This window comes from Chelonia mydas, chromosome 9 (genome assembly GCF_015237465.2).
Source record: "Chelonia mydas isolate rCheMyd1 chromosome 9, rCheMyd1.pri.v2, whole genome shotgun sequence".
Lineage (NCBI taxonomy): Eukaryota > Metazoa > Chordata > Testudines > Cheloniidae > Chelonia > Chelonia mydas.
Genome location: NC_057855.1, coordinates 62,747,398 through 62,891,576, shown reverse-complemented (window position 1 = coordinate 62,891,576; position 144,179 = coordinate 62,747,398). Strand labels below are relative to the sequence as shown.

Below are 144,179 nucleotides of genomic sequence, written 5' to 3'. Positions count from 1 at the left end.
CCCTGGAAGACCCTGTCTGCTGATACAAATGGCTATACTGGAGTGGTGCGAAGACACTAGGATGGTAGTGCAGAGATTTGCACTCAGCCTCCATTGAGTGGGCTGCTCTGCCCCAACCCAGGATATCAAGCCACCTTCAGGGGAATGGAGGGTCCTTGCAGCGGTCAAGCTAGAAGGTGAGGAAGACTGGTGGGAGGCTGCATGAGGCAGGAGTGGCCTCTGGCCGGCTTAGGAGAGAGAGAAGAGGCAGTATTATTCAGTGTGACCCTGGGCAAATAACTGCATTGCTCTGTGCCTCAGTTTCCCCACTTACAAAGTGGGGATAACACATCCTTTCCTGACAGAGGTGTTGGAGGAGAGAACTAGCTAATGTGTAAATGTTAAGTAATTATCATTATAAGCTCTCTAAGCACCTGCTGTCACTGAGCTCTGATGCCCAGCAGGCCTGGGAACTGGTAAGTCAGGCATATACCTCTCTATAGGAATAGGTCAGCATACTCTGGCAGGGGGCAAGAATGCACATTGTCAGTCTGCGGGATTGCTGGAGACATGATCCCAAATTTATTTTTTCTGTTTGCAAATTACCTATGACCACGTTGTGACTCTTAACTTATCTGTTCTTCCCTTGCAGTTGGCTGCCAAATTGGTTGCATGAACAAATTTCATCCTATGCATTTGCTGAGGGTTCAATTATCTTTACTGATGAGATGCCAGATAATTTGGCTCAGTCAATTTATTAATCAAAGATAGGTCAACACAATGCAGAAAGGCAAATGCATTTCCAATTCTGGAGAACGGTCTTGCAGCAGGATCAGTCAGTCTGTTCCAAATATGAGCTCAGTTTGGCTCATATTTATACAGCCCTTGTTTACAACAGAAAACTCCTCTGTATCATTACAGGCCTTGCTCTCCATTTCTTATCTTGTTTCATTCCTGTTTTTCAGGGTACAAAAACATCTGCACCGATTATCCCTAGCACACTGTAACGGTTGTATCTAGCACAATGACAAGTCTCAACAGAACATACCTCTTGGCTCTGACAGTTCCTACGTGTACTAGGAACAGGGGTTTTGCATGTTTTACCTACTTGCAAATTTCCATTATAAAGCCTAGTACAGGGCATTCTGAGAATACCGTTCATACTTATACAACTTAGCATCAGTACAAAGCCTTCTAAGAAAGATGGTATTAACTCACGTTCCCAAAGTGGCTGCTCTGAGTATTCATTAACTGCATCATATCATTGGCTGTCCAAGTGGCATGGTATTGTTGCCATCTCCTGATTGGATGACAAGCTTTCTACACAGCAGGAGTTCTCTTTTCTGTTCTCATGTTCCCCTTGAACAAGCGGAATTGTTTGTCCCGCTTGTGGGAATGATTTTAAAAAAAGAGGAATTGCTCAAAACGGGCACGTGAGCACTTATGTGAATGGACTCGTGAATACACGTTTGCACCAGCATTCGTGATCGCTAAGTGGGTCACCGTCACCTGCAAAGTGAATCAGCAGCGTTTTGTTTGCAGGAATGCTCACAAATCCATCCTTGATGTAATGACCCAGCTCAGCACAACCTTGTCCTCTGAACTGCCAATACCTTTCAAAAAAGGAAAAGCAAAGCAGGAGGGAGAAAATAATCTTGTACTTGGCTTTTTGAAAAGCCTCCCTTTGAATGATGTGACGAGTCCCCTCTTCCAAGAATTCAGATTATTGATGGATGGAATTCATTCGGTAAAGGATTAAGCACACTTGCTGGATCAGGAGTGTTCCTGCCCTGCGTGCGCTGACGATATTGCATCTCGATCAGCTGGAACAAGGCTGGTTTTAATGTGCTTTCCGATGAAGCAGTCATTATGTTCCCTCTTTAGAATTCAAACGAAAGTTTTCTCCATAATTCAGCTGCCGCTGAATTGACTTAGCGAAGATCGCTGCAGGCATTCGCTTAGGAACTGGTTAAATTACCCTGCCTAATGGACTCCAGACGTTAGGCTACCCGAGCGTAAACTGTGCCAGGAAGGTCCCAGGAGCTGTGTGAGCTGAACAGCAAGTGGGTTTCCACTTGGTCTCAAGGCACAGCTGAAGCACAAATCGGAGAGAGAAGGGGCCTTTCTTCTCCCTTCTTCCTTTCTCCTTTAAGCTAGCTGCCAGCTGACCTCTGGGAAACACATTAATGTGAGCCTGTGTCTGCCCCATCAGCAAATCCTAACAATGCTGCAGCAGGCTGCTTTCTCTTCCTGGCTGTGCGTGGGCGACGCTGTCTGCCTCACCCGGATCACTCGGCGGTTGTTCCATTTCTGTTCGATGGCAGAGGGCTGGTGCAGGGCTAGGGTTGTGGTGGTAACAGCAGTGGGAATGTGAATCAGGCCAACCACATGCTCTCCAGCCCTACATGGTGTTGGGATGCTTGCATTGGACCCAGAGGCTTTGCCTACATTTGTGTCTCTTGGCTAAACCTCCCACCATAATGATTGTTGGAGCATCTCCTTGGGCTGGCCTTGATGGTGGGATGGCTGGTTTTGGTGGTGACTGGCATCTTGAACACTGTGTCATGTAGACCTCTGCCATGTGGGCTCTGAGCAGGGCTAGACCACATGTGCTTCCACACTTGGGGCCCTGTGTGTACTATTGCCACTGCTGGGGGAGCTGAACCAATGGGGGAATGTTTGATGAAACAAGCCTAGTGTAGACCAGTCCATGGTGCTGGGAGACCCCTTTGGCCCTGGTAAATGTCAGTGGGGAAAGTCCTCAGAGATCTGTGTGGCTTCTGCACAGTTCTCCTGAATGCCTCACTAGATGGAAGCTGCCCTTGTGGACCATTTTAGAGGCACCATTGCAGTGCCATGACCGAGTCATTGCTGTAGTCATCTTGACACACTGATGGTCCCAGAATACTTTGACCCAGTTCCACTCTTGCTATGGAGCCTCTCCATAGCTTCAGTTGCACCTGAGTTTCCATTTTAAGCTTTTCTAGCCCCTTCTAAAATCCATTTTAAAGTCGTATCAGCCTCAATTGCTAGCTTAGGGCCGGGCTCCAGAGTAATTTTTATACCTAATCTAAAGTGAGTCAGTTGAGGGGCCCCTGAATTATGATTCCCTAGAAATGGCGGGGTTCACCAGATCTCCAGAAGGCTGACTTTTGGTTCCTGACTCTGTAGCAAACAGGGAAGATTGAAGGAGGAAAGCCAGTTACTTGGCTTTTGTGTCCAGCACCAACAGGTACTTGATTAAAACCCCATACCTAAAGGTATTGGGTCAGATTCTCAGCTGGTGTAAAGCTGCATTGCTCCATGGGGCTTCACTGGGGAGTTATCCCAGCCGAGGATCTGACCCTTTACTTGAATTAAGAATGTTGCTCTAGCTCTTGGCCCTGGTGAGCTATTTTTGACTTGCAGGAGCTTTACCAGCCAAGCCAGGGAGCAGCAGCAGGACGTGAGTAAAGGGAAGGTTTTATTCGGCATGAAGCCATTTGGGATAGGCAAGATGGATGAGCCCCATAGCCCCTGACTCTCACTGGGGCCCACCTACCTGAGGACGGGAACTTAAGAGCAGTGCAAGGAATGGGGCTCGCAGGGGGCTGTGGGGACAGCACAGCAAGGATTGTTTCCCCCTCCCCATCACTTACTTCTCCTCCCTCAGCCCCAGGCAAGGAAGACCCTCTGTCCACCTCCCCTTGGAGGAGGCCTGGAAGCCTTAGGACATGGCAGGGGGAGCAGGGAAAAGGGTTCTTCACTTTCCCAGGATCCCCTCCTACCTCCACCTAAAAAGCTTCACTGGCCTCTTCAGCTGTCAGACTAGGCTTGTCAGACCTGCTGAGTCTGCTATGGCTGAACAGCCGTGAAGGGCTGAAGACGCAACCCAGACTCAGAGTAGATACTGCAAGAGGGGATCTTTGCTGCCTGGGCCTCAATCCCCATCCTCTAGTCCTCCAGTCCTGACAGCCTATTGGACTGCTGGGTGTGAGCCCACCACAACAAAAGGCCTACTCCCTCAGGTGAGAGGGGATCTGGACCTCAGGAACCCATGAAAGTCTGTGGGACAACAGAGGAAAACAGATAGGGGGTGTGGAGGTCTGAGGTACAAGTGGAAGGGATCATGGAGCATAGAGCCTGACTGCACCCTTTTGTGCTCAGTAAGGATAAGGTGAGTGTAATGAGTTTGATTTATAGAGGTGCTGAACAGCTTCTATTGACTTTACGCAGCAATCCAAACAATAAATAGGACTTGTGTGCTCAGCGCTTACCACTGTGATAGCCTGTGCTTGCACAGGGATTTCACCATTAGGAGGCTGCATCTCCTCTTGGACAGATAGCTTCCCCCTAAAGCTGCGGGAGCAGGGTCTGGCCTGGGGCTAGCGAAATCCCAAACATATGTCTCCCTAATATTGCTGGAAGGCAGAAATTAATTCAGCAGAAATGGGGTAACCCAGCATTAACTTATTCAACAGAGCAATAATCTTCAATCCGCTCCTTGTAAGGGCTTGGCTTTTAAAGCCACAATTACCAAGGCAGGCTTGGTGAATCCCCTCAAGCACATGAAAGACTAAAGCACAACTAGTCCTGGGTCTTGATGCAAGATGAACCACCTTCAAAAGAGGTAATCTTCTTGATTTACTCTGGTGATTCTGAGCTATTGCAGACCCCAGAGATTTGTGGACCTTACCAGTTAGTAACTAGCTGGTAAAGAAATATGTCTCTACTAGTTCTTTGTAAAACACAAGTGAATAGTGTTTTAGGAGCATTTCAAGATGAAATAATTAACAGGCAAGAAAACCACAGTCATTTTGGCTTTTCCCTATTCTGCCCAAAGGAGCCTTCTATTACAGCTCTGCTTTCTCCAGACCTCAGTGAACTGTACGACCCCAGTCTGGCAAACCACACTTATGCACTTGCCATGCTTGAAGCACATGGCTACTCACTTGCTTAAAGTGAGAAAGATGTCTGAGTACTTTGCGGAGTTGGGGCCTGACCCAGCGTAATAGTCACCGATCCAGTGTTTTGCTTCATTTATTATCTTTGTCGACAAAATTTTGTAAAAATGGCTGGCTTCTGATGAAATTGGATGCATATATTTTCGTGCCACTCTGGAGAAACTCCTGCACCAAAATCTTGGGCTGGGCATCTGTGTAAAGGATGGAAGTGCTACGAACTACTGCTACAAGGAAATTACTACCTAGATAGTGCAGGTGGTGCAACTAATCGCCAAGATTGCCCAACACGTAGAGTAGGCCTGGTTGGTAGCTCTGTTAAGGTTGCCTGACCCTTCCCACTATAAACAACTGAAGACAGGGTCTTATAACTTTGCCAAATTTTAACCATTTGGGCTAAAATTTTCCATGACGAGTGCCTGCCTCAGGCTGAAATTTAATTTGGAAAAGTCCATAGTACTCAACTATGGGAGAGAAGATGACCCTGTGCAGGTGACTGGAACTCATGACACTTAGATTCTACGCCTGCTTCTGCTGCTGACCCAATGTGTTGACCCAGGATGTCACCTAGGTTACAGATTGGAAACTGGAGTACCTCAGGTCAGCACTGTCTTTAGCATTATCCCTCAGATTTAAAGGCCTAGCTTTAGACACTCCAGGTTGAACATCTTAGCCTTAAGCTCCCTGCCTCAGTTTCCCCATATGTAAAAATAGAAATGATGCTTACAAATACCCTGGTGGCATCCTGGAGTGCTCTAAGCTCCTCAGATAGAAGATACTGGAGCCCCCATCCAATTCCAAACCCCCAAATGTTAGGGCTTGGTTAGATAGTGAGTTAGTGCAGCAAGCTGGGTGTAAGTTTACAGTACACTAGCATGCCATGCAGTAACTGTTCACGTGGATCCTATTGCTGTGCACTGAGTTCCCATGCGCACTAGGGAACTCTTAGCGTGCAGTATAGGGTCCATGTGGACAGTCAGTGCATGGCATGCTAGTGTATTGTAGATTTACAGCCCAGCTTGCTGTGCAGTCACTTGCCATCAAGACAAGCCCTCATACAGTGGACCATCACCCCGTTGCCAACTGTGTCCACATATCTATTCAGGGGACACCATCATAGGGCCTAATCACATCAGCCACACTATCAGAGGCTGGTTCACCTGCACATCTACCAATGTGATCTATGCCATCATGTGCCAGCAATGCCCCTCTGCCATGTACATTGGCCAAACTGGACAGTCTCTACGTAAAAGAATAAATGGACACAAATCAGATGTCAAGAATTATAACATTCAAAAACCAGTCGGAGAACACTTCAATCACTCTGGTCACTAGATCACAGACCTAAAAGTGGCAATTCTTCAACAAAAAAACTTCAGAAACAGACTCCAACGAGAGACTGCTGAATTGGAATTAATTTGCAAACTGGATACAATTAATTTAGGCTTGAATAAAGACTGGGAGTGGATATGTCATTACACAAAGTAAAACTATTTCCCCATGTTTATTCCCTCTCTCCCCCCCCCCCCCACTGTTCCTCAGTCGTTCTTGTCAACTGCTGGAAATGGCCCACCTTGATTATCACTACAAAAGGTTTCCTCCCTCCCTCCCCCCGCTTTCCTGCTGGTAGTAGCTCACCTTACCTGATCCCTCTCGTTACAGCGTGTATGGTAACACCCATTGTTTCATGTTCTCAGTGTATATAAATCTCCCCACTGTATTTTCCACTGAATGCATCTGATGAAGTGAGCTGTAGCTCACGAAAGCTTATGCTCTAATAAATTTGTTAGTCTCTAAGGTGCCACAAGTCCTCCTTTTCTTTTTGCAGATACAGACTAACACGGCTGCTACTCTGAAACCTGACTAACAGAGGTAATTCCAAAGCACTCTGTGAACCACTAGCCAAAACCTTTGTCTTGTGTTTGGCCCTTGGGTTCCTTCCCTCAGTACCTGTCTACCCAAAACTCTGCTTTCCCTGGAAGAGAGCTACTTCCCCCTCCCTGGGTTTCACTCTGAATGCAAATGAATGACATGTGCCCCCATAATACAGCAGTTGGCTCCCTGCAGGATTCCAGTGCTGGCTGGAGCATACAGCCCTTGCTGCCCTATAGATCCAAGTGCCAAGTATTATCCTAGTGTGGCACACTGTTTGTAAAAAACGCAAGCTTCATCCTTGCAACTTAATAATTAACAACTCTCTCCACTCCAGCACCATGATGACTTGGAGTTCATGGGGTGTTTGCTGTCCACTTATCAGCATCTTTACACCATACATTGAATAAGTATTTGTATTTGTTTATAGGCTCTCCTATGGCACAATGGTATGTGAGGACTTTGCAAACAATGATTGAACATCACACCACTGCTGTGCCCTTATTCCCATTTTATAAGGGGAACTGAGGCAAAGGTAGGCTAGTGCCTCATTTCTGGTCGCAGACGGGAATATGCGATCAACAACCCAGAGTTAAATTAAGACACCCGTGATTATTTTTAGTCTAAAAATAATGTAATTATCTATGTGTATTATCCTATGGAACAGGACCTGCTGAGCTGGACATTAGACAAACAGAACAAAGTCAGTGCCTACTTTCGGGCTCTCTCTTCTTTTTTCTGAGCCTGTAGGGTCCATTGGCTCATGCTTTGAAGCTTTTCTCTGCAACCAAGAGACCTCGAATCTTTTTTTTTGTAAATGAGCGCTTTGATTCTCTCCTACTCACTTGACTCCAGGGGCTGGCGCTTTAAGACAGATCCCAAATATTTCATTAAAATCACAAGAGTTGACAGCACTGAACCCAAGTCACCTGCTTGCCAGTCAAGGTGAGCACAAGCACAGCCTGACAGGAAGGATGTATTTGTCAGGCTGCAGTGCTGTCTGATTAGTGACGAATGTAACAATCGCTCTGAGAGAAACACTGATGACAATGTGCCATCGCCCCCCAGACAAAATGCCACTGCAGGGCGCTGCAAATGTCCCCTTCTGAGCTAACAAAGTGGCACCTACAGTTGTATCTCCTCCCTTTCAGCGTTGGTGCAAAGATACCCACTAGGAAGTTTCACTGGATGGCCAGATTGAGAAATAGTAGCTAGGCAGGATGGGACAAACCTACAGGCTGCCACCTATTTGCTGCTGCAGAGCATGAATTCAGAAGTCCCAGGTGCTGCTTCTCTGTTCTGTTTATGCAAGCATGTAATGCAATGAGTTGGCTTAGTGTTTGCTTGACATGTATTTAAAGTAACTTGTTTGATTTCTGCAAAAATACGCATTCATGTTGTTTTCACAGCTAGCTGTGGATTTAGTGTGGGGCTAGAACTGTAGCTAATAAAATCAGCCCCCCTGCTGTTCCAGTCCTCCACCTTTACATGGCTTCTGCAGATACCTCAGTCCTTTTCTGCACCATTCCCTGCTATTTTGGTCTTACCTACATTCTCTATCGGTCTTGAGCTGCCGTGCCTTTCAGTTTGGGCCACCCTCTAGCTCCGCAAATGCATCTTTGTCCTATTTTTCAGCAGCCCCTGCTATTCCATTCTTGGACCCCTGTATCCTGCAGCTCTGCCAGTTTAACTCCTCGGGTTTGATTGCACCTTTCAAACGTTTCCCTCAGAGAGCTGCAGACCCAGACGCGTTTGTCTGGCTGCTATAAATCTCCTCTTGCATCATGCACAAGTTATTTCTTTGCTCGTTAGAGCTTATCTGCTGTGAAACTCTGCAGCCCCTCCTGGCTCCCCAGGTGCATTTGTGCCATCAGTCGTCACAAAAGCTCATCATATAGATGCTAATCACAGCGAGAGGGGTTCAGCATCCCTGGTGCTGGAGCATATGGATTCTTGCTTTAACACTGCCCCATACAATGGCTTCTGCATTCGAAGCAGCTGTAAGAGGGATTAGTGGATTTCCCCAGAGAAAGAAGAGTGTAATATCTGTGAAGAAACTGACTAGACAAGTGCATGGCGTTGGCAAGAGGAAGAGGAGCACAGGCAGAGAAGGTGTCCTAGCAATAGTATTTTACATGTATATAGCACCTTTCATCCCACTGTTTCTCGCATTACATACACGACACCACTGAAATGCAGCCACCTCTGGGGCAGAGGGGCTCAGCTAACTGACCCATAACACAATGGTGGAGGGAGAGGGAACTTTGGCCAGCATGTGGGGACTAACACCTAGCATGGAATGGCTGAGCTGCAACCCTGGGAGCTTGTGGAGCCCTCTGGATGGAGCAATCCCACTGGACCTGGGGGATGTGGTCCCTTCCTTAGGCCCTCCTGGATTCCCCCGCTGCACAGTCCAGGCATTAGGGAATGGTGGCCCATACACTCCTGGGTTGTGGAAAGTGCCCTCAGCAGCTCCTACTACCCCATTTCATCTCAACCTCATTCAGCAGAGCTGGACTGATCCTGCCAAGGGGACTGGCTCTTGAGGCAGAAGCAGCAGAAACAACAAAGCCAGGCTGGGCAATAAACAGGTGCCATGGGTCAGTAAGCCAAGCCCTCTATTGGCACCGAACCCCCAGCAGCATGGTACCTCCTTGCACCCAGATCCCCTGCTGGCTCTGGTGAGAAACATCCTGTGTGTTCTCACCACCAGTCGAAGGCCACACCGACAAGAGGAATGTCAGAAGGAGATTAGCAGGCTTATCATTTCAACTCCAGATGGAAAATTAATTATTAAAAAAAAATTCCCTTTGCATCTGGTAAAGGCACAAGGCGGCGTGGGTCTGATTACTTCTCATGCTCCAGCATTCGTGGCATGAAAGACAGAAGAATGGAGTGTGACAAGGCTGGGGAAGACAGGCTGGAGCCATCGGAGGCCTGCACGGATGTGAGAGGCAGTAATTAAAGGGCGGGAGATTGGTGCGTGCCCTGATTGAAAAGAAGTCTGCAGACAACAGCTGTGGAGAGGCGCTCTCAGGTGCTTTGTATGCTGCTGATGGAAAGATGCCCAGCATGGCCTGGAATTCAGGCTATGATACCCCTGGCCTTGTGACCTCCCTGGCAGAGGCACATCAGATGGGAGACACTGACATGAGTTCTTCTGTTGTCCCACTGAACATCTGCTCTGTTGGGTACTGGACAGAACACACTAGCTAGAGCTTGGGCAAAACTTCTCAGACACTGAAAAACTGCAGTTTTGGGTTGACCAAAACTATCCATGAATTAACATGAGTAGTTCTGGCCATTCACAAAATGGCAAGATGAGGTGGTGGTGCTGCAGTTGCTCTCCGTTTGGGCCTTCCAGCCCACTGGTAAGGGCACTCCCATGGGACATAGAAGACCTAGGTTCAAATCCCTGTTCTGGAAGAGACCCAAAAGCGAATTCCTGAGTCACTGAAAGTTCTGAAATATTTCAGATTTGGTTCAACCCAAACACTTTTGCCACCAAAGCAAAAATCAGTAAATCATCTCATGAGCCATGCCATCAAACTGCCACTGTAACCTCCCAGGCTCCCAAACCGTCTCTCCCTTGGGTTTTATTTAGGTGGAGCCAGATCTGTAGCTGGTGTAAACTGGTGCAGCTCCCTTGTCAATTAAACTGCTGGCACACGCTCGTTGAGGACCTGGTCCTGGGGGGTTGGTTTACTCGTTTTTTTGGCCCCTGTGACACTCAGCACCTGGCCCTGAGCACCACCTGTCAACATGAGCCCTCTTGCTGGTACTCACTTGGCAGGGCTGTGCCCAAGGAAGCTGTCTACTTGTGTTTCACTCTCCAGCTCCTGCCTTGTCCCATTCCTGCTTGTTTGTGGTTGCCTAGGTTTCGGGTCCAGGTGTTCCAGGCAGGGCACAGGTGACCAAGTTTTAGAAGATAGCATTTCTAGAAATGGGCATGTCAAACGCTCGGTGCCTGGGAGTTTCTGGGTAACTTTGAGAGCCAGGGCTCAGGGCTTCAGCCCCACAGGGTTGGGGGGCTCAGAGCTTCAGCCCTGTGGGAGGCACCTGCTGGGCTTGGGGCTTCAGCTGAAGCCCTGAGACATTCCTCCCCATTGGGCAGAAGCCAGAGGCAATGTGTGGGGGAGGCAAAAATCACGGGCCCCCCCAGATTTTTGCCAGGGTTTGCTGGCCCCGCTTGGTCACATGGTGCTGTTGGGCCCCCTCCCTGCATGGCAGCTGCTGAAGCTGGAAAGCTGGAAGCTGCAGCCCTGGGAAGAGGCAGCAGCAAACAGCTGGGAGTTGCAGGGAGAGCTGTTGCTTTTGCTGTTGCCTCTCCCCGTGGTGCTAAAACAGCAGCCCCTCCCTGCAGCTCCCAGCTGTTTGCCGTGGAGCTAACACCTGGGAGCTGCAGGGAGGGGCCTCTGATGGTAAGGGGGAGGGTGTGACTCAAGCTGTTGGGGGGGGAATGTTTAAATTGTGCCCCCCCACTCTCAGCAGGCACCAGTCATCTCTGACAGAAGCCCCTAGCCCCACCACCTTGCTGCAGGGCAGAAGCCCTGTGTCCCCACCCCAACTCTGATAGGTTGAGAAGGGGGGGAGAAGGGATGGAAGGCTCTGCAAGCCACACTCTAACTTAAAAGAGCCGCATATGGCTTGCAAGCTGCAATTTGGCCACCCCTAGTTTATGGTCTTATTGTACCTGCTTGAAAGCCTCCCATTTCCAGGCCTTCTCTGCCTAGCATTGCTCCTCTCCCTTCCCCTGCTACTTGTTTACACTAAAAGAAAAGGAGGACTTGTGGCACCTTAGAGACTAACACATTTATTTGAGCATAAGCTTTCGTGAGCTACAGCTCACTTCATCGGATGCATCTGATGAAGTGAGCTGTAGCTCACGAAAGCTTATGCTCTAATGAATTTGTTAGTCTCTAAGGTGCCACAAGTCCTCCTTTTCTTTTTACGGATACAGACTAACACGGCTGCTACTCTGAAACTTGTCTACACTGGTGACCTTTTCTCCTCCATGTGTTCCTGCTGCTGGTGGTGCCAGAGATGTCTCTGCAGCTCTGGGGTCTGGAGGAGGCAGGAGTGGTGCAGAGAGCTGGAGGCAGAAGGGGTAGCGGTGGAGGAGTTGGATTGTCGTAAGCTCTGAGATGGCATCTCTGGGCAATTCTTGTACACCCTATAGAAACATGTAGGACCAGCTCTGGTCCTAGCACAGGGATGCTCCAAGGTGATGGAGCTCCCACGGCAATATGTGCTGCCCAGAATCACTCCTGCCACTGCATTGCCCGTCCTCGCTCCCTCACGGTACAGGGTGTGGCTTAGATGTTAGGGCCACCATTATGTATGCAAATCCCACCACTTAGACCTTGTCTATTGTCTTAACCGTGTTAGTGTGACCATTCCAAAGGGCCCAATGCCCCGATGTGTGAGCCCCCCGCCGCTGGCTCTGGTCAGGTGGTGCAGTTCACTGACATGCTGTTGTGTGTGTTACTGCTGACTTTGCTGAGAAGCAAACAAAAAGGGAGACATGCTGCCTTCTGCTTGAGCTAAAATATGGTGGAGGGAGGGGTGCCTGCAAGGGGGTTGAGTGTGATGGAGCTGACAGAATGGAGAAGAAAGGGAATTATATTTTCCAGCGTGGGCACCACAGTCGGTGCATGGCCAGAAACAATTCACCATGCACTGTATTTGAAAAGCAGCTGGCAAGCCCTCTTCATAAGAAGATTGGGGTCAGACCCCACCTACGCCTGGGATTCTGATCCTGGGGCTCCGGCGGGGGGCTGATCCCGCCCATGCATCCAGCTTAGGAGGGCTGTGTTTGGATGGCGAGCCAGAGCAGTAGGGCTTCACAGAGACTCTTGCATCCATTTAAAATCAATGGAATATTATGAAAGCTTCGCTGGATAAGCACAAAATACTCCTGAAGGAAGCCTGTCACTTGCTGTTGTGTTCAAGCGCCATCATTCAGGGCCATCTCCTCGGAATGCAGATGAAAGCTGGCATGGAGGTGCGCACACGTGGGCCCGGATCACTTGCAGAGATGTTACCCTCTACCACGACAAAGGGCCTTTCCCTCAGTCTCCTGGGGGCAGTTCCTCTCCCCAGAGCTAGTACTGAAGCTAGTGGTTTAGAGGCATGCTATGCAGCCAGCTGGATGGTATGTCAGAGCACAGCACAGATCTTCAGCTGCAGGGGAAAACCTACAATGAGTTCACCGGATGAATAATTTAGTGATCAATTGGGCAGAATGTTTTTATGCAAATTGACACCGATGGTGCCAATTAACAAGCCCCGATCGATGACATGATGAGTCATGGGTTACTGTTCCCTGTGATGGTGGAGAGAGTTTGGCCAGCATCCTCAGGAAATAGAATAGTACAGGATGTAGGGTCTCTGAGTGGCTACCTCTCCTGCTTACTCCACTTTCCCCGGCAAGATCTTGCAGCCCCATATTTGGTCCCAAACCTTTTGCAGGCCATGAGGGTTGATTGTATGGGATGTGGTGACATTTGGATGCAACCTGCCAAAATGTCATGATGCACATCCTGTGGGGTGTGACATTCCTCGGGGTACAGTCTGGACTGTTGAGCAGCTGTGTCCCATCAGGTTTCCCACCTAGGGTGCTGCTTATACTACTTTGCTGAAAAAGCATCCACTCCTGACCCATTCACACACAGCCTCTAGGATGTAAAATCACCCCTAGCTACATAGTACTGAGTGCTACTAGCTAGCCACTCATGTATGAACCTGCAGAGCAATGTCGGCAAGCTCTATAGTCCCAGACCTGTGCGTCTTGTACTGCTCAGCACCCACTGGACAATGCAAGCTCATAAAATCCATAGTTTCATCTATTCATGTCCTGCTCCCCATCAGGGCCTGGCCCGGGGAAGAGAATGATCCAACCAGCAGACCAAATTCAGTGATGAATCCTGGTCATGTGCTGCTTGGGTCAGGCACATTGTGCGTATGCTAAGAAGATTTCAGCAATGGCAAATGATATGCCCCAACTTTGTCATCCCAAATGAAGTTTCCCCACACACTTGAATCCAAACATGCTGCTTAAGATAAAACAATAAGATAGGTTATTAACTACAGAAAGATAGATTTTAAGTGATTACAAGTAATGATGCATAAGAGTCAGGATTGGTTACAAAAGAAAGAAGAGTAAAATGCAAGCTAATACCTAACTTAACAAGCTAAGTGAACTTAAAAGCTAAAGGGTTCTGTCTCCCCATATGTTTCCAGCAGTCTGTACACCCAGTTCTTTGCCTTTCTGAGCGGTGTAGCCATCATGAGTAGGATGGGATGGGGGCGGGAAGAAGGGATTTGGAGGCCACTGTCTCTCATTCTTATACCACTCTCCCCTCTGAGGATTACCCGCCGCTGGGATGCAGGTGGCAGGTAGTCTCTTGTGGATCTTTGAACGGTCCCTGTGATGAAATGTAAATTTCTCATTCATACCTTCCTGTTGTTGGAGAATGGCTGTTTAAGCCAGTGATACCCTTTAACACCTGGCTGGGGTGCCAGTGTGTGTTTGTCTCTGAAGCTGGTTCGGGCCTGCTTTTCTTAACCTTGGAGTGTGTTATAACAATGTTATGCACTAGAATCTTGTAACTTTCCATACAATACTGATACATATATTTTACCAGGACAATAATGTTCAGCCCAAATTGATCAAATGATACCTCACATATTGTATCAAATTTATCATAGCCTTGTAAAAGTGTGGCACATAATAGTATAGACACTCACATGGGGCAAATTCCCTTAAGAGTCAACCCTGCTAGTGGGTCAGTGATTTAGCATGGGTGATAATGGCTCAGGCTACATCTGAGCTAGGGGTATGAGTCCCAGCTTCTGTACACAGTCTTGCTAGTGCTCATCAAGCTGGTGTACTAAATAGTAGTGTAGCCCCAGTGGCAGGGGTGAGAGGCAGCGTGGGCTAGCTGCTGCGAGTACAAACCCATCTGAACCCCATCAGTATGTACTCAGGCATCCCAGCCCAAGCTACCCCTCCCTCCTGCCCTTGCTACCATGGCTACACTATTTTCAGCATGCTGGGCTGATGAGAGCTAGCACAGGTATGTCTGTGAGCTGGGAATGGCATGTAGATGTAGTTGCTGTCTGGCTCTATGGAGTGCTTCCTATCTCATTTCGGTAACACAAGGTAAAATAGGTGGGTTCCCAACATTAAACCATCCCACAAGCTGGCAGAATGGCGTCATGCTGCTTGATGTCTGCAGAGGACAGGGCCAGGACTGGAATAACAGAGGGTGCCACGTTCAGGATAGAGACTAAAAGGTAGACCTGGATGGGGAAGGTAGACTAGAAGAGCCAGGGGTCCTATGACTCAAGAGGAAAGGAAGGGCAGTCTTCAGGTATGTGACTATCTTGGCTCAGCTCTCTGCTTTGCCAAAGAATCTCTCCGTGGTCTTGGGACTAGACAAGTGGCCTTAAGGGTCAGACCACGATCCATCTGTCCCACTCTCCTGTCTCCAGCAGCATCCCATACCAGAGCTTCAGGGGGAGTGTACGGAACAGGGCAATTATGGAGTGATCCACCCAGGAGCGGTGGAAGCTCCCTAAAAGTGTGTGTGTGGGGCCAATGGCACCCAAACCGAGGCCCTTCTCCCTTGCTGCCCCTTCCCCTCAAGACCCCGTCTGCTTACTCCTCTCCACCTCCCCCCATCGCTCGCCCTTTCGGCTCCTTAAAAAGTGGGAGGGCATGGCCCTCCCCACTTCTAAAAGTGATGGAGCCAAGGCCCCCTGCCCCCACCTTCTGGTGCCCCTGGATCCACCCCGTTGTCTGCTCCTGGCTTCTGGTAGTCAGAGGCTTAGGGACACCCAGAGCAAGGGATTGTCCCTGACCATCTTAGCCTTTATAGACCTATTAGCCGTCTTGGTGCCTTTAGTTCCCTAGCTGTAAGTGGTGATAATAGTAGTACTCTTCGCCCGCCCTTTGTCTTGTCCATTAGATGGCAAACTCTTCAAGGCAGGGGCTGTCTCCTGTATTGGAAGATCCCACAGCACAGTGGGGGCCCTAATCACCATTGGGGCCTCTAGCTTCTAGGGCAATGCGAACAGTACTAATGCTAACGGTGCATTGGCAGAGCTGTGGGTGGGGTGAGAGCAGGGTGTGTTGTGGTCATGATGCAAGTGCATGGACAGAGCTGCTTTGGAGAAGAGTGGGAGCAAAACTGAGGGTCTGTAGATTAGGGGCTGCAGGACTGGAATAGTAGTGGTACAGGTGGACTGTGGGTCAGGTATGACAGACATTCACAGAGTTGGGAGGGGGGATGGCTCTGGGATGGAATGGGCGTTGCTGAGGATCGCTGTTAACGTGTGTTGTGGTGCAGGTGAACAGTGGGAGATGTCTCACTCGGCCCACTTCTACTTGCTCTTTCCTTTTATAAACATCACTTTTTTTGTTGTTGAAGAGAATAGCATATTTTATAGCCATCTTTTAACACACATGCAAATTACTTGGGCTTCAATAAGTGTTCTTAATTTTACTAAAGCAGAGAAATCCAGAAACGATATCCAGTACATAATCTTTTGAAAGTGAAAATGTTTCGGGGGGAGGACACTGGATGGCTTGGAGGAGATGGCAAGCTGGGGGAGGGGAGGAGTTCCTGGTAAATTCCAGAACCTGTTACCTCTAAGTCATCAGCTGGCCTAGTTTAGTAGAGAGTGAATGGTCATTGCCACCTGGGGGCCTGTGTGAAATGAGTTGGTGGCTCTTTCAGTCCAGGGTCTAGTGGACGCATTGCTCTTATGTCTTGATGTCTTCAGCTTTTCTGGAAGATGCTTTGAACACTCACAAGTTACTGGGCTCAATCCAGGGGTAAGTGGGTGAAATTCTGCGGCCTGTGCTATGCAGGAGGTCCCAAGGTAGGCTGAGATGTTCAAAACTGCCTAAGGAATTTGATGAATTACAATTAATGGGAATTGGGGGCCCTGAACATCTCTGGCATAATGGTCAGTCCTTGGGAAACCAGCCCAGTGGCTGAAGAACCATCACAAAGGGGCTGGAGAGGAAGCCACCCTGTAAGTAGCAGTCCGGTAGCTATGTCTTATGTACAGCAGCTCTGACCCACAGAGTGCTGTATATCCGCACTCATAACCTTCATGCAACTATGTTCTTCTGACTTACACTGGCTGAGAATCAGTCCCATTGTGTCCCTTTTCCACTGCCTGGAGTACTAAGGCAGAGCAAAATAGGCCAGCTAAGCAAAGGGGGCTTGTCGGGGCATTCTGCAGATTGAGGCTTGTGTCTTTTGTTTGAGATTTATCCAGTTGATCTGCTCTCCCCAGCCCACTGTGTGAAGCCCAGAGGCTCTTGCTTTCAATGCAGTGTAAGATAACTGCTCCAGCTTTAGAGCTTCTAGCTTTCCTGATGTGGCAGCTGGCTTGGAGACAGGGCTGACTTATTACTCCTTAGAGATATTAAGGAGCAAGAAATTGGATGTTTTTGTACTTGAGCCAGAATTGGTTCCATGGGGTGATTTCAATTCACCTGTGAATTACAACTTCCCCTAACTGAAGCCTTTCCCTGAAGGGACTGGTTCAGCAGCTCCACTCTAACAATCGCCTCCCTCTCATGCCACGTGGTGGGAGGCAATGGGGTTGTTCCCACTACAAGCCGCCTCCCCAGCTATCTGTGCCAGCTGGGCTCCTTTCATCCCAGTGAAATCACTACAGCTGAACCCCTGAGAGATCATGCAGTGCCTGCTTTTGGGCAAAGGTGAGTTTTTTTAAAGTAACTTTTGTGAATTTGCAAGACCAGTAAGAATTATCAGCTGAGGCTTTGGTTTGTCAATGGCTGCTCTGTAGGCACCTATCAGGGCTTGATGATACCTAGATCACTGCATGTTCTCAAAGACTGACCATTTGCTAGGTGGTTAAATGGGAATCTGTGGCCAGAGTTCAAGGCAACTGCACCTGTCTTTCCCCCTCATGGTTCACCAAGGGCACCCACCCCGTTCCTAGCCATCACAGCCCTGGGGCCGAGAACCACGTCTCTCTCCTTTCTGAGCAGGGTTTTTCCAGGCTGCAGTTTCCTTCCTATACTGATATGCCCAGCAAGCCAGACTGTGTAAAATGGCCAGCATCTGTGCTTTGCTTTCTCTTCAAAGGCTTATGAATAGTATAATTGCAGCAGTTACAAATGATCATACAGCTCTTTATACGTAGGCACATTTATTCTTAAGGCAAAAGCATTAGAGATAACATTAAAAACAACAAACAAACCTCTACATATGCTAGTAAGCTTACCAGAAATCACCCCCATTCCAACAAGGGTTCTGGTAGGAGTCAGTCCTTCAAATTCCACCAACGGGTTTTTCTGTGGTTACAAGTTCATAGTGATTTTAGCTCAAACCTACTCATGGGGGTACTAGTTCTTTCCTTTATACAGCTGGGGCCTTCAATCTTCAGATTCTGGGAATAGGTAATCGGGTGGCAGTGAGCCCCTTCCCTTCTCAAAAGGCTGGGTTTTTGCATAACCAGAGGTTGGAATTTGCATTCACCTCTCCATGGAGATTCTCCAGGCAAACCACTTGACACTGTTTGTCCACAAATCCATTCTTGTCTGGCCCACTGTTCATATAGTCCTTTTGAAGTTCATAGCACTTCCTATGACTCAGTCCCATCTCCCCCTAGGGGAGTTAATGGAGTCCAGGCCCTTAACAATATATAACCTTTGCATTTAGTATTGTGGATTCCAATAATACTTGGACTTATTGAATTAAGTTTTTTCCCCTGGACAGGACATGGTAAGGAATTGACAGATGTGTCACATCTGCCACTTAGCATCGACTTTTGAACTGCTGCTTTCACTTCCTTGGAGTCCAAATCTCCTGTAGTGTGTCTGTGTGGGCTGGGGGAGGGGAGAATGCATGTGTTTGGGAAGGAGCTGGAAGGGAAGTTCATGTGTGTGCTAGAAAGAAGTAAAGAGGTGGGGGTGTGGGAGGTGGGGGCCCAGGGGAAGAGTAGCTTCAATGAAGCATTTTTCCCTCTTAGTTATCCAGCCTCTTTTGTCTGTTACCCCAGAAACCACAAGCCTGCTGTCAGTACCCTAAGAAACAACATGGAAAGTGGGTTCCATTCCTAGTTCTGATTCACTGTGGGACCGCAGGCAAGTCATGTAACCTGCCTGGCTAATAACACAGACCTGCCTCAGTCACAGAGGTCTCACAATGATGAAGGATGGTCCAGTGTTCAGGGTACTTGGCTGGGACTTGAGAGAGTCAGGTTCAGTTCCCTGCTCTGACCCAGACCGTGAGCAAGTCTCTTAGGCCTGGATCCTCAAAGGTATTTAGGCACCTAACTCCCATTGACTTCAATGGAAGTTAGTAACCTAAACACCGCTAGGGATCTGGGCCCCTGTGCTTGAGTTCCCCATCTATAAAATGCCCAACCTCACAGTGGGGTTATGAGGGTAAATGGCCTTTGGGGTGTGAGGTGCTTGGCTATGACAGTAGCGAGGGCCAGGTATGTACCTAAGCTTGGTTAGATACTGACACTGTGTTTACACAAGAAAATCCTGTCTCTGCAGTCAGGGGAGAGAAAGTAATGTATCATATGTGTCCACTCCATAACCTTGGGAGGAGCTCAGATAACACAGTGATGGGGGTACAATCCAGACTAATGAGCAGCTGGGTCACCCCTGCCTTGAAATCCAGGGTGCCTTACAATGCCTTGCTGAATGAGCTCACCTGGACTGCTCAGCTGACCTGGACTGCTCACAAACAGCTTTCCAGCATGCTAACCACACTGTGAGTGTCTGTGTGTAATGACAGCCTGCCAGCCACACTTGGTTTACACTCTGGCTCTCACCAGCCTTGATTATAATGCTATAAACCAACACACCCCCAGTCTCAGATTTCCTCCCCCGAAATGTGTGTTCTGTAGTGCCCAGCCCTCTCCCGGACTGTACAAGCTATATGAAGTCTGTTATTTCTTTAAAATATGCACACAACTTGTCTAGCAAACTAATTGGGGTGACACTTCAATTTAAACACAATGGAGTAGATAAAACAACTGTACTAACAGATTTAAAATGAATACAAAAATGATTAAAAAAGAGATTATATCAGATTCAAGCAAAGTTTCTCACAACATATTTCCAGCATTCTTACTGACCTAAGCGTGTAGGTCAGGACCTGTTCTTCCAGAGTCCGGTGAAAGCTTCCTTTGTTGCTCCAGATGCAGCAAAGGGGTTGTGCAGAGAGAGAGAGACAGAGAGAGGAGAAATCTCCTTTGCCTCAATGGTGTTCTATTTACCATAGCATCAACATGAATAAAAGTTACTTTATAAGAGAAGAGATCAGCCGCCCACCGCCCCCCAGGTTTCACACTGAGCACAGTGCATGCTGGGTCAGGACTTGAGAGTTTAGTCCGTGTGGTAGGAATACCCATGCAGTGCAGACGGGGTCCATTGAGTTTCTACCTCGCTGTGGAATCTCAGTGACTCAGTCTAAGGAGTTCCCTGTGACTGAGGACACAACAGCTCCTACAGCTCGTTCCTCTGTTTCCTCCTGTGTGGTGTAGTCATGGTGTTGCATGTTTTATACCTCTAGTTGTCCTGAAAACCCTTGTATGGGGTCAACGTATTGCCCTTCTATTTGGTTTGCCAGCCTCCATCCCCTGCAGGGTTGTGTACCTAGGATATAACACATGATAGCAGCTTTCTGATGGCCCCTTCCCTCCAGAACATGAGAGTTTATACTGCCAATTGCTCCACAGGCTCCATACTACCCTCCCTCCCATTCTAAGACAAGAGCCTGGAATCTATGCCCTACATTTTCAAAGTGTCATGCCGGGCCTTAGCTACTCAGTGCCCATTGACTTTAATGGGACTCATGCTGCTTAAACTTTATCTGCTGCTTTGAGACCCCAGGTGCAGAGATCCGTTGCTTGCACGGTCCTTTGTGCCCAATCTGTTTCAGTAAAGCGATGTACAGCCCACCACAGGCACTGCTGCCTCTACAGCTCTGGCTGTGCTGGGTCATAAAGGTGCGTGGAGCGGGACACATCACTGCGCAGAACACTGCATCGAAGGCTTTGCTGTCTACCTCTCGCTCCCAGAAGTTCAGGGAGTATTTTACCGCTCTTCTCTTCCTCCAGCACTTTGTCTTGAGCACTCTGACAAGGCCAGAAAGAGTGGAAACAGGAAAGAGTCCATTCGCCTCACTTTCATTCTCATTCTCCTAAGGAAAACAATTTGCACGGTAACCTTCTCCCAAGCAATGGGTCACTGCCGGTGCGTATTTGTGCAGCCCCGAACGCAGTGGGGTCCTGGTCCATGACTGCAGTTCCTCAGTGCTACTGCGACACGAGTAAATAATAGAACACCCTAACAGCCTGGGAATCGGTCCCGCATTGGTGCTGCATTTGGGGTTGTTGGAGACCTACAGAAGGTATTTCCCCCTCCCAACAATTTCAGCCCAGAGCCCATAGCAAGCAGAAGGACAGTTTTGTGGTTAAGGCCTGGGATTGGGTTCTGTTCCTAACTGCCACTGACTTCCTGTGTGACCTTAGGCAAGTCGTTTACCAGCCTGATTTTCACAGCTGCTGAGCATCTGCCACTTCAGTTGGAGCAGAGGGTAGTCGGCACCTCTCCAAGTCTACCTGCACCTCAGGCCCTCTGCTGTCAAGGACTTTTGTCTTGCCTATTTAGGCTAAGCTCGTTGGAGCTGAGAGTGTATGGCTCATACCTCGCACAGCCAGGGCTGATCTCAGCTGGGGACCTCGGGTGCCACCATAATACAAGAGGGAAGGGGCTTTGTGAGAGGTTGTAGTTTACGGGTGACCCTCACAGAGACTGAGTGATTTGGGAAGCAGAAGGCAGGGTGGGGCAGAGCTTCCGGCCCCTCACAGCGCACAGGGGAAGCCGCCGTTTGAGCTGATGTTACCCGTTTGGTGCCAGTGCCCCTTGAATTTCCTCACACACGGGGGCCGGAATTGGAACGAACTGCTTGGCTGAGTCAGCCTGGGCTGTCAAGGCTGCTGTGTCTGTGGCAGGGCCTGTCACGTCCCATGGCTGGTTTTCGCTGGGGGCAAGAGAGCTGGGCAGCAGGCAGGCGACCCGAGGGAGGAGAGCAGTGGAAAGAAAGAGTGGGAAGGGAGGTGGGGGCGGAGAGGATAAACAGGAGGGATGAGGATAACAAAGGAAGACAGTTGGCCTAGAAAATGCTGAAGGATTAATCAGGGAGGAAAAAATGAAGCTAATTCAGAAGAGCCGAGTTCTTGCCGAGCCCGCAGTGAAAAGGCGCCAACTGATAGTGTAAAGTCAACTCAGCTCCAGCCACTGAGCTCCACTGGTGACCTGCCCCAATGGCACTGTTAGCATCTGCTACCATGCCACTTACAGGGCCCCTCTGTCAGGCACCTTTATGGCAGGGTATAGTTAACAAACAAGATCTAGGCCATTGCACAAATAGAGCCCTGGCCTGTTGGGTGGAGCATGGGTTGAGACGGACTGGGGAGCAGATCCCAGCCTTTCGTGACTGACCCCCTGGAACTCAAAACAGCTGCTCAGCCAACGATGCACTGGCAAGATTTAGCCCTGTGCAGAGAGTCTATGCACCAATGAAAGTTCACTTAAGCCATCCAAACAGGGTGCAAGTGGTGTAGAGGCCTTGGCTGGCGCTCTGAAAAACAGGTACCAAGTTTTGAAAGCAAAAATCCCCCATGATTTAGCATATGGGTTCTTACAGGATATCAACTGTGATAGGATATACCTCTGTATTCACACCTTAACACACTATTGCACTTTGTACAAAGTATGCCTTGTAAGGTATCATTTGAAAATTCATGATTTGCTGGTCAGTATTGGCCTGATAAAATGTGTGACAACATTGTATATGAAGTTACAAGATCTCCCCGTATGATGTTAACGTGTTCCAAACTCCACAGCCCTGCTCAAACTAAGATTGGCAGAACAGGTCTGTCCTAAACAAAATAATGTGTGCACTGCTTAATTTGCATTTAATCAGTAAACTGAGTCAAGCAGAAAGGGAAACAAAGGAAGCTCAAACAGGTGAGAAAAAAAGCAGCAGGAAACATCCTACCACATAGACTTAGTCTCCTGGTGCCCAGCTGGAAATGTTTTTCAAGAGGGGACCTGAAACTACAAAAAGGGAAGGACAAATACCCCAAGGCATTTCTGCATTTCTTTACAGGTGCTGCAGTCTGATTGCTCAGAGCACTGCTCGGAGACAGAGCTTGGAGTGCAACAGAACCACTTCCCTGCTCTGGCTTTAGGATATTGCTGTTCTAGGGTTAGATAAAGTCTTGGCCCCAAGAGTTTGATAAAATGAAGAGTAACATTTTTTCAAAAAAACACTTAGGTGACTCAGGAGCCCAAACCCCGTTGACTGTTAGTGGAACAGGTGTACATTTTAGGGGGGAGGGATAGCTCAGTGGTTTGAGCATTGGCCTGCTAAACCCAGAGCTGTGAGTTCAATCCTTGAGGGGGCCATTTAGGGATCTGGGGCAAAAATTGGGGATTGGTCCTGCTTTGAGCAGGGGTTTGGACTAGATGACCTCCTGAGGTCCCTTCCAACTCTGATATTCTATGAATCTTATCCAACACACACTTCCTGTGCTGACCTCTGGCTCTTATGGGAAGATTTTTTTCAAACATACAAAGGGTGGTTAGGCACTCAATTCTCTTGTGTGCCTTGCAAATCCATCCCCTTCAGCCTCATAGTGAGAACCTGATTCTCTGTTACCCTGCCCCTTGTAGGGTTATTTACACCAGTGCAGTGTGATATCAAACACCACCATTGTGGCCAAAACACCAAGGATTGAACTTAGAAAAGGAGTACTTGTGGCACCTTAGAGACTAACCAATTTATTTGAGCACGAGCTTTCGTGAGCTACAGCTCACTTCATCGGATCTGTAGCTCACGAAAGCTCGTGCTCAAATAAATTGGTTAGTCTCTAAGGTGCCACAAGTACTCCTTTTCTTTTTGCCAATACAGACTAACACGGCTGTTACTCTGAAACCAAGGATTGAACTTGGAATCTCCAGAAGCCAAGTTAATCTACCTGTGGCTGTAACAAACTCAGATCCTTTGGATCAGGCAGAGAGGGAAATCTGCAACACACTGAGCAGTAGGTTACACTGCCAGTTTGATTTGATATGTTTCAAATTTTGCATTGGTGTAACTGACTGTGCAATGTGCCGGGCAATGAGGAACCAGGCCCTTTGCTTTTAGTAGGAAATCCTTGATCTGATTTTTGTGGGAGGGGGTAGTTGTTTTGGTCAGTTGTTTTGGTCTAGTCTTTTCACTTGAAAGCAGATTCCTGTGCTTGTGAATTCCCTTCTGGAACCAATCCTAGAAAACGGCTATTCATTCTCCATGGAAAAGATGGATGACTAATGCTTGTGTTTAGCCAGGATTTTGTACTGGGGGTTTAAATAGCTTCTGTGGAACAGGATTCAGAACACGAGTGCCATACATCACAGGGTTTCACCTCACAAAGTTACAGGGCAGGGCAGGGACAGTGCAGTGCCTAGCGTAATGGGGCCCTGGTTCATGACTACGGCTCCTAGGCACTATACCAATAACTACCATAGGAGGTTAGGTAGTAACTGTCTGTACCCAATGCTGTTATGTCCTGCAGTCCAGCTGGTCACAGGCTCTGCGAGTCCAAGGAATATACCTTGGGAATGACTGATCATGACCTTTTCATTAGTAATAAGCAATGCGCAAAGCTGGCAGAGTTGTAAGATGTCGACGGCTTCTGCAGGTTATCTTTAAGGGACTGAGACATCTTGCAAAGTCTGAGCCAGGGCAGGTTTGGCTTTTGATCCCATGCTATCAGAGGTCTGAGGGGCTTGGCTGAAAGCGGCTGCCTCTGCCCTATAGTCTTAGTGCTGGAGGCTCCTGCAAGGGAAGTGATCCCTGGGGTTTGTTTCTGCCCAGTTTGATGGCACCAATGTGGAGGTAAACGGATTAAAGAGAATGTGGCAAGGACAATCCTGAGTTTGAGTTAAAGTTGTTCAAAAGTCCTCCCCCCGCTCCCTATATCATCAAGCTCCTTTCTTCAGGAGCGCTCAGGATCACAGCTTCTCATGGCCACATGGTTCATCTGGCTGCCATGGAAACAGAATGCTATTAGCAGTGACATGGTCCCCTAATGACTGCTCTGTTGCTGTATTAAAGGGAGTATCACTCAGCGTTTGTTCAAAGCCTGGTTAGTTTGTTCCTTGTCTGTCTCCAGCGACCAATGAATTCATTTTGGTTTTATAGTTTTTAGTAACAATGACTGTGATCCAGAGCTTCAGCTTTGCTGGAAATGGCTGAGGCTTTCAAAGACGACAAGGGGATATTGCCACTCAATTGTCATTGACATTAATGGGAGGCAAACAGAGCTTAATTTGTGCCAGGGCTGATCCCCAGCACCTCTAAGCTGGCAGTTCATAGCCCTGGCACCTCTGGGCCTCCTGCATCAGTTATGAAATTTTAAAAATTGCCTGAGCCCTGGCACATCAAATTAAGCCCTAGAGGCATGTGGCGAAATCCCCTTATCAGCTTGGAAACGCACAGCCTTGCTGTTGCCACCTAGCTGCGACATTTGGAAACATTTGAGGATTGGGCAGGCACAGCCACAGTCCCCAGCAGGGGGCGTTGGTGTCTCCTCTGAACAGGGAAGGATATCGCTGACCAATGACTGGCAGCAGGGATTCTGAAACCATTTGATATTGCGGAAAATCCCATAAACTAGAGACCTTCTGTGGGCACATCCCCAACCCAGTCAGGTCTCTCACGTTCCCTGTGGCTGCTTGGTGGCCCAAAATTAAACACCAGGATGTTAAGGAGATGTGCAGTAACTGAAGTCACTTAGATATTGCAGCATGGTTCATGAGATCATTATTGTCAGGTATAAAATAGAGGCATAAATGACGCTTTCTGACAGGGTAACGAGCCTAATTCTCTGCTCAGGATTAGCTACACTGGCACCCCAAGTCACTGATCCTTCTGAGAATGACGGGGGGACAAAGGTGTAGCAGTGGCTGAATCAGGAGGAAGAGCATGTGCAAAATTGCCTGGCGCTCCTACAGGGTTCAGTGGCTTTTAGCACCTGTTAGACCCTATCCCTAGCTTTAGCATTATCAAGCCCTGATTTCAAAAGTGAAGCTCTGAACACTGCCTAAGTCCTCCAGGTGCATGTTCAAAGCAATGTTAGGGCCCTTCCTTCCAGGCTTGCATGCTGTTCTGAGCCCAGCTAGAGGGTCTAGATTTAGTATTTAGGGGGCCATAGTTGCAAATTGGGCTTCTCTGTTGCCTTTTTGTCCCCCCTCCAGCACACTACGTATGTATGTCCAATATAATTGTCAGAAGCGATAATGTTACTGATTCTATCACAGGGTGAAGAAGATGGTGGGTGTGTTGTGCAAGTGTAGGCTCCTGATGGGTGAGTAACAAGAGCTGTAAGAATTGCTACGAACAGCAACATAGCCCTGACTTCTTCTGTGTCACTTCACCCCCCTGGCCAAATTTGCTCCTGGGAGGAGCTCTGAAATGAGCTGTAAATTTAAATATGAAGGACAACTCTCAGCACAAGTGTCACACACAGGGTGGTGTAATAGAGCCAGGTGAGGCCTGTTGTAAGGTGACCTTGCCCCAGTGAGAGTGACCACGTGGGCCTTAAGTGGACCTTAAAGGTCTTGAAAGTTGGGTGCCTGGATGATCTCTCAGAAGAGACTCTAAGGAAGAAGACTCCAGACTGAGAGAGTGGCTATTATTCTAAGAGAGATGTGGTGCTTGGAGAAAGTGGGCTTTTAACTCTTTAATCTCCTTTCCCTCTTTTCCCACCCTGGGAAAAGGAGCTCCCAAAAACTGAGTACCCAATTTTTCACTTTAAATTGAAACACATATTTTGTTTCACTTCTGTACCCCTTCTGCCAGGTGCAATGAGTGGCAATAAGGGATGGGTTCAATATATGGGGCTTCCTTTTTAACAATACAACACAGAACCAGCTTGAGCCCCCACCCAGTAACCCAGCATTAACTTGGGAAAATGCCGCAAGCAGGATTCATAAGCATAAGACCAGGAGCAAAACACCTAACTCAGAGTACTTTGAGCGGTGTCCTTTGCCTCAGGTTCTCACCTTGCAGTGAGAAAGTCAACAAACAAAAGTTCCTTTAACATACCCCTCCCCTCTTCCTCCACTGCACCCCACTCAGGTATTCTTGGACAGTGAAGACCCAGAGTTCAGAGGTGTATTTGTGTGAGTTCACCTCCCAACCCAGGTGTGGGGGAAGGCACCTTGCTCACCCTGTTAGTGGGCTACTGACCCTGTCGGCCAGCCACTCACTCCACTGCAACCTCTGGGATGTCTTGAAGTCCTACCACTTAACACAACTCTCAGTGATTTCAGCGCTCAGTAATTTCAGCTCTTAACAGGGGAGCCTCACTGCTAGTGCAGTCGGGGCAGTCTTTTTTTCCAGAGACACTGTCCCATAGCAGGTCTAATGCTTAGACCTGGTTATTAGTGATTTCAGCTCTATTGATCCACCACACAAAAGATGCTCATCTGAGTCTTAATCAGCGCTGTCATTACACAGTGGAGAGAGGAAGGGTCAAATGGTGTCTGGGACCCTTAGGTGGTGCCCAACCCAGTAAACAAACACCTGTCCACACCCCCTCTCATCTCCACTGGGCTTTGGCACCCCTACCCTCTGCTTAGCGAGTACAGTCAGTTAAGGGTAAACCCCTGAATTAGAGCATGCTAAGCACAATTCTGCTCCTCTTGATTCACACAACAAGGTAAACAGCACTTTATTACCCCTGCACCCAATAACAAAGTGACTTGCACCCCAGCACCTGCCAAAAGTGATCATTTGGGCAAAGCAGCTCCATCATGCTGTGCACCTCAGCAGAGTGGGTGTGTCTATGCAAAAAAAGGTCAGTTCCTGAAGTCTTCTCCCCAGTTTGCAAAAAGAAAAGGAGTACGTCTGGCACCTCAGAGACTAACCAATTTATTTGAGCATAAGCGTTCGTGAGCTACAGCTCACTTCATCGGATGCATTCAGTGGAAAATACAGTGGAAAGCTTATGCTCAAATAAATTGGTTAGTCTCTAAGGTGCCACACGTACTCCTTTTCTTTTTGCAAATACAGACTAACACGGCTGCTTCTCTGAAACCTTCTCCCCAGTTTATCACTAGATGTCAGCGGAGAGCTCATTCAGACCCTGCTTACATGTCTATGAAAAATCAAATGTTCAAACAAGCTGAATATGTTCACAAACTTTTAGTATTCTTTTGAAAAGCCACTTTCCTCAAAGCCTTTTGATTTTAAAATAATTCAGCCAGCTCTTATGCTTACACAGTGTATACAGAAAGCTAAACAGAAGTGTCTCTAATCTACGTGCCCAACCCTCATGCAAAACTCAGGCATTCCTAGAGAGCTGGGGTATGTGGTCACTGCACAGGGTATTTGTGCTCTACATGCAGTACATGTTGTTTGAGGAGCAGTTTTGCTCTGAAAAATGACTTTCTACAAAGTACACAGGGAGCTCCTATATTGGTCTCAGTGATCGCAGATCAAATTTGCCCACTTTTCCCTTAACTGCCAGCCCTGCATGTTCACCCTGGGATCTGAAAGTCAAAGTCATCTTTGTGGCTTGTGAATCACTACCAGAAAAGAAGATTCTTTTCTGGTGCATTTTGCCTTTGTTACACCTGTGCATCACTGTTGTTTTCTGATAGACTAAGAACCAAACTTAGCTTTGTAGCTAAGTTGTTAATAGCACTTGGGATGATGCTTGAGTCTGGATAGGCTTCACTTCCCTTTGTCACAGCTGTGATGTTGTCTAACAGAAGAAATAGAAAAAAAACCCACTTGTTACTCAAGTCAGCAGATCTGACTCTGAATATGCACATCTTGAATAAGATGCCATTTTTAGAGAGTCATTTTTTTTGGTGGAACCAGCCTCTGAGATGATGCTTCGAAGGAAAATTTAGTGAAATAGCAAGACTGCACACAGCCTCATGAAATGTCACTTGAAGGGAGGTCAATTTGCAAATAATCTTCGTATACAACATACAACTTCATTGCTCCCTATTTACTAACAATGATATGAGTAAGTTTCTAGTCACAGAATGGTTTATGAAAGCAAAAGCATGGATGTGAACAAATATCCATGAGTTTATTTCAACTGGAAGCTCTTCGTTATTTGCACAATATATTTGGTAGACAAATATGAAGCATCCAGACAAAAGGAAATCTTCCTGGTTTTGGAACTCTGGTTATCCAGCTGGGAGCAGAAATCCTATCATAGGGTCTTGGTGGGCCAGTCATATGCGTGAATTACAAATGGCAAATATGCAGAGAAATTATTCATGAAGCAATTGCAAGTAACAAATTTGTAAAGGTCATGAGCTATTGGGGTAACCTGTGAAGAACTTAGCTAGATTCACTATATGTTATTTTGCAAGAAATATTCAGCTGGTGCCATTCAGGAGGTTGTAGCAGAAAATGGCTGTGTGTCTACAGTTGAAAAATGTAGTCTGGAAAGAGGGTTGGCTTGCTTTGCTGTGCCTATATCAACATGGTTGTTGCTGGTTTCCCCATTAGCTCTGTCACTCAATGCCATATCATGTGTGTGCCACATGATACTTGGCAATTTTCCCTTCCTACCCCTGTGACCTCACTTGACTGCCATGTGATGTCCCTGGAGCAACCCCCTACTAATTGCACTGAACAACAATCTGGACGAGTATCATCCAATGTGACAGTGATGACCCTATAAAAAGGATGTTCTAGCAGCAAGGTGGAGCTATACCTGATAGGTAAGGAGAATATTCCTGTTTGCCTTCAAGGTAGTAGGACATTACAGTCCAGGAGAGTTCAGATCTGTGTGATTCACTCCTCCATTCACCTTCTGTGATCCATCTCTTCCCCTCATCCTTCTCCTGTCTTCTCCTAGCAGGAGGGGCAGGCTAGGAACAGGACTGAGATTTGTTCTAATTCTACTTCTAACAGGGGTGCACTAGTGGAGGGGTGGGAGGGGGAACCAGGGAGCCTAGGCCCATCTCTTGGCCATAGATGCCACTGAAAATTCACAGTCTCTCCTGGTTTCTCTAGGAGGAGTGGGGTCCTGGTCTCTCCAATGCAAGTTGTGGGGGAGAACCCCTGGGATGGGAGCAGCAGCTTCTCCTTGGGGCTCTGCCCCCCACAACCTGGCTCCCCATTTCCCAGAATCGAAGCCATCATCTCCTCATGCTGCCTCCTCCACCTCTTCTATTTCAAGGCCTGCTCTGCAAGGAAAGATGGTGGCTCAGTGATGACATGGCAGGTAACCTGAGCCTCTCTTTAGGAAAATTCTGACCTCTAAAATCCTGCTGTGTGATTCTCTGCCTTATATACCAGCACCCTATTGGTTCAGCCTAAATTGGGTTGACTTTGTTTCCCAACTTTAACCCTTAACATTGGTGACCCTGGATCGGCCTGAGTCCAAGACGTCTTATTGTCACTTCTGGGTCTTAGGGATTGTGACCTAGAGATACTGGGTATTTAACAAGGCTTGGGAGATTGCAGGGAGCAGTACCTCTGGCCTCCAGTCGTGCTCTTGTCAAACACCCAGACCAAAAGTAAGTTCTCAATAATAACGGAGGAGTATGTTAATATAATCTCCCATGGAGGGGAATTTAATTTAACAAAAAGTTTTTAGCCAAGAAAGAACCTAGCAACACAGTGAAAAAGAGTAATGTTGTGAATAATGTTGGAATTTGGGGGGAGCATGGGCTGTTATAGCAGGGATAAAGGAGAGACAAGACAGAACTGTGGGGGGGGGCGGGATTCAAATCAGTATCTTACATGTCTGTATACTAATGCGAGAAGTATGGGGAATAAGCAGAAAGAACTCAAAATGCTAGTAAATTAACACAACTATGACATAGTTGGCATCCTAGAGACCTGGAGGGATAATATGCATGAGTGGAATATTGGTATAGAAGGGCACAGCTTGCTCAGGAAGGACAGGCAGGGGAAAAAAGGGAAGAGGTGTTGCCTTATATAATAAAAATATATATACACTTGGACTGAGGTTGAGATGGAAATAGGAGACAGACTTGTTGAAAGTCTCTGAGTAAGGATAAAAGGGGTAAAAAACAAGGGTGATGTCATGGTAGGGGTCTACCACAGACCACCAAACCAGGAAGAAGAAGAGGTGGATGAGGCTTTTTTTAAACTACTAACAAAATCATTCAAAGCCCAGGACTCAGTGGTGTTGGGGGACTTCAACTACTCAGACATCTGTTGGGAAAACAACGCAGCAGGGCACAGATTATCCAACAAGTTCTTGGAATGTATTGAAGACAATTTTATTTCAGAACGTGGAGAAAGCTACTAGGGGAGAGGCTGTTTTAGATTTGATTTTGACAAATAGGGAAGAACTTGAGAATTATTTGAAAGCGGAAGGCAGCTTGGGTGAAAGTGATCATGAAATGATAGTTCACGATTCTAAGGAATGGTAGGAAGGAGAACAGCACAATAAAGACAATGGATTTCAAGAAGGCAGAGACATTATTAAGGGCACAAGAGTGAACTATCCCACTGCGTAGGAAAGACAGGAAGTATGACAAGAGACCACTCTGGTTTAACCAGGAGATCTTCAATGATCTTAATAATAATAATAAAAAAAGAAGTCCTACAAAAAGTGGAAACTAGGTCAATTACAAAGGATGAATCGAAACAAACACAAGCATGTAGGGACAAAATTAGAAAGGCCAACGCACGAAACGAGATCAAACTAGCTAGAGACATAAAGGTAACAAGAAAACATTCTACAAACACATTAGAAGCAAAAGGGAAGACCAAGGATGATTTACCTGGGGATTGGTCCTGCTTTGAGCAGGGTGTTGGACTAGAGGACCTCCTGAGGTCCCTTCCAACTCTGATATTCTATGATTCTATGACAGGGTAGGACCATTGCTCAATGAAGGGCAAAAAACAATAACAGAAAATGTGAAAATGGCAGAGATGCTTAATGACTTTTGTTTAAGTTTTCAAAAAGAAGTGAATTGGATTGGATGTCTAACATAGTGAATACCAGTGAAAATGAGATAGGATCAGAAGAGGCTAAAATAGGGAAACAAGTTAAAAATTACTTAGAAAATTGGATGTCTTCAAGTCACCAGGGCCTGATGAAATGCATCCTAGACTACTCAAGGAGCTGACTGAGGAGATATGAGTCATTAGCAATTATTTTTGAAAAGTCATGGAAGACTGGAGAGATTCCAGATGACTGGAAAAGGGCAAATATAGTGCCCATCTGTAAAAAGGGAAATAAGGACAACCCAGGGAATTACAGACTAGTCAGCTTAATTTCTGTATCCGGAAAGATAATGGAGCAAATAATTAAGCAATCAATTTGCAAACATCTAAAGATAATAAGATGATAAGTAACAGTCAGCATGGATTTGTCAAGAACAAATCATGTCAAACCAACCTGATGGCTTGTTACCCTGTCAAAGGCTGTGTGGATGGGGGGAGGGGGGGAGTGGTAGACGTGGTATATCTTGACTTTAGCAAAGCTTTTGATACTGTCTCACATGACCTCATAAACAAACTAGGAAAATGCAACCTAGATGGAGCTACTCCAAGGTCGGTGCAAAACTGGTTGGAAAACCATTCCCAGTAGTTATCAGTGGTTCACAGTCATGCTGGAAAGACATAACGAGTGGGGTCCCGCAGGGATCAGTTCTGGGTCTGGTTCTGTTCAATATCTTCATCAATGATTTAGATAATGGCATAGAGTACACTTATAAAGGTTGTGGACGATACCAAGATGGGAGAGGCTACAAGTGCTTTGGAGAATAGGATTAAAATTCAGAATGATCTGGACAAACTGGAGAAATGGTCTGAAGTAAATAGGATGAAATTCAATAAGAACAAATGCAAAGGGGGGGGGGAGCGATAGCTCAGTGGTTTGAGCATTGGCCTGCTAAACCCAAGGTTGTGAGTTCAATCCTTGAGGGGGCCATTTAGGGATCTGGGGCAAAAATTGGGGATTGGTCCTGCTTTGAGGAGGGGGCTGGACTAGATGACCTCCTGAGGTCCCTTCCAACTCTGAGATTCTGTGATTCAATAAGGACAAATGCAAAGTACTCCACTTAGGAAGGAACCATCAGTTGCACACATACAAAATGGGAAATGACTGCCTAGGAAGGAGTATTGGAGAAAGGGACCTGGGGGTCACAGTGGACCACAAGCTAAATGGAAGTCAACAGTGTAACACTGTTGCAAAAAAAAAAAGAAAAAAAAGAAAAAAGAAAACATAATTCTGGGATGTATTAACAGTAGTGTTGTAAGCAAGATGTGAGAAGTAATATAGATGTAGTGCCCATCTGTAAAAAAGGGAAGAAGGAGGTTCCTGGGAACTACAGGCCAGTCAGCCTCACCTCAGTCCCTGGAAAAATCATGGAGCAGGTCCTCAAGGAATCAATTCTGAAGCACTTAGAGAGAAATGTGATCAGGAACAGTCAGCATGGATTCACCAAGGGCAAGTCATGCCTGACTAATCTAATTGCCTTCTATGATGAGATAACTGGTTCTGTGGATGAAGGGAAAGCAGTGGACGTGTTGTTCCTTGACTTTAGCAAAGTTTTTGACACTGTCTCCCAAAGTATTCTTGCCAGCAAGTTAAAGAAGTATGGGCTGGATGAATGGACTATAAGGGGGATAGAAAGCTGGCTAGATTGTCGGGCTCAACGGATAGTGATCAATGGCTCCATGTCTAGTTGGCAGCCAGTATCAAGTGGAGTGCCCCAAGGGTCGGTCCTGGGGCCGGTTTTGTTCAATATCTTCATAAATGATCTGGAGGATGGTGTGGATTGCACCCTCAGCAAGTTTGCAGATGACACTAAACTGGGAGGAGAGGTAGATACGCCGGAGGGTAGGGATAGGATACAGAGGGCCCTAGACAAATTGGAGGATTGGGCCAAAAGAAATTTGATGAGGTTCAACAAGGACAAGTGCAGAGTCCTGCACTTAGGATGGAAGAATCCAATGCACCGCTACAGACTAGGGACCGAATGGCTAGGCAGCAGTTCTGCAGAAAAGGACCTAGGGGTTACAGTGGACGAGAAGCTAGATATGAGTCAACAGTGTGCCCTTGTTGCCAGGAAGGCCAATGGCATTTTAGGATGTATAAGTAGGGGCATTGCCAGCAGATCAAGGGACGTGATCGTTCCCCTCTATTCGACACTGGTGAGGCCTCATCTGGAGTACTGTGTCCAGTTTTGGGCCCCACACTACAAGAAGGATGTGGAAAAATTGGAAAGAGTCCAGCGGAGGGCAACAAAAATGATTAGGGGACTGGAACACATGAGTTATGAGGAGAGGCTGAGGGAACTGGGGATGTTTAGTCTACGGAAGAGAAGAATGAGGGGGGGATTTGATAGCTGCTTTCAACTACCTGAAAGGGGGTTCCAAAGAGGATGGATCTAGACTGTTCTCAGTGGTAGCAGACGACAGAACAAGGAGTAATGGTCTCAAGTTGCAGTGGGGGAGATTTAGGTTGGATATTAGGAAAAACTTTTTCACTAGGAGGGTGGTGAAACACTGGAATGCGTTACCTAGGGAGGTGGTGGAATCTCCTTCCTTAGATATTTTTAAGGTCAGGCTTGACAAAGCCTTGGCTGGGATGATTTAATTGGGGATCGGTCCTGCTTTGAGCAGGGGGTTGGACTAGATGACTTCCTGAGGTCCCTTCCAACCCTGATATTCTATGATTCTATGAATACATCCACTCTACTCTGCGCTGATTAGGCCTCAACTAGAGTATTGTGTCCAGTTCTGGATACCACATTTCAGGAAAGATGTGGACAAATTGGAGAAAGTCCAGAGAAGAGCAACAAAAATGATGAAAGGTCTAGAACACATGACCTGTGAGGGAAGATTGAAAAAATTGGGTTTGTTTAGCCTGGAAAAGAGAATACTGTGACATAACAGTTTTCAAGTACATAAAAGGTTGTTACAAGGAGGAGGGAGAAAAATGATTGTTCTTAACCTCTGAAGATAGGACAAAAGCAATGGGCTTAAATTGCAGCAAGGGAGGTTTAGGTTGGACATTAGGAAAAACTTCCTAACTGGCAAGGTGGTTAAGCACTGGAATAAATTGCCTAGGAAGGTTGTGAAATCGCCATCATTGGAGGTTTTTCAGAGCAGGTTGGACAAACACCTTTCAGGAATGGTCTAGATAATACTTAGTCTTCCCATGAGTGCAGGGGACTGGACTAGATGACCTCTCAAGGTCCCTTCCAGTTCTATGATTCTATGAATAAGAAATATAAAAACTCCCAAGAAAAAGGAGCATGTATGGAAGAAGTATATTTAGTGGTGTTATGTCTGTGGGACACATTGAAAGGAGTTAAAGAATCCTGCAAACAGTTAGAAGTGCCGAAAAGAAAGGATGTGGCCAGTGGCTAAGAGCTTGTCTACACTTGAAATATGGCAGTGGCACTGTTAAACACACTTAAATTACTCATATTCACACTGCAGTTTCATTCAATCTGCAAAATATAAAGGAAAAACTTCAGCAGTGTCAAAGAGGGGAAGGTATGTGTAAAATGATTTGGCATTTAAAAGAAATTCACTAAAAATCAGCTTGTCTTAACAGTCAAAGTTAAATTCTTTGACTTAAAAAAACCACAATATGTAATCGTGAAAGTAAAGTAAGCTGATCTGATTATCTTTGGTTCTAGGTTAAAAGCCAACAGGGAACAGTGAAAGCCGTATGGCAAGCAGCCATCCTATTGTTGCACATAGAAAAGAAAAAAAGTCAAACATAAAATTCTTTATATTTTTAGGTAAAGTGTATGTATATAAGCTGTTCTTAACCATTTGTTTAATAGTTTTTTTTTTAGTCCAAGAAAAAGGATACTGGATGAATTTCAGCCAAAGTGCTGTTATTAACTGTTTCTTTCTTTCTTGGAATCAACTGTTTGTTACAGTTGGTTTTTATGTCCTGCCCCCACAACTAACCCCAATAACCTTTTCTATATTTCTCACTCGGTTTGGTGTGTTAAATTGTTTACATGTTTTATGTTCTGCCATGTGACCTTTATTTTTAAAAACTTTATTTTGGGTTTCTTGTTGCAACAAATTAATTTTGCTCATAACTAATCTTTTTGTGATCTCACACTTTTAGTTAAAGCTAACAAAGGCCCGAAGTTTTCTTATTTAGGTTGTTATAAGACAAGGTCATTTTATTTTCTGTATTGTAAGTACCTTTCATTTTTAAGTGCTTTAAACTGTAGGAATCCTTCTCCAGGAGAAAACATGGATGAGTAATCTCTCAGACCAAATAGAGTTGGAGTTTATATACTTTTGGCATAACTTGCCAACTAAGGGGTAGCAAAAATCTGAAAAGCCACAATAATAATTTAAAAATATTTAAGGGGAAAGCATGACATTAATATTTTGCAAAATGGTTTTGTTACTGGAGAGTATATTAGAGTTTTCTAAAATGCATGTTAAATTATAAACTTAACCAGTACTAAAACAGACAGTCCAATTTCTAGGAACAGCAATTTTTCTCAGGAGTTTATGCAGAAAAAGCTGCTCCTTTATATACTTTACTCAAAAAGGTAGCAGTTGAAAATGGAACTCAGAATTGATTAAAGCAGTCACTAAATTGAAACAGGTTTCAGAGTGGGAGCCGTGTTAGTCTGTATCAGCAAAAAAAAAAAAAAAAAAAAAACACGAGGTGTACTTGTGGCACCTTAGAGACTAACACAGGGCATAAGCTTTCGTGGGCTAAAACCCACAGACATTAGCCTCAATTCCTGTGTTGGGTCAACCTGATTATTCACAGCTTAACTACTTGGAATTAGCTGTGACACAAAGTACTAGCAGCTACCTCAGATCAGCCCAGAAATTCAAAACTCAGGCCAGTTGTTTAAGCATCTCAGGTATTAACTCCAGGGGGGGAGGGGAAGGGGGGCAGCATTTTTGGCACGAGAAACTTATGCTGGCTATGTTTGGAGCTGCTAAACACCAACTTATGTTGTGAGATTTTGATAATCAACATTCTGCACTTTGCAATACAATTCCTGTTATCAAGTCAAGTAAAGGAAGGAAAAGTATCAAATGCAAGATTAACCCATTGGGCGCTGTTGTTACAAGATAGAGATGTTATAGCAAACCAAACATCTGGAGCCTTGCTATTGGCACATGACCTATTAAGGGAGACTCACATGAACGTCCTTTATCCTTTGCACATCTCCATTTAGAGCTATGACCTGGCAGCACACAAACACAGCCAGGCACTAATGTTTTCACAGATGGTTCAGCATCTCAGGAGTTCAGTCCCAAAGTGGGGTTTGCTATTGACTGCCAACTTGGAACAACACAGGGTGGAAACCAGCTCAGCCCAGTTTGCTGAACTGGCAGCAGTAGTGCAAGTGCTGGAGATTTTTCCTGATTGCCTATTAGTCATTTGGGAGTCACAATGGGTGTGCATATCATTCACTGAGCAGGCTAGAACCGAGGCTGATGTGGCAGCCAAAACAGTAGCTGTGGGTGCTCTGCTGTGGAAACTGCCAGTCTGAGATTCCCATTGGGGTTCTTACATCTCAGTGGGAGAATATGGATTGGGTCAGCTTGCAAAATCAAGATCCTGCCATAGCTAAATTGAGCCCAGATGGAGAGTCAATAGAATAGAACAGAGTTCCCTTCCAGATAGGGTGACCAGACAGCAAATGTGAAAAATCAGGACAGGGGATGGGGGGGTAATAGGAGCCTATATAAGAAAAAGGCCCCCAAATCAGGACTGTCCCTATAAAGTCAGGACATCTGGTCACCCTACTTCAAGATTATATAACCCCCTGGTGGAGAATCAATCTGGGTAGCTGTGATGGGGTTGGGACTCACCACCACAATGCCTCCTGCTGTTCGCTCTGGGAATTAGCTCAGTTCCTGTGGAGCACCCTCTGCTGGTGGTATCCCATCCATCTCTCACCCTAGATTGGCATCTCAACCCACATTGCTCCCAGCATCCTCTTCAGGACACTGCCCTCCAGCGGTACCCACTGCTCCGGTCTACCCCTCTTCCAGGTGTTTGGTCTTTTCAGCAGTCCTTCTCTTTACCCCAGCCACAATAGCCAACCACACCCCTAAAGTCTAACCCTTTTGGCAGGGGTCTGGTGCAGTCCGTGATGGCCACTCCTAACAGCCAGGTGGAAGTGCAAGGGGGGGACCCAGGCCCACCCTCTACTCTGGGTCCTGACCCAGGGACCCTTTGGCAGCAGCCTTCCTGCCTGCCCTCCTTCTCTCCCTTTGTCCATCTCTCTCCCTGGGCCATTTCCCATTCAGCCCCTTTGCACTGGCTAGGCCCTTTTTCTCAGGGCCCGCAGCCCAGCAGGTACCAAGCATCACATCACCCAGGAGACAGACCTTCACCCTCTGAAGGCCTGGGAGAGACTACCTGCACCCTTCTTGGCAGCCTTTAAATAAGGCCTAGCCTAGCCCTGATTGGCTGGCTGTAATACTGGCCCTGATTGGCTCTCTAACAGGCCCTCCCTGATTGGCTGCCACCTTGCCAAGCCACTCTGGCCTGTTATAGTCCAATCTGGCATGGGGATGGGGCACTGCCCCACCACAGTAGCCAAAGCCAGTGATCAGTGGGTTTGGATTATACCACAACAAGGTAAATCTAACTTTATTTACATGTGTCTATGATTTACCCATTAAAGGGGCACCAAGTTGTTAAAAATACACTGTCAAGAATACAGCAGATTGGTAAGGATAAATCAGGATGTTAGGCAATATGTAGAAAGTTGTCTAGCATATGCATGAATACATTCTGAAACTGTCCAGAGAAAAGCAAAATTGAAACACCAACAAATTGAAGGTACATGGATTTGACTCCAAATTGATTGTATTGGACCATTGCCAAAAACAGCCTGAGGAAATCTATAGGCCTTGCTCATTGTGGATGCTTTCTCCAAATGAGTAGAAGCAATTCTTGTAAGAAAAAACAAGGCAGTTGTTACTGCTAAGGTTCTATTTGAGCAGATCTTTACCAGATGGGGTCTTCCACGGATAACTGCTTTAGATCAGTGAACACATTTTACTGGTAAGATAATGCTGGACTGCGGCAGAAATATCGTATCGCTTATCCATAGTCATCAGATCTGGCAGAAAGAAGTAATAAAATCTTAAAGGTTATGATTACTAAAATGCCTTAGAGAAAATAAAAAGATTGGAGCATTAAATTGCCCTGAGTAGTGATGGTTCTTCAAGGGACTCCAAATAAAACAGGGACGGCTCCCTTTGAAATCATGACAGGCTGTAACATGGTGTTGCTTGAACACCTGCTTTTGTGCTGTGCCAGGCTTGGTACAACACACTGTTGTAATTGATCAGTGGTTGCTACAGCTAAAAACAATTACGTTAATCTGAGGACCAGACAAAAACATGGGTATAAGACTGATTGTTTGATGCTTTGATGCCACAACAACGGTGCAAAAGTGGCAAATAGGAGATCAAGTAATTGCAATGAAAAAGGAAACACAGGACAGGGTTAATTAGTTAAAAATAAGGATGAAGTTGGAAATGACGCTGTGATGCTGAGCCAGCGAGGGTTAAGCAACCAGCAGGCTGGTTGAATTAAAAGCAAATTTTAAGGACATATTAGAAGAGTATTGTGTTAAATAGACTAGAGTTCTTGAGATTCAGGCCTGTATTATTAGAAAATCCAAAGTAGATACTATTTGTATTTGTCTGTGTTTACCTATATCTTGTTAGAAGTTTAACAATGTGTTATAATTAGCTTGTAGATGCTAAACTTCTGTTCCTGTCTCTAACATTTCATTACCGTATTCTTTTAATTCAGAGATCAAAAAGGGATATTAACATTTAGATGGAACTTGTGGTATAATAATATTGTCTTTATTTCTCTTTGAAGTTTGTAGTAATGTACCTATGAACTGTTTTGAATGGTTAATTGCCTTATGCTAATGAAGGCAACTAATTATCAGTGTATGTCTAGGAAATAGATTTACTTCAAAGCAACAGTGTACATCACCTATTCTTCTTCCAAGGAATGCCTGCTGTGATCATTTGCTGCCAAATGGCTTATCAACTGAACTTCAGCTGTAAAGGATCTTTCGGGCCTGATCCTTACTATCTCAGATCTGCTTAAACTTCAAGTTGCAAGACTGAGGTCTCCAGGTCTATTCTGGATTAGCCCTGCAATTCTTATGGAAGAATTTGAACAAACTCTACACGTGGACTGCCTACTGGACTATAATTTTTTTAAATTAATTCCAGAAGGATTTCTGCAAATCAGCAGCCTTACCATCTCTGCTATGAAACTGACCTAAGGACTTTATTCATATCTGTATGTATAATGATCTTTCAACCATTCTTTTCTTTTTTATTAATAAATTTTAGATTAGTTAACAAGAATTGGCTGCAAGCGTGTATTTGAGATCTGAAATATTAATTGAACTGATGTGTAATATGTCCTAACTCTTGGGATTAGTAGAACTTTATATATGGTGAATAAGGTTTTCAGTAACCCTCACTACATTAGTCTTGGCTATCTGGATGGGAGCCAAAGGCTGGATTGCTTAAAGGGAGCTGTATTTTAGCTTCTTGGTAACCAGTAAGGTATTACAGAAGCAGTTTGGTTACTGGCTTGGTGAAATCTAATTATAGAATAAACCTCCACTCTTGGGAATTGTCTGCCCTATTCTTTGCAGTTTGCCCTGATTGAGCATTCTCAGTGTAGGCCCTGCAGCGACCACGGTCACACAAGCAGTGGGTAATATACACATTCAAAAAGCCTTCAATATCCAAATAGAGAAAATGCCTAACCTCATTACCAATAAATATTTACTGGATTGGGATAGGAATTGAACACTAGTCTCAGAGTCTGATCTCTGAAATCTAGCTGTGAGAATATTGTCATCTCTTCATTACTGTGCAGAAGACTTGTAAGTTTATTTCTCACTTTCTCTGCCAACCATTGCGCGGAAGGATGCAAATGAGACAATAGCATGTAAATAAGTGCCATCAAACTCCATTTGTAAGGAATATGTGTAGCTATCTCAGATACTGGTGAAACGCTCTCAGGGATGGTGACAATCCCACCCGCTAGACTGCTGCACAAAGGTGCAAGCCAAAGGGATCTGCTGATGTGATTCGCTAGGGGCTATGCCACCCAGCTGTGGTATAAGTCACAGTAACGAGATGGAAACCCAAGAAAGAGCTCATCTCAACTGCCCACTACCAGGAATGGACATCAAACATGTACCTGGGAGATGGAGCAGTCACAATAGTTAAATACAATTATGAAGGGAAAGTGTGCCCAATTAACTAGTTCAATCTGTGTTTTTATTCCTAAATTTGAAGCTCATTGGAGCAGTTAAATTATACCTAAGCACAAATGTGTTAAACAAGTAGTGATAAAAGGTTAACCAAGCTTTGATTCTAAGACTATACAATTACTCATTAACTTGACAATACCTATTGCTAAATTGAAACTACACTTAGTCTTTGCTCAAATGAAATCCAAATAATTTAATTCACATGCAAGAAAATTAAATGCAATTAGACCAGACGACCTCTGTGGTCCCTTCTAACCCTATGATCCTATGACATAATCAAATCAAATCAATACAACTGGGAAATATCCAGCTATCACTTAGTTCTAAGATATTGTTATGGATACAAGTGTTGATTTTAGTAATGCTTATGCTTTATTCTATAACACATTGTATGTTAAAGCAGTGGTTCTCAAACAGGGGTACTGGGGGGTACTGGGGGGATGCAGAGGATTTCCAGGGGGTACATCAAGTCATGTAGAAATTTGTCTAGTTTTACAACAGGCTACATAAAAAGCACTAGCGAAGCCAGTACACACTAAAATTTCACACAGATAATGACTTGTTTATACTGCTGTATATACTATGCACTGAAATGTAAGTACAATATTTATATTCCAATTGTTTTATTTAACAAGTCTATGGTAAAAATGAGAAAGTGAGCAATTTTTCAGTAAAAGTGTGCAGTGACACTTTTGTATTTTGATGTCTGATTTTGTTACAAGTAGTGAAGTAAAAAAAGTGAGGTGAAACCTGGGAGTACACAAGACAAATCAGACTCCAAAAAGGGGTACAGCAGCCTTGAAAAGTTGAGAGCCACTTGTGTTAAAGGACTGGCTAAAGAAAGAAAAAAAAGAAACAAGCATGGGAGTATACAATTTTTCTCCATCATGTAAAATAAGTGATACCCTTGAAAAACATTATATTTCTAAGAGTGTTGGGGGTGTGTGTGTGTAACTTGAGGTACCATTGAAAGAAACTAAATATCAGGGCTCTAAAATTGAGACACCCCTTAAGATGCATTAAACAGGAGAATTTCTGATGAAGTTCATGCAATGATTCACAAAGAAAAGTGGACTTCGAAGAAAAAATCCATCTTTAATTAAGATAAGAAGTGTAGACATTTAAAGAATCATCAAGTTTTTCCGTAACTCCCTCTCCCATTTTTAATAGACTAAGGGTAGCACAGAATTAGATATACTGACTCATAACATTGCATTATAAAATGAAGACTTGATAAAGGTAAGATTCAGAGCTGTGATCGCTGTATCTTTAATGATTTGTAATTATGTAGAGTGAATGAATACAAATGAGGTAACGTGTGCTGGCATAAGTGTGGTTTTGCCCATTCTTTTACACAGAAATGCTAATCTGCTTTAAATGTTGTTACCTTTATTCTGTCAGCAACACGTGCTGGAAGGTGTAAGTAGAAGATACACAAACGTGTAATGGAAGATAAAACCCTCCTTTTCTTGGGAAGGTCTAGGACTGGGTGAAACAAAATCAATATGCCCCAGAAATTGAAAACCCATCAGGAAAAATACAGAAATTGGGTAACTGAAACTTCTCAGGCTTAATATTTGGGTTATCTGAAATCCAAAGGGTTGATGCTCTAAAAAGTGATTGGATAAAGGTTACTTAATCTGTAATGTAGAGCTGTATAAAAGATCTCAGTGGACGTGGGCCCCAACTGAGGAAACACCAGACCAGAAACTGAAGAACGGGAACCAGACCAGGAGATCAGAGATGGCGGCAGCTCTCATGGAAGGAGGAAGAACTTCCTGATACCCCAGAATGCAGTAACTTGGGTCCATTTACCAAGTCTGTCTTGTCGGCTACATTTATGTCCGACAACTATGTCTGAAACGGTATAAATAAAGGTGAAAATTGATTAAGCCAGAACTGGGTAGACTTAAGACTCAGTTTTCCGACTTTTAACCCTTAACACAGCCTTTCTCCACAACTCCCACCACAAAAAGGAAAACCAGGGCTGTTCTTAGTACAAGTAAAAGCTGTTGATTCTGTCTAAGGCACCAGAAATCCAGCCGCTGGCTCTAGGAACTGACCCTGCTCTGCCACAGATGCCCTGTATGGTCTTGGTTAAGTCACGAAGTATCTCTGTGCCTCAGTTTCCCTGCTCCCCATCTGTAATTCCTGCCTTGTAGAGGTGTTGTGAGGATAAGTGTCAGAGTGTGAGGCACTCAGATATTGTGGTAATGGAGGTCAAATGGTACCACAGAGAGGAATCCCATGTGTGTTTGTGAGGAGAGGCTGCTAAGGGGGCGTGGGAGGATGGTCTTGTGGTTAAAGCACTGATCTATCACTTAGGAGACCTTAACTCCATTCCTGTGTGACGTAAAGCCTGTACTTTAATCTGTTTCTTCATTTCCCTACATGCAGAATAGGAATTATAATGCTAATCCAGCACCCAGGGTGGTTTGAGAGACTACTGCTGGTTAAAACTCAGGATTTCCACTTTGCTGGAGAATTTGAAATTTGGTTACAGTCCAAATTAGAATAACAAATATCTTCAAAAGTTCCTGCAGCCTGGAAAACTTCAGTTTTGGGAGACTTCCATTTTGGAATTCCAAAAACTCATTTTGATTTTTGTCTTTGTCTTTTTGCACAACACGTGCATTACTACTATGTCATACGACATAGTTGAAATACTCTCTTGTTTTATCTTATCATTAAGGGCAGCTGCTACTTAGTACTAATTGAAACATTTTTATCTTCTTTTCTAGATCAAAGGGTCGTTTTGAAATAATTCTTTCTTGTGGGAAGACTAGCTGCAGCCACCATGTTTTTGAAGAAATCCTTCTGCCCAGCTCTGGTGGTGAGTATAAATCCACTAATGTTTTTGTGATGTGCTCCGATACTATGGTGCCAAGCACTCTAGAGAGAGGATGGGGCTCTGATTCAGCAATGACTGGTGCACCAGCTGCTCGTTCATTTCATGATGACTTCAAAGGCTTAAAATATCCTTTTGATAGGATTTTTCGTATTAAAATTTCAGAAGTCCCTACGTGTATGGGTGGCACTTTGGTATCGCTAAGGCATGTGTTGGACAATCAATACTGTAACAATATGGTCATGTATACCTGATCACAGGCCCCATCCAGCACCTTCATCCTTTATTGATGTGCTTCGGCTTTCATCTTTCTTTTCTCTTTTGCTTGGGAGGGTTTTTGTGCTCTTGGTTGCTAGAGCAAAAAGAGAAGCTATAAGGAAAAGAATTTAGATCAGGGATACAGAGGAATGCTCAGTAAGTTGGATGCTTAGCTCCTTTGAGTCTGCAAAACTGGGCTGGGAATAAACCGAGAACTGGCTTTCTCATGAGGTTTCAGCACTTCCTAGCTCAGCCAGAAACTAGAAAGGGGCCCCAACCAACCAGCCCCTCCAACCAACATACTTCAGGCTTTGAGCAGTTTTAAATCTAAACCTAGCTCCAAATTGGTGACTAGTCCTTATATCTGTTATCGGAGTCATCAACCTCACTTGAGTCCAGAGGCATGTTTGGGATGTTTGTAATTCAGGACTTAATAAGATGTCTTGGGCCCGTCTCTACCAGAAGCTCGTTGGAGGGGTGTGTGTGCCTGCCACTGCCATCTACTGGGTAGAAGCAGAACTGCTCTTATGTCATAAACATGTGTCATAGGCTCTGTACTGATAAATTAGTGCTCACAAGGACTTCCTGCCGGATGTTCTGAGTGGCCCTAGAGTGCAGCCCAGTGACAACCACTGATCAGAGACCTGGAGTCCATTTCCATTTCCGTGACACGGGTCTCACGAGGGAACAAAGGAGGAGAATAAATTGTTCCAAGCGTTCCACCTCTTAAAGCAAGCCTGCATGACAAAGGCTAATTCCTGCCATGATGTACACCCCAAATGACTCCACTATGCCCAGTGGGGCTGAGGCAGGGCAAGATTTGGCTTCTGTGTTCAAGAGCTCCCAGCCGCTGGTGCCCGAGCCTGCCAGAGTGCGTTCACAGCTCGTGTTAATGATGGCACGTTCCCTTTCTGGAAGGTGACACTGTAAAGCAGCCATGAATATGTCAAACTCACTTCACACAAAAGCGCAGCTGTTGCTGGTGGAAAAGCCCTAATTTAGGTCACCTTGTGCATCTCCCCTGGCTGGCGCAGGACTATTCCTGAGGGGGTATCCCACGGCACTTGACCCTTTCAGTTTTAATTCCCAAGGAATAAATATATATAAAGACTTTACAATGCATTTTTGGCTCAGTTTATTCCTTTGAATCATTTTTAACCTCAGGCTAATTCAGCTGGAAATATTAATAACCAAATAAGGACACCAGCTCTTTGTAATGAAGCGAAAAGGCCACTTCTGTTCAAATCACACAACTCTTTCATTTTGTTCTCATCTAGGAACGTCTCCTCTCTTTAATTATTCAGCTGGCTTTTTATATTCCTCTTACATCCATTCCCTGTTCTCTTGCCTTTGTCTCTCTGCTGTGCTGTCTAATCTCTGACACGTCCCCCATTACACACGCCCCTGTGAAGTGGCACAGAGCTGGGTGACTTTGCCTGACCTGTATATCAGCTCATCCCTCGATGGGCAGCTATAAGTCGAGCTAGTGAGCATGGGATTTTTAGAGTTGATTTGGAAAATTTCAGCTGGTGAATTGATGGTTTCCTCTGCAATCGCTGATTGTGGTGGGTTGTTTGAGACTTGGTGGGGTGGGGGAATGGGTGTGTTGCAGTGACTGAGAGTTGAGGAATAGAGTGGATAAATTTGGGCAAATCCACTACATGGGATGTGCATAATCAGGATAGCCATTTATGAATGTTAAAGATCAGACCCTGGTTGGCCCTGCAGTTCCTTTGTGTGAACTTTTTGGTGCAAGGTCCATGGGAAGCACAACACTCAGCACAGCTCCACGAGCCCCAATGAGGCTGCAGCTGGCTGGGGCAGGTGCATGGCAGCCCTCCTCGCCTCAAGCTCTGGCTGGCACTGTAGGGAGTGTCTCTAAAACTAAACTGGCTCTTTATTAAGAGAACTATTTACAGAGGTGCTGCCACTGCAGCCAGAATTCCAGCCATGGGCACACAGACTGACTTCCTGGTGCCTACTCCAAACTGTTTCCTCCTGCAACCTGTGCTCATCCCTCCTAGTTCCATGTAGGCTGCTTTGGGGAGTGAATGGTGCACCTCCAAAATGCCATAAGAGTCTCAGCTGCCTGGACTCCCTGCGAGTGCTGCTGGAGGCGTGCCAGACTCTCTGAGCTCTGCACGGGACATACCCCTGCCCATTGCTGCAGGTGCGGGACACTGCCATGGTACCACCCCCACATCTGGGGCTGGGTTTGCAAAAGGCACAACAATGTGCTGAGACTGAGAGGGGATGAGGCCACCAGGGAGAATTTGTGCAGCACTATGGGATCTGTTGGGGCTATATATAGGCATTCAATTACTATTTAGGAATCATTATTATTATAGCCTCCTAAATAATTAATAACTATAATTAATGTTATTATGTTAGACTGGAGAAGGGCAGAAACAGCCTCTTCGGCAGCTATAACCACTTCCTCCCCCAAGGAAAGCTCCCTACAGAATACCCTGCAGTGTTTGCTTTGGCTGTATATTAAATGACTGGAGCAGCATGGGGCTTCCACCACTTCCCTTGGAGACTACTCAGTCCACAGGCTGATTATAACACTACAGCAGCTAGTAAAAACGCCCACCAACAAACAAGGCTCCCCGCCAGCTGGGGTGAGTAAAGGTTTATGCAATCCTGGGAAGACTTGAGCAGAAGAGCCCGTCTCTGCACTCGACATAAATAACTTGAAAGCAAGATGGGAGTGTTGGGGCTAGAGGGGTTATTTTTTGCTAGTGGCTGTTGTGGAGCACACCAATGCTGCCTGAGAGCTGTGTGTCCTGCTGGAGCCGAGGCTTTATTGAAACCAGAAATCCATGCAAAACCCGGTTCCTGTTAACTTTTTCAGCTCTGAGCATTGCAGCTGTAGGCATAGTCCAATAACCCCTGGGGGCCTCACCTTAGCTCAGGGCCCCGATACACTAGTTACTGTATGGACACGTAATAGGAGACACTTCTAGCCCCAAAGAGCCTATAATGTAAACAAAGTATTATTGCCATCACCAGTTGGGGAAACCGAGGCACACAGATTAAATGACTGTCTCAAGGTCCCACACTGACTGTAGGAGAGTAGGGAATCCATCCTCGCTTCTCTTGCTAAAAGGAGTCCACTTCTCTGGCTGGCTGCTAGCTGCAGAGCAATGTGCAAGGGTGCTGATTAGAGTTGTGTGAAGCTGGGGTCACATGATGGATTTCAACTCAGTTTTTTCCCTTTCAGTTGGCATGGTTTTGCACGCCTGGGGTTTCACTTGAATAGCCTGATCCTTAGAGGCAACAAGCACTCTCCACTCCCACCGGAGTCATTAGCTGCTCTAGACAGCCCAGGAAGGGGCACTAAGCATATATCTATGCTGAAAAAACAAAACCCCACCATACACAGTGGCAGCGTGTCACAGATCCTGGGTCAGCTGACTTGGGCATGTGGGGCTTGTGCTTTGGGGCAGCAGAGTAAATGTTCTTGCTAAGGGCTTTGCAACCTGGCAGGGGAGAGGTGTGTGGGTCTCAGAGTCTGGGCTCCAGCCTGAGGGAAATGTTTCCATTGCTGTTTTTAGCCCCCACCAAGCCTGAGTCAGTTGACCAAGGATCTGTCACTCGCTGCCATGGATCTGGCTTTTTGTTTTTTTGCAGTGTAGATGTACCCAGTGTGTTGGTGTCATATGAACCCAGGTTATAAAGGAGAAGATTCAATTGATTTTCCTTTCTAATATGCCTAAATAGCACTTTAAGTTTTGCTACCAAACCAAATTAGACCATGAAACTCTGGAAAGCAAAGTTTGTGACTAGTCAGAGGCAGCAAAAATGTTTCCCTGTGCATTTTTAATGAGAAGTCAGTTGGGCTGGAAATGGATTTCCTCAGGATTCCGCTGGCTTGGGGCCTCTGTTCAAACTCAGAATAAGCTTTGAATATTACCGGGCTTGGGGTTTGACATAGCCCTGAGCTCTGCCCCTGATGTTCATATTCAGTGTCTGACACTAAAGAGTTGGAGATGACACGAGTTTAAAAATAGCTCGAAAAAGAATTGAAATGTCTAATAATGTAGGGTGAGGGTTGAGTTAATGTTAGGCGAAGGCCAGGCTATGAGAAACGTCAATTTCCACTGGCTTCATTCAGGCTGATCCCAGGTTTTTGATTACCAACGGATAAATAAAGAGTATTCGGATGAGGACAAGAAAAGGAGGAAATTAGGTGGCTAGCTCAAGATTCTCAGAGGAGCCACTTTTAGAGGTGTTAGGGTAATTCTGTTCCTTTGCCGCATCTGTGTTTGAAACTGCCAACCCAGGTATCATCACCTTAATCATCTGTTACAATAAATTCCATTCCTAGCCAAAGGATGTATATCCCAGCAACAGCTATCGGCGTTGTAAATACTCTAGATCTATCTCAGGCAATAGTAGCATGATCTTCGTGGATCATCCATGCAGCACGGTGGTAGCCTGGACTTGACAGAAATGCTAAGCTCGAGCATTGAGGGCAGTTGCTATAGAATTCGGTAGCCGTTTTTTAACATCAGGGAACAGATGGTGCTGTGTGACAGATGCAAATGGTTTCCTCCCCTTTTTGCTGCTGATGGAGAATCTAAAAGGATTGATGGTGATAACAATGACCTTGCCTGGGATTGCTGCCCTGGGGATTAATAGCCTGCTGGCTGGGGTTGGGTTTAATGGTCCAAAGAGATCAGCAGCCCAAGGCCAGTTTAGTAATCAGCTGGGGCTAGAGTCATTAATATGGCGACAGAGCTCCAGTTGCATGGGGCGGGGGTAGAAGCTCAGGGTCTGCATAAACGGGGCTGACAGTTTAAAAAGCAAAACATTATAGGGTATGGTCCAGAGCCCATTGAACTAAATGGAAAGACACCCACTGACCTTAATGGATTTTGGATCAGGCCCATAGCAATTACAGCTGGGATTTGCAAAGGAACCCAAGGGAGTTAAGTGTGTGTACTTAACTCCCTTGACCTCTTTTAAAAATTCCTAGCCTACAGCCCCACACAGCACCAGAGCAGGCCAATGGCCCATCCAGTTCAGGTTCCTGTCTTCAATATTAGCAGATAAGGAGTGCTTTATCTTTAACCCCCCACCATGCACCTGGCTGTAGAATACAATGCCAGGAAGAGTAATTTCTTCCTGGCACCTCTTTAGGGATCAGTTTATGCCCTGAAGCATGAGGATTGAGATCCTTATTATATTTCATCCCAGCTAGACTAACCTCAGAAGCTATTCTTATTCATACAAATGTCTAATCCTCTTCTGATTCTCCCTGAGCTGTTGCATGCGCTTAGATTACAATCTAGAGCAATGACTAAAATAATTTGTAAAATATAACAATCCCTCTCCACCATGCAGCAGAGTCAATGGGGTGAGAGAAGGAGGGGCTGAGCAGCCATTGGTGTGTAACCCCTCTGGTGCTAAGACATGCCAGGGGAATTCTGGCTGTATTCCAGTAGTATCTAGTGGTCCCAACCAAGGTCAGGGTCTCATTGGCCTAGGTGCTGTACAAACACTTAGGATATGTCTAACTACCACTGCAAGAGTGGCACAGCTGCAGTAGTGTAGACGCTTCATACCTCTCTGAAAGGTGGTAGTTAGGCTGATGGAAAAATCCTTCGGTCAACCTAGCTGCCTCCACACTGGGGATTAGATCTAATCAACCATGGTGCTCATAGCGTGAACATTTTCACATCCCTGAGTGGTGTAGCTAGGTTGGCCTAAATTTTAGGTGTAGACTAGGCACTAGCAAGAGACAGTAACCACCCCAAAGAGTTCACAGGATAAAGAGCCAAAAGGTGGGGGAATAGAGCTGTAGGGAGATTAAGGTTTATAAGAAAGTGCCCCTTAGCTGACATAGGTGACTTTCTATGTCACCAAAACCTGCAGTGCAGGGCTCCTTGCTAAGAGGTCAGCCACTGGTAGAGACTTCCCTGCTGCCTATTCCATAATAGGATTTAATTTAATCAAAGGCATGAGCAATCTCTAGCCTGTAAAGGTCTCTTTCCCTGGGACTTTACTGTCATTACAGAATGGCTGGTAATCTGTCAGAAGGGTGAAATGATCAAGACCCTGCAAATATCTTGTGAACCTCTCACATTCCCGTGTACTTGCCAGACCTCTCCAATGGGGTCTACAGGCTCTCAGTCTGATAGCCTGTGGAACAATTTGCTCTAAGCTTACCACCATCTCTCTGTAAGAGGAGATGCACCCCACTGAGACCACAGCTCTCAGCATCTGCTGAAAAGGCTGGAGATTAGGACACATAAGGTGGGGCATGCTCAATAGATGCTCTAGATCCCCGAAAATGGGCCTCTGTGGTTTATCCTAACAGAGTCTACTTTAAGCAACCTGCAACAACTGTGGGTTTTTAAGCACAGGTTTGAATTTGCTCCAGAATCTGTCCCCTGGAGGGATTGCTTCAGTGCTGGTACATTTTGAGATGGTAGGATCTCAACTGCAGCTTTGGCTTTTCCCAGCTCTGCCCTCCCCCACCACTTTAACAGACCCAGAGCTGGATTGGCCAGACAGATTTTTCTCTGTACTTAATTTTAGTTCAGCAGCCACTTTTACCATCTACACTTGGTACGTTCTTCCTCTGCCTTCCCATAACCTCAGCTGTATAAACATCTGCTCCCTATGGGTCTCGCAGAACCTGGCTCATTTCCCTTGGGAAGATTGCTGGAGTGCTTGTTGGTCTCCTTGAGCTCTGAGAGTGAAACTCATCGTGCCCTATTCACCACCGTTGTCTCACCCCACTGCTCTGGCCTTTGGAAAACATCATGTACAACACCCTGCGTTGCTATTAGCTCAGTGTTTCAGACACGTCTCGGTGTCCTCCACTGGAGAAGAGCCCATCAGATCAGCAGGAGAATGCTATTTGTGCAAGAGCTTTCCAGTGGGTGAAAAAGGGCTTGGTGAGGAGTTGTGGGAGGGGAGGGGGTTAGACATTCTCACTCTTGCCTGGGTTACTGCACATCTCTTAATAGAGCTTTCCAGTTTGCAAGCTGATGGCAGGCTGGATTTAATGAGCCTCAGAACAGAGGGAGGCCGACTCTAATGACATGCCGAGGGCTCGGAATTCCTTTTCCAGAGTGCTGTGACTGGAGCTCTAAGCGCTTTATCTGCCTTTGCAGGCTGGGGAAATCGGGAAGATGCACAGGGAAACTTTTAAACAGCTTTAGGGGTTTGAATCTTACTGGAAATGTCTAGTTTCTTTGCTCTTCTGGGAAACCATTTTATTGTTACAAATGCAAATAGAAGTCCTTGGTCATGTCAGCAGGGGATCTCCTCACGCCCCACAGCAAGACTAAATAAAATGATGGGTCTCTTTTACCCATTGTAACAAGCCAAGGCTACAGATGTGCCAGGGCCCCAATTTTCTCTACAGACCTTGCACAGAATTCACACCCATGTGCTCCCAAATCAGATGTGTCTACTGCTTTAGCTAACAGAGTGGGGGGCCATCGCGATCATATATGAAGTGTGATCCTATCAGGCCTCACAAGCTCAGTACTGGGGTATGTGTGTGGGGGTAAGCTCTTCCTTGGAGTCCATGCAGACCAATGCCCTATGATGGAGGGGTGGAAGGAGGGAGCTGTGAAACAGAGGTTGTGGACATTGAAAACACAGTGGTGCTTTTTGGGAGTGCCAGGGGGTGGGTGAGGGGGAAGCATAATGGGACCATGGTCTCTTGGCATCAGCTGAATGAACAAAAGAATTCACAGAGCAGGGACTTTAATTACAATGTTTGACAAAACATTGTGGAATAAAATTTATAAGGACATAAATAAACCAGCTATGGACCTGAGGTTAAAATTAATCCATCCATCCTGCTGGGCTTTGATTCATGTGCTGAGGATTGTCTAAGCACACATGCTAGCTGGAGGAATCAATAAGCAGAGCTGAGACCGAGGTTATAGCCATATCCGCTGTGACCTGCGAACGTTCTCTGCCAGCGTAGACAGGAGCACGGACCCTCATCTGCACAGCTCTGGGGGCTGAGTTTAGAGACTGCGTTTAAACACCATTGTGTCTAAGCCAATTTCTAAGGTCCCCTTGGAGACAGAAGGCGTCCTCTATACTCACTGATCAAAGCATGTTAGGAACCGGATGAGCTGAGGCTAAACATGGGACTCTTGTCACTAGCTACATTCTTCTCAGTGTGCAAACCCCAGGGATGTGGAGTATAAATTCAGTTCCTAAACGTTTTAGAAATGCCTGGCTTTCCAAAGGCCACATAGGATACTGAACTTAGTTTTCCTCCAGCATCCCAGTATCTTTGGATTCTGTTGTGCATATTAACAAGGATCAAGGAAAACTTATTTTAAGGGCAAAGAAATTAATTCTTCAAACTCGGCCATTAGCCAAAGAAATCAGCATGGTTCTTTGTGATGCAGGCCTTTCGGATACGTCTATGCTGCAGTCAGAGATGTGACTGCAGCAGATGGAGACACCCCCAAGCTGGCTTTAATCTAGCTAGCTCAGGTACCCATAGCAATGATGCCATGACAGCACGAACTACCCTCTTGGGTAAATACCCAGCATCCCAAGCAGCCTTGTATAGCCTGTGATGAAGCCCATACTGCTGTGGTATCTGAGCTACGTAGATCAAAACTATGAGTTGTAAGTGTCTATATGTGCTGCAATCACTTCCCTCCCCAGCCTGCAGCGCTGACATATCCTTAGGGGTATTGTCTACAGTGCAATTAAATGCCCGTGTCTGGCCCCTGTTGAGCTCGAGGGCCTGTTTAATTGTGGTGTAGATCTTCTGGCTGGGGCTGCAGCCTGAGCTCTGGGACCCTCCCACCTTGCAGAGTCCTAGAGTCTGGGCTCCAGACAGAGTCTGGATAGCTACACTGCAGTTAAATAGCCTCATAACCTGAGCCTGAGTCAGCTGGCATGGGCCAGCCATGGGTTTTTAATTGCAGTGTATACATACCCTTAGTGACCATGTCCAGCTAGTAAAGATAAAAGGCTTGATTCTCCTCTCAGGCTGCCGGAAATGCAAAGAGGATCAAGTCCAAGATTTCACCTACGTGGTAGAGTAGAAAGAAATCAATAATATACGGCCTTGTTATTTGGGAGTATGAGGCTTTGGCAAAGTAATTGATATTGTGTTCTCTGCTGTGCACGCCTAGTGCTGTTTTCCTTTCAGTTGAATGTATGTGTACTTAGCTGTGCCAATATTATGCTAATCATAACAGTCTGACTGTTTCCTTGCGCTCCCCGGTCTTTTTGCTGCATCCACCTGTTTTCTCTCAGACATTCTTAGACTGTAAATATTTTGGGGCAAGAATTTTTGTTTCATTAGGTGTTCCTAGCACAACGGGACACCGTTCTTGGTGCTGATAGATGCTACAGTTATAATACACTGGTGATGCAACTGCTGCTCTCCTCCCTTGTTAAAATAAGAAAACATTTAAATTTTATTTTAGAAAATGCTTAGCGTTTTTCATTAGGTGTTCCTAGCACAACGGGACACCGTTCTTGGTGCTGATAGATGCTACAGTTATAATACACTGGTGATGCAACTGCTGCTCTCCTCCCTTGTTAAAATAAGAAAACATTTAAATTTTATTTTAGAAAATGCTTAGCATTTTTTTTTCTTTTGCAGGAGTAGGACTGTTAGACCTATCACCTGAACCTGTTCCAATTGGGACAGTTACTTTCTGGCTCTGGAAATTCTTCCTGCAGCTTCTTGTAGAGACTGTTTCCTTCTCTTTCTGTCTTAGACTGCTGAGCGGTGTTTGGCTGCTGCTTTCCATCCCAGAAGTGGATGCATTTCTGTGAGGGAAAGGTCTGCGTACAGTTTGTTGATTGGTCTGATCTAAAAACAGTTAACCAAGTCCCCAGCTTTATTAGGGCTTCAAGTTAAGCAAATGCTTAAGTGCTTTCTTGAACAGGGATGTTTTTCCTGGAAGGGGTTATTATTATTATTATTATTAATGTAATTAACACAAATTAATAATAACATCACAGAGTCTGCATCCTGTTTCAGGCCATTGGCCACTAGATGATGAGGCAATTTTAAGCGGATGAAACTGGGAATGGGCCTGAACCAGCCCTAGATCAGACCCTATTTGAAATCGGAACCTGGATCCAGTTTTGGATAGTGTAAAGGCCTCCATTCTTTATGTTGGGCAGAACCCAAATCCTAGGCTCTACCAGCCATGAACTTCATGGGTTTGAAATCTGGATTGGGATCTGGATCCTAGCTGTGTGGCTGTGGATTGGGTCTGACATATTCCTCCCAGCAGAGGAGGACAGCACATACATAAAGGAGCCAGTATATTGCACCCAGTCAGAGTGGATACACTGCAACCCTCCCTCTGTGTCCCGAGCTGGCTCTGACTTAGAGTCAGCTGTTTACCCCATGGTGACAAAAACACCGAGAAAAGCACAATAAATGGAGGGGAATCACTGAGTTTCATCTCAGTCATTTGGAAGAGGTGGTGGCAGAAAACATTGCCGGGACCCATAACAGATGAGCCAGAAATCAGCTGGGTGATGGATTGGAGATGGTCCACTATCTCTGCACATGCTGTCATCCCTCCCTGGCCTACCTGCACAGCCAGAGGGTGTAGCTAAACCTGGATTGCTCTGTTAAAGATACAGCACGGGACACTATATTCCACCTCAGGATTCTGATAAGTGGGAACAAGACTAGTAGCAGTGAGATCATGGCAATAGGAGAAGGGTTATTATTCCAACTGCTCTGTGCCTTGTATTTCACAGTGTTCAGAATCTGCTGTCAACCAGCCAAGCACACTAACACCAATTCTCCAATCCAGATTGGAATCCCAGCTCCATCTGCTCAGTTCCAGGTCTCCTATCTCCTGGCTGGAGCTGTCCAATGCTTTGTGGTTCTATCATTTTTCATCAACATATTTAGTTTTAGATGAGCATTTGGAAACAAAAAAATGTTTAAAATTTCCCCCAAATGTTGAACTGTTTCATTTTGTTTCAGTGGGGAAATCCCACTTTTTCTCCTGGTTTTACGCCTGCCCCGTTCATTCCTAGAAGAGAAAAAAGTGGAAAAAATGAGATTTTCTATTGGGAAAAAAAGGGAGGTGAAGGGGAGAATAAAAAACTGCAAAAAATGTATGTGGGCTTACACTTAGTTTTGTGGGTTTTTGTTTGTTTTAGTAGCTCTTCTTCTGACTGCTCACCTGACCAAGTCTCTTTTCCTCTCAAGGTGAGGACTTTTGCCCTTCAGCTGCATGGACGGTATTAGTGGCCAGATTTTCTAAAGAACTCAGTTCCCTTTTAAGCCGTAAAACGAGTGGCCAGAATTTGGCCCAGGATCTCTGTTCCATGCTTACTGCTGTGCTGAGAGCCTGAGACTGACATTTGCTGTAGAAATCAGGATGATGTCCCACACTTGGTGTGGTGACTTCATGTGTGGAAAAAAAGAAAGGGAGACCCCACTTCCTTCCCAGGGTCACTAAGAGAGAAAGACATGGAGGTTAGAGAAACATGGGGGTTAGAGCTCTGTGATATGTGAGCAGGATGATTTCTGAACCAGATGGGGTTTGAAAATTTCTTTAGACCTCTTGGCTGGGTATTTGAATGGCAACTTGGAAAAGTCCCACACTCTGGAAGTTTGCATCTATCTGTGATCCCCTACTCATCAGCGCTGACTTGGCTAGGACTGTGACTTTGGGAGATGTGCTGACACCTGAGGGACTTGCTCAGTACTGGGCAATGGAGCCTAGGTGCTGGTGTTTCAGCCAGGGTACCCTTCTCTGAGTCAGAAAAGAAAAAATGGCTCAGCCTGGTGCTGTGGCGTGTTGTGCTGCTGGAGTTACTGAGCCTGATTTTCAGTTTTTCCAAGACCTTATTATGCTGCTTTGGCACCACAGAGAGCCTTAAAGTGAGTAGAAACACAGAGAATACACAGAGGTGTAGAGTTGTTGCCAGGGCTCTATGCCCATCCTGCTCCCAGCCCCTGGTGTAGTGATTGAATCACAGGTATATTGAGGCATGGCTGGAGTGCACTGTGCTGAGATGGTTCTCTGCTTCTTGGAGGTCACAGGAGGCCATAAGCATCAATTAGAGCAGCGCTGGGGCTTCTCTGCCTAGCCCTGGTCTACACTAGGAGTTGAGGTTGAATTTAGCAGCGTTAAATCGATTTAACCTTGCACCCGTCCACACGATGAAGCCTTTTTTTTCGACTTAAAGGGCTCTTAAAATCGATTTCCTTACTCCACCCCCAACAAGGGGATTAGCACTGAAATCGGCCTTGACGGGTTGAATTTGGGGTACTGTGGAGGCAATTAGACGGTATTGGCCTCTGGGAGCTATCCCAGAGTGCTCCATTGTGACCGCTCTGGACAGCACTCTCAACTCAGATGCACTGGCCAGGTAGACAGGAAAAGGCCTGCAAACTTTTGAATTTCAATTTCCTGTTTGGCCAGCGTGGCAAGCTGCAGGTGACCATGCAGAGCTCATCAGCTGAGGTGACCATGCAGAGCTCATCAGCTGAGGTGACCGTGGTGGAGTCCCAGAATCGCAAAAGAACTCCAGCATGGACCGAGCGGGAGGTACGGGATCTGATCGCTGTATGGGGAGAGGAATCCGTGCCTATCAGAACTATGTTCCAGTTTTTGAAATGCCAAAACATTTGTCAAAATCTTCCAGGGCATGAAGGACAGAGGCCATAACAGGGATCCGAAGCAGTGCCGCGTGAAACTTAAGGAGCTGAGGCAAGCCTACCAGAAAACTAGAGAGCTGAACGGTGGCTCCGGGTCAGAGCCCCAAACATGCTGCTTCTATGATGAGCTGCATGCCTTTTTAGGGGGTTCAGCCACCACTATCCCAGCCGTGTTGTTTGACTCTTTCAATGGAGATGGAGGCAACACAGAAGCAGGTTTTGGGGACGAGGAAGATGATGATGATGAAGTTGTAGCTAGCTCACAGCAAGCAAGCAGAGAAACCAGTTTTCCCGACAGCCAGGAACTGTTTCTCACCCTGGACCTGGAGCCAGTACCCCCCAAACCCCCGCAAGGCTGCCTCCTGGACCCGCCAGGTGGAGAAGGGACCTCTGGTGAGTGTACCTTTTAAAATACTATACATGGTTTAAAAGCAAGCATGTTTAAGGATTAATTTGCTCTGGCATTTGCGGCTCTCCTGGATGTACTCCCAAAGCCTTTGCAAAAGGTTTCTGGGGAGGGCAGCCTTATTCCGTCCATGGTAGGACACTTTACCACTCCAGGCCAGTAGCACGTACTCGGGAATAATTGTAGAACAAAGCATGCAGTGTATGTTTGCTGGCATTCAAACAACATCCGTTCTTTATCTCGCTGTGTTATCCTCAGGAGAGTGATCTCATTCATGGTCACCTGGTTGAAATAGGGTGCTTTTCTTAAGGGGACATTCAGAGGTGCCCGTTCCTGCTGGGCTGTTTGCCTGTGGCTGAACAGAAATGTTCCCCGCTGTTAGCCACGGGGAGGGTGGAGGGGCTAGGAGGCAAAATGCGACCTTGGAACGAAAGCACATGTGCTATCTATGTAATGTTAACAGCAAGGTTTACCATGAAAGAGTGTACCCATTGTTCTATAAAATGTGTATTTTTAAATACCACTGTCCCTTTTTTTCTCCACCAGCTGCATGTGTTTCAAGGATCACAGGCTCTTCTCCTTCCCAGAGGCTAGCAAAGATTAGAAGGTGAAAAAAATGCACTTGCGATGAAATGTTCACTGAGCTCATGCTGTCCTCCCACACTGACATAGCACAGACGAATGCCTGGAGGCAGACAATGTGAGAGTGCAGGAAAGCACAAAATGACCGGGAGGAGAGGTGGCGGGCTGAAGAGAGTAAGTGGTGGGCTGAAGAGAGGGCTGAAGCTGAAAGGTGGCGGCAGCGTGATGAGAGGAGGCAGGATTCAATGCTGAGGCTGCTGGAGGATCAAACTCGTATGCTCCAGCGTATGGTTGAGCTGCAGGAAAGGCAGCAGGAGCACAGACTGCTGCAACAGCCCCAACAGTAACCAACAGCCCTCCTCCCCAAGTTCCATAGCCTTCTCACCCAGACGCCCAAGAAAGTGGTGGGGGGGCCTCCGGCCACCCAGCCACTCCACCCCAGAGGATTGCCCAAGCAACAGAAGGCTGGCATTCAATAAGTTTTAAAGTTTTAAACTTTTAAAGTGCTGTGTGTCCTTGTCCTTCCCTCCTCCACCACCCCTCCTGGTGCTTCTCTCTTCCACCACCCCTCCCAGGCTACCTTGGCAGTTATCCCCCTATTTGTGTGGTGAATTAATAAAGAATGCATGAATGTGAAGCAACAATGACTTTATTGCCTCTGCAAGTGGTGATCGAAGGGAGGAGGGGAGGGTGGTTAGCTTACAGGGAAGTAGAGTGTACCAAGGGGCGGGGGGCTTCATCAAGGAGAAACAAACAGAACTTTCACACCTTAGCATGGCCAGTCATGAAACTGGCCTTCAAAGCTTCTCTGATGCGCACCGGGCCCTCCTGTGCTCTTCTAATCGCCCTGGTGTCGGGCTGCGCATAACCAGCAGCCAGGCGATTTGCCTCAACCTCCCACCCCGCCATAAACGTCTCCCCCTTACTCTCACAGATATTGTGGAGCGCACAGCAAGCAGTAATAACAATGGGAATATTGGTTTAGCTGAGGTCTAACCGAGTCAGTAAACTGCGCCAGCGCACTTTTAAACGTCCAAATGCACATTCTACCACCATTCTGCACTTGCTCAGCCTGTAGTTGAACAGCTCCTGACTACCGTCCAGGCTGCCTGTGTATGGCTTCATGAGCCATGGCATTAAGGGGTCGGCTGGGTCCCCAAGGATAACTATAGGCATTTCAACATCCCCAACAGTTATTTTCTGGTCTGGGAATAAAGTCCCTTCCTGCAGCTTTTGAAGCAGACCAGAGTTCCTGAAGATGTGAGCGCCATGTACCTTTCCTGGCCATCCCATGTTTATGTTGGTGAAACATCCCTTGTGGTCCGCCAGTGCTTGCAGCACTACTGAAAAGTACCCCTTGTGGTTCATGTGCTCGCCGGCTTGGTGCTCTGGTGCCAAGATAGGGATATGGGTTCCATCTATGGCCCCACCACAGTTAGGGAATCCCATTGCAGCAAAGCCATCCACTATGACCTGCACATTTCCCAGGGTCACTACCCTTGATATCAGCAGATCTTTGATTGCGTTGGTTACTTGCATCACAGCAGCCCCCACAGTAGATTTGCCCACCTCAAATTGATTCCCGACTGACCGGTAGCTGTCTGGCGTTGCAAGCTTCCACAGGGCTATTGCCACTCGCTTCTCAACTGTGAGGGATGCTCTCATCTTGGTATTCTTGCGCCTCAGGGCAGGGGAAAGCAAGTCACAAAGTTCCATGAAAGTGCCCTTACGCATGCGAAAGTTTCGCAGCCACTGGGAATCGTCCCAGATCTGCAACACTATGCAGTCCCACCAGTCTGTGCTTGTTTCCCGGGCCCAGAATTGGCGTTCCACCGCATGAGACTGCCCCATTAGCACCATGATGCCCACATTGCCAGGGCCCTTGCTTTGAGAGAAGTCTGTGTCCATGTCCTCATCACTCTCATCACTGTGCTGACGTTGCCTACTCGCCCGGTTTCGCTTTGCCAGGTTCTGGTGCTGCATATACTGCTGGATAATGCGCGTGGTGTTTAATGTGCTCCTAATTGCCAAAGTGATCTGAGCGGGCTCCATGCTTGCCGTGGTATGGCATCTGCACAGAAAAAAGGCGCAGAACGATTGTCTGCCATTGCCCTGACGGAGGGTGGGGCTACTGATGATATGGCTTACAGGGTTGGCTTACAGGGAATTAAAATCAACAAAGGGGGTGGCTTTGTGAGAAACTGAATGGCCGCCTCAAGGATAGAACTCAAAACGTCAAGGATATAGCTCAAAACTGGGTTTAGCAGGCCGTTGATTTCACAGAGGGAGGAGAAAATGAATACAAAACAAATCTGGTCTCTTTCTTGTTTTGAGCTACTTCATCTATCTTTATAGACCTTGCTGGCAGCAGACTGTGCAGTACGACCGCTAGCCATCGTCATCTCCTGGGTGCTCGGCAGAAGACGGTGCAGTATGACTACTGGCCATTGTCTTCTGCTAGCTGCAGATTAAAAGACAGTGCACTGCCTGTAGGACTGAATCGCCATGAGACCAAACAAGGGAAATGACCTGGCTGAGTCACTCCCATGTTTGCCCAGGCGCCCGGTTAAAAGACCACCCAGGACTACTTTGACAACGGCTACCAGTCATACTGCACTGTCTGCTGCCAAAAGGCAATAAACTGCTGCTGTGTAGCCATGCAGTACCACGTCTGCCAGCACCCAGGAGACGTACGGTGACGGTTAGCTGAGCGGGCTCCATGCTTGCCGTGGTATGGCGTCTGCACAGGTAACTCAAGACAAAAGGCACAAAACAATTGTCTGCCCTTGCTTTCACGGTGGGAGGGAGGGAACGGGAGCCTGACGATATGTACCCATAACCATGACAATGTTTTAGCCCCATCAGGCACTGGGATTTCTACCCAGAATTCAAATGGGTGGCAGAGACTGCGGGAACTGTAGGATAGCTACCCACAATGCAACGCTCCGGAAGTCGACGGTTGCCTTGGTACTGTGGACACACTCCACTGACTACATGCACTTAGAGCATTTGTGTGGGGACACACACACAATCAACTGTATAAAAATGCTTTCTACAAAACCGACTTCTATAAATTCGACCTAATTTCGTAGTGTAGACATACCCCTAGTAAGTGAGAATTGGGCCCATTGTCGTTTGAATAACACCTGAAACTGAGGTCCTGACCACTCATGGTCATGAAACTTCCCATGGCAAGAGAGGTGTTATTCCTGGTTTCCTCACCAAGTTTCAATTTGGACCATTCTGTCCTATCCATGTTTATTTCTCTGACCATTCCAGAGGCATATGACATTTTCTACATCCTGACCTCAAGTGCCAGGAGGTGGTGCTGTGCATAGTTTAACAATTGATGCAGTTCATCCCAGAGGTACTCCATTTCTGGGGCCAATTGATTATATCCTCTCTACATCCAATTAATTTATCACTCATCTCTCTGTTGATGGAGAGACCAAGAAAGATAGCTGATGGCCTGGTATCATGGAAAGGTTTTACTGGCACAAGTCTGGAATGGCTGCCTGACTTATCATAGAATATCAGGGTTGGAAGGGACCTCAGGAGGTCATCTAGTCCAACCCCCTGCTCAAAGCAGGACCAATCCCCATTTTTTGTCCCTGATCCCTAAATGGTCCTCTTAAGGATTGAACTCACAACCCTGGGTTTAGCAGGCCAAATGCTCAAACCACTAGAGCTATCCCTGCCCCCTGTTATGAGTGGGTAAGTCTGTATACTACACGTTTTACAGAATGTTTTAGAGAGTGTTACAAAAAAATAGTACCAATAATTTTTTTTATCCCTTTCTTTGCAGAGCCAGATTCTCTTAGGGTGGTAAATTTAGCTGTGTAAGGCTCAGAGGGAGAGAAAGAGATCATAATGAATACATTTTGGAAACTTGTAAAAATGACTCCACATAGCTTTTTCCATTCATAGTGTCATGATTTTAACATTTGATATCTTGGGATCTCTCAGGACTAGAAGCAAGAACTGTGTGCCATTGGGAGCTCTTCTCTTTCCAACAGTATAAAGTCCCTGTGCAAAACTCTCTGCTGGTATAAATTAAAGCTAGTAGAAAATTTCTCCTCCTGGTTTTAGATATCTGGGGTTGTTAGATGTTGAACTTTATACCTGTCACAGATTGATGATTGAGTGTTGTCAACTCTAGATTTCAAGCCATTGAAGTATAGAGGGAGAAACTGATTATTTAGGCAGCAAGAAGAAAGCATTTCGTTGGATTGATTGTATAAAGAGCGTCTCTCTGAAATTATTGAGGGTCTGAAATGTTTGAATAAGTCCTTTAGAGATGGATTAGTGGGCTGAGGTGGTAACAGGCTGAGATAAATGCCATGCTTTGGAAGCAGGGAATATTCAAAGGCTATTATAGTGAGATGTGACAGATGCTGTGGACACATGGAATATTCAAATACTATTGCATCAACATATCTTTATGGGCATTAGTCTGTATTCTCGACTCAAAGGGTGAGCTAAAAAATGTTTCCTGTAGGAACCAAAGTTGCTGGAGGGCAATTAATGCAAATACCTAATGCAGGTAAGTGGTCTGTGGAAATTTCACCTCTCCTCCCCCAGGGAACTAGGATACAGTGATTCGACCTGGTTTCAGAGGCCTGACAAACAAAAACAGAAAATGGCATGAAGAGACAGCCCTGATCTGGGAGAAGGGTTATTCACCCTCAATCCAAGCATGGGCATGAGACTAGGACCAAAAGAGGCAGGTTCTAAGGAGGGCCTGAAGTACTTAAAATCCTACCAGGGTTTCCATGTGGAAGATGGGTAGCACCTGGTAAGCCAGCCGGGTTATAGGCTATTCATTGTTTTATGATATGTCTTCTCTGTAATCCTTTTGTTCTGAATATACAGTACTTTGCTTTGTGCAGGCTGACTGGTCACTGGTTAGCCCTCTCATTGCTCCTGAGAGAACAGGGCTGGAGGTGCTGAACTGATGTCAGGCCACCTGAGATAATCACAGTGGATTGCAGGAATCTGCAGCCGAAGTTCCCGGACTGCAGGGAGTGGATTGCGGGATCCAACCCTGAGAAAAGGGATAGCTGGATGCCTCAGACCTGAGTGAGTTGCCTTCAAGAGGGCCACAGGTGACATAGGCATGGTCTAAAAACCTGAATAGAGCAGAAATAACATGGTAGTGAGGATCTCGGTGTTTTGCTATGATTTGTGAAACACGTGAAACCTTTCCATGGTGAAAGGTGCCCACCAAACAAATGCAAAACTGAGGAGCAAACCTCCTGGAACAGAGACCATGAGCATCGGATTTTATATCACTTCAGGATCCCAGCCCAGTCGCTTCAAGGTCACCTGCAGTAGTTCCTCTGATGCTTGGGTAACAAATATCCTTGAAGTGTGGTTCTACTCTGAAAAGTGACTGTAAAAACATCCCCTTCTTACTCAGCAGGCCTTCCCCCCGTATGTTTCCAGAGTTATGTGTGCTGGCATTTATTGATTAGGAGTACGTTCCATCCTGTTAGCCTGGCAGAGCCAGCACAGCGAAGGCAGAATGAGCCAGAGTCTCTTTCAGCTTCTGCATCATCAACAGACCTGTTAAATAAATTCTGGAAATTTCCTTGCTGGTGATGCAGAAAGAACCCAGCTTGACTCTAAGGTCCAGGCCTGATTTTGCATGGAGGGTATTTAGGAAAGTTGTATTTTCACTGAGCAAATTTGATTGGGAATCATTGGGCGTCAGTCTGGAATTCCACAATGTCATCATTGTTACCGAGTCACTTGCTTCAGTGGAACTGCACTTCAGATGAAAAATAATATCTCCGCCCACAGCTCTTGAAAGGCCAAAAGAAAAAATCCCTTTAAAATCCCAAAGCCTTTATAGCTCAAACCCTGCTACTTTGAAGGCCTACTGGTTTCCATGGTGACCATGAGGGCCCCAGTGCCCTGCTGTTCCAGATCTTGACCATTTGGAAGCAGGCTTTTCCTATGGTTGTCCCAGAGGAAACTGAAATCCCTGGTGACATTTCAGAAAACCCCCAGCAGCCCGAACAAGGGGGAGGGAGAAACCCAGGGAAAAAAATGACTAAAGAGGGAAAAAAATGAAAGACCGGTCAAGGCCTAGTTGATTGCAGCATGTGATCAGAGCAGCCTCCACTTTCTCTTTCCTTGGTCATCCCCTTGACATGCCTTTGCGATATTGAATAAACAACACCTGGAATGGCAAACCTCAAGCAGCGTCACTAATTACAGCAGCACATTTCCCCTCTCTCTACTCCTTTCTCCCCTGCAGGCCAGTGTGAGCAACTGACTTTAGTGCCCCTTGGGTCACTGCCTGCCAGTCTTCTCACTGGGAACTTTGCCAGCTTTTCTCTAGGCTTCATCCAGGCTGAGCAAGGCCTGTGAGAAAACCCATGCGTGAATACGATGAAAGAGACATGGAGGGAGAGGTTTTCTTTCCACGTTCATAGGAGTCTGCTCTGTTTTGGAACGCAGGCCGCTACGTTCTTGAGGCCAAGGATCACACAGCAAAAGCTGCATGTCCACATTTTATTGGAGATCCAGCAGGTCATTTTACACACTGTGATGGGCTGAGAACGGTCAACACAAAGCTGGGTAATGGTGCCACTCTATGGCTGGTCAGCTGACGCTCCCAAGGCTGTGGGGTAAAACATACCCACTAGTCTTACATCAGTGTTTTATCCCTTAGGTTTGGGGTCTACTTAAAATTTGGGTGGTTTTTTAAACTTTATTTTAACCTTGCCTTTTTTTTGTCTGTGAATTGAAGATCCCCTAGGTAAGGAACACAAATGATTCTCCTGCATGACAATGATGCAGACTAACTGGACAACGTGGCCATCTCTAGCGATGCTGTAGTGAAGGTAGGAGACTGGGGCGTTGTTTACGGAGGTGAAAAGTTGATACAGAAAGAAAAGTGTGTATAAGAATGAGGGGCTGATAGTGGAGGGGGAAGGGTGTCATACAAGGTGCGGGACTGGGAGGCTGGGACAGATGGTGAGCAGTTGGGAAACCAAGTGGGAGACTGGAGAATTCCTCTCTTATGAAGTGATGAATTATAAGAACAATTAGTGTTCTGTGCTGTATGCTCAGCAGCGGTCAATCTAAATGTAGTGAACAGTGTTTTTTGGGAACGTTCCTATAGGCTCCAGTTGTTCTAGACGTTACCAAGCACAGCCCCTGATATGACACTTTTCATACAGCTGTTTGAGAAATGGAATTTTCCTTGTGGGGAAAATTTTGACATGTCAAAGTTGCTTTGCATTCTAGATCGGAACAAAACATCAAATGTTCACGAAATGAAAAAATTCTGAGAAGTTGTGACTCGGAAATGTCCACATGGAAGATTTTCATTATTTTGGGTTCAAAATGAAACAAATGCAACATGTTGAAACTGTATTTTTTTTCTTTTATTTCAAAGCAACATTTTGAAACAAAAAATGTTGATTTGAAACATTTTTTGCTTTGCTTGGAAAATCAAACAATTTAGTCAAAACTTACATGTTCCCATGGGAAAATTTCAATTCTGAAGACACCACCTTTTACAATGGAAAAAATTCATATGCAAACCTTTGTCCTACTCTAGTGATAAAATTTGGCTTATCCATGTGGTAAAAATAGGACAAGATAGCACTCATAGAATCATAGACTTTAAGGTCAGAAGGGACCATTATGATAGTCTAGTCTGACCTCCTGCACAATGCGGTCCACAAAATCTCACCCACTCACTCCTGTAATAAACCCTTAACCTATGTCTGAGCTACTGAAGTCCTCAAATTGAGTTTTAAAGACTTCAAGGTGCAGAGAATCCTCCAGCAAGTGACCAGTGCCCCACACTGCAGAGGAAGGGGTTTCATTTGTGCTGTATTCAGATCCCCTTATTGGCTGAACATTTCCTTCCATCCACAGTAGCAGGACTGGGAACAGCTTTCATGGATGCAGACTGCTATTAATACTGTTTATTATTTACATTTACAGTTAACACCCAAGTGCCCCAACTGAGATCACAGCCTCAGTGTGCTAGGGGCTGTACAAACACATATAAGAGTCAGTCCCTGCCCTGAAGAGCTTACAGTCTCAAACTGTTCCATTATAGAGCATATTTGTGGGGGGAGTTGACAGGAATGGGAGGCAGTGAAGTGACAAATGAAACTTTTTCAAACAAAATGTATAGAACACGAATGCTGACATCATGGCTTCAGTACAGTCATTAGTCTGGTGTGTGTTTGGTCAGCATCTCAGTTCACCTTGTATGGACAACATACAAGGACATAAAAAGTCAGCAGCCATCCCATTTTAAAACAAAAACCAGACCACCGTACCTTGTTGGTTGTGATATAAACCAAGGAATTCATAAGTAAGGCTGCCGTTTTTACTTTAATCTGGGAAAGAAAGGGAATTCTAGGGAGAGGAGTGTTCTACCCCTAGCTCTGCCGCGGACTTGCTTTGTGGCCCACGGGAAGTCCATGAATTTATCCAGTTCTCTTTTAAACCCTTTTATAGTCCTAGCCTTCACAACCTCCTCAGGCAAGGAGTTCCACAGGTTGACTGTGCACTGAGAGAAGAAGAACTACCTTTTATTTGTTTTAAACCTGCTGCCAATTGATTTCATTTGGTGGCCCCTAGTTCTTATATTATGGGAACAAGTAAATAACTTTTCCTTATTCACTTTCTCCACACCATTCATGATTTTATATACCTCTATCATATCCCCCCATTGTCTCCTCTTTTCCAAGCTGAAAAGTCCTAGCCCCTTTAATCTCTCCTCATATGGGACCCGTTCCAAACCCCTAATCATTTTAGTTGCCCTTTTCTGAACCTTTCCTAATGCTAGTATATCTTTTTTGAGATGAGGGGACCACATCTGTATGCAGTATTCAAGATGTGAGCGTACCATGGATTTATATAAGGGCAATAAGATATTCTCCATCTTATTCTCTATCCCTTTTTTAATGATTCCTAACATCCTGTTTGCTTTTTTGACTGCTGCTGCACACTGCATAGATGTCTTCAGAGAACTACCCACAATGACTTCAAGATCTTTCTCCTGATTAGTTGTAGCTAAATTAGCCCCCATCATATTGTATGTGTAATTGGGGTTATTTTTTCCAATGTGCATTACTTTATATTTATCCACATTAAATTTCATTTGCCATTTTGTTGCCCAATCACTTAGTTTTGTGAGATCTTTTTGAAGTTCTTCACAGTCTGCTTTGGTCTTAACTATCTTGAGCAGTTTAGTATCATCTGGAAACTTTGCCACCTCACTGTTTACCCCTTTCTCCAGATCATTTATGAATAAGTTGAAGAGGATTGGTCCTAGGACTGACCCTTGGGGAACAACACTACTGTAGTTACCCCTCTTCCTTCTGGAAATTTACCATTTATTCCTACTCTTTGTTCCCTGTCTTTTAACCCATTCTCAATCCATGAAAGGATCTTCCCTCTTATCCCATGACAACTTAATTTATGTAAGAGCCTTTGGTGAGGGACCTTGTCAAAGGCTTTCTGGAAATCTAAGTACACTATGTCCACTGGATCCCCCTTGTCCACATGTTTGTTCAACCCCTCAAAGAACTCTAATACATTAGTAAGACATGATCTCCCTTTACAGAAACCATGCTGACTTTTGGGCAACAATTGATGTTCTTCTATGTGTCTGACAATTTTATTCTTTACTATTGTTTCAACTAATTTGCCCGGTACTGACGTTAGACTTATCGGTCTGTAATTGCCAGGATCACCTCTAGAGCCCTTCTTAAATATGGCTTTAGGTTAGCTATCTTCCAGTCACTGGGTACAGTAGCTGTTTTAAAGGACAGGTTACAAACCATAGTTAATAGTTCCGCAATTTCATATTTGAGTTCTTTCAGAACTCTTGGGTGATTGCCATCTGGTCCCGGTGACTTGTTACTGTTAAGTTTCTCAATTAATTCCAAAACCTCCTCTAGTGACACTTCAATCTGTGACAATTCCTCAGATTTGTCACCTACAAAAGATGGCTTAGGTTTGGGAATCTCCCTAACATCCTCAGCCCCCAGATCAGTATATACCATCATAGACCCAAGTGTAAATGGATAAAATTCCCATGACACCTGTGCCTACTCACTCAGCACTGACTTTGCCCATTGTTATATTAGCAGAGGGGGAGGGGTGTGTGTGTGTGTGTGTGTGTGTGTGTGTGTGTGTGTGTGTGTGTGTGTGTGTGTGTGTGTGTGTGTGTGTGTGTGTGTGTGTGGTGGTGGTGGTGGTCATGGGTGGGGGAATTCTATTCTCTTTTATAATATACCCAACCATCTATCTTGCTAAGTGCTGCTCCTTACTGGATAATCATGTTTTTCCTGACAACCTCCTAACTCGGTTTCCTTAGAAGAGTGCGTATGTTCCGAAGGCAGGGCTGTATCTGAGGAGTTTTCACTGTCTTTGCTGTTGTACATTACCTTTGTCTTCCATCATGTTTAAACCTGCCCATAGTTTCTACTGGTTGATTCATACAGTATATTATGTTGCCACGTCCAATCGCGTTTTATTCAGTGGTGTATTGATAAAAAAAGAAGGGGTGAACTAACCTAACTTAAACTCCATATTCCACAAATGAGATCGGGCAAATGTGGGTTACCCAAGTTTACCCTCGACTACACTGCTGGTTTTACTATGTCAAGTGAGACTTCACCCCCATTCACTCAGGAGACACAGCCCAATAGACTTCATTGTCAGGAAGCTATTTTTATCCTTTTCTTAGACTTCCTTTTCCTACATTAATTTCTTCTAATTAGAACCCCCTTGTACCATCCTCAATAATTCTGCTCCATCTTCTCAAAAGCCATTGGAAAAATCAGAGTAAATTATGTCTGCTGGGAAACCTTTATCTCCTGATTTATTCAGCATTTCAAAGAACTCTAACAGGTTAGACAGGCATAATTTTCCCTTCCAGAAGCTGTGCAGGTTTGACCCTATTAGGTTATACTTAGCCAAGTGTTGTACTATTGTAGCCTTAATTAGGCTCTCTTTGAGTCCCCCTGGAAGCAAGGTAAGGGTATATTTATGAATTAATTAAACATGACACATCATTATTCAGATCACATTCAACAGTGTCAAAATCCATCTTTAAACCAGATCAAATTTGCTCTCTAAGAATACATATCCCTCGTGGCCCTATTAGCTGTCCAGTAAATCAGCCATTCCCAGCTACACTCCCTGCAGGTGTTGTCTCTCTTCTTGGGACAAGCCTTTAAAGTGAAAGTTATTTCTAAAACATGCTCTTTCTAAAAGATTTCTTTTTAATTTACACAGTAAGTAAATATGAATGGGAAATCACTTTCAGGAAACAGCATTGTGGGACGGGTGCTCAGCTGGTATAAATGGGGCAGCAACAATTAACTCCAGTGGAGGGTCCGGCTCCATGTTTTTCTGCTACAGATGCAGACTCTTCCTGCTTAGCACTGAATGGCATATTTCCCCAACCCTCACCAAGGAAAAATTGCTTCCCTCCCCAAGTTATATGGCCACACAAGTTCTGTGATAGTATGTCAGCAAGGAAACACCTACCTCCCCATGCGTGACCTGGCTAAGGGCTACTCAACATAGCAGACCTAGCACTTGCAGATGTTATTGAGTTGCTCCGCCCCTTTCCGGGAGCCACTCATCAGAAAAGGGGTGGGGAGTGTCAGAGAGTAGGTGGAGCCATGGCTTTCTCCTAAATCTTCCAGTTTAAATTTTCTTTCTGAATCCTAAAGATTTAAAAATAGATCTGTTTGAGCTGCAAGGGCCCCCAAAAGGACCTTGCATATTTGTTATTTTAAATTCAGCAGGGCCTGATTCTGTCACCCTTACTTAGGTTGAGTAATACCTCAGTCCATGAGAAGCCCCGCTGGTTCCAATAGGATGATTTGTGGAGTCAGATAGTACCCACTGATGGAGGGTAGAACTGGGATCACATTTTGTTCCCCTGAAGCAGAACTAAAAAAAATCAGACCCTGTCTACACTACAAATAAAACAGTGTTAGGGGTAGGGCTCTCACCTAATCACAATTAACGCAAGTGATTAACACAAAACAAATTAATTATATTAGATAAGCAGTTGCAATTAATCACAGTTTTAATCTCACTGCTAAACAATAACAGAATACCAATTTAAATTTAATATAAATATTTTGGATGTTTTTCTACCTTTTCAAATATATTGATTTCAGTTACAACACTGTATTTAGTGTTGTAACTGAAAGCAATATACATCTACACTACAGAATACAACCACGATGTAACTGGGTCCTTTATAGGGTTGTAGTTGTAGAGTAGATGGATCCTCACAGACTTATTTAAAACTTTACAAATGCATAGCTTCATAGACTGACCAGTGTCAGGGAAAGTCCCTGCTGCTGTGTCTTGGTGCCATCTGCTACAGCAGGGGACAGCTATGGGCTACAATGAGAGTCCCATAGCAGCCCTGCTGGTAGAGGCTGCTGGGGAATGCACTGGTTCATCCCCGGTCTATGGCCATGCACCCTTTCTGGCAAGTACCATCCACATTTTGGACAACACTGGTTCCTGATGGAGGGGAGGATGTAGCCAGTTTCTCCTCCTCCACCTCCAGTCTTTGTGGACTTTTCCATGGCCCTACACCAAGGTCTATATCAACAGAAGCTGACTCAGGAGTAGAGTTAGTCAAGAAATTTATTTGATTTCCTGCCAAAATGAAAAAAAAATCACCTTTGTAAGCACTTTCTGTGGAATTATGGGGGTTTCATTGGAAATGGAGAAAGCTTTCAGATTTGTATTTTTGCAGAAAACCAGAAATTTTCACAAGAAAATTTCCCATGTGTTGGCAACCTGTTTTTTATCAAAGAGTTTGGCCATGAATTTTTTCCCCAACTGGTTCTACTCAGAAGGGCAGGAAAGGGTTAAGGTTGGGCAAATGTCAAAACAATGAATGACTAAAATGAGAAGCCACACTGTTTCCCTTTTTCCTTTTTTGCAAATCTTGTTGGCCTCTGGTTTATTTCAGCACAGGTTGGGGAACAGCTAGAGATAGAGATAGGCAATCCAGTACACGATGTTGAAGAGCAGGAAGGCTGTGGGGAAGAAAACCCGGGAGTAGGAGTCCAGACGGGAGATGTGAATGCGGATGCGGCCTTCCCGCCACGTCCCTGTCTGACAGTCCTCGATGCAGCAAAAAAACCTCTCACATTCCTTCCCTTCTAGGCAAGGGGCGCCTGGCTCCTCCTCCTCCTCCTCGACCTCAGGAGGCCAGTGCATGAGGTTGTTGATGTTGATGGTGGTGAAGGAGGGCATCATGTGGGCATTGGCAGGTGGCTAGAACAAGGAGGAGAATGGGTTAGAGTTAAAGGAAAGATGAACCCTCATTCGCCCAGACAACAGACCCAGTCAGTCTCCTTTCATCTCCTGGATGTACTCAGTGCACAGGGATACTAGAGAGCTCTACTTTTCCATCTTCCTGTCTGACTGTAATTCAGTTCCCTGGCATATCCTGGGCACAGGTCTGAGCAGAGAAGACCTGAGAGTGCTAATCCCCCAGTGCTGTCTCTGACATTTCATGCCCCACACAACAGATAGTTTTCTCAGCCTGTCACATTCCCACTGAGCCCGGATGCGGTCTAGGAGTGCAGGATGCTGCCCAGACATGTTCTCTGATTGCCATCGTGTTTTCACATTCACCACGGGAGGAAAGCGTGGGCAGTGCAGTGATTATAATAGCTCACTCTTGGAGAGGAAGTATGTCTTCAACTCAGCAGCATAGCTCCCCTCCATCAGAGCAAGGCGGGGGCTTGCAGGAGAGATCCAGAATTCAGGTTTTCAGCCTCATGCTACCTAGGAACTTGGGGCTAAAGCCCTGTTTAAGGTCAGATATGCAGGACTGGTTGGTGTGTTGATGGCACCCACTGTGAACTTAAGCAAAGCCCACTGAAAGGCATGAGTACAATGGCTACATGTAATATGTCCATACTCAACAACTCTCCTTATGTACTCTGAAGGGCACTGCCATGCCCCCAGACACCCCTTGTTCCTAGAGTTCTGCCTCTTCAAGCATCCCCCCCTCCAGGGGTCCGCCAGCCCCTCTGATGCCTACAGTCTCTAAGGTTGCCTTCTTGCAACATCAGACCCCTTTGGGGTGTTACTGCCTGTCCCTCTGCCTTGCCTGGTCTCCGGAGCCTCACTCCCTCCCAGTCTATTGCTGTGTGTTTCTCCCTTCGGCACTCTCTGGAGTGGCACCCCATAACAACATAGCATGAGAACAGGCTTTGCACCATTCTGCCTTGTGAATACAATATGTTACTGGCCAGGAGCCAAAGAGCACAGCGGTTCCCTGTGCAGACGGGATGGTAACATTCCTAAGCACTACCACACTGCGGTGGCTTTGGGATATAGCAGAGCTAGCTCCCCATCCCCTCCCTCTACCTTGCCCCTGCCTACCAGTCTGGGTTTCTTGCTGTTGTTCTCCGGTGGTTTCTTGTTTCCCACCAGGTAGTTGAGTGTGGCGTATTCCATGAGAGCGGCAAAGACGAAGATGAAGCACACCGAGACAAAGAGATCCATGGCAGTGATGTAGGAGACCCTCGGGAGGTGCTTGCGGGAGATGGTACTCAAGGTGGTCATGGTGAGCACTGTGGTGATGCCTACAAGGGCACAGAGCACTGTCAGAAGTAGCAAAGCCAAGGAGAGGAGCCAGTTGCTTACGTATAACATTACCGGTCATCCCCTTCCTCCCTATGCCATCAGCACAGGATTCCCCAGTGGCTCCAGCTCTCCTCTTTCCCTGACTCTCCAAAGGGAGCCAGGACATCCTGACTGGCTGGCGAGGAGGTGAGCGAGCACTTCTATTACTGTATAACAGTTCTGTTGTGGGGATAGTTGAAGAGCTGGGCAGGGGAGTGTGTTCACCTGAAGTGTAATTCTATTCTGAAAAGGGATGCTGCAAAAACGCTCTGTAGGGTTCTGTGCCTATTGGGATTCCCATGACAAACATGCTCAGTTTATACGTAGAAGGAAGGTGTAAGAGATGGGGCCAACCTGATCCAGGGACTTAACAACATTCCAAATTTCTGTCATTAAAAGCTAGGGCCAAGATTTCTAAGAGGGTTGACTGATTTGGGGTGCCTCTGGCTTGAGACACCTAGGGCCATATTTTCCAAAGTGCTGAGCCTCAAACAGGAGCTGCAGTGCTCCACAACTCTCAGGCTCACACTGTAAGTGGCTCACCCAAGACCACCCCACACCAGTGGCTCCTTTTCAAAGCGCACACACAAGCATGAACAAGACACACAAGCGACAAAAGCAGCTCTTGTTATCCTTTCCACAATGCCCTACCTCTATCCCTTGCAGAGTTATGTGCAAAAGCTCCCAAGCCCAGGGTTCTGTCTTGTTGATTTGCCTGTAATGCCGTACAAAGAATAACATCTTTGCAAATCATGCGGCTGCCCAGAACTCGTTTCACCAGAGACAAATGGAGCTCAAGGCGCAAAAATATCCAGTTCTATTCTAAATCTAGAACCCACCATTTGGAGAGTGCTCTAACTGTGGGGGAAAGAGTTCTATGGCAGGTTGTGCTCCTTTCCTACATGCTCTTGGTCTGTGCTAGGAAGAGCGGTAGCAGTTTCCAGCTGTGTGAGCTATAGGCATGCATTTACACACACTGTCCTGTCTGGGAGTGTTCTGGAAAGTCCCAGGGAACAGGGGACAGCATACAAAAGCCATATGGTAATTCTTGTCCTACTCTCTCCCCTCACTGTGACATCCCACCCAACCCTCTTCAGTCCCCCACATGCTCGCCAGGCCTTTACTCATTAGGTTATCCATGCAAATTAGATTATAAATTTCTCTGGGCAAAGACCTTGTCTAATTTTTTGTCTGTAAAGTGCCATACCCACCTACAGGACTATCTAAATCATTACAAATAATATCACCACAGGCAGTGTGGCAGGGTTTGTATAAGAAGGTGGACTGTAAACAGCAAATGTTTCAAAGAGACACAAGTCAAAGAGTCTGCTTTTAGATTGTGCATGAAAACTGGTAACACACAGGTGACAAGGTAACCCAAGGAGAATCCATCTTTGGGGTTCTGATGTCTTGGCTTTTCATTGTCTGGGATGTTAGCAGAGCCTCCCTATGGAATCATAGCCTTGGCTTCTATCACTGCGTATCTGTGACTTGAAGGGTACATCTACACTTGGAGCTGGCGAGGGTGTGTGTGTGGGGGGTGGTTCCCAGCTAGAGGAGACATACCTGCACCAGCTCTCATCAAGCTAGCATGCTAAAAATAGCAGAGTAACTGCGGTAGCACAGGGAGCGGCGGGAAGGGCTAACTACCCTGGTACAAACCTATCCAGACCCTATGTGTACATACTCAAGTGGCTAGCCCGAGCCACTGTCTTTGCTACCGCGACTCCACTACTATTTTAGGGCGCTAGGTGTCATCAAGCCAGTGTGAGTATGTCTCCTCGAGAGGGGAATCACAACATCCAGCCCCAAGTGGATATCCTACACTAGCGGGTGGGTCACACAAGTGAACCCTCGTGAGGCTGTCTTACTGCCACCTGATTTGTATGGTATAGTCCAATGTACTTCCCAATGCCAGGGACTTTGTAATGTTTTCAACAATTCTAAAGCACTGGCCACAGAAAATGCCTCCGAGTGTCCCCTGTATGGTCTGTGTCGTGTCTGAGCCCAGCCCTGCTCCTGTTGAGGTCAGTGGCAATACTCAATGAAGGTAGAACTGGTCTATGTGTGTGATACCAAGTCACCAGCACAACTCCACCAAAGTCAGTCTGTAACTGAGTGGAGAATTTGGCTCTGTTTAATTCCATGACGTAGACATGGCTGCAAAGCTCCCAAGACCAGAACCCAAGGGGGAGTTGTGCTAATGAGGGGGGAACAATAGGTAACCAGTAGTCTACCGGTCAGATTTGTAAAGGGGTCTTTTTAATGAGTTAAGATGACACATCAGCTGGAAAAATTGAATTGCTATCACATGGTAGGCACATATCTGATAGTTATCACCAGGGTAGATATAGATGCTGGAAGTGGTGCAGTTTTTCTATACCATGTAATGTTTAAACACTATCGGGCATCCAATCTGAAAAAATCATAAAATCACAAAAAGGGCCATAACTCAAAGTAACACAGTATAATTTTTACCAAAATTGTCAGCAACCTTCTAAATATAATTTCTAATGTGACTATGTACTCAAAATAGTACTGTTTTGGAAAGTTTGGGAAATATTTAACCCCGACGATATATTTTATGCATTTTCCCACATTTTTTTGCCTTCGGTCAAAGCAAAAATCTGTAGTCACACAATAGTCAGAGCTCATTTGTACCATGTAATACATTAAAATATTTGTCATTATCTGTAGAATGGAGTGATCTGAGAAAAAGTTTTTCTGTCTGCTACTTTATGTTTTATGAGTATTGGTTAATTTCCAATGATTACTGCACTGGCAACTGATGTTAATAGAGCGTATTGCAATATGAAATATTTTCAGGTCATGTTCCACTCTCTGGGCCAACACTGGACCTATGTAATGTACGATGATGCAATCTACTGCAAAGCACAGTTGATTAAATGGAGGAATCAAAACAAATTTGACACTCTTCACCTTGAGATGGGAGTCATACATCATGCAATGAATTTCATGGGTGATAGATGGGCAGTGTGATGCAGGAAAGTGGGTTTGAAGACATCCTTGTGGAAGCCAAAATCTATGGTGCTTCCATCATCAGCCATGCTCTACGAGGGAAAGGATATAACTGTGGTGTTAGAATCCACAAACTTATGAATGAGGCAATGAATCGCTTGAAATGGATGGCACTTGGCGATTCCATGAGAAATGATGTTCTCCCAGATGACGAGAAGAGATGCATCTTGGAGAAAGCTCAAACATGCATTGAAGCATGTGAAGATGGGGAGATGGAACACAGAGAAAAGAGAGTGGAAACACAGAATGCCCTGGCAGTCTTCAAAAGCAGCACCCAATCACTCCACCAGCACATGGACACTTGTGTTACCCAAGGAAAAATCTGTTCAGATACATTTCTGTTCTGCGAAAACTATGTAACAGATTTCTCCCAACTACTGATGGATTACATTGTAGCAAGAGAGATGATAACAAGTCCATGGAGCTTGAGACATTTGCAGAAATGATTCCAGTTGACTTCTAGTGTGGTCATGCTAGATGGGATTATGTAAATGTAACAGAAGACAGAAATATATCATGCTCTATTTCATAGGGAGCAGTATACTGGACTGCCAGACCCTTCAGGGGTGTATGGCATGACTTGGCCATCAGGCAACCTCTCAAGAAGGACTGTGGGAATAATCAGCCTCTTTGCACAAAAGGTAAGGCTCTGACCAAATATTAGCTGACTGCACATTTTAAGGCAGCTGTAACAGCTATGACAAATGTGTGGAATTCAGCCTTCAGCAACAGATCTCCACAAAGAAGCTATCAAAAAGCACGACTGCTGATGAAATTGCTGTCCAAGATGCTATTAAAAGTTGTGACTGAAAGAATGACAAATCCTTTTAGCACTGAACCTGGAACAAGCCCATACACCAGACAGTTACTTGTGAACATTGCAACATTTCCTGTGACCCCATCTGAAACTGCAGAAAGTTTGCGTATGGCAAGAGAGAATGGCACACAAGAAAAGCAGTTTGTGACTAGTAGGCTATGAAGCGGTGAGGTAGACCTCTCTGATCTCATAAAAAGTCATAATTTAAAATCATTAGGTCCTCCTGGAATCTCCCATTGCTTCGATGGATGAGGGTTCAGCTAGTGTTGACTTGAGTTCTGGGTTTATTTGTTTTTAGGGCTTCTCACATGGGAAGTGAGTTAAATCATGAATTTGCAAATTGCGGTTGCAAATGCAGTCATTGTTGGGGGGAGGGTTTGAGCTGTTGGCCTTATGATGTGCTATCTTCTCCTACAGAGACCTCACATGCCACTCCTCATGACACAGAACTCTCCATCTGGGTCTGTCCAGTGCAAGAGTTCCCAGGTTCTAATATCTACCTTGCATGCTTTGAGGTTGGCCTTCAAGGTGTCTTTCTATTTGAGGATGGGTTGACCCTTAGAGCATGTTCCCGAGCTCAGTCAGCTATTCAGTGTAAGGAAAACCTCCATGCAGATCACGTGTCCCGCCCAGCAAAGTTGAGCCCTGATGAGCATGTTCTTGGTTCCAGGGATCTGGCACGTCTCAAGGACTTCAGTGTTGGGGATCCTGTTCTGCCACTTGATATAGCAGCTGGAGCTTAGGAAGTGAAGGTGGAAACTCTCCAGCTGTTTGATGTGGCACTGGTAGACCATCCATGTCTCACAGCCGTACAGGTGTAAGGTGAGTACAACAGTGTGGTGAATTTTTATCTTGGTTCTGAGGCAGACTCCACGCTCCCTCCAGAGCCTGTGGATGAGTCTGCCAGATGCCAAGCGTGGCCTTGCTGGAAAGTGTGCTACCCAGGTAGCAGAATTTTATGACCGAGCTGAAGGATGTGTTGTTGGGATCATGGTGCTCATGATGCTGGTGGTCTGGTGCTGGCTGGTACACGCCCGTCATCTTTTTCAGGCTGATTGTGAAACCGAAGCATTTTGAGCCATAGGCAAAGCGGTCCACAATAAGCTGAATGTCCTTGAGTGCATATGCAATGAGGGCACAATCATCAGCAAACAGGAGTTCTCTCAATAGCTGTTCAATTACCTTGGTGTGAGCCCTAAGTCACTGTCGATTGACTAGACGCCCCCATCTCAGCTAAACTGGATATGTGCGCCTCTATTGAAGTCCTGTAATGCGAACAAGAGCTTGGCTGAGAAGACAATGGCAAAGAGGACTGGAGCCATTACGCATCCTTGTTTGGTGCCATTGATAGGGAAGGCTTCTGATGAGTCATCACACTCCCCATCACCCTGGCCATCATGCCATCATGAAATGAGCAGATGACATCAATCATCTTCTCTGGGCAACCAAATTTATGAAGGAGTTTACATAAGCCCTTGCAATTCACTGTGTCGAAGGCTTCGGTTAGGTCAACAAACACCATGTACAAGTCCTTGTTCTGTTCACCAGCCTTCTTGTGTACTTGTTGGGATGCAAAAATCATGTCCATGGTTCCACAGCTAGCACAAAAGCCACACTGTGACTCTGGATACACTGAGTTCACTAGGTGGGAGACGAATCTGTTGAGGACAACCGGTGCAAGATCTTCCCTGCTATAGACAGCAATAAGATTCCACGATCGTTGTCACAGCTAGAGATGCTTCTCTTCCTTTTCTATAAATGGATTATGAAAGCATCCTGATATTCCTGGGGCACAGTGCCTTGCTCCCATACAATCTTGGAAGGGGTGGTGAGTTTCCTGATCAGGTGGGCACCTCCACATTTGTATGCTTCAGGTGGAATACCAAGTTGGAGATTTGCCGGTGGACAGCTGCTTGATGGCCTTAGTAACTTCATCTAAAGAAGGATCCATAGACAACCCTCCAGGACAGTATGCTGTGGGAGTGAGTCAATGATTTCAATGAGTGATGGCTCAGGACACTATCAAAGTACTCCGCCCAGCGAGAGAGAATCTTATCTTTGTGAGCAGCTGGTTATCATCTGCTATAAGGATGGGGCTGTGCCACTGGAGAGTGGGCCATACACAACATGGAGACTTACGTAGAATCATACTTGTTGGCTGCTTCCTGCAGTTCTGCAGCCTTCTGCTCCCACCAGTGATTCTTCAGTAGCCTTAACTGGGTTTGTCACTTATGTTTGGTCTGGAGGTGTACCGGGACATTTTAGCATCCAGCCAGGTGTCCAGACATTGCCAATTATTGGGATGGACTATCAGTGATTCTGCTTGTTGCATTTAGCCATTTATTAGGCTTTTGCAGGAACTTAGCATAACTAAGGCAAGCCGGGAGTGGGGGGAACGACAGCTATCACATGAAGTGGGCTTGACTCTACACCTCTCTGATATGCTGGGGTATGCATCTGTGAAAAACAGGAAGTCTGGCTATATTTCAGGACTGTTGTTATTGGGAAATATAGCTGCCAGATTAACTGCTTGGAAATTGCTTGATTAACAATTATTTTTTTTAGTGATATGTTTTTGTAACACCTGCTTTTGGCCCAGTGACTGATTTTGTTTGGTCAGCAATATAACCCCCTTTTTTTATTGATATGTCTCCGTAACTTTTTGAGTATAAGAGGGGAATTGTGGGTCTGGGCCAAGTGGATCGCTTCGTGGACACGTTGAGATCTGCAGCCACCTGAATACCACTCCAAACTCCTAGCAGGTAATTATCAGTTCTGGGTGCTCTGTAACCTATTGTGTTTGTATGTGCTTAAGACTAAACAAAGCAGTGACTTCAAGTAAAGGCATTCTAGGGAGAGTGCTGGCTTTAAGTGAAAGCACGTGGTTTTGATTTGTTTGTGTCAGCCATATAGCAGGCAGAAGCACTGCATCTCCCTTGGTCTGTCCTGATACCACCTCACGGAGAGTAAAGTTACCTAGAGCTTTGGGTTCGGGGAGGCTGTCTGCTTCCCCAGCTGCCATGTGTGGAGTTAGGCAGCTTGCAGCATGCCTACCAACCAGATCAAGACCCACAAGGAAGTGAGGCAGGGCAACGCCTATTTGCCCCGATTGGAGAGTTGTGCTGGTGCTTCGGCGTGAGATTAGGCCTCTGGTGCCGAGACTGAGGTAGTGGTACATGTGCTCAGAGGCACCAAGGGAACTTTTAGAGCAAAAACTTAGGTGCCAAGTGAGTTAGGAACCTATGGGGTTGGGTGGCAGCTGAGGGGGGATTTTGTGGCTCACGGAGATGCCTAAAATGGGACTTAGGTGCCCAAGTCCCTTTGTGGATCTGGCTTTGTGTGCCTATTGTGTGGACTGAACATTCTTAGATTCCTCTGACTTTGGTGTGGGCCTGTGGCATGTACTGAGCACACTCCTTCTCAGTTCACTCCCCAGCTCAGCACTGCAGGCCTGCTGCTTCAGCAAGGTCTGTACTGCTACCGAAAACTCTGCTGGCATGCCCAGGGTAGTTTGCCCCATTGTAAAAACAGGTCAGAAGTAAGGGGAGGCTCTAGTCATCCAAGATCCCCAAACTTGTATCCCAGATGTTATTCGGGGTCTTCATCAGGCATGCCAGCTCTCAAGCCAGTTTGGCTCTGCATTTGCAATTTAGAACATTTTAAAATTAAACAGAGCTCATCTGCCGGAAAAGAAAGGGAGCTGAATCTCAGGAACCCCATGACTGTGACCCCAAATGGTACCCAACGCCTTCTCCTCGCTTGCAAATTTCCACACCAATCTGACTGGTCTATGAACTTTAGAGCACTTTGAAAATGTACTTTTGAACAGAAATGCTACCGCAGCCTTTGGGTGTCTCTTGCGCCTGTTGGCATTCCAGGTTTTGCTCACAGCAGCATCACTTTGTAAAACCAAACTAAAAATGTAATAGAGTTTGGATGATTGGGTTTTGGAGCTGTGTGTTGGTCAGCTCAGGGGAAGGCTAGTGAGATGCGTTCTATGTGAATACTGCTCATTTCCCCTCCAGCTTTGTGCAAAAATCTTCCTTTCCCATCCCAAGAACAAGCATGAAATATCATCGGTGGTGTGTCAGTAACCTAACTGCATGCTGCCATTTATAAGCCTGCTCCCATTACCGGCAGTGTGAGCACTTTTGAGAGCAAAGAGAAGAAACACTCAGACATGGTCACATGGGAAAGATGATACAACAATGTAGAAGGTAGCTATGTCTCCGCCTGCTGATGGCTTTACAAAGTAGGGCCATGCCTTTGAATTCACGGCATGGGCAGCCCTGAGCTACCCAGACAGCTAATGAAGAATGCAGCAGTCGCTGAATTAAGTAGTCCTTGCTCAGTATCACGAGCAAGAGCTGAAGGTAGGTACTGCAGTCCAACCCAGCTGCAGCTTTCCCAGAGTCAGTAGCCTGTGTCTCACTGGCATCTCGATTGTTTTTTTACCACAGTACATCTCTGGATAATATGTGCGACATGTTGTTTGCTAAGAAGAACAAAACAGGGGAGAAACTGCCTCCAACAATGGCCTCCTTCAGGCAGCATCTGAAATGCGCAAACTGTCAGCCCTACATATGGAATCATGCAACAGTTCAGTATCTTCAAAGGTCCCCTGTCAACAACAGATGGGTGATAGCACGGGACATCTTGTTCCTAAAATGGCGGTGCTGCCACCTGCTCCGGAAGCCATCCTCACCTTTGTGCATTGTGGCTGTGAGAGTATCTGTGCAACAAGGAGATGCAAATACCACAGGGAAGATACGGTGTTATGTGATGCATGCAGCTGTGACAGTGATGAGTGTAGCAACAGAGTATCAAACACATCAGAAAGGTTCTGAGGGGAGAATAGAAGTGTTTCAACTATCTCCAAATTACTGTGGCTATTTTATGAGTTAATATAGCTCAAAGGGGTGTCGATGAGACATTCAGTAGTTTATAGTTATATGGAGAGGTTACATAAGAGTGCATGATTATACTTCGTTATTCACATGATATATTCATACAAGACAGTCTCCAGCCGTTCTACTAAGAATCATTACTGTTATATAAGTAGTTTACATAGATTGTCATTGTATTCAGTGATGGTAAGAAGATAATTACAGTTGTACTAAGTTTGCTTTAGACTTACGTCTCCAGCCAAGCAGATAACATCAAAAATATATGTTTTGTAATTAGGGGGTAGGGGGCCTTATTATTTGCATAACTTCATAAAAATAGCAGACAGAAAAACTTTTCTCAACTCAGTCCATTCTACAGATGATGACAAATGTTTTGATGTATTACATGGTACAAACAAGCTCAGACTATCATGTGATTCCAGATTTTTGCTTTAACTGAAGGCAAAGTAGTACAGAAAAATGCATAAAATATATCACGTGGGCTAAATATGTCCCAAAACAGTATTACTTTGAGTATATAATTACATTATGAATTGTATTTAGAAAGTTTCTGCCAATTTTGGCCGAAATTAGACTGTTTCTATGAGTTATGGCCCTTTTTGTGAGTTTGATTTCTTTGGATTAGATGCCTGATAACATTTAAACATTTTGTGACACAGAAAAGCTGCACCACTTCCAGCATCTACATCTATGATAAGTGCCTAACATGTAGCAATGAAATTTTTCTAGCTGATGGGTTACACCTTAGTGCTCCAAATGGGTCTGGGCTGGTAGACTACAGGCTCTGAACTGTGGAGGACCAAGTGTGAGATTCTTGGATAAACCTGTGATGAGTGTAAAATTCCTGGAGAAAACAATGGTGCATTTCTAGTAGGAGCGAGTTAAGCTATGGTCCACCAAGGGCCAAACTCCTGTAACTCCATTGACATCAATGAAGTGACACCCACAATGAATTTGGCCTGTGCAGTTAGAGCCCAATCCAAAGCCCAGTGAGTGAATGGAGGTCTTTCCTTTGACTTTAATGGGGGTTGGATCAAATGCTCAGATATCTCATACGTGGGATCCTGTAGCCCATTCACAGGAAGCAAATGTGGAGGTTGCAGTCTCTGAAAATAGCTCCCGTGGTCAATAATGTGAACTCAGCCAGAGTGCTGCATGGTACAGAGGGTTCTGGAGCGGGCACTCTCCATACTCCTGCTTCTCCATTGCTAAGCCAAAGTTATCCTTCCTTCTATCCCTTCCAACCTGCTGAGGTTGCACAGGATATAAGTGGGGGTAGATTTCAACCTAATATATTTTCCTATTGTGTTTGCATTAGCATCTGGGATATGACTTAGCAGATTTTTCAAATACTACTGAAAGTAACATAAGGGTCTCTAATGTAGGCTGACTCTGTCTTTAAATAGATTTGGGATTATTTTTATGAAATACAACAGGGCTATAGAGAGAATACGTTACTCTTGACATCCTGAGGCTCAGCATCCCACAGGGAGAGCCCCCTCCTGGGTAAATCCAGTTGTGGAAATCTGCCTTTGGAACATATTTTTCTGCAACAGTGCTTTTTCCAGCCCTGCCGAATGCCCTGTTTGTTGACATTTATTCCTTCAGATGCTTAGAATGCAATTGATCTCTACCTCTATTGAAACCAACATTAAATTCTCCACCCCGCTCCCTGCTTTTTTTTATGGGGTGGGGGTGGCATTGCAGAGATTGTGAGAGCATCCAACTAGCCCTGTGCAATGATGATGGTCTCTCCAGTGTCAGAGGAGATCTCACAGGCCTGATGCTGTTATCAACAATCCAGGTGAAAGAAAGTGAGAGTGGGGAGGGGAAGAGAATACAAGATGCACCTCATACTGCAGAACGCAAATAGAGTTAAGAGCCTGGAAATGGGATCAGAAGAACTAGAGGTGGTGAAGACCTGTTAGATCTCTAAAAGGTATCTCCTGCTAGTGGTACCCCCTGCCTCCCCATATACACGAACATAAGAATGACCATACTGGGTCAGACCAAAGGTCCATCTAGCCCAGTATCCTGTCTGCCAACAGTGGCCAATGCCAGGTGCCCCAGAGGGAATGAACAGAACAGGTAATCATCAAGTGATCCAGTCCCTGTCACGCATTCCAGCTTCTGGCAAACAGAGGCTAGGGACACCATCCCTATATAGTGGAGACATCACGGGACAATAAATGGAGATTACTCTTGATCCTAACCAAACAGTAAAAATATGCTTTGTACCCAATCTCTGCCAGAGATGGTTAGCAAACCTAGACAATGAGCAAGGTCCTCACCTCTCCGCTTGCCTTGCACTCGTGTGTGCACACACCTGCATGCATCTGAGCTTCAAACCCTTACCAGAGCCGGCTGTCAGACTGACACCCCACTGGATAAAAAGTAGGAGCTCTACCAAGTGCACCAAAGAGATCTTCCCCCCGATAGCACTCTTCTCTCAGGAAGTCGCTGTTAGATACATAACTCACCCATGTGGCAGGCGAGCCAGGGCTGGCGGAGTGGTGCAACAGGCACATCCTGCTAAAGTGATCTACACTTCTCTGTGTCTATGTGTGTCTGTCGGTCTGTCATTGTCACTGGCTTGGAGGAGAACAAGTGCCAGGGTTTCTCTCAGGCTAATGTGCAGATACCCATGATGCACTGCAGATTCTCCGCTAGCCAGAACTGCAGTCTCAGCTCTCGCTTGCTCTCGGGCCTGTGTCAAGGATGGAACATTACAAATGAGGTGACCTAGCATCTTGGATGCTGGGTAACATTTTCAAAAGTATCTAAGTCCCAGAGCCTCAAAGGTACTTAAGCACCCATTGAAATCTGTGGAAGTTAGATGCCTAAATACCATTGAGGATCTGCACCCACATGCCCCAACAGTCTAAGTCCCGTGAATTTTCACTAGCCCTGCTGAGTCACTTAGACATTTTGGAAAATGGCCCTTGCCGGCTAGCTGCACACACCTCTGCTGAGACAACAGGCGCTGGAGGTACAGTACAGTCTGCCTTACCCAGAGAAGTCCTGGCCGGTGTGGAGTCTCTCTTGATCCAGAAGGAAACCCAGGACAAAACTACAGTCAGGATGCAGGGGATATAGGTCTGAATGGCAAAATAGCCCATCCGCCTGCTCAGATCAAAGGAAACCGTCATGACCATATAGTCCCCTAGAAAAAGGCCATAAAGAGGCAGACAAATCAGCATAGTAGGAGGTGGAGATGGTTAATCACCCTTTTATTCCTGTTATCTATCATACTTACACAGCCCCCAGGACCCTACTGTCTGAGCCCCTCACAAGCTTTAATGTATTGAGCTACACAACACCCTGGTAAGGTAGAAAAACACTACCCTCATTGGGCAACTGGAGACACAAAGTGACTTGCCCAAGGACATGCATAAAGTCTGCAGCAGACCAGGGAGTAGAACCCAGTTTTTCCTGGATCACCGGCTAGAGCCTTAATCACCAGGCCATGCTTCCTCACTACCCTTTGGGGAACAAACTCCCCTTCATGAAGAACATCATTGCCTTTTTCTTGCTACATGACATTGAGCTTGGAGGCCCACGAGACCTTTGAATTCACATGGCAAGTTTGTGGCTTGCCTCCATAGTTGACCATTTAAACATGAACAAATAGAGGGCCTGAAGGTGCCATTGACTGCTTTGCGAAAGAGCCAGGCCCTCAAAGACTGAGGCTGATTGGTGTCATTTAAGGCACAACTCACTCTCTCACTACCACGGCCAGCTATGAACATCTACATGCAAAATTTCTACCTTATCAAAAGAGGCTGAGAGGATCCCAGCACCGCCATCTACTTGCCTCTCCTCCTTTGCTTTGACACTACACCCTTGTGTGTGTGTGCGTGTGCATCCAAACACAGCCCTAGGCAACTCACCATAGTGAAGTCTAGGAAGCAAGGAGAAGCTACACCTAGCCAGGGCTGCAGTGACAATGGGAGAGGTGGGATCCATTCAACATCTCTTTGCCATTAGAAGTACGGCTTATAACTGTCAGCCCGTCATTTTACTCCTTAGTCAATATTGCTTACTGCGAGATACTAGCCCCTTTTGTCACACACATAAAGCAGCAACTACTTTGCAGACATCATTACATACTGGTCCACGCACCAGCACACTGATCACTGATTCCTAGCTCTGCTGCTGAAGAGTTTCTTGTTCTTCAAATCTCTCCTGAAAATCTGCTTCTCCCAGGGAGCCTGCCCAGCAGCCAGGTTCATGTCTTCCCTTTCCTGAGCTTTGGCCCCATGTCTTGGCCTGGGGTGGCTGGTCTCCTGTCCCTTAAACCAGAAACAGTTCTGGGCAGGATGGTGTTTTACTCCGAAAGACTCATGCACATTCACAGTGCTATGGAGCCACATCTTCCTTGCCCCTTTATGCACTCTTTAACCAGGCAAAGCTTCCTTTGACTGCAATGGATTATAATGGGGCATGCCTTTAGCCTGTTAACAATGCATTCACGGTGGATGTGCAGAGCCATTCGGGGGGGGGGGGGGGGGGGGCGGGGGCTCGCCTGCAAGTACGCTGAACAGAAAGCACTGTGATGGCTTGGTGCAGCAAATCAGAGGCCCCCCCCTTCCCTGTGGGGGGGTAGAGGGGGTCTCTGGGGAATGAGAAGACAGAGTCAGCCCCTTCTAGTGTGGGGCAGAGGGAGTTGTGGGGGATGAGAGGGGCAAAGCCAGCCACTTCTCATGTGGGGCAGAGGGGGCTGCAGTGTGAGAGAGGCAGAGCCAGCCCCTCCCTGTATAGAGCAGATAATGGCTCTGGGGATGAGGGGACAGAGCCAGCCTCTCTCTGTGTGGGGCAGAGAGGGTTTTGGAGGGAGAGGAGAAGAGCCAGCCCCTCCCAATGAGGGACAGAGGAGGCTGTGGGGACACGGGGGGGGCACAGCCAGCCCCTTCCAATAAGGGGCAGAAGGAGCAAGAGGGGCAGAGTGAGTCTCTCCCAGTGTAGGGCAGAGAGGGGCTCTGGGGATGCAAGGGACAGAGCCAACCCCTCCCAGCATAGGGCGGAGAGGGGTCCTGGGGGTGAGCGGAATAAGCTAGGATTCAAGACTTTTGAGCTGAGGAGGAAGGTGGCTAAGAAAATAAAAGCTGCCATGCTGGGTCAGCCAATGGCCCATCTAGCCCAGTAGCCTGTTTCCAACAGCGGCCAGTACCAGAGCTTCAGGGGGCGTGCACAGAGAGAGATCCACCCCATCGTCCCCTCCCAGCTTCAGGCAGTGAGAGCATTGCCCCGAGTATGGGGTTGCATCCCTGCCCATCCTGGCTAATAGCCACTGATGGCCTTATCCTCCATGGACTTGTCTAGTTGTTTTCTGAACCCAGTTATACCTTTGGCCTTCACAACATCTTCTGGCAAGAGAGTGCAACCCATGTAATTTAGGGCTTGGTTTCCTCTGTCCGATGTGATTTACCAGCTGGCCAGTATCCTTGCTATTTCTGTAGCCAGCAGCCTGTTCGCTGCGATTCTCAGATCCACCCCACATGTGTCTATCAGTGCCACTGTGGGACACACATGGCCCACTGCTGGAATGGAGCTGGTCCGACTGACCTGTGCATGCAGCACCTGCCTGGGGGCCCCGGACTCTGTTCTCATTGAACGGGCTGCTGCGGCCTTTGTCTGTCTGTCTCTACCTCTCAGCCTCTCTCCTCCTGCTTTAATCCCTTTGCCCTCACTGCCAAGCTGCTAACTTGGCATCTGAACTTTTTAAACCAGGTGTTGGCATAAATCTGCGCTTTTTGATGGTTTAACATATGTGCATGGTTCCCTGGCCAGCTGCTTTTGCCAGGAAAGGAGACGGGAAAAGCGGTTTGTTTTGATGTGTCCGTTTCCCTTACCACGGTGCAGAATCAGCTCACCCAGGGGGCAGGTTTCACATCTGTAAGGATGAGAGATTTGGCAGTGCCCTGTCCATATTTCCCTGCAACGGATTCTTTGCTCCTGCTTCCCCAAAGGGCTGATCCTGGAGAAACCCTTTGCTCCTCGGGGGAGAAGGCAATTTTCTCTCAATGCACTGTTTAATCCTGGCTCTCATGGGTGCCGTTACCATCCTGGAGTTTGAAATGCTCCATTTCCACTGCTCCCTCCTAGAGTAAACAAGTGTGTTCGCTCCCCATGCTTATACAGACCTGGGTTTCCTCTATATGGCTGAGCCTCAGTTCTTAGGGTCCAAGCCTGAGGGCTTGCTGTCTTGTGTGGCTCAACCCCACTCCCACTGCTCCCCTTTGCAGGGCTGTATTCCTTTCATCAGCAAGGCCCTGCCCCCTTCTGGCGCAAGGGAGGCGGGGATTTGATCTCCATGCTGTCCCTCTCCCAGGACTCCCCTCCCCGTCACATCATGCCAGCGATCCTACAGCAACTGTGTGCTGCCAACACAGCGCATACTGGGGAGTTAGCTGAGCCCCTCCCTATCACATCACATCCCCCCTCTTCTCCGGGGGGGCAGGAGCTCCTCAGTGGTGGTGCTCAGCTGGGCTCTCCTGAATGCGAGGCCTCTGCCGCTACCTTCTGCTGCACTGCTGTGGAATTCACACCTCCTTCACGGACAGCCCCCCTCATTTACAAGTTCACCCTGCTCCCACTCTGCTGCCTATTCCACAAGTCCCAGGGTGGCAGCATTTTCTTCACACAGCTAATATTTGCCTGTCACGGACGCACCCCTCTCCGCCCAACCTTTTCTATGTGTAGTTGTGTTCTCTGGCCAGGCCGGCATCTCAGCCACTGGCCTCATCCCTCCAGGTACAAGCCTTCTCCAGTCCCGGAGAGGAGCCAGCGGTGGTGCTGAAACCTGCTGCTCCTAGGGCAATGGAGACAAGTGTTGATGATAAACGAGATCACACTCCTGAAGCTGAATGGAGGCAACCCAGCTTGGTAGAGCTAGAGACTGGGGGTGACAGAGGATTTCAGGTTCCCTGGTGAGCTCAGTGAAGCTGATGATTGGGGGTGGGGCAGGGTTCCCTGATGATATCAGTAAAACCACTGCTGATGGGGAAGGGCTGGGGACTGAAGATTCTCCATTCCCTGGTGATATTGGCATTGCAAGGCTGGTTTACATTCATGCAGGTTTCTGCAGTGAGGGGCTGGACATGGGAACACGGGCTGTCGTGCATCAGGCCCAGCTCTGCTGGCCAAAGGGATGTGTTGCGACTGAGCTTGCCTGTGTGGAGTTATAAGTTTTCACTCCCCTCCTGTCATTCTCCCCTGTCCTGTTGTCCTTCCTGAGACATTAATTTACAGATCTTTGCACTTCAGCAGCGTCTTTCAAGAGAGGCTCTCATAGCACAATGCAAATGTTAGTTCAGTCACCCTCACATCTATTCGCACCCTCAGTTTACAGAGAGGTACGCAGTGGGCCAGAAGGCTTCGATGACTTGCCCAAAGTCACACAGCAAATTCATAGCAGGGCAAGGAGTAAAACCAAGGAGTCCTGACATCCCTCCACTTACTCCTGCCGTTAGACACCACTGTTGTCTTCACCTCCGAGGGTTTGCTTAGCTCCATTACAACACAGCTCACGTGCATCCAGGACAGCTAGCACGTGGCAGGGTGGCCGTTCAATGGACCCTGAGTTCAGACTGACTATGTCCCCCAGCTGCAGCCACAACTAACAGCAATGTCTGCATAACGTTCCATCAGCTGGCCTGTCCTGGAGACTCCTGAAGATGGGCTAGCAGCATACTACAGCTATGGCTTCAGCCAGGACATTTACATTCTGCAGTGGCGCAGACATGGGAGCTGTCCTGAGACAAGGCCCTACGTCTCATTTACTCCTCCACGTCTCAGCCATTGACTGCCATTCTGCCTGGCCCTCATGCTGTCCCCAACCACACTCTTTATCCCCATTCCCCTTCCTTCCTGACCCTTGCTGTCACTAGCTAGGTCCTTTCTCTGCTCTGTCCCATCCTCAGGCTGTGGGGGGATATCCTGTGCCTCTGTCTTACCCCATACTGTGCCTAGCTACATGCTGTGTCTGCTGCCCTTCTCCATGGGCTACAGCGAGCATATCTCCCTACAGGTTGCCTGTAGCTGGACCCTTCTTTTAATGACTCTGTCTTTGGCTTTATGGCTTCCTGGTGCTTCCCACCAATCCCCTCTGCCCTAAGCACTCTGCCCTCTCCTACTATGTGCACATGCTCTCTGAAGCTGGGGAGAGCCCCCTTGTAACACAGCAGTGTTTCTGTGGGGCCAGGATGCCTTACCAGCCCCTGTCCTGAGAACTTCTGATGTGTTCCTCAGACCTGTGAAGTCAAACTGATAAAGTCTCCAGGTGCGCTGGTCTGAGACTTCAATGGAGTAACGCCTCCAGCGGTAGATAATCTCCTCTCGCGGGTAGCCATCTGGGGACGGGACAAGGACAATGGGTGAATTGCCATGACACCTTGTGCAGAAATAAGAACCTTGCATGTCTCTTTGGTGCCATCTGCTCTGGAGACAATTTGGACCACTGTGATATATTATTGTTGCTATTTCGTATTTCTAGTGTGGTCGTGCCTAAAGGCCCTGCTCATGATTGGGACCCTGTTGTTCTAGACACTTTGCAAACACACAAGAAGAGCTGGGCTAGGATTCTCATTGATTCAAAGGCCATTATGATTAATGAGTCCGACCTCAGGCATAAGGCAGGGCCTAGCTTCTAAAGGAAGTTGGGCACTTAACTCATAGGCACCTTCCAAAACCAAACTATGGTCCCCAAAGAACTTACAGCCTAAAGAAGCAAGACAGGCAAGCAGTAATACACAGATGACAGAGAAGCATGGGCTTGGCCCTGAGCCAGTGTACATCAGTGTGGCTCCTCAGAAGTCAAGAGAGCTAGGTTGCTCTACTGCTACTGAGGATCTAAGAGCCCATTAACATGTCCAAAGATCCCTGTCTTTTGTAGTTCCAGTCCTTTAACACTGCCGCCTCCCCATCCCTCGATCCAGGTGTCTGAGCCAACAGTCCTCCATCCACCCTGGCCACGCTACAGACCACCTGGTTTTAGCCCTTCCCATGACTACGACTGTTGTTTCTAGTTTAACGCTTGTGCGTTGGCTCACTCTTTTCTGCTGTGGTTATTTCAGCCCCCCATCAACTCCCATTTGTACATTGCAAACTTCTACTGAGCTATTCTGACAGCTTTGTCCCTCACCCGCCCCTCCATGTCTGATCCCTGCAGGCTGATGTGGCAAGCGACTACCATTCTCTGTGAGAGGAGACTGTAGAGCAGGTAGCTCACTAGAGCAGGGGGTTCCCTCTCTGTGTTGTAAATTGGCTCACCTTGGTCTGTGTCCCAGTAGGCCAAAAGGAGTAAGGGGTCAAATCCAGCACTAAGGGGTGGGATCCAAGCCCTGTCTCCAGTGCAGTTACCTGGTGTGGATGCCCGCAATTGGGAGAACAGTGGGTTTGCTGGTTGGGATTGTGGTGCACTGGTGCTGCTGCATGGGAGATCATGGCTATGGCACAGCAGAGGGGGGCTGCAGGATCGGAATGAAAAATTTAGTGCGGGGAGGCAGTGTGGCCTAGGGGATAGGGCACTGGACTACAACCCAGGAGACCTGCATTCAATTCCTAGCGCTGCCACCGCTTTACTGGTTAACCGTAGGTGAGTCAGTTCCTTTCTCTGTGCCTCCGTTTCCCCATCTGTAGAATGGGGATAATATTACTGACCTCTTCCATAAAGCATGCTGAGCTCTGTGGCTGAAAACAGATAAGTACTAGAAGTGGACTAGATGCTACAGGTCAGCGGTGGGGGTGGCCCCTGGATTGGAATAATGGGGTGCTGCAGATCAGGGTCGAGATGCACAGGAAGGACTGGGCGGAACAGCGGGTGTGTTGGGTCTGGAGTGAGGTGTTTGAAGAACTGGTGTGAAGGAACAGGCAGGGACTAACAGGGGGCACAGAGGCGCACCAGCAGAGCTAAGCTGGTCTAAGATGGGAAGGAAGGGGGTAGGGCATGTCAGCAATGGGGCGCAATGGCAGCCCTGCCTGGGAGACACTCGCTCAGGGCTCTAGGCCAGAGGAATTATCAATCACTTTCATTCATACTTAAACTCAGTTAAGAAAGTAACTGCCACTCAAACCCTTGGGAGATGTGCTGAGAAGCTGCATACTGGGCTGGAGGGCATGGGGCTCCCCTTTGCCCTTCTTTCCTGGGCAGCCTAGGGCATGGGCTCAGTCTTCAGGTTCACTGCTTGCTGCCCCCGGATCAGCCATTCCTGTGTGATCTGAGGGGGGCTGCGGCTGCTTTGGGCCAGGCATGGCTTCAGCATCGCAGATGGTAGGCAACAGCATCAGACAGACTCCCCTAATGAGCAGCACCTCAGCAGCCAGTTAGCTGGATCAGAGAGAGAGGTTGGGCTGTAATTAATGACCAGCGGCTGGCTTAAGGGACTGCAGTCAAAGCTCTTCTGTCTCTTGGCTCCATGCCACACTGGAGTTCAGTGCTCGCCCTGCACATGTCCCTGGGGCTCGTATGCGCTCTCTCTTCCATTGCCTTTCAGCAAACAGTCCCTGGAGAGCCCCTGACAGACGATACCCCTCAGAGGCCAGAGCAGCGGTGCAGGAGAAGCATTGTATTTACCGTAAGACCTATAGGCTGCTGGTTCAGTCCGAGCTGAACGGGAACCAAAGGCCGATGTGACCCCAAAGCGTGAGATGGGTTCCTCTGCTTACATCCGATAATAATCTATCCAGAGGGCTGCCTCCTGGGTTCCATCCTGTACCCAAAGGGGATCATCCGGCCCTACAGCCAGCCCCTTTGTGATAGGTGACTCAAAATACTGACAGTGGGAGCAGCGGGGTGACCTCATTCCATTCCCCTCTTTCCTCATTGGTGCCACTTGCAGCCCCCTCCCCCCTCCCTCAAGGAGCTTGGGACATGCCCCAGAAGTAATGCTGTGCTATTGCATGGGATTTCCCAGGTGGGACTGGGGAAGCTGAAACCCCACCTCACCAAATCAGGTTGCTTTTAAAGGGGAGCTTAGCTGCCCATGCAGAGCCGCTCCTGGGGTGTCTGCAGCCCGCTGGGAAACGGGTAACGGTAGAACTTCACCGGCGCCACATGGAGATATTTTGCTAGTGAACAAAACGCCCTAAGGCTGTGTCTACACTGGGCGAGCCCCAATTTCAGCCATCAGTGGCCAGTGACCGGTACTGCTGCAATCCCAGCGTAGGCAGCCGAAGCTGCTATTAGCACCGATGGTGCTTGCCTCAGGGCAAGTAGCGGCTTTGCCTGGCTACACCAGGGCTAGTACCGGTGCAGCTACAGCAATGGCTGCACCCAGGCCAAAGCTCTGCTCTGGTGCTTCTCCTTGCCTCTCCACCCACCTCGCAGCCTGAGCATATCTCCTGTTCCCCAGCAGCTGCACCTTGCAGCAGTGGCTGCTTCCTGGCTTCATTTGTAAAATGAAATGTCAAACTTGTTTTGAAGCAGGGATCTTGACGCCTCTATGATAGTTCCTTGGGGGAGGGGAGACAGGGAGAGCCTGACAGCATAACTAAACTGTGTTTCTAATTAATTGTCGAGCATGCATGGAATGTACTGTTAATTAGCAAAGAATGAGGGAGGGGCAAGAGGTGGGAGGGGATGAGGGGACCGTATCTCCTCCGCATTTTGTTTTCCTCATAAGCAGCTCACAGCCGTCCGGTCTGAATCTTGTCAGTGGCAGGGGGATGGGGCAGGGAGGTGGGGAGGGAGCTGCTGGAGGTTATGAAGCTCACATCTGCTTTGCCATCTCCTGATGCTCTTGTGAAGACATGAAATGGGATGACATGCTCCAAGCTAAGTTACTGGTGGAGCCCAGTAGATAGCAGGCACCATCAGCGCTGCCCACTCCAAGCACGGGGTATGTCTACATTACATGCTGAGCCTGGGCTGTGACTCAGGTTTGAGCGCAAGCCATGCTTCTGTCCACACACAAATCAGTCTGACGCAGGGTCAGGCCAGCAAGCACACAGGACCCAGTCCTTGGGCCCTGATAGGGGGATGGGTCAGAGCCCAAGTCCCGCTGTGACCTGGGTCCAAGCCAAGTGTGGACGCAGCTCAAGCCACAGACATGAGTCAGAAGCTCGGCATAGTGCAGTATGGACCCGTTGGCATGGCTGTGAGGCCTGGGCCAGCAATTATAAACCCAGTTTTATAATGCAGTGAGGATGCTAAGGCACAGGTTTGGAAACACTGGGTCCACTAACCAGGGTCCCACAGAGACAGGCTTAGAGTAAATGTAGACATCCCCATAGGGTACATCTACACAGGAAAAAAAACACCCCGTGGCGGCTAACCTCAGAGCTTGGGACAACAGACTTGGCTTGCTCTACAGTGCTGCAAATAGCCATGCAGACGTTCTTGCTCCAGCTGAAGCCCAGGGAGTCACAGCCCGAGTTCCAGCCCGAGCCAGAATAGCTACGTGGCTATTTTTAATGCTGTCGCATGAGCCCAGCAACCCCATGTCTGTAGACCCGGGTTCTGAGACTCCTGGAGCATGAGCTCCAGAATCTCTGCCCTGCTATGTCCCTTTGTGCCACTCTGGTGGCCAAAGGGCATGGGATATATTTTATTGCCCTTGGCTTGGGGTAATCCCCATTGGGTCATCATAGATGGCCCCTACACCATCCTCCCCACAGCTCCTGGCTGGTGTGCACTGTGCTCCAGCTACCTTCAACTGGTAGATGATCCCATGGGGACCACTGCCAACTGGTGTAAGTTAAAATGACCTCCAGGCTATTCTAACCTGCCCCAAGGCTGGACAGATAATCAGGGAGCATAACCAATATCCCCATTTCCCCTGTCCCCCTCTATTGCACTGAGCAGAAATTTAATGCAGCACAGAATCTTGTCCCAGGAACAGGAGGAGGCCCCAGGACATGGTTGAGGTCTGTTGCTGGTGCTGTTTGGGAGAAGCCCAGTGGTACAGGAACATGGGGTCTGAATTAACACCCACATAAGAGAGTCTGTTCTCCCTGGTACAAGGGTTTGGCCCTGTTGAATTTCTTCCTTAAACCGTATTTAAGGCACTGATACTCACAACTGGAGAAAACCAGTGGGCAGGAGTGCGTGTCCATTGGGAAATTTTGCAGCTGGAGTAGACATTCCGCCTCTATGGTCAGCCTGGAAGTGAGATAAAAGAATCAGCCTCAATGCAGCTTAGTCTGACCTCAGACACAGCTGTGTAATAAACCCACATAGGGATTTTCTGGCAAAGCAGTTGTCAAAAAATGCTGAGTTGTCAAAACAGAAAGGGTCCCATAAGAAAGGGTCAGGTTCACCACACTTTTTTACTCAAAAAGGTTTTGGATTTTTTTTTTAAGAAATTGTTGAAATGTTTCATTTTGACATTTTTGAAACAAAAAATTCCAGTTCAAAATGACTGCTCATGCAGAAATTTAAGCTAATTAAGGTTAAAAAAAAAAGGGTCAAAATTGAAATAAAACATTTCAAAAAAGAGTCAAACTGATTTTTTTAACGGATTTTTGGTTCACAAAAATGTCTATGATTTTGACTTTTCATCCTGATTTGGGATGGTAACATTCTTTGATCTCTCTGTCTATCTGTGTAACCTCCACTAGCACCAGGAACCCCCAGCACTGAGATACCACTGCATCCCCTCTGCTAGATCACAGCACAGCCCCCAGTGACCCCCAGCACTGAGACACCACTGCATCCCCTCTGCTAGATCACAGCACAGCCCCCAGTGACCCCCAGCACTGAGATACCATTGCATCATCTTTTCTGTATGGTAGCACAGCACCTGGGAACATCTTGCACTGTGACTTGACTGCATCATCATCTCTGTGCTCCCGCACAGCAGCACAAAGCTGCAGGGGTTATTTAGTTGCATTGCGTTTGTGGCTGATGCCCGAGACGTACCGGAGTGTGTAGAGAACCTTGCCATCATTCCAGATCCTGAGCAGCTGGTTGGGCGTGGTTATCCAGTGCGAGTCGGCCCGCTTGGAGTTCCTGAAAAAGGTATCTGGGATCCAGATGCGGCTCACCATGTTAGTGTTCAGAGTGAGGGCTTTGAGGGTACTGTTAAAGCGAAGGCGCCGGTCATACCAGGTCTGAGCAAAGAAGATATCAATGGTATATTCCTGCCAAAAGAGACAAGACAGCATGTCCTATTATGAGGAATTATATAGCCTGGAACAGACACACAGCGCTCTGCTCCCAAAGCCCAGAGTGCAGGGTCTTGGGGCCGCTGAGTCAGATTCACACCCAGAACTCCTGGGAAACAGAAGGTGAAAAAGGCATCTGGGTGGACTGAGCAGGGGAAGATGGGCAGGTTGCCCATGCTACTGTTATTTATTACACCTAGCACCTACCAGCACCAGTTGAGATGCCATGGAGGCAGCGTATGTGGGTACAGTAGTATAGGCATTGTGCATACTATTAGTATATAGGTTTGTTTGTCAGCCTGAGATAGAATTTTGGGTTTGACTTTTTGATACTCTTATATCTTATAATATGTGTAAACAAAGGACAAAGACCGTGTAGGTTGCTTCTGCCTAGTCAGATGGATTTGTTAGTACAAATGGAACAGATAAGAGCGGTTAAAGTGTTACTCGGTACAATTGCCTCAACCCCTATCTCAAGGCAAGGTCAAGCAACCAGTTGGGAGGGGCAAGGGAGGATTGGGGAGAAGGTATAAAACACTAAAAGACCAAAGAAATGCCTGACTCTGACTGTAGCACAACCTCACTCTTTACCCCTCCCATGGGGTACAAAAGGGGTGGGACTGTAGGCGTGCATTGCAGGTATATTTGGGCCTGCTAAGGAGGAGAAGGGGGGAAATAGGGAATGGGGACACAGGCAAGGCTCTGCGGCGTCAGAGCTGGGAAGGGGGACATAGGGGTAAACGCTATGCAGCGTCAGAGCTTGGAACAGAACACTGGGAAACAGACTCTGCTGGCATGTAGAGCTATGAATATGCTTGCTTGGAACGAACCCCAATAAACACCACATTGCCTGCACTTCGGACTTCTGGTCGTCTGCTTTCTGTCTGCGTGACAAGGACCAGGGAGAGGGTAAAGGGAAAGGCCTCTAAAATATACGCTTAGTAAGAGACAGCCCCTACCATGAAGTGTTTACATTCTAAATGGACAAGACGGACAACGAGTGGGAGCAGGGATACATTATTGTCCCCATTTTACAGCTGGGACACTGAAGCACGGAGCGATTAACTGACTGGCCGAGGGTCACATGAATAGTCTGTGGAAAAAGCTTCGATGGAACAGTTTTTCATCAGAAAATGCAGTTCTGTCAAAATCAAAAGGCATCACACAATCAGGTTGATTCTGCCAAATTCTGATTTTGAGAACAAAAGGGGAAAAAGTTCCAACATTGGTGACACATCCCCGGTTGACGTTCTCTGGATGAAACATTTAGAAAGGGAATTTCTGTTCTGCGCCCAGCTCTGCTCTGAGTGCCAGGCCAGTGCCTTAGTGACAAGACTATCCGTGCTTCTGAATTTTATCAGCCAGGGTGACTGAGCAGCTTCCTATGGAGGGACCTCTTGAATGCTTGGGAACTGGAAACCTGCTAGAAAGGCAGTTTATTCGGGGTCAGTGCATGCCTCACAGTAGTGAAATGAGGGAGTTACTTCATCTTGACCAGCGTAGTGCTTCAGTTCACTGGTGCGTGTTATCCTAGATGCATGCTCCCTCCAGTGGGATAGGAACCAGAAACCTCATGGCTCACAGGCAGCTATTCTAGCAGATGAGCCAAAAGAGAATGCCCCTCAGGCCCAGCTGGCAGGAGCCAGGCTGACCGTTCACACCTGTGAGGTGCTTTGGGTCTAGTCTACGTTCCCATTCCACTGAAGCAAACTCAATGCACGTGAAAGGGTTTGCTAGCTCTGGAGACTAAATGCTGGCTCTTCCTGGAACAAGGGTGGGACATACTTCGCCCATCAGTATGCCTGTAGACCTCTGGAGCCCAGGGCCCAGTCAAGCCTAGTGACAGCCGGGAATATGCCTGTCTGAGATGGTGACTTATGTCCACTAGGAACTGGGTTGAGACCACCAAACTCATTTCACACTAGCCATGAGATTGCAATAGCCTCTACTCACTACTATCCTGTTCCTTCCTGATCTCCTCCACTCCAGTAAAATCCTTGATGCACTCAGGCAGTGTCCGGCTCTCCTCCTTCCTGAACGGCGATGAACAATGTCTGACTCTGCCACCTCTCTCCCTCCCTCTCTTGATTTATCTCAGTGCAAGTTTTCATGACTGCATCATGTCCTCCCCCTGCTGCCCTTGCCACTGGTTTAGAACCAACTTCCGAAAATTGGCTATTAAAATAGAAACATGGCCTTGAAAAATGTGTCCTCCCCACGTGGGGAGGGGAGCGGAGTGCTAGACACCCTGCTTCATCTTCCCCGCTTTGAAATGTTGTCCTTCTGCTGTCAACTGACCAGCGATGAATGTCCTTGGTGTTGAATGTGCCCCGCGCGTGAGAATGAGATCATGGCAGAACAGCAATGCCGAGGGACGGTAGATTCATCGTGTGTGCTGGCTCCTGGGAACCTGGTCTCAATGAGAGATGGGCGGAGGAGGCTGCTGATCTGGATCAGGTTTAGGCTAGGGTTCAGCACTCACGTCTGGGCTCAAGCTGCACGGGTGGCAAGGTTTTCCGAAGCGTTCAGGGCCAGATTTTCTAAGTACCCAAAATCAGAGCCAGATTTTTAGAAGTGGCCAGTGCCCCGCAGATCCCCTTGTGACACTGGCAGATTTTTAAAAGAGCGCAGCGTGAAAGATGTTGAGCTTTTCTGAAAATCTGGCCTCCTTTTGTGAGCCCTTCCCTGGGGGCTGTACCTGGATGCGGTGCAATGCTATGCCAGTGCGGGTGGAGTTTTAACTTGGGAGGGTCACCTGAGACAGACGCGTCAAAGGGTAGGAGCCAGATGAAAAGCAGTCCACTGACCCTCCAAATTGGGGGTTGAACTACAGCCAACAATGGATCTTTGTAAAACAGTTATGGAAACATAACCATTCCATTTGCCATTCCAGCAAACATCATGACAGACAGGGACGACAGCCTCATTTATGCCCTAAATGCACTCTGATGGCATGGGAAGAATTCAGACTGCGAGTGTAGAGCCTTCCTGGGAACTGCAGCTTTGCATCTAATTGCAGCTGATATTGTGAGCAAAGCTGGGTGAACAATTTGCAGGGAAGAAATTACTGGCTGAGTTTGTTCCCTTTGTCCCTTGGTGAATGCTCTACGGGTAGATGTTGATATTTATGAATGGGTTTGTTATTTAAAATTAGCCAAAGCATGATTTATGCAAACACATTTTAGCCTGCAGGTGACACCTGACCCACGGCACTCTGTGACTATTGCTATTCATAACGTCCTATTTGCGCTGCATGTTTGGTCATCTAAGTCACATGATCCTGTGCTTCCGCAGCGGCTGACTCCCAGTCCCCCAAGAAACTTTCAAGGTGCTCGTGAATGATGTGAATACTCATATAACGATCTAGTCACGCAATTATTCATAAAAATTTCCCTTTCCCCATGCACAACTGTTCCTGGAAAGCCTCACAAATACTAGCAAAGCAAAGGTGTGGATTTTACTGGAAAAATTGCTTGCAAATATATTTTTTGCAGAATCTGCCTGTGGGATTTTTGCCATCTTGCATGATGGAAAGGTCATGAAATCATCTAGATCGCCTAGATTTCAAGCCCTAGTTGTACCCCTCTTGCAGTACAATGTGGTATTGTAGCCATCTTAAATTCAGGTGCTGCCTGACACAGCACAAATCTGCGCTCTGAATTCTGGTCATATACAATTTACTTAAGGGGTCTCTCCTGCCATGATCCAGGAGCCAGGATTTCCAGATTCCTTGTCTGCCACTGGGTCACTCTGTGACTTTGAGCAAGACTTCTCTGTGCCTCAGTTTCCCCACCTGGAAAATGATTATTGCAAAACATTCCTTTGACAATATTGCAGAGGCCATTGTGAGGATTAACTGATGGTGTGAAATATGTTTTTGGATCACTTGATGAAAGATGCTAAAGAAGTGGGACATCTTCTAAGAGCTAAGTATCAATCCAGCCATCTGGGCAATATTTGGTGCAACATACATACACATGCTCCAGTATGACACCAGGTGCAAAAGGAACAGCCAGAGACCATTAATGAGAACCACCAGTCACTGCAAAGACTGGCTGCCTGAAGGCCACCAAAACTCCAGCTGTGACAACGTGTAGTTATCCAAAGCCCAGATGGGGCGATGTGACATTCTTTATTTGGGAGTCCTGTGGACTTAGATCTGATTTGGCCATTCAGCGCTTCCCCATCGCTCTGCCATCTACACTCAATCAATCCCATCACCGGGAGCTGATTTTATGCCACTCCGCTCCATTTCATCTGCCATTCATTATTCTTTTCTTGTGTCGACACTAGCGGAGGCCTGCTCCCAGAAGGCTGCCCATGCCGGTTTTACTCATGTAGCTGAGGCAGGATATTTGGGAAGAGAAGTCGAGAAGGGAGGGGATCAGGGCTGCCTACACAGTGTTAAGTGATGCAATTAACATGTGGGTGGACGGCATTCAATCTACAGTTTCCTTTGTGCTGCACAGAACATGTCTCCTCGTTGCATATGCATGAAATGGTAATTGAGCTCAGTGACCAATTTTATTTCAGGCTGCTAAGCTGCATTCGGAATTATTATCATGTCATCTGAGATCCATATGGTGTGGTCTGTATCCACTGCTCAAGCAAAACTATACACATTACCCAACGCTACGGAGCATCTCTCTGAAACGCATAACAAGCAGGAGACGCAGAGGGGGAGAGAAAAGGCTGTCCTCAAGCAGCCTTGGCGTACATTAGAGACTCAGGCTGGCAGTGTTGTACTTCTAGTGGAGGTAGCATTTTCCTTCTAAAATGACTTCTTTTCCCCCAAATTACCCTGCCAGCCAAAATTTCATATGCACAGTCTCAGCCCAGAAATGAATGTGTATATGTAGATAGATAATTCCAAAAGCAATTCATTCAGCTAGTTATCTGAAGGTGAAAATAATACATCTTCCATTACTTTGCCTATTTCCTGTCCCTGTTCACAACTCCCCACCCCCGCTGTAGGAGAGAGAGCCTTCTCCTCTGCAGAAACCTCCCTCCATCTTTGCTCCTCACTGACTGCCAACCTCTTTTCCCTCTCATCCGCTGCCACCCTCAGCTCTCCCGCTGCTAATGTCTGCAGAGCATTAGGGAAGGTATTTCTGAAGGGTACTATATGCAAGGCAGGCAGCAGGGGGGTTGAGTGCAGGACTGGGAGCCAGGAATTTTAATCCCAGCTGTGACAATGGGGGCCAAATTCAGAGGAGACGCTAAAGAATTCTAAACTGGTGTAATTTACACCTTCTCCTGGTTCTTTTGTAAATTACTCTGCTAAGACTCATACCCTACAGTCTCTACCTTACATCTTTTCTTGCCGATCACTTTGAAATCTGACCTTGCGAATGCAGAGGAGTCTAAAATGTTGTAATTTACAGACTGGAGGCCAAGTTCAGACCACCCCCACCCTCCTTCTACTAGCTTAAACTCACACTGTTAAGTGCTCTTACCTTAGACCTACTTATACGCACTGCCCAGGTGCGTGCAGGACTCTACGTTAAGGAGCTAGAAGAAGCTGTAAGTAAAGTAGGGTAGAAGTTATTCTACTGTACTGTAATCTACTGACACCTTCTCTTAGGGAAGGTCTACACTACTGCTTAAGTCGATGTAACTTACGTCACTCAGCGGTGTAAAAAAGACCATCCCCCATGAGTGATGCAAGTTACAGCGACCTAAGCGCTGTCCACACCCATGCTGTGTTGCCAGGAGATGCTCTCCTGTCAACATAGCTTCTGCTTCTGTAATTATGCTGACAGGAGAGCGCTCTTCTGTCAGCATAGCGTATCTTCACCAGACACGCTACAGCGGCACAGCTGCATCGGTGCAGCTGCGCTGATGGAGCACTCTAGTGTGGACTTTCCCGTAGTTGCTTTTCATGCTATGCCTCTCTGCTGGCCCTGGATATGTCCATTACACAGGCTCAGACTGCGTTAGACTCTGGGCTGGGTTCAGGGCAATGCATAGGTGGGCATGAATTACATATCAATTAGCAGGTATGAGCCTATAGGAGTCTAAGAGCAGCCGAGTACGTGTGATGACCTGGCCAGAAGAAATGATGGATTACAGCAGTTTTGATTCTCCTCAACTCACTTAGGCCTTGTCGACATGGGAAAGTTGCACCATCTTAATTTCGGGCTTATCTACATGGGGACACTCAAGAAAATTCATCCAAATTAACTATTGAAATTGAAAGTGGATTAGTTAAACTATATTAAACCATTGTGTAGACACTCTCCTTCAGAATTAAAGTGACCTTAATTTGATTTAGCTTAATTCACTTCCAAAGCAGAGATGTTAAATCAGTGTTTTAACCCATTTAGTTAAACCAGTGCAAACCTGTGTAGACATTCTTAATTTGATTTAAAATGGGTTATTTCAGATTATTTTAAATTGATTGGGAACATATTTAAGCTGAGTCAAAATAAACTGGAATAAGAGCATCCACACAGGGATTTACACTGTTTTAACTAAATGGATTTAAAACCAATTTAAGTTAAACTGCTGCAACTTTACCATGTAGACAGGGCCTTGGATGCCTCTCTGAATTCAGTCCTGCATTGCTGTGTAGCCCTTGGAAAGTCAGGAATCCTCCCTTTGTGTCAAGTTCTTTCAGCAGAAATGCTTCCCCACTCCCCAGGGCTGTGCTGAGGATTAGTTAGTTAATCTTCCAAGAGTGCTTTAAAGCACTATGTAGTTAAGTACTTTTATTAGAACATAAAGTTGCATTGTACAATTCTCTACACTGTAAGTTCTCCAGGGAAGGATGCTGTCCAGACCCAGTACAAGGGGGCCCTGATCCTGATAGGGGAGTATGAGACAATCATAACCTACTTATTAAGTAGCAATAAGCACTAAAGTTGCTTTTTGGACTAAAATAAAATGAATGATCTTGTTTGAAATCTTCAAACCTGATGCATGCCATACCTCCAACCATGGGCACTGGCATGACACTTCAGCAAACACTTTAAAATCAGCAGCACACTTGAGGCCTATTAAATGCATAAGCTGTTGCTCCACTTGTTTCTTCTTCACAACCACATTAGCCATGCTAGGGTTTTCCTGTGCAGAGCTGGAATAAAAGGGAGAAGTAGCAGGCCAAGATGGAGGTGAACTGGCAGAAATTCCAGGACTGGAGTAGCCAGATGTGCTGCCGGTCAATACAGATCTGCATTGGCACAGCTGTCCATGGGGGAAGTTTATGCAGCTCCAGTCTGCACTATGTCTGGGTCAAGTCAGTGGGATTCATCTCTGACTTTCAGCAGCCCATAAATTCACTCACACATTAAAAAACAGCACGTATCCTTAGGGAGCAACAAACTGCCTGTAGAAAAGGGGTAGTTAGCTGTGCACACGGTCCAGTTAAATAAGGGCTAGCATTGCCCATGGGGCTCTGAACTGGCACTGGGTCAGGGAACTAATCTAACCCTTGTTCTCCTATTGTGACGAGTCTCCAGCGATCATCCCTTTTCTGCTGTGGCTGGCTTTTAATTCAGTGGAGCTCTGCTGATTTACACCAGCTGTGCATCTGACCCCTTTATGGGTTTTTTTTCCAAACCACTCAGCATTGGCCTGATTCTGATCCTGTTGAAGACAAATTAGGTACATCTACACAGGGAGTAAAAAAACCCCACTGCTGGCCTGGGTCAGCAGACTTGGGCTCAGAGGCTGGAAAATTGCTGTGGAGATGTCTGGGCTTAGGCTGGAGCCTGAGCTCTGGGACCCTGTAAGAATGGCTACACAGCAATTATTAGTCCCTTAGCTTGAGCCCTAGGAACCCGGGCCAGCTGTGTCCATGCTGCAGGCCTTTTATCCCTGTGTAGACACACTCATTGACATCAATGCTGGGAGTTGTGGAAAAATCACACTCTATGGGGCACATCCTCCACTGGTGTCAACTGTCATAGCTCTGTTGACTTCAGTGGGGCTATGACAATTTACAGTGGCTGAGGATGTGTCCCCACGTCTTCACGGACCTCAACCAGAATCCCTGGACATCAGTGGGAATCTTTCCACTGACCTCAGGGGGCTTTGGAGCATGACTGGACTATTCTTTTTCTAATTTCTTGTTTACCAGTTAAATACTTAGGATCGGCTTTCTTTTTATTGCCCCTTTGCTTGCTCTAGAATGGTGGTAAGAATTAATTCAATCTATAAATTGTATTGTTGGGGAAAAGTAAATAGTTTAAATAAAAGTGCACCCTTAATGGGACTTGAGCTCAGAGTCAATATAAAGCAGACCCTTGATCTACTTTATTGAATAGTCTTTGGTTAACATCCTTGAAGATTTGGAATTATTATTGCGGCCATTGGAGAATGCCAGTATTTTCTGCAAATGAAACATACTGAAAATGTTAATGCTGCTATGAATAATCAGACGAAGTTGAATGGAAAGGCTGTGAAGTCCAGACAACACGCATTTCCCACTTCACACTGCGGCAGTGGACTGGGAGCGAGGTGAGCTGGGTTCTAATCCTAGCTCAGCCACTGACCTACTCTGTGACCTTGGGCAAGCCACTTTACTGCTCTCTGCTGCTATTTCCCCACCCCTTCTTTGTCCATTGTGTGTATTAAGACTGTAAGCTCTTTGGGGCAGGGGGTGATCTCTCACTATGTGTTTGTACAGCACCCGGCACAAGGGGGCCCTGTGATGAGGTGTCCACCCCCACTCAAGGCAGACCAGGTGAAGTGAGGTCAGTTAACTTGATAGTCTGCCCCTGAGGGAGAGCCTGGGACTGAAAGGCCGATTGAAGTTTAGAGCCCAGCTATGAAGGAACAGGTGGGGCTGGTATAAAGCCAGGAAATTGGCAGCAGAAAGGGGCTGCAGGGGAAGTAGTCTGCAGTCACTCCTTGGGAGAATGGAGGGTGTTCAATAGTCTGCAGTTACTGCCTGACAGGAGCGTGATGAAATAAGTTTGAAAACCACTGACCTAGAGCAAATCATTTAACCTCCCATTTTCCCAATCAGAGACAGAGTCTCACATGGATGTTTGGGGGATTAACTGGCTAATAACTACAGTGCTTTGATCTCCTGCTGCCTTCTCATCCTCTCCTTTTGGCTTTGTGATGTTTCCCTTTTGGCAAACGCCAAGATCTGCTCATCGCGGTCATTGTCCAGTCAGAGTAATCAGACATTTCCACTGCTCTGAGGCTTCCCCATATATCTTTACACTGAGCCATTCCTCATGATGCAATTTCTTGGCCTCTAGTGATGTCATTTCCTCTTGGAACCCTAAGGCAGGATGTTATTACCTTGGCAAGTTGCTGTCTCTGCACGGCAGTGAAGCCTGGTATGCCAATTCACTCACCCTTGGCTCCAGAGCACATGACCCAGAAGTGTATATTTTAGCTTCCGATTAGCAGCCATCTCCCAAGGGGAATCAGGAAAATTCTTGAGTTGAGACATGACATCAGCCAGACTCTGGCTAGTAAAAGCACAGTCTGTCCGCATGCTCACTGACGAGATTATTATTAAAAAGGCACAGGCGTGGACAAGGGATGTTAAAAGCAGATGAGATGGCATAATTAACGTGGTGGAGTCAGACCATCTCGGTGAAATCTTATGCAAGGCACTGCAGGAGAGAAACAGCCTCCTTTCAGTCTCATTAGCTGTTTTCTTCCCCCAGTGCAGTGTGTATAGCCATGTGTAAGCAAACAAGGACATCCTCCAGCGAGGCTGACCTCCAGAAAGCACTCAAACCATTAGCAAAGCCAAACCAAAGATACCAGAAGTGTTGCATTGTGTGAGCTCCTGGGCGGGCTACTTTGGATGTCAGGGTTAGAATGATAGCTCACAAGGTCTGGGGGAGGGGAAGTGGTGAGAGGGGAATATCATGGGCAATAATGAGGAGAGAATCACGAGTAACATAGAGCAGACCAGGCAGGTGCTCTTGTTTATTTTATTTTATTATTAACACCAAAAAGGGGGCACTCAATGAAATCAGAAGGGATGAAAGGAAATACCTTTTCACACAGCGTGCAATTAACCTGTCAGGACTGCTCCTACAGGACAGCCCGATGAGACTCAAGCAAGGAGCTGCAGCTTCTATAAATAAGACTAGCATCTGCAGTGACACTCACCAGGATAAAAAAATTCAAGGGCTACCAATTAGCAAGTTTCAGGGTATATGCTGCTCAGCAGGTGAGGTCAGGCAGAAACATCCCCTATGTAGTACTTACTGTAACACTGGAGGTCATAGGACTATTTCAGAAGCATCCAGCTCTATGCACTGTTGGAAACAGGAGACTCGGTTAGACCGCTTGTCCACTACAGCGGACATAAGGGCACGTGGGTTTCCATGCACCTGGCCAGTTTCTTGCCGTGCTTCTCTGAACCTATCATACCTCCACCTCAGTTTCTCCATGTCCTTCATTTCCCTTTGTCCATCCTATTTTTAAGCATCCGCCTGGCTTCTGGTTCTGGTCTGAAAACCTCTCCAAGCATCAGTGTTCTTGGCCCTATTATTAAAAGCAGCACGTCTGAGCACTCCAGCTCCTACGGCTTGTTCCCTCTCCAGTGCGGGGGCAGGAAGGTTAGGTGTTCCCTATCATGATTATCCTGAATTCACAGGGGAAGGGCCCTATGTCCAATCCCTCAGGTGGAGGCATAAGACTGCTGAGAAAAGAATGCAGCTCAAAATGACACTGAAATCAAAGGCCGTCACTATTCAGTTGATGAAAAAACCATCCAGTGTTGTGACTTTTAGGGCAATTTGCCTGTGTTTACCCATCGGGTTTTTCACTACAGCTTGGCCTTTTAAAAATTCTGGAGTTTGAGTCTGTGGGGAGCGTCTCTGTGCTGTGCTGAGGAGCCAACTACAGAGATGATTGCTGCAGTACAAACCCTCTGGGTATCTTTCCTCCCCCGACAAACAACTCAGCTTTAGTGCTTCCCTTCCCTTTGATCAATAAATAATAACCAGGAGTGATGGGCCTGTGATGCAAAGTCAAGACCTGGAGCTGAACATCACCAAAGTTTTGGGGTGTTGAGAGTGGAGGTTCTGGTTTGAGCCACTGTACAAAGAGGAAACAGATCCAAGCTATGGGCGCCGAGCCCTCCTGAAAACTCCAGCCTGGCTGTCTCATCGAGATTCTAATCAGATGCTGGAGTCACTGGGTCACAACGTCACACTCCCAGTCCTGCTTGGCTGCAGCGATGCCAGGTCTCGCCTCGAGGTGGCGCTCAGATGTGACTGCTGCTATAGCAGGCCCCTTGTTCTGAGGGGATGGGGAGGGGGATAGAGTGACTCCACCCATGGTGGTGGCCGCAGTGAAAGAGTGAAATGGAAACAGAGGGCCCCAAGGTAGATCCAGGAGCATGTTCCCAGGTTGGGGAGGTGGCATGCTGAGCCCCCAGGGAAGAGAAGAGTGGGCAGTAACAATTCAACAGGAACAGTAGTCAAGCAAAGGGTGGCGCTGACGGGCCACAAAGTGGGGCTATTGAAATACAATGTTCTCACAGCAGGGGGAAGACTGGAGGCATGAGACTCAAGCCAAGCACAGAGGGACAGGGAGACCCCACAGGTGGGGAGGGGCGTGCAAAAGCAAAGATTGGCAGGAAACCAGGTCCATGAGTTTTGGTTCAATCCAGGTCTAAAAAGCCACACTAGAGACCGGAAGGAGCAGTGCAGAAGGCACTGGGACCCATGCCCATACAAACGTCCCTCCCCGCTCCGTCGCCCACAAGATTCAGGCCCATTGAGCTTCAGGGATGCTCTGCTCATGATCATGTTTACAAGCCGCTGTCCATAGTGCTGAGATTCCCAGGCCCAGAGGAACTTCAGTGTTTGTGGTTTATCCCACCCCTTTCTGGCTCTCTGGGAAAAATCAATGCAGAGAAAGTTCATCTCACAAAAGGGAGCATGCTGCAGAAATACACACTCCTGACACAGCTATCTCCTAGCCCAGAGAGGAGTGGGGAGCAATCTGCTCCAGTGACGCTCCACATGAAAGTGGTTTCATTCTCTCACTTCCTCCCCCACCAGCTCCGCTTGCTCATCTCTTCTTTTCTCCCTCCGCTTCTCTCTTCTCATCCCCAATCCCTCGCTTCCCCTCTTTTTCTGCCTCTGTTAATTCAGATCTGTCCTCTTAATGGGGCTTCAGGGAGCAGGATAAACCTGGAACAGGCAACTGGGAGAAAGAGACCAGAGTACAGAAAAGGAACTGTGGGGATCCCTACCCTTTCACTGCAGCCTCCCTCTAGGGACAGGCTCAGGCTTAGGCCTGACCAGTCAGTTTCTTTGCTGAGCTCAGAGCAACCTGTAATGTGGTGACAAAACGGAAGTACAAGTCACATTTATGCTCCTTTCATAGACAAAAGCAATGGAAGAGATCTACCTAGGAAGTGACATCCCTCTCTCCCCGGACCATTTATTCCCCAGAATCTCAGCTGTTTGCCCAAGTCTTCCTTTCCTAACTGCTTTGTTGTAAGGGCTGCATAGTATACATGGAGCTGTGCCAAGAGTGTAGGCTGGGAGTTTCAAAGGAGCCTCATTGCTTTAGGGGCTCAAATTCCACTGAAATTTTAATTCCTTGGTTTGCCCACACAGTAAGAAATGGGCCTGAGCCAACAGCCAGAATCCAAACAGAGCCAAGTTCCAAAGAGGAAGAGGAGGCTTCCCCAGTTCTCCTTTCGGCTCCAGGCCTCTGCCTCAAGCTCCTTCCTCTCCAAGACTGTCCCTGCCAGACTCAGCCCCCCTGCTCCCCACAGACCATCTCCATGGCAGTCAGGAGCTGAGACATACGCAGCAGTGGGTCAAGCGCTGCCATGCTGCAAATCAGTGCACTCAGGGCAGTTAACTATGTTGTCCTACCTCTAGCTCTTTCCCTGGCCAATCTCTGGCAGGGTCTCTGCGTGCCCCCATCACACAGAGCAATGGTGCTAGAACTCTGGACTGTGAGAAATAAGCCCCAGGAGCAGCCGCAGGGCTGTCAGCTGATTACTGCCAATAAAGTTCCTGTGTTATCATGGGGCTGCTCAGATTGGCGGCCGATGGTGCATTAATAAGCTAGGCTGATTGTAGCCCTGCCAACAGTTTGAGTCTCTACTTTGTGTGAAGGATCTGTGGCTTTGCACAAGGTGCACTGAGTGCAAAACCACAGATCCACCACACGGAGCAGGGCTGGAGGCTCTTGGCAGGCTCACCAGTCCACCCTTGGCTGCCAGTCCAAGGAAATCAGTGATAACATTCCTCCAAATCCTCTCCTCTCCAGGGAGCCAATGGTGATAAGCCCAAGAACCCCTAGGCAGAGGACAAGGAGTGCTGAAGAACTTGCAGCACAGAGTCCTGGCTCTCTGTAGCAGAGAAGAACAGAGAAGCCTGTCTACTCCTGACTGTCCTTGCATGTTTGGCAGTTGGGATGGCTACCGAGGCCACAACAATAGGTGCAAGCCCAGACAACACTGCCAGGGAATTACTTTGAGTGTGTAATACCTGACCTGCTAGTTTCCCCATGTACCTAGTGGATCAGGTTTCTGGATTTTCTGGGGACATATCAGGGCTGCCTAGGTAGCTTGGGTTCACCTGATTTCATACTGGTATTTGGTGCTACCTGGGGCACTTATTGCATTTCTACAGCTAAATCCCTCAGGTTTAGGCTCCTAGTTCTTGTTTCCTCCTCCAACACACACATTTTTGTCTCCATACCACCTTGAAAGCAGGTAGAAGGGAGGGGCTGAATTCCGGCTGCAGTGACAGATAGGCACGCACTTTGCAGGACTAGATCATGAAATAGCTGAGGTTGTTTCAGGTCAGGATGGAGGAGCACTGGGAGATCTGAGGGGGGCCCAGGTCTGGAATAGCAGGGGGAGTCCAGATGCATTGCCAGAGCTGGTGGAGGGTAGCAGTGCAAGAGTGTGGGAGTGTTGGACTGAAGCGCACAGCCCTGGCCCATTCTCTGCTGTTATCAGGCAGCACAAACACAGCCCCACATTCACAAGCATCAAATTCATTCACAAATCCAGCAGGCGTCTTTGCAGGTAAATCCCCATCCTTGCTCTGGCAGCAATTCCCTTTTTCGAGGGAACTGGTCAGGCAAACAATTAAAGCACATCCAGCCAATTGCAGGTTGTGATAAATGTGGGGTGGGGGGAGGAGCTCCCTTTTGTGGACACCCAGCCAGCCCGTTAGCTACAAAATCCCTCTTGGTGCTGTTCTCTACTTGTTTTACCTGTAAAGGGTTAACAAGCCCACAGGTAAAAGGAAAGGAGTGGGCACCTGACCAAAAGAGCCAATGGGAGGGCTAGAACTTTTTAAAATGGGGAAAAAAGAAAACTTTCCCTTTGTCTTTTGTTGTTGTTCTCCGGAGAGAGGAGACACAGAGCAACAATGCTGTAAGCAGCTTTAAACCAGGTAGGGAAAAGCATCAGTTCATACCTCGAACCTCCTGATCTGAAACCCAGATATGTAAGTAGATCAGGAATCTCTAGAAAGATGTGATAGTTTTATTTCTTTTATTTGGTAAGGCTTGTGGACTCCTTTGTGCTAACCCCAGGTGCTTTTGTTTTGCTTGTAACCTTTAAGCTGAACCTCAAGAGAGCTATCTCGATGCTTAATTTTTGTAATTGTTTCTTTTCAGATCTAGCAAAAAGCCTAAGTTCCAAATGTATTCTTTTTTTAAGAACAGGATTGGATTTCTGTGTCCCTAAGAGGTTTGTGCATGTTGTTTAATTAGCTGGGGGCAACAGCTGATTTCCTTTGTTTTCTTTCTCAGCTCTTCTCCGGACGGAGGGTAAAAGGGCTTGAGGGTACCCCACAGAGAGGAATACCCAAGTGTGCCTTCGTGGGTTCCAAGGGGTTTGCAATTGGGTGGTGGCAGCATCTACCAACCCAAGGTCAGAGAGAAGCTGTAAACTTGGGAGTTTAATACAAGCCTGCAGTAGCCAGTATTAATTTTTAGAATCCTTGCGGGCCCCCACCTTCTGCACTCGAAGTGCCAGAGTGGGGAATCAGCCTTGACACAGGTCAAAGAACAATCAAGGAGACATTCACTCACTCCACAGCCCCTTACTTACTTAGCAAATTCTTTCTTATCACACAGCATTTCTGTGGCACGTAGGAGCAATGCTTACTTGAGAGAAGCCACCTGCCGCCTTGATGCCAGCAATCTCCAGAGTCGTGAACAAAACCCAGGTTGGCCACGCTGTGGTGCATGTTGAACATGCCAGCCTCCCATTGGTGCCATCTCTCTGCCCTCATTGCAACACCAATGGTGCATCTGCCAGCAGAAATCTCCAGTACAATTCATTTTCCTTCAGGCAGTCTGTATTGAGGACACAGGGCCCAACCAACTATGAAATGCCTGCACGCCCCATGGCACAATCTTCCCTGCAGATTAAATGCATCAGCAGTTTGTTTCACTCTATAGCTTCCGCATCCAGCATGGTGCCAGGCAAGGGAGAGTGTAGACAATGTTTATCTAGAAGTTAGAGTGGCTGACCATCTGTAGAGCTGGGTTCAGATTACTCTGGTCAGGCCTGGTTGGGATTTGGATGACACTTGTGCAGAGGTTGCAAAGCGTTTTGCAGGGGTGGCGTGAGAGCATCGGCTGAGCTGCCGGGAGAAGTCACAGGATGTTCTGCAGACCGAGCATGGGTTTCCTCGTCTGCGTGGTGGCCCAGATAGCTGGGGCTGCTGCAGATCGGAACGGAGGTGCTTTGGCAGAAAGTGCAAGGGAAGTTTGCAGAGCCTGTGCCGTAGCCAGGTCTGGAACTAGCAAATGCAATAAACCTCTCCTGTGAGCACTAATCCAAATGTGTACAAATCAGGAGGGGAGAAAAAGCAATTAACAATGGCTGGGAGATGCGGGGAAGGTGTGCGTGCAGGGGAGAGTTAAGAGTGGCAGATAAAAGGAGGTAGAGAGATTCTTTGATGTGGCCAGCACGGGAGCCTTGCTGGCTCTCAGACTGGCTGTGTCACCAAGCCACTGCTGTTCATGTGTAATTTATGTCTTTGGTGATTAAATGCCAGACCCCTGTAGGCTCACACAGAAGGCATTCTAGAGTCTGATTAATGCATCGTTCAGCAGGTGGGACTGACACAGTTTTGACAGGATGCAAATTCCATTTCAGATCTCCATTGCTCTGTCCAGTTACTGAACTGCTCATGCGTGCTAAGTGGGGCAAGAAGAGGATTCTGCCACAGATGTTTCTCTGCTTCCATTCATTCCTTTCAGGAAGGGGGCTGTCATTCTTTTACACTCAGGGGAATTCACTCTCCATGCATGTGCGACCTGAACATCCTGTACACTGCCCCACCAATGGGACCCAAGCCAGGCCTGCCAGTTACCACCCATAGCCATTGAATTCCAGGTAATGTTCTTCAATTAATAGTTATAAACGTGCAAATTTTGGCTGATAGATCATGCAATTTTAACCAATAAACTTTAATGGAGATATTAGAGCTGGTCCAAAAATATTAAATGGAACAGTCTGCCAAAAAATTAAGTTTTGTTGAAATCAAAATGTTTTGTGGGAAAGTGATTTAGAGAACACTTCCTCTGGGAAAAAGTTGAAAAGAATCATTTCAACTTTCCCATTTCATTTCCATAAGACAAAAATGTTTTGATTTGACTCTCATTTTGATTAATTTCATTTTGACATTAATATAAAATACTAAATATAACGTAAAGTCTAAATGAAATTATGACATTGAAACCAAACTACTCCACATTATGGAAACAAAATGTTTTGATTGTCTCAAATTGAAATTTTTGGGAATTTTCATTTCACAGGAAGTTTTGAAATGTCAAGTTTTTTTTTTGATTCAGCATGAAAAGAAATTCAAACTGTAATTTTCCAGGGAATGGAAATTCTGGGTTCTGACCAGCATTAGGAGATTTAATAATTTTATTAAGATGATGTTAAAATAAAAAGAAAACGGTACAGAGTTTAAGCATAGAAATTTCTGGTTATCAGGGAATAAGGTACAGATTATCAAGGGGTGCGAAGTTCAGTTTAGGAACGGGTGGTGTAAGGAGTACATAATCTGCAATATCCTCAATTGGGGGTAAAAGGTTAACGGGTCAAAGCACAGACACTGAGATATGGGGGTATGTTGTTCATGTAATGGCTATGTTCAGGTGTGGAGTATAATGAGTGGATACGATGATGAGGATGGATTGTTCAGTGAGTTTATGGTTCCAGTTCATAAGGTTCAATGGAAAAAGTCTCTCCGTCCCTTTCTCATAGATGATGCACGATGTCATTCCGGCTCACACCTCCTGGTACTGTTGGTGGCTGGTGATGTGTTCGATGTAGATGTCCCTGGACCATCGGATGGTGGCCAAGACCACGAGGCACCGCATGAGCTGTGCGTAGTGTCGACCGATCCCACAGGTCCTCAGCACACGCTTGTTGCAGGGGTCCCAAGTGCCCAGGGCTCCGACGATCAGGGCATCCATCTGCACCTCGTAGCCCTTCGCTCTCAGGGTGTCGGACAGGGGGACGTATTTTTCCAGCTTACGAGCTCGGGCTTCGCAGAAGCCCGGAGTCCTGTTCTCAAAGGAGACCGTGATGTCGACACGGATGATCTTTTTCTGGGCCTCGTCGGTGACTACCACGTCAGGTCGCAACTGGCTGTCAGTACTGGGGATGGCGCAGTTCACGGTGACCTCCCCCAGGCGCGGTGGCTTTCACCAGGCGGTTCTGGATGGCATTGTGGCGCAGCTGCCAGGCTCTGGAGCGGGGCTTGCAGCTGCACAGGACGTGGGGCAGGGTCTTGTTGGAGTAGCCGCACTTCCTGCAACGCTTGTCTCGGTTCCCATGGCGGACGGCTCCGTTGAGCGGGACGCAGTTGAGCCGGGCACGGTGGATGAACCGCCAGTCAGCAAAACGGGTGAAGCTGCCCCCGGCGAGGAAGTGGTTGTTGGTGTCCCACTTGCTGGTCAGTTCGAAGGCTTTACCCTGGTCCGGTTTATGATTCAGGGTTTCCATGTACAGCGAGTAGATGGCTGCCTTCAGGGTCCTCTCCAGCATGCTCCTGGCGCTCGGGGTGATGATGGTGTTGTCGTCGGACCTGATCTGTGGCACCAGGACTCCCAGCTCCTGCTGCTCCTCACACCACTTCCAGCGGCAGCCGATGCGCTTCCCCAGGCAACGCATGGCATTGCGAGCGCAGGACCACAGTGAAGCAATGTCGCGCCCGTCCCGTCCGAATTCGCCATCCAGGGAACCACTCAGGAAGGTGGCGATGTCTTGGTTGGAGGGGGCTCTGCCGATCCGCTTCTTTGTCGCGTCATGGAGGGCGTTTGCTACGATGTTCCTTACCATGACGTCGGGACGTGTCAGCAGGCGGAAGGTGTGGGTGATCACCACGATGTCACACAGGTCGCCCATGCGGGGGACATTGGCACCACCATGCCTGTGGGTGATGTAGACCAGCTCGTTCATGGCTCTCTGTGGAAGGAACAGCCACTTCTTCACCAGCTGCCGGACGATCTTGTTTGCCTTGTTGAGGGGTACCTTCGCCACGGCGGATCCCCTTAGGACGAATGAGATGCGGGGGATCAGGAAGGTGTTCAGGGCATTTATCTTCTGCCACTGTGCTAGCAGAGAGGTGTCGATCTTGGTGGCATCCTGCAAGATCTCCTGGATGGTGTCCTTGGATGTCTGCTGAACACGGAAACCCGTTGGCATGCCAAGGTGCTGGTACGCCTTCCCCTCTGCCAGGGGGATGATGGGCTTGCCCTGGATCTGGAACCCTGTCGTCTGCACCGAGTCCCTTTTGCTGCTGTCGATGTGGAGAGTTGCGCACTTCTTTGCATTGAAGTGGAGCCCCGTCCAGTCAGCAGCTTGACTGGTGGCATCTAGCATACCTTGGAGGCTCTCCGGGTCATCCACGGTCAGGACCAGGTCGTCCACATAAGCCAGGACGCTCGCCCTCTCACCGTGGAGGTTGAAGCCATCTGTGCCATTGGAGATCGCTCGCAGCAATGGCTCCATGGCGACGTTAAAGATGATGGGGCTGAGGGGACAGCCCTGCTTACCTCCGCTCTGGATCGGGATCTCAGCAGTCTCCCCTTCAACTGAGTGAATGGTGGTGCTGCCTCCCTCATACACCTCTCGGATCACACGAAGGAAGTTCTCTGGCATCCCAAACTCCTGGAGCGTAGCAAAGATGTGATGGTGGGGCATGGACCCAAAGGCGTTAGCCAGGTCAAGCCACGCTACCGCGCACTGCCTCTGCCCCCTTCTGGCCATTTCGATGGTGGTTTGGAGGACGAAGTTGTGTTTGTAGCAGCCCTAACAGGACATGAAGCCTTTCTGGATGGAGCTGATGGCTCCCCCGCTCACTGACCACTCTGTGATCCTCGACGCCAGGCAGCTGGCATAGAGCTTGTACATCATGGAGCAGAGGGAGATGGGCCTCCAATTGCTGGGGTCATCCCCCTCACCCTTCTTGTACACCAGCATCGTCATGGCCTGCTTCCAGGAGCTGGGAGTCTGGCAGAATCGCTTGCATTGGTTGAAGAGCGTGGCAAGGACCAGGCAGCCGGGATCTCGCTTTTTCAGGAGGCTGTAGGGGATGCTGTCTTTCCCAGGCGCTGTGTTTTTTGTTTTTGAGAGTCTGGCCATCACCTCCTTGGGCGTATAGTCAGTCTCCAGGACACCTGCTTCGTCGACACGGGGCAGGGAGCGGAGGCACTCTGGGCGCTGCGCGTTATTCCAGGCTGTGCGGTCGAATACAACCTTGAAGTAGCTGTAGAGGTGCTCAGATGGGATCATGCAGTAGGGTGAGGGCCCGTCTAGGATCTCCCTCATGGCTTTGGAGTGGTTCGCCCGGTACAGCTTTTGGATCCTTGAAGCCGCTGCTGGATCATCGCGGCGGCTGGCGTCTCTACTTCTGGCTCCCCTGGTAGTGGTGGTGTGGTTCGGAGCAGGCGTTCTGTGGGCAGAAGGGGCTTTCTCCTGGTTCGAACTCCTGCTGGGAGCGATTTCCACAGACAGTTCTCGGGTGAGCCTGTCGACGAGGAGGTCGAAGTCATCAGAGGAAGCTGCCGCTTGTAGCTCCTCGGTCCAGGCGGTCTGCCATGGAGTGGCAGCCCTCACCATCGGCCACTGGCCCTTAGGACCCTCGACCTCATCTGGTGCAAGCTTTGAGCCTGCTGCATGGTCAGCCTGCTGTCTATCTTGTGAGTCAGGATTCCCTTCGGTTGGGTGCTGGGGCAGGATCTCTGGCAGGATGCTGGCATTGCTAGTGATCGGAGAGACACAGTCCAGCTCGGGGGTTGCTGGGACACTGTCGGTCCTTCTATGAGTGGCTGCTGCTTGAGTGGTTGCTGCTGGAGCGTGAGATCTCCCGTAGGCAGTGTCCCGCAGAATGGTCCATCTGGCGATGAAGGCCTGGTGCTTTGGTGTGGCTGGGGCTGGTTCCTCCAGTGACATCTGGAGTTTGTAGGGCGATCTGGGATGTTGCGCTGGCTCCTCTGACGGTTGGAGCTGGTAGGGGAGTCTGGGGCTTGGCACTGGCTCCTCTGGCTTCTGGAGCTCATAGGGTGGTCTGAGGTGTAGCTCTGGCTCCTCCGGTGGTTGGAGTTCACAGGGAGGTCCGAGGGGTGGCGCTGGCTCTTCCGGCTACTATGCAGCTATGCGCGGTGGGGCGCTGATCCTTCTGGGGAGGGGACGTACTGGACAGGTGGTGAGGTAGCACTGAGTCATCTCAGCATAGAGATCTGTTTGGCAACATGCAAGGGTGAGGCGGGCCTCCTGCTGGCGAGGACCTGGGTGATGTTCCCCAAGGAAGCAGGTACCTTCTTGATCGCAGCATCCCGTTCTGCTGGCCTGGCGATGGGGGCAGGCTTCTTGACGGCAGCTTGCAAGGTCGGTTTTCTTTGTTGAGGCTCAGGAGCGGTGGGCCGGCGCGCAGCAGGAGGACTGGGAGCCGGGGCAGGAGACTGTGTTGTTCCCTTGAGGCATTTCCTGCAGGCAACTTGGTGCATCTTGTGTTGCTTTTGCGTCTCAAAGGGCAGGCTGCAGAGGGCACAGCTGAAGGCGACCCGCTTGTTGTGGCATCTCGTCAGGTGCCTGGTGACACCACCGAGGAGGTGGAAGCTTCGGGGTGGAGAGCAGACGGGGCAGATGAACATGTCCGCAGCGAGGGGGTACTGCAGGTACATGGTGTCCTCATTACCTTGCAGCGGAGGGGGGGGTTCCAGCAGCATCGGTGGTATCGCTGGCTGGTTCTTCCTGGTGTGGGCAGGTGGGGTTGAGAGGTCCGGCTGGGCAGGCATCCAGCAAGGTCCTGGGGTCCCTCTGAGTGGTTTCTGAGGCTGGGCAGGCATCCGGAGAGGTGCTGGTGACCCTCTGGGTGGTCTCTGGAGAGATGCTGAGGAGATTCCTCCCTTGATGGTGTGTAGAGCAGTGAGAGTACCACCAGCGTCAGGGACCTGGGCAGCTGCGGGGGTGGGAAGAGGTCGCCTCAGGCAATTTGTAGCTGGAGAGCGGGGGGGGTGGGGGTGGGGGGGGCTCTCCATTGGCGGCTGGTGCTGCTGGAGAGCGGGGGGGCTCTCCGTTGGCAGCTGCTGGAAAGCGGGGGGGGCTGTCCCTCGGTGGCTGATGCTGTTGGGAAGCGGGGGGGGATGTTCCTTCTGGTTGTGATGTCCCGACAGGCCAGCCTCTGGATGCAGGATCTTTCTGGAGCAGCATCTTGGAGAGGGTCCTTCGAGGAGGCACCGTTCTTCCCCTTTGTGCTGCTGATCTGTAACGTCCTGGAGGCACCTAGGATCTTCTTTGTAGTCACTGTTCGAGAGACCTTCCGTGGAGTACACGGTGCAGCTGGGGATGTCTCAGGAGCAGAGAGAGGATCTTCTTCCAAAGTGGAAGTAGCAGATCTTCAGAGCAGCATCGATTTTTTTCAGAAATGGCAGCAGGAGAATCCATCTTCAGAGCAGGTGTTGTAAGTGTTCATCAAAAGAGGTTAAACTGATAAGAACCGATACTACGCTTGATCTTAGCTCCAAAGAGCTGAGCTCTTAATACACATAACTCTCCCCAGAAAAGATCAGAAGCTATCAACTCAGATAAATTAACCCCACTCTGAAAATATCTCCATTCTTCATGTGGCAACTATTGGTGCTTCTCAAAGGCCATTTCTTTCAAAATTGCCACAGTGGTTCTTTTCCCGGTATTTGGATGAATCAAGTCACAGTTTCTCGGGGATGAATGGACCAGAATCAGGAATCAGACCTGGATTACTTGAAGCAGCCATTAATGGCCCATATACACTCTACATACCATGGTATTTTGGTAACCAGGTTGAGACTCCCTTATCTGTTCCATTTACAATGAACATGGTTGTGTCCATGCTGTGACTTTGTTCACAATACAGCTTTGTGTCACCTACATGTGTGAGTCCACACCTACCATGCTCCCAAACATGTCTGTGTCCGTGCGCTAGGGGTAAATTTGGGCAGCTCTCTCTCAGTGTCTCAGCAGAGGATAGTGCTCCTGGAGGACATTCAGAAACAGTAGCACCAGCAGACTGTGGAGCAATATCCTCCCTTACATAGTGCCGGGAGGAAGGAGGACTGACCAACCTGTTGGCATAGGCGTGTTAGAGAAGGCCCTGCTGCCACAGCAAAACAGTGTTATGACTTAATTACAGATAGACAATCACATGCCATCTTAGGCCTCTGGAAGGAGAGAGACAGATGTAGCTGCTATGTAGTTGCAGGCAGAGCATTAACCAATGGGTGAACTTTTAAGACTGTGTCATTAGTGTATGTTCTAATGAAAGAAATGGAAAGTTGAAGATGCATGACTGTGTGATTTTGCTTAATCGGCAGCAGCAGGGAAGGTGCTAAGAACATGGGTGGGTATCCTTGCTGGTTGAGTGAAGGATGGACAATCAAGAATTATGCAGTCACTTGCAGACCAGGCCAGGAGCGAGTGTGAAATGACAGGAAAAGCCTTCAGTCAATGTCCTTCATGGAGGGTCCCTACTGATTTCAGAGCAAGTGTTAAAAATAGCTTGGCCAGACAGAAAAAAAATCAACAGCAAGATCTGCTAAAGGATACATTCTTTCTCCCAGTGCTGCCATGAAATGAATTCAGAGTAGAGATGTTCTTGCCAGGAGGAACATCTGGAATTTACCAGAGATGGTCACTTAATTATGAATGTTGTCTTCTATGTTGCTCAAAGTCCTGAGGCCCTTGTCTTAGTTACTTGTTACACAAGTAAAGTCACCTGCCTCCCTGCATTGAAATTCCAGTGGTGGATTTAAGACTCTTGATTGAGTACAACCAACTTTCCTGTTTCAGCATTTGATTGGGGAGCACAGATGTTCATTAACCTCGGGGCTTTGTTCTCCAGAAATACATCCCCAAGCAAGCACTTTCCCCAGGAGGCAACAGATCAGATTTTCATTTTTTATTGAGCTCTTTTCTTAAAGTGACAAAAACCCAACTTTTCTTCCATTGCTAACTGACTCCGTATGTTTTCTACACAATAAACTGCTTATAAATAAGTTACCGACATGGATGTCACTGAAAGGAGATAGCTGGAGGGGGATTAGTGTATGTTCTGCTAATAAATGGAGCGGGCTGAATTATCCATTGTGAATAAATCAGCCCTTTTCCTCTTGGGGGGCTGATCCTGATTGCTGTGAATGTGTTATGTGCCATGGTCAGTAACTGTTCAACTGGACATTTGTTTGTCATGGTATGTGATTGGTCATCTCAGGCACATGATATTGTTCCTGGTCCCGGATTGATCAAGCATTGTGGTGGTTTTGTTGTTTTGTTTTTTCGAGAACAACTGTATCCTGGGCACTCTTCTCTGTGTACGGAGATACCAGGACTGGTATGAAGAACAGCCATTCCCCAAACATTTGTGTAAACAAGAACGGGTTCACGTGAACATTCCTGAATATCCATTAATAAGGGGTTGAAGCAAAGGGCTGTTTGAAAACCTGAACGAATAGCTGCAAACATTTTTGAAGATTCAAGCAGCTCTAATAACGAACCAGGATAGAATGATGAGCCATGCTTAGAAGCCAAGGGCTTAATCCAAAGCTCTCTGAAGTGAATGGAGCTCCAAATAAGCAGTACACATTTTCAGACTGGATAGTACTCAGTACATCTACTTCAAATGCAGACCGCATTCTTCTTCATTTTCGGTCAGATACTGACCCAGTTACACTGGCATGAATCCAGAGCAATGGCTCTGAAATCAATGGCGTTACGTTGGTGTGTCCGGGATGAGAATCTGGACCTTTCGGACCTATGCAGTTCTGTAATGTTGCTGTGTGCTGTTACACAGACATCATTTTCCACCCCAGAAGTGGAATATTTGAACAGATGAGTGCTGAGCTAAGTGATTCCTGTCTAGATTGTTTGTTTGTGAAGCACTCTGAGATCTTTCAGGAAGAGAAGCATAATGTAAATGTAGGATTTTAATATTATTGGGGAAAAACTATCACTATCTATAGAATTATATTGTGCTCAGCACCACAGTATCTGAGCACCTTAAAACCCACCCCCCCAAAAGGTGTATTACACCCATTTCAGGACTGCAGTCTAGTTTCCTCCCTACTTACTCCAGGGCAGTCAAGCTAGTACAGTCACGATGTAAATATTCCTTTTAGCCTGGCAGTTTTTTTTTAAACAGGAGAGGAAAAAGAGTCATAAAGCAACTGACCTGTGATTTGCACACATTGATTTAGTGGCAATGCCCTGGCTAGAACCCAGGAGGAAGCCTGAGTCCCATTTCATGCTCTAACCCAGGGGTGGGCAAACTACGGCCACGGGCCATTTTAAGCTGGCCCGCGAGCTCCTGCTGGGGTCCGGGGTTTGCCCCTCTCCAGCCGGGGAGCAGGGTCGAGGACTGCACCACGCGGCTCCCAGAAGCTGCGGCATGGCCCTGCTCTGGCTCCTACATGCTCCAATGGCCCCCTCCGGCGCTCCAATGGGAGCTTCAGGGGCTGTGCCTGCAGACGGGGCAGCATGCAGAGCTGCCTGGCTGCGCTTCCGCGTAGGAACCGAAGAAGGGACATGCCGCTGCTTCCAGGAGCTGCTTGAGGTAAGCGCCGCTGGGACCCTGTACCCCTGAACTTCTCCCCACACCCCAACCCCCTGCCCCAGCCCTGATTACCCTCCTGCCCTCCAAACCCCTTGATCCCAGCCTGGAGCACCCTTCTGCACCCCAAACCTCTCATCTCGAGCCCCACCCCAGCCCCAGAACCCCCAGCCAGCGCCCTCACCCCCTCCTGTGCCCCAACCCCAATTTCATGAGCATTCATGGCCCGCCGTACCATTTCCATTCCCAGATCTGGCCCTCGGGCTAAAAAGTTTGCCACCCCTGCTCTAACCACTACACTCACTGTCTTCAAAGCGAGCTATTGCTCCGATACAGAAATGACGGACTAAATAACCCAAGAGTTTGTTTCCATCTCTCTTTTCACCTGGAGATCGGAACAAGGGACCCCTCTCAAGTCAGCTTTGTGGAACCAGACCTTCCTTCGTAGCAGTCCCTTTTGTCAGTTTTAACTCTGAAACTCTCCTTCCCTGACTACTTGAGATATATATGAAAGCAGTTGGTGGGGAGTTTTCTTCACTCAAGCTGCGCTTATACTTTAAATGATAAAGTGTGTCCAATGAGGATTTAATTTATATTTTACAAGACAACGTTTGTAAGTTAATTACGCATCAGCTGATCATGAACAAACATGGGCCTTTCCCCCCCCCTCGGTGTTTTAACAAGTGCGCCATAGATGCAGATCTATTCTGCAGCAGTTCAAATCTTGGAAAATATGTTCTTCATAGTCAATTTAGTTTGCATGCTGCATAGTAACTACTGCAAGTAGGTGCAGCATTATAGATGTAATAGAGGCACTATTATTTGCTAAAGAAATATGGAAGGATTATAAAAAGCACACGTTCGGAGATTTAACTGCTGTGGGGGTCTATCCAACCATTTATGCAGAGAGCTGCACGAATAATCTGCTATGAATAATGTATGAGGAAGCAGTCCAACTTCCATTGAAGTCGCAGGCACTTAAGTGAGCCGGATTTGGCCCTAGATGAATTTCACCGGCCTGCTTCTCCCTTGTGCATCTTGTGTGATCATTTGTACCAGTGCAAAGTGGGTACAAGAAGCTACCTACTCAGAATGGCAATGTTTCCAGCGTTTCAACCAGCTCTGGTGTGGAGCATTGCGCCTATCCCACCATGCCCAGCACAGCTCTCCAGGGCATATGGTCTAATGCCACCTGTTTGGGTTTTTGGCTTGTTCCATTCCCTTTTTCCATTGTCCTTGTAAATACCATGGTGAAGAGCCACCAGCCTCCAATGAGTCACTGCTGTGTTGACTCACGTCCTGGGGCTTACAACAAGGAGCACCATCACTTTTGCGCACTCAGGGAGGCGCCATGCTTAAGTTTATTATTGCCGTGTTTATTCAATAATTGTGTGATTGTCTCTGTGCTTGTGTGGTTGAGTTTTGTGCTTTGCTTTGCAGGGGAATGAAGTGTTGTATCTCAAGGATCCAGAGAGGGGAGAGGTCTGAGCCAGAGTCTTCTGTGAGGATACAGCATTCCATGGCCCAGGAAGTTCTCTCTATCTCGTGCTCCCCTCCTAAGCCAGTAGGAAACGTACTGCTCCCCTCCCATCCACGCCAACTCTCATAGACAGTTCGCAGACTCCCCAAGGGCTGAAATTTGTTCACTCACATTATTTAGTGAACTCTTATTTTTACCGAGTTATTTCTTTAGCTTTAAACACCCCGGAAGGAAGACTCTAAGTGCCCTTGACACCAGTTAACACTGTAATCTATAGTGATAAACCCATCACACAACAAAAGAGCTGTAAATCCCTCCAGCAAACAGCCACCATCAGCAAAAATTAATTAAAAAGCAGAACTTCCTGGTCCCTCAGGTCTCCAACAGAAAGCATCACCCCTCCCTGCATGGCCACAGCCTCCTCCCCCTGCCACCCCCAAATGCCTGTTCTCACAAACACCATCGAAGAGAACAACTATAGTTTTGCAAATGATTCACAATGAGACCAAAGAGATAATACTGAGATTTGCAAAGCTGCTGCCCAGGGGAATTGGGCACCCAAATGCCATCAAGATTAATGGGACTCTAACTGGGTATCCAAATCCCCTAGCCGGCTTTGAAAATAGCAGCATTGTTTGTGACAGCTCATTTGGCCAGCCATGTTCCTGGCCCCCGTCCAAGCATCTCAGCGCACAGCCTCTGTAAGTGTCTGTGGCAGAGCTGTGCCCTTGAATAATGAATCAGGACGTTTTTACATTTGCCCCATCAGAGGCAGTTGGAGGCTGGGATTTCTGAGGTGAGTCAGGTGCCCAAATCCCACCGAGAGATGATGGGAGCTAGGTGTACAGCTTCCTTTGGGCCCTTTAGAAACCCTGGCCTAGCTGTGTGGTTAGCTCGGAGACTCAGCTTTGTCAATGTCACCTGAACTCCTAACAGTAGCGTCAGCCTCTCCACTCTCTCGTCCAGGCCTGTCCTCGGGTGGCCTCTAAATGTACCCCTGGTGGTGAGGGTGGCCTCATCCTCTGCCAGTCCTCCCTCCTGGATGGGAGGGGTCTTGGACTCCCACTTCTGGGGCCAAATGTTACAGGGTGACCCTGACGTGGGTGCCCTCCTGCAGCCGAGCTTGGCAGCTCAGGCGTGACCTGCCTCAGTTTCCCCCTCCAAAGACCTATTGCAAAGACCTAGTGTCAACAGCAAATTCAACCCTTTTATTCATATAAAAAGCCACAGTCCACAGATCCCTCATGGTAAAAAGAAGTTCTCCCATACCCCCAAAGGAGAACAAGGTGACAAGGCAGCAGCTTTTCAATCCCATTCCCAGGTCACCCACTCAAAAGTCATTAAGCATGTGGTCCCAGTTCCTTTAGCCCCACTCCCCTGGCCATCTGCCTGAGAGCTCCCAGGCCTGCTTCTCTCCCAGGAACCTTCTCCTATATCCCCACATCAGGTCTCCTGCAAGAGGCTCCCCCCAGTGTTTCACTGCCCAGGCCTCCTCATCTGAGTCTCACCCCTGCTCCTGGGGACCTCTCTTCCGAGTCAACACCTTGCTTCTGGGCCCAGCTTAGGCTGACCACACTGGTTCTTCTTTGCATTCCTAGGGGCCTCTGCACAAGCCTCCCTGCCACTCAGCAGGGCTCCCCAGCTCTAACCAGTCCTTCCAACAGCTTTCCCCCAAACTCACCCCCCAGCAGCTCACCGTGACAGCTCACCTTCAATCTTCCAACAGCTCCTTTCCTTGGCAACCCCCGGGGCTCCTTCTGCCTTTCACCTGTTCCCAGGCACCTTTCCCTGGCACCCTCCTGTCTTCTAGGGCAAGCTGGGAGACAGCTGACCAGGCACAGCTGCACTTGCCTCCTTCCTCTTAAAGGGACCAGTCACATTGTGACAAGGCCCTTCTCTTCCTTCAAGCCTCTCTCCTCGAACTTCTCCTTACCAGCTTACCTCCAGCTCAGACCCCTCCTTCATCTCCAAGTTCTCTGACTGCCTCTCCTTGATTGGCCTCTCCTCCATCCTCATCATCACTGGGGGCTTCATTGTCTTTGCTGATGTGCTCCTTACCCCTTTCCCTCTGCCCTTTCCTCCCTAGGGCCCACACACTGGGTCCATAGAATTCAATGGGAGTCAATCTGATTGGGATTTAGCGCATATTCTGATTCAGTCTGCCATGCCCATCCTGGCCATTCCCTCAGGGAGCTCACTATCAGCCATTTCCACTCTATCTTTAGCCTGCCTGTGATCTCACCTGCACTGATGGCTCCCTGGTGATGTGCAAACAAATGAAATGTTTGAAATGACCCTATGGGGTGAAAATGACCCCATGGGGTATCTTGCCCTGCTGTAAGGCTGTATTTCATCGCACTGGTTAGTCAGTGCACCCAGGGGCTTTGAGTGTAGGTCAGATCAAATCAACAGCATGCCCCAGAGAAAGGACATACCAAACAACACAGCTTAAAACAATAGCTCATTTCTGCTGGGCAAGTACATTGCAGACTCTTCCCCCATGCTCCTGAGCGGGTGCGAGACCCCTCATTCCTTCCCTATGTAATCTGTGCCTGTCCTAGGAAGGGAGTTTAATCTTACACACCTGGTGGATCGTGGGGAAGACCCAGAATTAAACCAATCAAATCAGCAACCCCACTGAGTCCCAGGCCCTGAAGCCGCCCCTTGCAAAGAAATGTGCTGTAATAATGACTCCTAAAGATACCTAACAAAGCCCTTTGCTAAAGAAGAGTTAAGGATGAAAGTGTTTTCAGTGGAGTCCAGCTGACATCCAAGCCACAAGATGACCATCTGGAAATGAACAGGGAAGGGATCTACTGGTTCCCAACTGCCATACACTACTTCCTCATTCATCGTCACCCCCTCCTGATTTACACTGCCCACCCAACCCGGACTGTGCCCCTTAGCTCCCACAGAAACCTTCCCCACTCAGCTCCTGAGCCAAACCCAGCTCAGCCAGACTCCAGAATGGGGTGTTTGGGGTTTGGAAACAAGATGAGCCAAGAAAAGGGCAAGGGCCATTTTCAGAACACACCCATGGGCAAGATTCTCCACTGCCTTCCCCCTGGGGCCCTGCCTGTTCAAAGTGATGCAACATGCTACCAGTGCTTATTGATGCTTCAGCAGTGGCTAGAAGCCCCAGTTGATGTCAAGACCCCATTGTGCTAGTCCTGCACAGACACTGTCAGAGACGCTGCTGGCCGCGGGGAGCTTACAATCTGCATACAGAAGGTGGGGAAGTGATTTCCCACGGTCACCCAGCAGGTCAGCGGCAGAGTTAGATCCCAGGCATCCTGACTCTCACTCCAGCACGCCGTGTGCTACACCATGCTGTCCCATGCTGACTTGAGAGTGTTTTACATCTGCTTTACACAGGGGAAAGTGACTCTACCCGCTGAAAGGCAGGAGGGGAAAAGATCAGCCCCCAAATCTTTACCATACCTTTTCTGATTTTTGCCAGCTCAGCAGAAAAGCTCTCCCCTGGGTTGATGTGTAGTGTGTGAAATTTCAGAGAGATCCTTCTTTCTTTTGTACAGGGATTGAGAGGTTTGTCCATTGTTAATAAATAACTCTAAGTATGAGCCAATAATCAACACACAGAGATGAGATAGATGGTCCTTTCAGTCTGTACAGGATACTGTAAAGCTTGTTTGCATTTTTTCAGCCTGTCTGCCTTCAGCTAGCTCCTGATTAATAACACTGTTCACACTGGATGATTGATGAGAAGGATCCTAAATTCACACCTAAAGCAGGGCCTTTCAAATCCCCTTTTCATTTTTAAGGAACAAAATAAGTTTTCTGCCCTGATGTGATTTATCATTTGAAGGTTGAACCAGAGATGAATAAGATGACAGCTCCCACCACTGATAAAATAGTGCCACATTGATGGATGAAGGGGATATTATAATTAATTTGCATTTCCATAGCACCCTACTCATGGATCAGGATCCCATTGGGCTAGGTAGTTAACTATTACAGTACGGTGAGAGACTGAACCTGTAAGCTACAGCACCAAAAGCACAGACCACTACTACTTGAGCTAAAGGAATAGCTCCATCAGCCAGTAGCAGTAGTAGGCTCTTATTTTCCATGTGGCCCAGCCACTTAGAGGGGGTACTGACACGCTTAGCCAAGGTGCTATAAATAGTGATGTAACTGAAAGATGTTAGCATTTTGGTCCCTGTGTACTGCACCTTTACATTTAGAGGAGTGTCTGCTGCTAGCAGAGCTGTTTTCCAGCTCAAATGCAGAAGGTCACAAAGTGAGTCTCACACACTATGCTCTCGCAGGCATACTCTTGTTCTTTGTCTAGTTGTTGGTTTCAGAGTAACAGCCGTGTTAGTCTGTATTCGCAAAAAGAAAATGAGTACTTGTGGCACCTTAGAGACTAACCAATTTATTTGAGCATGAGCTTTCGTGAGCTACAGCTCACTTCATCGGATGCACAGTATGCATCTGATGAAGTGAGCTGTAGCTCACGAAAGCTCATGCTCAAATAAATTGATTAGTCTCTAAGGTGCCACAAGTCCTCCTTTTCTTTTTGTCTAGTTGTTGATTTCCTTACTTTGAAATGCAGGTCATCTAGACTGACAGTACATGGTTTGTTCTTTGCATATGGGAAAACATCAGAGAACGATCAGGCAACCAGGAAGAGCTCAGAGTTTGGGGGAGAAGTGGTGAAGAGGTTCCTTGGTTAAAAAGCAGCAGCACAGAAAAGGTAAAAGATCAGATGTGAACGGTTTCTATTAAAACCAGACGGCAGAAGAATTTGGATCATATGTTCAGAGGCTTGGGTGGTGTATTTCTGCCAATGCCACTGAAGACAGTACCAACAGAAAGTCCTAGTGAAAAGCAGTCTGCATCTGCTGGAGTCTGGAGAGCTAAGAACCATACAGAGTCAAAGCAGTCTCCTTAGGCCAGGACAAGTTCTGTCTCACTTCCTTTCATCACTCCTAAGAAGGAGCTACTGCTCCTCTGACACACGGGTAGAGTTGCAGTGGCACCTGACTCCTATTGGAGGTCAGTGAGAGTTAGGCACCTACCTGCCACATTTGCCTTTGCAAACCTACCCTGCAGTCTCGGAGCTTTTCAAAAGTGATTCGAGTTCTTGGGGGCCACAGTTGTGGGGGTTCCAGCCTGAGATGTCAGGAAGTGGGAGCATTCTCAGCCAACAATATTACGCTCACTTTTGAAACTCTTGGCAGATCTAAGTTGGATTCCCAGCTCCTCCTCCTTCCCTGTGACCAGAAGCCATGTTAGCAGCATGTGCATGTACTATAAAAAAAATCCAACGGGGCCAGCTGTGACTCTGACACACAGCTGTCTTGCGGAGCCGGCGGCATCATGCTTCCCAGGCCCCGCTGCTTCGCCCTGAATGGTTCATCGCAATGGAAGTCCTAGCTACAGTGATTATTTAGTGCACAGAAAGTTCTGCTTGTCAGAGGCTGCAGCTGTGTGAATCGGCCCAGCAAAAGCAACTTCTCTGCTGGAGCTCTGCAGATGTGGGTCATTTCCCAGAGCCAGCCATGCCTTAATGCTCCTTATGCATAGTGAGTGCACAGTGCCTGCACCAGAGACTGCACATTCCTGGATCCCAATTTAGAAAAGGATTAAAAACTTGCACTAATACTTAAAAACACCTCCCCCCCGCCCCCGAGCTCATGCTCTAAACTCCTTGTTGCATCTCCCATCTTCTGACTTACGTTTCCTTGATTGGGGAAAGGGTAGAGCTTTGCAGGAGAAGGGGATTTTTGTAAGTGGAGGTCAGACAGAAATGGATCACTCTCACATGTCAATGCTATTGGTGCATATAGTGATCAGCTCTGTGGATCACAGGCCAGGTCCTCAAATGGTGTAAATCAACAATGACCTCAGTGGAGGCATGCTCCTTTACACTACCTGAGTATCTGGCCCCATGTCTACACGGCATGAACTCCCCAAGTTCCCTCAGCATTTGCTGGGCCGAGTGTAAGATATGGGATGGGAACAATCTCCTTTGATTGTTACCAAAGCCTGTCCAGGAATGTGGAAGGATATTCCCTGAGCGTTACTCATAGACTGTAAGGCTAGAAGAGACCATCCTGATCATCTAGTCTGACCCCCTGCACATTGCAGGCCACAGAACCTCACCCACCCACTCCTATCATAGACCCCTAATCTCTAGCTGAGTTACTGAAGTCCTCAAATCATGATTTAAAGACTAAATTACAGAGAATCCATGATTTACACTAGTTTAAACCTGCAAGTGACCTGTGCCCCAGGCTGCAGAGGAAGGCGAAAACCCCCCAGGGTCTCTGCTGATTGGACCTGGGGGAAAATTCCTTCCCAACCCCAGATATGGTGATCAGTTAGATCCTGAGCACATGTGCAAGACCCACCAGGCAGATACCTGGGAAAGAATTCTCTGTAGTAACTCAGAGCCCTCCCCTTCTAGGGTGCCATCTGTGGGCATTGGGGATATTTGTACTAGCAGTCACCGATGGGCCACACACCATTGTAGACAGTCTCCTCATACCATACCATCCATACATTTATCAAGCTCAGTCTTGAAGCCAGTTAGGTTTTTTTGCTCCCACTGCTCCCCTTGGAAGCTTGTTCCAGAACTTCACTCCTCTGAGGGTTAGACATCATCTAATTTCAAGCCTAAACTTGTTGCTGGCCAGTTTATATCCATTTGTTCGTGTGCCAGCATTGGCAGTCGACGTAAATAACTCCTCTTTCCTCCCTGATATTTATCCCTCTGCTGTATTTATTGAGAGCAATCATATCTCCCCTCAGCCTTCGCTTGGCTAGGCTAAACAAGCCAAGCTGCTTGTGTCTCCTCTCATAAGGTGGATTCTCCATTCCTTTGATTATCCTAGTAGCTCTTCTCTGCACCTGTTCTGGTTTGCATTCATCTTTCTTCCACATGGGAGACCAGAACTGCACACAATACACAAAATCCAGGATCTGAACATTGTGATTGCAGCAGAAAGTGGTGTGCAGAGAGCAAATTAACGTGCAGCTTTTGTGAATAAAGACACAAGCTCTAGGCCTCTGCATCTGCCTCTCCCTCACTCCAGACAAGGCACTGAGGGTGGAAGGAAGCCACATCAGCTAGAGAACACCTTCACAACAAACCATGCTCTGGCATGAAGGGGCTGCCCAGGAGCTCCAAGGAACTTTCTGCCTTAAAAGAGTTAGCAGATGAAACAGAGGGAGAGTTGTTGGGACACAGTGAGATGGAGGAGGCGGAGGTGACACATGGTAATGGAGCTGTAGCAGCTGTACAGCTGTCTGTAGCTTCACTCTGAGGCCTTTTGTTTTAGGTGTCCCGCACCTTTACATTTCTGAGGACTCATTTTGTTCCACGAGTCGCTGCTGCCTACATAGGAGATGCACACACTATGCTCTCCTATGGAGACTTTACTTTGGGTCTGTCTTGTTGTTGTTTTCTCCTTGGTAAAATGAAAGCCATTTAGACAGACAGCATGTAGTCTGCTTTGTTAAGGGAAATATAATGGAACTCATGGAAACATGGGCAGCATTAAGAGCTCACAAATCCCACTGCTCACAGCATGTTAAGAACTGATGTAAAGTGCTGCGCTGACAAAGGCATCTGCAGTGCACAAAGGATGTTATTAGTCCTACAAACTCTACCTGTTCTTGAGTGTCATCTACTGGCACTTATCTGTTAACTAACTATTACATGTATATACAGGCAGAGAGCTCTCCTGTAACAGGCGGGATACACAGAACCAGACAGGGAACAGACAGGAGGAATGGACATGGAGCAGGAATGGGCAGAATACAGAGAATCAGAGTGACCGGTCCCGGTAATTTTTAAGATCAGGGATTTTTATTTGCTGATTTTCTCAGACCTTACCATGTCCTCACACTGGCTCTGAACAGTACATTAAGATCTGATGGCTGCATGCGGTGAGCAGCAGACTCTGTCTCACGCCTGAGATAGTGGCAGCAGTATGGAGCAATCATATGGTCTCATCCCACCTCATATCTCTTGCATCCCTCTAAGTCCCTCTCAACTGATGCCTACGTTCCAGCATGTATAGTGCAGCTAGCAGCGCTGGACAGTGCTGGCTTGGTTGTCTGCCTTCCCCACGGGGCTACCTGGAATGCAGCTAAGAAATTCAACATGGCAGCCACCCTGCTGCACCCCGCCCCTTCTCCTTCTTGGGGAGAGGGGTGTTCTCATCACTTAGGTGTGTAACTTTCACCTGCCTTGAGCCACCTCCCTGAAAAGCACTGGGCAAGGGGAAGCAATGGAAGAGGCCCTCTGAATATAAAGACGAGGGAGTCATTCCCTAAGCCTCCTGATAATATCTTCATTATTCAAGCAGTGCACAGCCAGGTCCCCATCTGGCTAGCCTGCATGCTGCCATCTGCAGTATATACTTCCCAGGGGCAAACACTGCTACACCTTATGGCTTAGATTTAGTGACAGTTCAAAAGTTTTCATCAAAACTTAAAAAAAACAAAAAAACCCCACAACCTTCACCTCACAGCCACAAAATGGTGGCTCAACCAAAATGAACCCATTTGCAGAACATCTTTGTTTTGGCGGAAATTGTCCATTCTTCCAATGGAAAAAAAAAAAAAGGAAACTGAAACGTTTCCACTACAAACTTTCAGCTTCAATTTGTTTTTTGGCCAAAAAAATAAAATAAAATAAAATCTATTTTTGGTTTCCAGGAAACTCCCTCCCTTCCCCGGCCCAAATTTTACTGATAACTATCTTCAAAACCTTTCAGTTTGTTTCTTTACTGAACACATGAATGGATTTCATGAAAAGTTTTTTGGGGAAAAGGAACTTTTTAAAAATTTCTCCAAAAAGATAAATTGGCATTTTCCAATCACCTAGAGTTAACCCGCTGGGGCAGAGACGCTCTTTCTGTTGTGTGTTTTTACAGGGCCTAGCGCAATGGGGTCCTGGTTCTTGTGTGGGGCCTGTACATACTACTGCAATTAAAATATAAACATTAATTATGGCTGCTCAGTCTGATCCATCCAGAACTCATACATGGCAACCTACAAGCTCATGCACCCATGTTTCACACTATGATTCCATTACCGTAGCAACTATCCCCAGTGGGTATATTCCTATCTCCCAGTGAATTACACTGCTCTCTCACACAGCCTAACATCTCATCGTGACACACTGTCATCCCAGGAGCACCAGTGCAGTTCACTAGTATGAAGGTTGCCTGAGAATGAGAGCAATCTCCTTCCTTCCCGCCAGGCTGGGGGAAGCGGTCACCCAAAGATGCCTGTTCATGCATCAAAGACCGGCAAGACAACAGCATCCATCACTGTCAGAACATCCTCTGTCATTTGGTGGTGCAGGATCATTTATCCAAAGCGCAGGCATCTGGGGCATTTGGAGAAGGGGGACCTGGAGTAATGGGGTTCACTCACCACTGAGTCTGGGGATCAGCTCTTGTTCAGTCTAGACCCCCCCACTTCCATCACTCACTCGCCCCACGGTCCCTCTCACTCTCCAGGACTTGGGGTGCTCTCTCTTCTTGACTCAGCCCTCTGGCCAGGTCACTGTATCATTTTCTCCTTCCAGGGTTGCCAGACAATCCCACCAGACAATCTGCCCATGTACTATCTCAGGCAGTCCTCCATGCCAATTCCCAGTTTGTCCCACTTCCCCAGTGGCTGGTACGGGAACCTGGGCCCACCTGCTATTCCAGGTTCCAGCCCAGGGACTCTATCAGTGGCAGCCAAAGTCTGTACAATCTCAACCCTCACTGCTCATTCTTTGGGCTTCTTCCTTGCACAGGCTTTCTTCCCCACAACTCCTCTGGGTAAACCCCTTCCATCAGGGTCAGGATTCCAGGGCTTGTGGTCCCTGCTGGATCTCCTTCTACCCACCACTATGTGCCCAGAGAGTGACCACCAGCACTTTCCCTGCAACCCCACTCTGCTCTCAACTTTCTGGCATTATACAAGCCCAGCCTGCTCCTGCCCAGCTGGGCTTCATCATCCCTTAGACCTTAGCAGCCCTGCTTCTCCTCCAGGTACAGTTTATAAGGTTAATTGATCCTCATCTGAGCCACCTTAACCCCTTCAGGGCTGGTGTGTGTATGTGTGAGGGGAGGGTGAACTCCCCATCACACCCCATCACACCTGGATCCAAACTAGCCTTCTTTTTGGTCTGCAAAAGCAGAACCCGACAGGCAAAGATTTCCAAGCCCCAGCCTTGCCTGTCTCCAGCAGCAATCATCTGTGCTCTCCCAGGGCTCCTGGCACCTCTCCCCCAGGAAAGGAGAAGGAAATCTGGATCCCTCTGTAGACGTGCCACCTTAGCCATGACAGATGACACAGGGATGGGAATGACTTGGAGGCATTTCAGGGGTGGGAGGCTCAGTCAAGAGCCCAAATTCTCTGTTCTCACTCCCTACAATCTCCCTTCGCCCTAGTAGCCTTTAACACTCACCATCTGGATGACAGAGACCGGCCCGATGCTGTTCACATAGATATCCACATCGATGAATGTGGGCTTGACTGGAAAGAGAGTGAAAAGGACGTGGGTGAGCCAGGGGCAGGGGTGTACAGGGAGGAACATGGGAGTAAGGGGGGAACAGGCAGGCACAAGCTGAAAGCCCCTGAATTGAGGGCTGGGAGACACCAAGAGAACTATCAGCTCTAGACCTGGAATGTGGGCGCATAGATCAGGGGGTTCTAGAACAATAGCTTGAGGCTATTTCTGTTACGGAATGGGGACTGCAGGGAAGAACTCACATGGCTGGAGTCCCCTTTGCAGGTACTAGTGGACACTGCTGGGAAGAAGCTCACAGCACTGGATTCCCCCCTACCTGGTGCTGACAGGGCACCACTGGGAGGAAGCTCACAGCACTGGATTCCTCCCTAGTTGGTGCTGACAGGGCACTGCTGCGAAGAAACTCACAAGGTCTGGAACAAACCAAGAATTTCCTGGAAGCTACCATTAAAAATGTACTCCCGCCCCACACACCAACGGGCCTGGAGACCCAGCAAAGGCTAAGGCTCGGAGGGGGGCACTTACTGCCGATGTCGGGCCTCAGTTTGTTGTCGTAGTTCTTCAGCAGTGAGTTGAGGATTTGCGTGGCATCCGTCTCCTGCGCCTTGGGGGTCAGGACCCAGGTTTTATTGATGCTGAGGTAATCGTAGTCATACTCCTCCATGCTTTCTGTCCTGGAGTAAACAGGCAAAGAATGAGCGAGTTGCCCCCATGGCACCAAGGCTACCCACCATCACAGGGATAGAGCAGTACTACGCCTCAGAGGAATACACCGCCCTTGGGAGTTTCTCTGTGTCTAAGGTTCTCCAGGTCTACCTCAGACACTTGCCCAGCATTGTCACTATGTCCTGGGGCAATGGGTAGATCAAACTGGAGTGGGAAGGGGAGCTGGATTTCCTACCATTGCCCTTTTTCTTTTCCCCACTCCAAGGTCAGCTTGAGGCATTTACAAGGTGCTCAAGGAGAGAGAGCCTGGAGCTTTCCTTGCTACTAGGGTCAGGAGGGCTCCATTCCTTCCTTTGAACCACTCAGGGGAGCTGGCTATCCATGGAGGGGAAGCTCCCTGCACCCTCCTGGAGCTCCCTCTGGAGCCATGTTGCACATTTGTATCCCTACAACCGGCCTGTGCCTAGCAAAGCACAGTCCTGCCCTCAGTGAGAACATGGTGTCCTAGCCACAAGGAGAACTGCACCTCAGACCCCTCCTGTCTCATCAAGTCCCTCCATAACCAGAGCTCAGGCTTTAAGCCATCTCCTGGCCCCAAATGGAACCACACGATTCACCCGCTGTCAGGGCAGGCCCTGGATGGCATCCCCTAGTACTAGCTGAGATTACCTTAGCAGGACTGATACAGGCTCTGTTCCCCACAAGAGCCCTGACAGTGGTTATTACACTGACCAGACAGCCTTCTCAAAGCCAAGCCTTATTTACTCAGAACAAAAGCATTTAAGAGACAACAGGTCTTAAGGGAATAAAGCAGACTGTATGCATGTCTAGCGTACCAGGTATCTAATCATCTTTCACACGGGAATCCTGGCAGATCTCAGATTCCCAGAGATCCCCCCATAATCTCCAAGACTGGCTGTCATAGTCTGGTCCCTTAACTCACCAACCATTTCTCCCTGCTTCACAGAGAGACCCCTTGAAAAGTGTTCACTTCCAGGCCTGGCAAGACAAGCTTGCCTCTTCCTTGAAGCTAACAGTTTGCCCCACTTTCTTTTCAAGTGGGTGCTAGGCTGCCTTTATCTAGAGCTCCTGGGTTGCTTTCCTGTTTGCTGTTCCCACAGCTCCCTACTAAGTCAGATCAATACAGTCATCCAGGAAGTTCCAATAACCCCCAAATCCTCAACTCCCTGCTGAAGAACTACGACAATAAACAAATAACTGGCCACACTATTCATTCCATCAGTACCTCGCAGTACCGATCGATTACTACAAAGCAATTCCACATCTACATTTGCTATGACTTTTAAGAATGTCTCCTAGCTGTACATGTCAGTTGTCATTCTCTCCAGTGCTGGACAGGGCTTCTCCACAGGAGCTGCCATTGTGCTGATATATCCCAGCGACAGTCCTGCAACGCTGACATGGAAGCAGGCCCTGGGAATGCAGACCTCCTTTTAATACGCAAGGAGGCAAAGGCTGGCAGAAGGCTTGAATGGAAACACTATTCCTTTCCAAAGTTGCAGTTAATTAATCAGGGGTTCCTAGTGTTAAAACCCATATAAAACTTGTTCCATGACCTGTCTGAAACTCTCTGCCTTTCCCGTGTACTCAGAGGTGGAGGTGTTTCTGTTATCAGAGGATCAGACCCATTTAGCTGTCTGCCTGCCTCTGTGTTTTAGGTATTTACACATTGTGTCATCGCTTCCTGTCTGACTGCTTATTATCCCTTTTGATTATGGGAAAGGAGTTATCTGAAAGTTTGCTGGGATTCACTTTCCTATCCAAGCGGAGGCAGTGATTGGACTAGGTTGTATATTATGCTGCTGTTTGCCTTTTTAACATGCCTGATAGGAAGAAGCAAAGAGTGGAGATTGTTGCAGTGGGAAAGAAGGGATCACCTGCTGGCAATGAGCCACCTACCTATTTAGTTGGAACTAAAGGTCTTAGGCTAGAGGCAGCCCCACAGGCACAGGCTGGAGTAAATTACACACTTCCTTCCACGAGCCTGGCCCAGCTCAGGGTAGAATAACTCAATAGAGAGTAGGCAACCTTGGCATTATGCCTCTCCAGCTACTGCCACCAATTCTTTGTGTGGTGGTGGTTCACAACAAGCCCTGCAATAGAGGAATTAGACCAGCAAAAAACAGAGTAACCCTGGGTTACATCTAGACCTCAACTTAATGTTCTTTAGACCCTCTTGTAAGGGATCCCTGAACAGGTCACATGCAGGGATTGACCCCAGGACCTCTGACTTGAAAGATGACACACTGCTACACCTGATCTAAAGACACAAGGCCCACAACGGCAAGGCAGTAGCAGACCCACCAAACTCTATACCAAATGCTGCCACCAGAGCTCCTATATGCTATGTCAGGGTGGGTTACTCTAGTCTCAGGCTGGCACAGTAACGTCAATTAGGAGAGTGGGGTTTCTTGTGTGATTTGGACGGTTTTGTGTGTGGCATTTCCATATTGGCAAAAGCCCTAGAGCAGGCCCAGTTATACCAGTGTAAAAGAGCTTTTGCCAGTACTTATTTTGCTCCCTGGTTTGCTATAAGCTACACCAGAGAAAGCACATTTTTGCTGGTACAAACTGCATCTGCACTAAGGTTTTCCAGCATAGCTATTCCAGCAACCATTTTCTAGTACAGACCTGGCCTTATCCCCTGTTAAGAGGTAAAGCATCTTGTTATTAGATCCATGGGAAGGATTTAGTTCAGTTCCAGGTGAAATGGTCCTTTTCTGTTGCTACGCACCATTGCCAGGTTGTGACAAAAATATCTGGAAGGAGGGCGTTTGTGTGCATGTTTGGATTAGGAAAGGGTGTGGCTCTAATGACACCCTTTCCCAGCTCCCTGTTTCCAAGCTCCGCCATCCCAAATCCTACCATGTCAGGCTGGGAAGATGTACTAACTGATGCCCAGCAGCTACTGCAAAGACAGAGCAAACAGGGAGATAGAAGGCCATGTCTGTACACCAAGCCACACGCACAGCTGCCAATGGAAATGTCACATAGCAAATATTTAGCAATCAAGCACATGCCGTGGCTGTTCCCAAGACTGGAGGATGTGTCTCCTTGCGCCCAAGCAATTCTGACTGGCAACTTCTGACAGGTACAATCCAGCCCCCATATGTCTCCTGCAGATGCAGGGGGAAGCTGGATCCCTGCTCCTCACATCAGCTCATCGAAATGTCAAACCACTCACCTCTCAGCATAGCAACGCAGCTGAGAAGCGGGTGAGCAGACTGAAGCAGTCAGAGCTCAGCGAGGAGCTGGGCGGGCAGCGAGGCTGTCAGACACCTGGCGAGGAAACCCCCCGGTATGGCAAACGCTGTGAGTGACACAATCGCTCCCTGCCCTGCGACCGGGCCCATGCGGCATGTGTGATAGCGATCAGATGCACTGTTGTTTACGGATGAAGTCAGACATCCCCTTCTTGGGCAACGTGTGACATTATTGCACAAGAACACAGTGTTATTTACTTTGTGTCTGTGATCCCGAGTGTTGCTTTTCTCAAGCAGCCACTTGCTGTGTGGAAGACGACAGGCACATGAAAGGGGACTGATAGCTGCCGAACAATCAGAGCCTCTATTTCAGCCTGTGGGGCCAGCTAACCCAAAGAGCTCAGGGCCAGATTTTCAAGGGCTTAGCTTACAGTGAACTGCCCTCTTTTTCAAATCTGGCCTCAATTAGAGGAGCTGCGCCTCTCCAAAAATTCTAGCCCTAGCAGTTATGCCATGTGGTGCAGTCCAGCAAAGAGGTGACTGGGAGTCAGGAGATCTCCATTCTGTTCCTATCACTGCCACAGTCATTTAACCACTCCCCCCGTGCCTCAGTTTCCCCACTCGCAAAAGATGGACGATGTTACTTCCACATCTTTATGAAGTGTCTTGAGATCTATGAATTCATAGCACCAGATATGCGCTCTGTATTGTTTTTATCATGGGAAGTGACAAAGCAAGCTTCTCCGCACCCTGACAGCCGTGTGCCCCAACCCTGGGATAATTCTGTACTCATTGGCCAATCAGTGCTGCTGCAATTAGAATTTAGCATCAGATACAAATGAGGATATTTTTGTGATGTGGACACCTGTCCTCCGGGAAGCAGCCTGGTGCTGTAGATACATCGTACCGAACAACTGTCATTGGATTTAAGCTGTCAACGGGAAGGTGTAAGACTCAACCCCCTGAGCTGGTCAGTCCCTTTCACATGCTTTTATGGCCAGTAGTTTTTACTTTCAAACCTAAACTACAGGTGCACAGCTGGGCAAACTTTTTTTAGACAAACTGTTTATTCACCGCAAAACGCAGTTTTGGGTTGTGAATTTGGGTCAAATTCAGCAAATAGTTTCGGCCAAAAAACCAAAGATTTTTCCCACCCAAAAGTCAAAATGTTTCGTTTCTACTTTTCATTTAGAAATTTAGTTAGAGTCATTTAAATGAGCAAGCAAGCAAATGAATGGGTTAAAATAAACCACCCACAAATGAAACAAAATGAAAACACAAAAACAAAAATATTGTTTTTCGGGTTGCATGGAGTGTTTTGTTTGCTCCAAAATCCAATGAAATAAACAGAAAAGGCTGTGATTCACTCAGCTCTCTCTAAGTGTAAGCCCAGGGTTAGTAGAAGTCAAGTAGCAGATCCTAGGTTTGTTATCCTGGGGCTTGAGAGTCTACACTTATTTGTAACCCTAGATTAGGAATTGTTGAACCCTGGGTCTACACTGCATCATGTGGGCCTGAATCCAATCACCCATACCCCAGACTTCCTAGCGCCCTCCCCAAATGTGGCCACTCTGGTCCTTTGTTCATGGTGCAGTGTGGGAAAACTGAACTGTCCAGAGGAGAAAGGAAGTCAGCCCATGGGATTGTGGGATACTTTTGGCAGGCTCCCAGAGCACAAGTCCAGTGGGGCTGTGTCTAGCAATAGGGCTTGCACCATGGTTCCCGGCTTGACTTAGGCTTGGATCCGCCACCCCTGTAGGATCGTAGGTCAGAATCCCAGGTTAGTGTGATTTGGGTGTAGACTAAAGGGGGTGAGGCTTGAGACTGAGTTCATACCCTGGGCTTACTCTGCAATGTGGACATACCCTAGGTGTCCATGGGTGATTATTATTCCATACTGTTGCATATTTAACTCTCGAGGAATCTGCTTGTGGGGGGCTTCCCTGTGTAATGAAAATATCATGCACCGAGCTCTCCTTCCTGCCACATGTAACAGTGCCACTGAGTATCTGTGCTAGGTGGGATAAAAGTCTCTGTACATTCAGATATGGGCAGAGAGGAGGAAATAAGCAGTCTGGCCAGGGTGAGCCCAACCCAGAGGGGACACTCTGAATCAGGACCTGATAAAGAACCCTCTGCATGATGTTACCCCAGGTGTGGGCTGCCCTTTGGTGGGGATCTAGAAACCCCTGCCACAACTACATGCCTCGCCCCCAAATTAAAGGGGCAGGCAGAGCAGGGTCTTGAATGTATCTGCGTGGGCTCTGACGTGCAGGCAGTGGGGAATCCCTCAGAGAAGGGGACCTCACCCAGGGGCACATTCTCTGAGGTGGCATCATGGGTGGGCATCTCAGATACCACACAACCTAACCAGCCCTTCAGGAGAAGCAGAAGCTCCTTAACTGCTACCGACATGGATCTCCCCTAAAGTTGGGCCCAACACAGACCCCTGGATTCACACAGCTTAGCAGTTTGGGTAAGTTCAGGTTCTGATCTGGCTTGGGATGGGCTCCAACCTGCAGCATCCCAAAGCAGAATCTGTGACTCAGCCCACTGCACATTCATTGCCTTCAGTGCCTAAGGCCCAGCTGCAGGGCCCCATTGTCCCAGAGGTCAATCCTCTGCCGCACTAAACTAAACAGGTCCTCAGCTGGTGTCATGTGGCGTAGCTGCGTGGCCTTCAGTGGCAGGAGCTGTGCCCATTCACACTGCTGGGGATCTGCCCTAGGAAATGATGACACGTAAGACGCCTCCACCCCTTTGCTGGGTGGGTGGTCTGGGGCGGGCAGAGTTAGCTGAACACAGGATCCAGCTGGTGCCAGGAGATTTGTCATTGCAGCTCATGCTGGGCGGAGAGATGGCATGAATCAGTTTGAGCTCCAGCAACTGGTCACATCCAGGCTGAACCCCACTTGCATTGAGCCACGGGCGCTAAGTGTGACAGAGCCACACATCACAAGCCGTAGCTGTGAAAATCCAGCGAATATGGGCTGGGAATCTGGTGACACTCAATCCCCTCCCGCACTCCCCCCCAGCAGCCATCCTCTCCCACCCCACAAGCTCCATGCTTAGCTTAGAGCTTTCATGCTCCCAGCCTCAGAGTTCACTAGGATCTGCACATTAGTACAATTGCACTGGGGTTCATGAAGATCCACACACTAGTGCAAATGCACTGGGGTTCATGTTCCCAGCCTTGGCGGTCCGGAGGATTGGCACACCAGCATACTGGTATCAAGATTCATGCTCCCCGCCCCAGACTGCATTTGTAATGGGATTTGATTGGCTTTACGTTGGCTTATTCTGCCAATTAGCGTCAGCCAGTAAAATCCCTCTTCCCCTGAGCCCGAGGGGGTAATGATCTGCTGACAACATGTTCTTTTCCCGATCCGGCCGTTAAGCTCACCAGCAGGGTTAGGAATAGTAAAAATGTGAACACCCTTGCTCGGGGCTTTCAGCGCTGTCTACAGAAAAGCTTTACAAGCTGTTGGCTGTGGGACAGAGTCCTAATTGCCCCACACAATACCACTGGAGCGTCCCATTGAAATGGGCATCAAGGGCCCAGGAAACAACAGGAACCTGCCAACCTGTAGAGTTTGTCAGAGATGAACGCTCCCACCCTCCTTCCTGGCTCTGTTCTGCAACAATGGGGTGCCCATCCTGGGATGCCCTGGGTCCTTTCTGATCATGGCTGGCCATCTTGCATGCTGGATACATGCGCTCCCTCCAGCCACACTGGCAAACCGTGCTCTCCTGGGAGTAGACCCTGATCTGCTGAAAAGGGGCAGGCAGAAGTACACAGCCTCCTTGACCCATGTGCATTAGTGGCTGGGTCCTACAAGACACTGAGCGTCCCCTCCTTCCCATTGCAGTCAATGGGAACGGCTGGCACTCACAGCCAGAGATGAGACACATCTGCAGGAGATTTGAGTTACAAAGGTGCAAAAAGAACCTAAGGCAAACGTTTTTCTCTCTCTGCATGGAAAGAGTCGTTTGAAGTCAAAGGGATTTACACCAACTGAGGAGCCTGCCCAGTAGCTAGAAGCATCAGCTGGGTTCCAAAACAAACCAGAAGAGAGAGAAAGAGGAAATTAAGACAAAAAGGAAAATGTAACAATACTGACACCGTTAGGAAATGTGTGTCTGCTCAGTGCTTGTGCACTGCAGTATCTTTTGCCTAAGGCTCTCAAGGCGCTGTAGCGTGGGGTGAAAGTATCATTATTATTCCCCATTTCACAGGTGTGGAAACTGATGCACAAAGAGAAGTGACTTGTCCAAGGGTCACATAGTGAGTCAGTTGACCTGGGAACGGAGCATAAGAATGATCACACTGGGTCAGACCCATGGTCTATGTAGCTCAGCACCCTGTCTTCTGACAGAACAGAGGCCAGTGCCAGATGCTTCAGAGGGAAGGAACAGATCAGGGCAATTTACAGAGTGATCCATCCCCTGTTGCCCACCTTCTGGCAGTCAGAGGTTTAGGGACACCCAGGTTATGGGGTTGTGTCCCTGACCATCTTGACTAATAGCCATTGATAGGCCTATCCTCCATGAACTTACCTAATTCATTTTTGAACCCAGTTATACTTCTGGCCTTCACAACATCCCCTGGCAATGAGTTCCACAGGTTGACTTTGTGTTGGGTGAAGAAGTACTTCCCTTTGTGTGTTTTAAATCTGCTGCCCATTAAATTTCATTGGGTGACCCCTGCTTCTTGTATTGTGTGAAGGGGTAAACAACAGTTTCTTATTCCCTTCTCTGCACCAGTCATGGTTTTATAGACCTCGATCAGATCCCCCTCAGTTGTCAGTTTTCTAAGCTGAACAGTCCCAGTCTTTTAAATCTCTCTTTGTACGGAAGCTGTTCCAGACCCCTAAGAATTTTTCTTGCCCTTCTCTGTAACTTTTCCAATTCTAATATATGGTTCTGGAGATGGGGACTAGAACTGCATGTAGTATTCAAAGTGTGGGCATTCCACGGATTTATATAAAAGCATCATGATATTTTCTGTCTTATTTTCTATCCCTTTCCTCACGGTTCCTAATATTCTGTTAGCTTTTTCAACTGGTACTGCACTGAGCAGATGTTTTCAGAGAACTATCCACCCTGACTCCAAGATCTCTTTCTTAAGTGGTAACTGCTAATTGAGACCCTATCATTTTGTAAGTGTAGTTGGGATTATGTTTTCCAATATGCATTACTTTGCATTCGTCAGCATTGAATTTCATCTGCCATTTTGTTGCCCTAGCCCAGATCTCCTGACTCCCAATCCTCTGCATTGAATATGGGACCAAGGCAATGGTCTTTTCTTCAGAAATCATCCCTTTCGGCAGCGTACTAGCTGCAGGGGATTGAGGTGATGCTGATGGAGCCAGGGTGGGAGTTCTCTGCTTGCCTGGCGTTCAGAGCAGTGGCAAGTTCACGGAGGCACACATGGCATAGTGCTGAGGGAATGGTAATGGCAGATGGGCAGAGCGGGCACAGCACATGGGGTTGCGGGGAACGGGGGAGCCTGAAACGCCACGTCTGGCCAGAGAGACAATTTCCACCCCGGCTGGAAGCCAATGCCAGAAAACAGATGAGAAAGCCCACCATGTGGAGATTCGTGCTAACCATTGTCCGACAGAGCCACCTCCGGGACCATCTCCTCCCTCCCCACTGCACTTCCAGGCCCTCTCATCTGACTCGTGAACCGAGCAAGGGAGACACACTATTCCTCATGCAAAAACAATACTTGGCGCCTTTCACCTGAGCCTCCCGAAGTGGAGAACAGCTGTTAATAAAGACAGGCAGCGTCTCTGCGAGCTGTCATGCCCCATTCTACAGGGGAGAGCGATGAGGTGCTGAGAAAAGAAGGGACTTATCCAAGGTCACCCAGCAGGTGACAGGGCACAAAGAGAATGCAGAGGTCCTGACTCCCATGCCAGATGTATAGGGGAAGGGAGCATCCCTAGTTAATTGCTCATCACTCCAAGCACCTATCTGCCTCTTTGTACTATGCTTAACATGCTTTTAGTCCCTTCCCTGCAGGGAGCAGAACTGGTGGCTCAGCCCCAAAGGTCCCAAAAGGCTTCTTTCCTTTCCATGACTCCAACCCCACCTGGCATGCGAAATGAAGGCAGAAGGGTCCGAGCTTGGACCAGACAAGCAACACAGCCTACAAAATACAGCCGGGCTCATTGGGAGCAGGCAGGCGAGTGGATGCTAGGGACAGGGTGAGGGGGCTGCTGTCAATCCCAGAATCTCTTTGGGGTTGGGGTAGGTACATTAGCAGAAAGCAGAGTTCTCACCTTATCTGTAGGGCGGGATAGATTGTCAGGTACATCAGGAAAACTTTCCCAGACATCTTAAACGCACGAGCCAGGCGATCCCAGGGAAGCGCAGTGTCCACATAAAGAGAGGCAGCTCGGGCTGGCGTGGCTACAGTTTGACAGGTTCCTTCCTATCCAGTTTACAGGGGGGCCCAGGGGCTCCCCTCTCTCCTTCCCCAGTCTGCCCCAAGGGATGGCCAGCTCAGTCCAGGTGTGCTGCAGCTGGAGTCTCTGGGGACCAGGAAAGAAAACACTTGTAGCAACCAAACAAAAAACTAAAGGTGGCGGTGGCAGGGGAAACCCACCCAGGAAAATCCAAGTTCAGAAGGAGGAGGAAAGCCAAGCCTGGTGCCTTTGTGTCTCCTTGCCCTCCAGCAAGTTTAGGGGCTTTTCTTCCATTCCTGCCTGTGTGGGCACTGTCTCTGTGGCTTTACTGTTAAATTCCCAATGCCCAATCTCTTTATAGAAGGGTTTCCCCTCTTCTCCCAGCTCACCAGCTGTGTCTGTGCCCAGCAGACAGGTGCAGTGAGAGCTGTGTGTGTGCGCACAGCACAAGCCCCACCGGTTGCTATTGCAGCCTAGAATACTGAAATCCTCTTCTCTCTGTCCCCCTCCTTTTCTCTGCCCTTCTCTCTCTATTTCTTCCTTCTGTGCTTCTCTCCCCAGCCCTCCCAAACTCGCCCACCCTCCCTCCGGCTTTTAATCCTTCCTTTCCGATCCTTTTGGAAAGAAGGGTCAAAGTTGGGCATTTCTTATCCTGCTCCTTGGCAGGAGAGGAGCAGAGCGAGTGAGAGGGAGACTGGCAGGGAAGAGGAAGAGAGATGCTCAGAGGACTCACGCAGGGTCCTAGCTCCCCCCGATTTAGTGCAAGGGGTGGAGGAGGGCCTCCTCGTTCCCGGCAGGGCAAGGGTTAACAGCTGCTTCTTGAGCCTTTCTTAACGGGAAAAGCAAAAGCAAAAAAAGTTCAGTTGCCAGGCTGACAAAGGCTGTATCCAGAAATCAAAGGGAAATGCCTATTTGTGCGTCACCGAGTTCCCAAACGGAAGCTTTTGGGAATGAGAAAACCGGAATTCATTAACTTGTGTAAAGCTCTCGCTCTCCTCTTTCACCTAACGAGACATGACAAGGTCATTGCTCGTTAGTCACAGTGTAGTGTAAACCCACGTGCAACGTTTTGTTAAAAGCTGGGGAGCGAGGCTGTTGCTAGCAAAGATGTGCCAGAAGCAAATGCCAGCAACGCGTCGCACCCAGTGCATTGTGGGTGCCAATGCACTAGAAAGCATAATCACTCGCTGCCCTCCCCATCCCCCCCGCCCATGGGGCGAAGCTCTTTGTGCACAGCCTTGCTCCTGGGTTATGTCCAGGTCTAGTGTCGGCCCATCACAAAATAGCCAGGGCCTCAACTCACAAGTGCTCATTCATGGGATTCACACTGAGCGCAGTGGGCTTCTCTTGCAGAATTGGGATCCTTCACTCTAAAGGACGTTCTGAAACCCAGCTTTTTGCCCTGTGCATCCCAGAGCAGACCAGGCAACTGGGCATCATATCACATCCCTCCTTAAAACTCTC

General features: G+C 47.5%; 1 protein-coding gene and 1 long non-coding RNA gene across 4 annotated transcripts; one reads left to right on the top strand and one right to left on the bottom strand.

Moving 5' to 3' along the window:
- Positions 1-68,101: 68,101 nt before the first annotated feature.
- LOC102938270 (gamma-aminobutyric acid receptor subunit gamma-4) lies at positions 68,102-143,423 on the bottom strand. 3 transcript variants are annotated; one of them, XM_037909540.2, is made up of 10 exons: positions 143,105-143,423; positions 142,590-142,841; positions 132,938-133,086; positions 132,350-132,417; positions 95,168-95,388; positions 94,326-94,408; positions 89,523-89,660; positions 84,320-84,472; positions 72,304-72,506; positions 68,102-71,184 (listed from the first exon to the last, which is right to left on the bottom strand). In XM_037909540.2, the coding sequence occupies exons 2-10, from the start codon at positions 142,643-142,645 to the stop codon at positions 70,894-70,896; spliced, it is 1,362 nt and encodes a 453-aa protein (XP_037765468.1). In that variant the 5' UTR covers positions 142,646-142,841; positions 143,105-143,423; the 3' UTR covers positions 68,102-70,893. The 3 variants fall into 3 exon arrangements, with proteins under 3 accessions (XP_037765468.1, XP_007064036.2, XP_037765469.1); XM_007063974.3 differs by having other exon boundaries at positions 142,916-143,394; XM_037909541.2 differs by lacking the exon at positions 84,320-84,472 and having other exon boundaries at positions 142,590-143,394.
- Positions 109,699-125,441, top strand: LOC122461621. Its single transcript, XR_006283633.1, has 4 exons — positions 109,699-109,766; positions 110,455-110,546; positions 111,485-111,724; positions 121,869-125,441. It is a non-coding gene; the product is annotated as an uncharacterized LOC122461621 (long non-coding RNA).
- Positions 143,424-144,179: the final 756 nt, after the last annotated feature.

Coding starts and splice junctions, on each gene's coding strand:
- LOC102938270 (XM_037909540.2), bottom strand. CDS start 142,645: ATGTCTGGGAAAGTTTTCCTGATGTACCTGACAATCTATCCCGCCCTA. Junction 133,087..142,589: donor TATCCCGCCCTACAGATAAG/GTGAGAACTCTG, acceptor TGTTTACTCCAG/GACAGAAAGCATGGAGGAGT. Junction 89,661..94,325: donor CCCACTGGTTTTCTCCAGTT/GTGAGTATCAGT, acceptor TCCCGTCCCCAG/ATGGCTACCCGCGAGAGGAG.